At 44.4% G+C, this 133,234-nt stretch overlaps 2 protein-coding genes across 3 annotated transcripts; one reads left to right on the forward strand and one right to left on the reverse strand.

Moving 5' to 3' along the window:
- Nucleotides 1–13,521: 13,521 nt before the first annotated feature.
- Nucleotides 13,522–81,668, forward strand: B4galt6 (beta-1,4-galactosyltransferase 6). Of its 2 annotated transcripts, XM_075969246.1 has the most exons (9): nucleotides 13,522–13,655; nucleotides 34,349–34,465; nucleotides 44,884–44,997; nucleotides 61,527–61,651; nucleotides 67,018–67,134; nucleotides 74,268–74,455; nucleotides 77,336–77,458; nucleotides 77,624–77,725; nucleotides 77,978–81,668. In XM_075969246.1, the coding sequence occupies exons 1-9, from the start codon at nucleotides 13,541–13,543 to the stop codon at nucleotides 78,123–78,125; spliced, it is 1,149 nt and encodes a 382-aa protein (XP_075825361.1). In that variant the 5' UTR covers nucleotides 13,522–13,540; the 3' UTR covers nucleotides 78,126–81,668. The 2 variants fall into 2 exon arrangements, with proteins under 2 accessions (XP_075825361.1, XP_075825362.1); XM_075969247.1 differs by lacking the exon at nucleotides 44,884–44,997.
- Nucleotides 81,669–87,533: 5,865 nt separating this feature from the next.
- Ttr (transthyretin) lies at nucleotides 87,534–94,757 on the reverse strand. The gene is made up of 4 exons (XM_075969248.1): nucleotides 94,604–94,757; nucleotides 93,486–93,616; nucleotides 90,713–90,848; nucleotides 87,534–87,789 (listed from the first exon to the last, which is right to left on the reverse strand). The coding sequence occupies exons 1-4, from the start codon at nucleotides 94,670–94,672 to the stop codon at nucleotides 87,682–87,684; spliced, it is 444 nt and encodes a 147-aa protein (XP_075825363.1). The 5' UTR covers nucleotides 94,673–94,757; the 3' UTR covers nucleotides 87,534–87,681.
- Between the last annotated feature and the right edge of the window lie 38,477 nt (nucleotides 94,758–133,234).

Consider the following 133,234-nt stretch of genomic DNA (forward strand, 5'->3'; position numbering starts at 1 on the left):
GGTTCTCTGGGGTTGTGGATTTTAGGCTGATTTTTCTTTGCTTTATGTCTAAAAGCCACTTATGAGTGAATACATATTATATTTGTCTGGGTTACCTCACTCACTGTTTTTCCTAGATCCATCCATTTGCCTGCAGATTTCAAGATATCATTATTTTTTGCCACTGAGTTGTACTCCATTGTGTCAATATACCATATTTTCTCTATCCATTCTTCAGTTGAGGGACATCTAGGTTGTTTTCAGGTTCCGGATATTACAAATAATGCTGCTATGAACAAAGTTGAGCACATGTCCTTGTGGTCTGAATGAACTTCCTTTTGGTATATAACCAAAAATGGTATTGTTGGGTCTTAAGAAAGGTTGTTTCCTAATTTTCTGAGAAGTTGCCATACTGCTTTCCAAAGTGGCTGTACCAGCTTGCACTCCCACCAGCAATGGAGGAGTGTTCCCTTAACCCACATCCTCTTCAGCATAAGCTGTCATCAGTGTTTTTGATTTTGGCCATTATTACAGGTGTAAGATGGAATCTCAGAGTTGTTTTGATTTGCATTTTTCTGATAGCTAAGGATGTTGAACATTTCCTGAAGTGTCTTTCAGCCATTTTAGATCCTCTGTTGAGAGTTCTCTATTTTGGTCTGTACTCCATTTTTTTAAAATTGGATTATGTGTTCTTTTGATGTCAAGTTTCTTGAGTTCTTTGTATGTTTTAGAGATCAATCCTCTGTCTGATGTGGGGTTAGTGAAGATCTTTTTCTACTTTGTCTGGTTGACTGTGCATGTTCTTTGCTTTCCAGAAGCTTCTCAGTTTCAGGAGGCCCCATTTTTTAATTGTTGCTCTCAGTGTCTGTGCTACCGGGGTTATATTTAGAAAGTGGTCTCCTGTGCCAATGTGTTCGAGTGTACTTCCCACTTTCTCTTCTATAAGGTTCAGTGTGACTGGCTTTATGTTGAGGTCTTTAATCCATTTGGACTTGAGTTTTGTGCATGGTGATAGATACGGATCTATTTTCATTCTTCCACATGTTGGTATCCAGTTATGCCAGTGCATTTGGTGAAAATGCTTTCTTTTCTCCATTTTATATTTTTGGCTTCTTTGTCAAAAATCAGGTGTTCGTAAGTGTGTGGATTGATATCTGGGTCTTTGATTTGATTCCATTAGTCCTCCTGCCTGTTTTTATGCCAATATCAGGCTGTTTTTATTACTGTAGTTGTATAATAGAGTTTGAAGTCAGGGATGGTAATGCCTCCAGAAGTCTCTTTATTGTACAGATTTTTTTCTGGCGGGGGGGGGGCTACTCTGGGTTTTTTGTTTTTCTATCAAGTTGAATATTGTTCTTTTGAGGTCTGTGAAGAATTTTGCTGGGATTTTGATGGATTGCTTTTGATAAGGATCTCATTTTTACTATGTTAATTCTACCTACCCAAGAACATGGGAGATCCACTTTCTGGTGTCTTCTTCAGTTTCTTTCTTCAAAGACTTAAAGTTCTTGTTATACAGGTCTTCATTTGTTTGGTTAGAGTTACCCCAAGATATTTTATGTTATTTGTGGCTCTTGTGAGGGTGATGTTTCTCTGATTTCTTTCTCAATCCTTTTAAACATCTGTATAAAGGAGGGTTACTGATTGTTTTTCGAGTTAATCTTGTATCCTGCTACAGTACTGAAGATGTTTTTCAGTTCTAGGATTTCCATGAGAGAATTTTGGGGTCACTTACGTAAACTATCATATCAACAGCAAATAACGAGAGATTGACTTCATTTTTAATCTGTATCCCATTGATTGCCTTTTGGTGTCTTAATTGCTCTAGCTAGAATCTCAAGTACTGTATTGAATAGATATGGAGAGAGTGGACAACATTGTCTTATTCCTGATTTCAGTGGGATTGCTTTGAGTTTCTCTCCATTTAGTTTGATGTTGGCTGTTGGCTTGCTGTATATTGCTTTTATTATGTTTAGGTATGTTCCTTGTATCCCTGCTGTCTCCAAGATTTTTTATCATGAAGGATTGTTGAATTTTATCAAAGACTTTTTCAGCATCTAATGAGATGATCATGTGGGTTTTTTTTCCCCCAATTTGTTTATATGGTGGATTACATTGACAGATTTTCATATGCTGAAGCATCTCTGCATCTCTGTAATGCAGCCTCCTTGGTCATGGTAGATGATTTTTCTGATGCGTTCTTGGATTCGGTTTGCCAGTATTTCATTGAGTATTTTTGTATCAATGTGAATGAGTGAGATTGGTCTGTAATTCTCTTTCTTAGTAGTGCCTTTGTGTGGTTTGGATATCAGGGTAACTGTAGCCTCATAAAAAGAGTTAGGCAATGTTCCTTTTGATTCTATTGTGTGGAACAATTTGAGGAGTATTGGTATTAGTTCTTCTTTGAAAATCATGCAGAATTCTGTGCTGAAACCATCTGGTCCTGGGATTTTTTTTTTCCACTGGGATACTTTTGATGACTGTCTCTCTATTTTCTTAGTGGTTATAGTTTGTTTAGTTTGCTTATCTGGTCTTGATTTCACTCATTTTGGTAAGTGATATTTATCCAGAAAATTGGTTTTTTTTTTTAAAGTTTTCCAGTTTTGTGGAGTGCAGGTTTTTGAAGGTCATTTTCCTCTGCTTCATCTGTGTTGGGTTCTTTAGGTCTTACTGTTGTAGAACCACTATTTTTTGATGATGCTGTGTTGCTCTTTGTGATGTTGAGTTTGTTCTTACCTTGTTGTCTGCCCATTTTTTCTTCTACTTGGTGTAGTTGAGGCTGTTTCTCTGGTGATCACTCTTCCCAGTGCCAGTGGGTCCAAGGGTCAGATGGTTGATTCTTGAAGTGGAGTATGGGTCTTGGGGTCTGGTTGCTTGGCACTCCCAAAAGTGGCTCAGGCCTTCCTACCTACTCCCAGATTTCACTTGGGTCTTCCTGCCGGCTCCCAGAGGTCACTAGGGCCTTCCTTACCTAGACCTCAGTCCGAAATGGTGATCCTGCCTCCAGGAATCTTGGAATGAGACTGAACTACCTTTTCTTTCTATTCTTTCTGGGCCTTATCCTGGATCTGCCTTGAGTAGTTGTGTTTATAATGGAGTTTTCTTGAGCAGGTCATGGGTATGGGCCAGGGTGGGACTTCAGATGTAGGAGGCCAACAAGAAGTTGCCTTTCAAGCTTTCTTATTGGTGCTGGGCTGTGATTTGATTCATTCCAGGTTAAAAGTCACACTTGTTTTTTCTGAATTTCCTTGGGCCACAGTCTTATGGTAGACTGAATATGGCACCTGTGACTCAGCTTCAGTACTTTCCAGATGGACAAAAATCCGCAGTTCAGAGTTTTCTGTCCTCCAAGGATTTCTCCATATCTTGGAGGTTTTCTCCATATCCATAGCTTGTTTTTTTTTTTTTTTCAGAAATGCTGTGTGTGCACGGCTAGTTGAACAACTTTTCTTTTCTGTGTAGTTAACAGGGGCAGGAATCCTTTCCCAGCATTCTCCCTGCCTGGGAGAAATTATTCCTAACCTGTCTATATTCCCCCTTTCCCAGATGGAGTCTCATGTTTCGCAGACTAGCTCACACTCATCCTGTGGCTGAAGATGATCAGGGACTTCTGGCCCTCCTTTTCTCACCTCTGGAGTGTGTAAGTGGAGACTGCACTTTCTTTTTCCAGCCACCCAGGTCTGAACAATCACACAAGCACTATATTAATTACAACACTGCTTGGCCAATGGCTTAGGTATATTCCTAGGTAGCTCTTACATCTTAAATTAACCCATATCTATTAATCTATGTATCACCATGAGACTGTGGCCTACCAGTAACTTTCCAGAGTCTTTTTTTCCTCTCTCTCCCAAGCCTACATACATTTTTAAACATACTATAACCCATTTAGAGGTTTATTTCTGTCTGTATCTGCCTTTATTGCATATCTATAATCATTTTTCTGACCAGGAGCACATGACTAAGACCAGTGCTGCCACTTTGCCTGTTGGCTCCACCTTGTCCAACATGGCGGAGGTTTGTTCATGGCCTCTGTAAGCCATGCTCACCATCTCAGCTCCAGGGATATAGCAGGCTTACATTGTCATTAAACAACTAGTACACACTGCTCCCAAACCCCATTTAAGTGCAGGACCTCCTGAAAGAGCCAGAGTTGGTGCTGACAGCATGAACCAGGAAGTCGGCTCTTAAAGAAGCCATGCAGTTTTTGCTGCTAATGGTGAACCAGGAAGGCTTCTCTTAAAGGAGCCATGCCTCTGCTTGACACCAGCAAACAGAACCTATGTGGAAAACAAAATGCAGTTACCAAGAAGCTGTGTTTGACTCCCATTTTTGTGTACCTAGAAGCCCTCTTTTTCTCTTTTTTTAAGCTTTTTTAGGTCTTATGTGGATCCATGCCCTAGACAGTGAGTGCCATTTTGTAACCGGAGACTGCTCTTTCATTCCCAGCCACCCAGACCCGAATAATCACACAGAAACTGTATCAATTACAACATTGCATGGCCTATTAGCTCAGAATTCTTATTAAGTAACTCTTACATTTAAATAAACCCATTTCTGTTAATCTGTATATCATCATGCTAAAGTTCTGGAGTCCGTGTGCTTCAGCAGCTACCTGGTGTCTCTTTGACTCCACCTACTCTTTCTCTATATCTCTGTTTGAATTTCCCACCTGGCTATATTCTGCCCTGCCATGGGTTGAACCAGATTCTTTACTAACCAATGGTAATAAAACATACAGCATATAGAGGGGAATCCCACATCATCTGAGGATGACTTTTTATATCAAACTCTGGTCTTCATACATGTGCACCCATACACCTGAACAAACATTCACATACTTATGTACAAACCATACACATGAGAAATGGAAAATGTATTGTATTTTTGATTTTCTATCTTGTATTACTTTAGCAATTTACCTAGTGTTGCAAGAGATATGCACATCTGGATGAGGCTTACTGGTCATGGTGAACTGGTGCTATTTCTACTTTGAGGGTGCAAACACTTGGCTTCTTTCTTTCTTTAGCTACCTCTGGCATACCCAGTGTCCTTGTCTTTAACACAGCTTCTTACCTTTCACAGTAACACTGTCCTTCCTGTGACTGTGGACTCGAGGTCTTTAAGCAGGACCTCACTCTAGGATTCTCCTTCAGACTCAGAAGCATCAAGTCCTTCATCCACCATAACTGAACCCCATTTCCACTTTAGGGTTAGTACATTAAGCAAGGGTGTTGCATGCAGGAACCCACACGAGCTACCTGCACTAGAGTTGCACAAGATCAATTCATTCCCAGTTCCGGCATAGATGGGGAGGTCCTCCAGTCCCCGTCCTTTACTGAGGAGTTCTGGGAGAGAGAGAATCATTCCTTTTTGAGGTTATTCCTAATACCACTAGGGGTATTGGTTGGGTTCATTTTTTTCTCTGCCAGTAAAAGAATCAAATGATTTGGAAATTCTTAAACTCAACAGGCAGCAACAGCATAAAATCCGAGGCAGAGAGAGCAAGCTGGAGAAAAAAAAGGCTTTTATTACAGCTACAGACCCTCTCTCTCAGCAACTCACACATAGCAAGATACACACACAAGGCCCTGCAGGGCAGAGTGAGACTCGGGGAGCTAGGGTCCAGTTTCTCTTTCTTTAAGGGATGGGGATTAAAGGATCTTTAAGGCATCTTCTCCTTCGAATTGAGGGTTCATTAGTGAACAAGAATGGGTAGGGAGGCTTTATAGGTCCATAACTTTGGGGTAAATGTGTCATGATCTGACCTTGAACTTGTTAGACAGACTCACCAGCAGGGTACCTACTTGGCCTTTGTTCTAAGTGGCCAGGCTATGGTCTTAGGTCAGGAGGATGAGGAAGAAGCCCGTGTTTATCATCTTTATTATCTATTTGTCTAACTCCTAGTTGCTCATTCCTACCCGTTCTCATGCTCTGGTGGGTGCCTCCCCCCATTCACACCTGGGAAGCACTAATTGGACTTAGTAGGCTAATAAAACAAAACAAAACAAAACATAAAGTTGGTAGGAAGCCATGCAGCATGTTGGGGAGGATTTGGAAGGATTTGAAGGGGGGAAATGGGAGTAGATATGATCATGTTTCATTGTATACATATATGAAATTCTCAAGAGTAAAGAAAATTGACATAAATTATGAACACATTAAAGCTCCAAAAGTATTTTTTCCTTAAGTCACTAAAAGAAAAATCCCATGAGCATTTTTTTAGGATGTTAAATATGGCAATAAGTGGATAGAAAAAATGACCTAGAAAATTCCCTCATTAATAGTTACTCTCTATCATAATTGTATTTCTTGGCTTGTTTTCATAGCTGCAGCTATAATATGATTATTATTTATTTTTATTACTTATTTATTTTCTAGACAAGGTTTCTCTGTGTGGTCTCAGCTGTTCTGGAACTCACTCTGAATACCAGGCTGACTTCACTCAGAGAGCTGCCTGCCGTTGCCTTCTGAGTTCTGGAATTAAAAGCGTGTGTCACCACCATTTGACTCTAAAGTTCTTGTTGCAGTAAAAGGACAGTTTTGTAATACATTACCTTTCATCATGATTGGACGTTCTCATCCTGTGGATTGTGACACCTCTGGATGTTAAACGACCCTCTCATAGCGGTTGCCTAAGACCGTCTGCATATCAGATATTTACATTACGATTCATAACAGTAGCAAAGTTACACTTATGAATTAGCAATGAAATGATTTTATGGTTGGGGTCACCACAACATGAGGAACTGTATTGCGGCAATAGTAATAAGGCCTAACAGCATTAGGAAGGTTGAGAACCATTCATCTAGATGTTTTGTCTGAGTCATTCACCTTTGAGTATAAAACTTTTATTGTTAAATGTGCTCTGGTAAAATGACTTATGCTTTTCCTTTTTTCTTTTTCTTCTTTTGATGGTTGTTTGTTACAAACCCTAAGGAGATATAAAATAAGGTGAATAACAGTGTATTGATTAACTCCTTCTTTTGTGCTAGGTACTCATATACCATTGCATATTATCAAACTTTGGGGAAAGTGATCTTTTAAAAAGTATGATGAGCAGGTGGTGCATTCCTTTAGTTCCAGCATTTGGGAGGCAGAGACTGGAGGATCTCTGAGTTCTAGGCCAGCCTGGTCTACAGAGTGAGTTCCAGGACAGCCAGAGAAACCCTATCCCAGGTAGGAAAGGGGAGCAAATGGTTGAGAGTATGATATTTTGGCCATAATAATCAGATTCGTTTGAAGTGTGTCAAGGAATAATTTTTGTTTTTCCTTTTTAACAAGGTAAACAACAGGAGAGATATCTCCGAGATCCCAGGAGGATTAACCAGCTTGAATTTGCAGCAGGTCTAACAATGAGGGCATGTTTGTTTGTTTTGAGATAATCCCTGTGTAACAGCTCTGGCTGTCCTGGAACTTGCTCTGTAGACCAGGCTGACCTCAAACTCAGAGTTCCACCTGCCTCTGCCTCCCAAATTTTGGGACTAATGGTGTGTACCAACACCACCTGGCCAGAAGCCATGTTTTAAGAACATTTTCTCTATATTTGGGCTGTTCAGCTGCCAAGTGCTATGCCTGAGGTGTCCCAAAGAAACCTGGGACAAGTCTCACTCAGTCCCTATGACTCCTCAACCACACACACCATGGAGCAGACACGGCCTCATTTCCATTTATCTGGTGCCGAACTCACCCTTTCAAGGGGCGTGGCCTCTCTGAACCAAGCTGCCGGATTGGCTCTTTAAGATATGTACAGATCATCTGTTTCTTCTGGCTCCTGACACTCACCATATTTGATTCCAAATTCTAGAGTTTACCTCTTCAGCCACTCCACCTGCTCTGATCTGCTTCTGTCTGTCCTCGCCTACTTGATGGTTCAGCTCTTATGTAGAAGAATAGACCTACTTTACTATATATGCAACTTGAATCCAACTCTCGTTTAGGAAAATAGAGGTTTTTAAATAGCAACCATGTGACTGACGACCTCATTAACATGGAAGTAACTATGTGTTCCATTCTAATAAATTCTAATAAATCACAATTAAACCCTTTGCCTCCACCATACCTTGGAGCAGCCATGTCCTCATTTTCACTCACTGGGATCATATGTGTTAGTGTGGGGACTTCCCTCAGTCTTTTTGGGGTTGCACAGGCTCCAACATATGTAGCTTCAAACCAGTGAATGCAGCCTCTCCTGGCGAACCTGGGTCTTTAAGATCACCCCCTCCCATGGCGGACAATGGGCTTCGCTTTTACGGGAGTGGCTGCACTTTGATCCTTCTATCTTCTTTCTTCAGCTGGCTGTGGGCGGTGAATGGCTGTGATTTCTAAAAGGCGGAGCCAGGACGATCAGACTTCAAGATCATCCTCAGCTACACAGTGAGTCTGAGGTCGGCCTGGGCTATCTCAGATCCGTTTCAAAGTAAAAACTGAACTTTAAAATGAAAACAAAAGCCCGTCCTTCACTCTTGCTTGTCTGTTTGCTCACTGTTCAGTCCCAGAGCATTCTGAACAATTCCTCATTTCCATCAGGCAGGCTTCTTATTCCTGTCAGCCTTGGATTTGCTGGGCCTGAGCTGGGGCCAGCTGGTGGCTATCAGGCAGTTCAGATTCTCTTTAAGCCAAACTCTGAATAAACCAAACATAAATCATGCTTAAAAAAAAAATGGATAAAGCTAACACAACCTACTAATTTTCCAGTTTTGATTTATAAACTAACAAGTCAGGACTAGATGGAGTTGACCTGACTCAGGGGCCGTGACTTCTTGTTCTGCTTCTCTAATCCAGCGTCAATTCCATGTGGTGTCATTTAAATAGAATCCCGACACTGAGGCTTGTGACAAAATTGCTAAAGAAAGCTGGGATCACAGATTGTCTATACCAATTTCGACAAAGACGATAAAGACACGCTAGCTGGGAAGGTTTGCCCCGGCAAGGGAAGGAACCCATGTGAAGATGGATGATCGGGATGGCTGGAAGGGCACGAGATCAGCTCAGCTGATAATGTCTTGGCTGCATTCCCAGTCCTGTCCCTTATTCCTCTCGACCTGAGGCCAGTTATTTTGGCTCATCTGGCTGGCTCCTGTTTCCTCATCCCCAAATGACCTGTGATGTTCACTGAATAGGTGTTGTGAAAATAGGTTGCAGGTGGTTTGGATACTTGAAAATACAACAGGGAGTTGCGATGATAAAAGAGAATGGTCTTCATGGATGATGAAGACGGAAGGCATGTAGGGATCATGACATAATTTGGGTCAAATGCTCAGCTAGGGATTTTCTTTAATTTTTTATTAGACATATTATTTCATACTCATTGTAGGTGTGGCTTTAGTGTGATCAAGTTTGTTTGTCAACATAATATTTATTTTAAAATTTCTCCAATATAACTTAAACATTAAAGGAATAAATATCTTTTTTTTTAACTCAGCAGAATTCTGATTGTATTTATAAGGAATAGTTTATTTAAGAGAAGGTTCGGTACTACAACATATGCATAAATGATTTTATGACTCATGCTAGTGTCTAACTTTCATATAATTTATATGTAATTATATAAAATTATGTAAACCATTCAGTTGTCTAAAGCATAATTTATCAACCTAATAATATTTCTGAGCTGAGTCTCAGATTGGAAGTCCATGTATTGAAAAGGTAAAATACTATATATTAATATGATTATAAAACTGAAATTAAATTTATCTATGGTATATGCATGTGTGTGTGTTTGGCATGTGTGTGCAAAGTGTGAGCACTTGTGTGTGGAGGCAAAATGTCTTCCTCTCTACCTCTCCACTTTATTTTTTGAGGCAGGGTCTCTCACTGAACCTGAAGTTCCCCCGATGCAGCTAGATTAACTGTCCAGTAAATTCCAGTGATTCTCCTGTCCTCATTTTCCCAGGATTAAGATTTTAGGTGAGTCTCACCATACACAGCTTTTTACTTGTGAGCTGGGATCAGAACTCAGGTCCTCATGCTTGAGCAAACTTAACCCTAACCCTAGCCTCATAATATCCCATTTAGCCAGTGATTACAACATGGAAGCTTGAAGCCTTAGCAATGATTAAAAATGAGATGAGATCTTTGTTTGTTTGTTTGTGGAGACAGGATCTTGTTAGGTTAGCTTGGCTGGTCGGATATTTACTCTGTAGCCATAGCTAGCCTCAAACCTGTAATATTTCTCAGCTTAGCCTTCCAGGTACTGGGATTACAGGTGTGTAGCACTGTACCTGGTCAGAGTGAGTTCTAGATTCTGATTCTATTTCCCTTTTGCCCCTCTGTCACATAAAATCCTTTTTACCGAGCACATAAATCTGAGACAGCTGGTGGACACTGCTCATTCCTGCTCAGCATATGCCAGATAAAAGTCTTCTATCCCCAGCGACAATTTCTCCTTCCGTCCTTCATTCTCCCTCTCCTTCCTTTTCTTTTGGTTACAGTCTTGCTCTGTAATCCACAGCACCCTCAAAATCTCCATCCACCTGCCTTAGCCTCCCAAATTCTGGGATTACAGGCATTGTAAAAAAAACCACCAATTATGACTTAATTTATTCAGCTGGATATCTAAAATTTCAAGTGTGGGGCCTCCAACAAACAGATATAATAAAAAAATCACCACACGCCTAGTAGTAAGGCTAGAAGATGGTCATTAAATAGAAGTTCTTTCTGTGTCATACTCTTCTAGGTTTAAGGTCCGTTCCCCACTGCTGAGAACCATCAAACAGCTCGGATTTCTGCAGTCTCCTTTGCTGTGGCGTTTACCTGGCCCCCAGGGAAGTATCAGTTGCTAACCCAGGCTCAGTTCGCATTTCACAGGCTCCAAGCATTCTGTCTACCTCTGTCTTAGAAATCAGCTGAGCAGAGCGTTTAAAGTGCAGCTCAGTGGGATTGGCATGGAAGTTGGGTAGGGAGTGGGGAAGGGGATCACTGAGACCATCAGGCTCTTAAGATTACCAGAGACAAGAAACTTATTGTAGGAAATTTGGTGTTTAAACAGAGAGATAAGCTTTCTTGTCCCTTGGGAGACTGATCAAAAGGAGAGAATCTTTAAATTTTAAAAAAAAGTTTTTATTTTTGTTTTTTTGTGACAGGGCTTGTCTGTGTAACAGCCCTGACTGTCCTGGTCGTAGACCAAGCTGGCCTTGAACTCACAGAGATCCACTTGCGTGAAAAGGAGAGTTTGTAAAAGAGTAAATCAATCAAAGATCCCACCAGTGCTCAACATGGACCAGGCTTCCCTGTGCCCTTTACCCTTTATAGGCTTCTACTTTTTAAATAAAGTCCCCACATACACACGGGTTTGCTGCTGTAGCTGCAGAGGTGTGGTTTATTCCAGAAGAGTCAGGCTTTTTAATTTTTTTAAAGTTCTGTATATGCATGTGCATGTTTGTATATACCTACAGGTTCACATTCGCGTGTGTGTGTGTGTGTGTGCGCGCGCGCGCAAGTGGAGGACAGAGATTGACCCCGGGGGTCTTCCTTGGTTTTGAGAAGGGGTCTGGGGCATGAGTGGTCTTTCACTGAATCCAGAACTCACCAATCGCCTAACACTAGATGGTCTGTGAGCGTCTGGGTTCCACCTGCGCCTAACCTCCAGGTGATGGGATTTAAAGCGAGAGACAACAAGAGCACACACAACTGTTGCAACCATTGTTAAGTCAGAGTCTGGGCCCTGGCAGTCTTAACAAGCCAGGACCAACCACCTGCCCCCAACAGGACTTTTATACAGAGAAGAAACGGTGACACACAAAGAACCGTGTTTGTTCAGCGTGGCCACACTGGGAAAAGGAACAACGAGATCCGGTGACCTACTCACCCCAAGTTTACCTTCAGTCATGACATGAGGTTTAGGTTTAAACGCAGGGCAAGGGATATGCCTAAGCAGTCCTGGGTAGACTGTGGTCCCTCCCATCACCGATCTCGCTCGCTCTCTCCTACAAGGTGGTCTGAGTTGTCGGAGCTGCTCCTGTGTGGAAGTAAGTTCCTCTGTTGGCTAGCACCAGGCGTCAGTCTTTCCCTTCCCTTGTCTGAGACTATGGAGAAATTCCAGTTCCTTGAATACCATTGTTTTTAATAGTTTGATGGCTAAAAGAAGGAACACATATTTATCCCTTTGGAATCTATCTTCCGTCCTGCCAGGATGGTTTATATAGTCACGATTAACTGATCAGCCGAAAAGAAACACCTGCATAGGATTTGCTAGGAATATGTGATCTAGGTAAGGAGCCCGAGTAACGTAGCTAGCAGCAAGAAGCATTCAGACAAAGGGTAACCCCACACCTAGGAGGTGTACTAATGGAGTGGACGGCGCCGTTAGGGCTTGGGCTGTGGTGTTCGTGGGCCTATTGGCTGTGTTCACCTTCTATGGGAAGGCTGGTCAAGGCTTAACGGATACACATAGGCCCACATCTCATCCGCCAGTCCATAAATCTGGGAGGGAAAAGTGTCTCCTTAGTCTTTCTCCCAAAGGTCCTTGTTTCTCACGAACGCCGTCTTTGGTGCAGAGCGCATCCCACGCTGGGGACGCAGTCCTTGCCTTATGCTGGGTCCACCAGGGACAGTGACCCGGGAGGGAGGGGCGGGGTGGGGACTCCGGCACTGAGTGCCAGCACCAATCAGGACGCGCGGCGCTCCAGGGGCGAGGGCTCTTGGTTCCCCTGCTCCGCGCGCAGCGCCGCCTGGCGAGTTGTGCACCGGCGGGCGGAGCCTGCAGGGGTCTCGGGGCGCACAGGGCTGTCGGGATTGTCCTCGTGGGTGTCCGCGGTCCGCGATCGCCGCGCGTCTGTCACCTCTTTCCTTCACCCTCCGGGCCCCGGGCGCTCGCATCCGCCGGGTAGTCCGGGGTCTGTGCGGGGGCGGCGCCGCCTCTCCCTCGGGCTCCGCGGCGGGAATGCGACTGCCGTGGCCGGCTGGGCAGCGGGCGGCGGCAGCAAGCGGAGCCCGGGCGCATTCGCCGCTGGCTGGGTCGCCGCCCTGGCCTGCGCTCGACTCCCGAGGCCGCCGCTGCGCTCCCTGGCTCGGCGCGGAATGAGGTGCAGGCCGCGCGCCGGCGAGCGCCCCGCTCCGCAGCCCCCAGGTTCCCCGCGGCCGCCCGCGCCCTGCGTACCCCGGCGCCCACGCTAGAGCTCCGCACTGGCCGCACTCGCCGGGGCGCAGGCCCGCAGAAGTACGCGACCCGGCCCGGGTCCCGATCGCGGGGACTCGCCTCTTGGACGCCGCCCGGGCTGCGGGGACCCCGGCACGCTGCATTTCGCGGGCCGCGCTCCGCATCTCAGCGTTCTAACCAGCCTGGCCCGCGGCTTTGGCCTCTACGGTGCCCGGTCCCCCGGCCTCCCTCCACCTTTACCCGCATCCTCCCTCCACCCTTCCCGCTGCTCCGCCACCTCCCATTCATTGCATCCGTTTCCCCTTCCCGGCTCAGTTCCTACCCTCCCCCTCAAAAGCCTTCCCGGCTGGACCCCGCTACCCTCTTGGGGTTCTCGGTACATTCATGGAAGTTTAGGGCCTGGACGGTGGCCCCGAGTCCGCCCTGAGAGCGCAGCCCGCGCTGCTGGCAGGACAGAGGAAGATGTCTGCGCTCAAGCGGATGATGCGGGTCTCCAATCGTTCCCTGATCGCCTTTATCTTCTTCTTCTCCCTCTCCACGTCCTGTCTCTACTTCATCTATGTAGCTCCAGGCATAGGTAAGCACCCGGACACACCCTCACCTCCTATGGTCAGAAGGAAGGTAACTGGGGTGTTGAGGAGTTTGGAAGCTGAACAAAGCATCTGATTTGACTTATTTCAAAACTGTCGGAGAAACTGCTTGACTATGTTAGCTTGATTAATAAACGATTAAAAGAGCTTAAAAGGTAACATTCAGTGGATGTAGGGAATTAGGGCCTGGGAGTTGGGGGTAATGGTGGGGGTGGGGTGTCTCTTGTGTCTTCAGTATTCATGATAACTTTGTCTATCAGATGAGTTCAGTGTTTAAATATAGTTTTATTCAGACATCTTTTTCTCTAGATGTAATAACAGGTTGTGAAAATCTGATGGGGGAAACAGGAACTGTGAGGAAGGTCAGGAGTGTGTTCATGCCTAGGTCAACAAACCTTTGCTCCGTACTTGAGGCATTTTAGGGGCTGAGTTATTGAAACAGAGCTCTGTTGTGTGTATCTTGTCGACTTGAGTCTTCTTGTCAGTCAGCCTCTGTTTAACCTGTTAGGATTCCTGCTTAGACAAAATAATGATTAAAATAATTATGCAAGACAATTTGTGGGCTTAAATTGTTAACTTCCTGTTAGTTGCTTTTGACTTTTGGTCCCCAATTCACTTTTGCATGATCTTGGCTTCTTTGAAATAATATCCTGATTCCTCATTTCTCCTGCTGTTGGAAAGGGGTCCGCATGCCTTGTTTCAGTGAAGGAAAACGCCTATGAATTTATGTAGCTGTTAAAACACTTCCTATTCTCTAAACCTGGCTGAGCTTTCTTGTCCTTCAGTAGTTAATGATGAGTGACGTGGTGCACCTTCTTTCATTTCTTATTAGATATTCAGTTGTCTTTTCTGAGTCAGTATTTCTCCCCTGAGTTAGCTAAAAATGTCATCCTGTCTTTCAGACAGGAAAAACACCTGCAGAATTTTGAAGTGAAATTCTTATCCCTGCAGAGGTGTGTGTGTGTGCGCACATGTGCGGGTGTGTGTGTATGGGTATGTGGGTGTGTGTATGCGTGTATGTGTCTGTGGTATATGTGTGTATATGCGTGTATGCATGTGTGTGTATACCTGCGTGTATGCGTGTGTGGGGGCATATGTGTGTGTGTGCATGTGTGTGTGGGGTATGTGGGTGTGTGTATGTGTGTGAATACCTGTGTGTATGCATATGTGGGGCATGTGTGTGCATGTGTGTGGGGTATGTGGGTGTGTGTATATGTGTGTGTATACCTGTGTGTGCATATGTGTGTATGCATATGTGTGTGCATGTGTGTGTGGGGGGTTGTGGGTGTGTGTATATGTGTGTGTATACCTGTGTGTATGCATATGTGGAGCGTGTGTGTGTGTGTGCATGTGGGGGTGTGTATGATAGATGATGCTGAGGAGTGTAGGGAAGAGACTGTAGCCTCCTCCAGACTGATTTCTTATGAAAACATTTATTACTGTATAAACTTTTCCTTATTGGATTTAATTAGAAGGTATACAGTCAGATAGTGATGCTGGGAAAATCTTTGATTTATCACTGTCAACTAGAAGTTTAGGGTAAAGTTTGAAGGAGCATGAATGTGTTAACAATTTGGTCTTTTAGTTTGTGTTTTTCTTCAGGCAAACAACAAAATTCTCTTGAAACTTTTGATACTTATGGCAGCAATTCACATTTTAGCCTGGATTAAGAATTGGGCAAAATTTTCATACAGCTGGGATATAAGCTATATAAGATTATTTTTTTATTGGCCTTAACTTGGATGTTTTGAATCTCTTATTAAGAAGTCTTTATTAATTCTGCCACACCAGCTAGTTTGTAGATGTCAATTTTTTTTTCTGTTTTTCAAAACAGGGTTTCTCTGTAGCTTTGGAGCCTGTCCTGGAACTAGCTCTTGTAGACCAGGCTGGCCTCAAACTCACAGAGATCTGCCTGCCTCTGCCTCCCGAGTGCTGGGATTAAAGGCGTGCGCCGCCACCGCCCGGCAACATTTTACTTTTTTATAATTACTCAAAATTTGGACCTCTTTGGAGAATATCGTTTTTACAAGAATATTTTTTCAAATGTAATATTTTTATTCATTATTTGAGAACGTCACGTAATGCACCCTGATCACACTCACTTCCCATAAGAAATAATTTAAAAAAGTCTCTTTATTGTGTTTGTGTATGTTGTACAGGTGTGAGCGTGCAGGTGCTATGGCGTGTGTGCAAAGGTCAGAGTACAACTTGTAATCGTCTCTCTTCCCACTGTGTGGGTTCTGGAGACCAAGTGCAAGTGGTCAGGGATGGCGGCATGCAGCCTTACCTGTTTAGCCATCTTGCTGGTCCCTGACAAGATTTGATTTTTTAGACTGGATTGCTGGCCTGGAACTCTCTATGTAGATATAAATGCTGAGATTAACGGCATACAGTACCACACCCAGCAATGCATTTTTTGAATTTATGATTTTGAATTTATAACTTTGGAAGTCCTTTGCTTTCTTGTTCCCCTTGGGACGCTGGGGATGGGTGGTACTCAGGGCTGTGTGTGTGCAAGGAAAGCGCCGTGTAACCGAGCTGACTCTGGGTCCCGTTTCTTCATACATTGGATAACATGCTAAAAAGTCAAGCAAAGGAAATCTGAATGCCAGCTTTATGGTCTCATATGCTCTCTGGTTGTTCAAATTCAGGTGATGTGAAAGCCTGGGATGTTTTTTCTCATTTGAGTGTGTAATGTAGCCTTAGAGCAACCGATGAATAATGTCGTAAAAACTTGACAGTTGTCTTGCAGGCAAGTAGGTCAATGTGGTGGTTTGAAAGAAAATGGCCCCAAGGTCTACTACTAGGAGGTGTGACCTTGCTGAAGGAAGTGTGTCACTGTGGGGGTGGGCTCTGAGGTCGCTTTGCTCAAGCTTTCCTCAGTGTGACTTTCAGTTGACTTCTTTTTCCTGTAAGCTGCTCCTCCAGCATCACATTTTCCAACATGCCACCATGATGATAGTGGACTGAACCTCTGAAACTATAAACTAACGCCTCAATTAAATGTTTTCCTAAGAGTTGCCACCATGGTCAATGTGTCTCTTCACAGCAATAAAAAACACTAAGACAGAAGTAATAATTTAAATTACTCTATTTTGAGAAACTTGTAATTAAAAATGTTAACAGTGAAGCCAGGAAGAAAAGTAAGTTAACCAAACATAGATGCTATGAATTTGTTAAACCAGTGTCTGCCCCCCATACTCTTGTGATATGGGGGTGGGGTGGAAGCCAGTGTTCTGTGGGTTATTTTGGGGGGCTGTGTTTGTGCTGTGGTAGGAGACCAGTGTCTGCCCCCAACCCTTGTGCTATTTTGGGAAAGGTTGGGGGGTGTTTTTCTCATCCTTCTTTAAGTTTGGCAAGAACTTTTTTTTTTTTCCGTTTTCTTTTTTTCCTTTTCGTTTTTCAAAATAGGGTTTCTCTTTGTGGCCCTAGCTGTCCTGGAACTCACTCTATAGACCAGGCTTGCCTTAACTCAGAGATGCACCTGCCTCTGCCTCCTGCATGCTGGGATCAAAGGTACACATACTACCACTGCCTAGCAGGGAAAATGTTTTCTAAAATTCAAAGTTTTGCTAGAAAATTCAAATTTTGTGTTTGGTGACACAGGTTGTCTGTTTCCTTCCTTCCTTTCCCTTCCTTCCTTCCTTCCTTCCTTCCTTCCTTCCTTCCTCCCTCCCTCCCTCCCTCCCTCCCTCCCTCCCTTCCCCTTCCTTCCTTTCTCTTCCTTCCTTCCCTCCCTCCCTCCCTTCCTCCCTTCCTTCCTTTCTTCCTTCCCCTTCCTTCCTTCCCCTTCCTTCCTTCCTTCCTTCCTTCCTTCCTTCCTTCCTTCCTTCCTTCCTTCTTTCCTTCCTTCCTTATTTCCTTCCTTCCTTCCTTCCTTCCTTCCTTCCTTCCTTCCTTCCTTCCTTCCTTCCTTCCTCCCTCCCTTCCTCCCTCCCTCTCTCCCTTCCTCCCTCCCTCTTTCCCCCTCCCCCCTCCTCCCCTCTCTCCTCCCTCTCTCTTTTCTTGTGTGTGAGTGTCAGGTCACTTTCTTTCATGTCTCTGGAAATGCAGGTCAGACACACAGGTCTAACCACAGTGTGTCAGCTGTTTTCTGAAGTGAAAATGATGTGGAAAATGTGGTCAGTTGAGTTCCCCGTAGAGCAGCCAATTGCATAAGTGCTGTTCCTCGAGGCCTCGCTGCTGCATTCTGTCCTCTCCCAGGCCATCCCTCACGGCTTTATAATTTTCATTGAATATATATCTCGCAACACTTAATATTCTCACCCAAATTATATCTTGAGGCCAAATTTCCTCCTGGTTGAATTATGCTACACAGAAGTTTCTTTTTTAAATTTCCTTCTTATTTTATGTGCATTGGTGTCTGCTTGCATGTGTGTCTGGCATCACAGGCCTGCAGAAGCCGTAAGATGCTGGATGCCACGAAGCTGAAGTTACTGATAGTTATGTGGGTACTGGAAACGGAAACCAGGTCTTTTGGGAGAGCAACCAGTGTTCTTACCCACTGAACACCTCTCATTTCCTTCCTTCCCCTCTCCCTCACTTCCCAAAACAGGTTTCTCTGTGTAACCCCGGCTGTCCTGGAACTTTCTCTGTAGGCCAGACTGGCCCAGAACTCACAAAGATCCGCCTGCTTTTCTCTCCCGAGTGCCAGAATTAAGCCGTGGGCCACCACTTTCCCGCTCCAGCCTCTTTTCATTGGTTTAAAAAAAATGTTTCAAATCTGCTCCAATAAGTCCTTCCGAGCCACATTGTATCAGCTTGTTTGCTGGCAGTCACTGTATTTCTCTACCTTTGGGGTCCAGACAGTTGGTCACTTCTGTCATCCTTTAGCTTACTCTTTTTGGGTCTCTTTACCTGTGCCCATCTCCTGACCCTCTCCCTTCTGAGCTGTCGGGCCACACACTGTAGGCAGCCAGCCTGGTAAGTTTTCTGTTGTCCTGATGCCTCTCTGCATTCTCTGCACTGTTTTGGTCCTCGTCTAGAGTGAGTTCAGTAACACTCAGAGCTCATTATTTTAAGAATAAGTTGAAACATTTTTCCTGATACTTCACTTGGGAAACACAAGATAGTGTCTTCACTGTAGGAACTGCAGTGCTGAGGGGAGCCGGGCTGTAGCTAAATCTCTGGAGCCATCCCACAGGAAGTCTGTGGATACTCTGCCCTGGCCTTCCCAGCAGAGGTGGGAGTCAGGCATTCTGTTTTGTGCCTGCCTCTGTGTGTGGTTGCCAAGGGATGAGTGCAGCGTCCTGCCAGGGCGTTAAGCTGGGTGTATCGAGAACAGACTTCCATTTATTAGGAAGCCATTTCTAATATAACTTCCCCTGCAACACAATCATATCCTGTTGTATCAGAGGGCCAATTGGCTTGACTGGAGCACCCAAGAGAAGCTGAACAATGGCGTCTGGAAGTCTTGAAAAAATGACAGCGAGGTCATTTGTGGAGGTTGGCTCTGTGAGGGAGCTTCAGTGCACACGACAGAAAGCACATAAAAAGAGTGGGGGCTGCTTATAGATTCCTAGGATGGGTAGAATAAGATTGGTCTAGACAGAGCACAGAAAAAGCCTCTGGAATATAACGGTACTCAGGTTCCATGTGGCTATTCCTTAGGGTGTGGAGAGGTGGATTGCAGAAAAGTCTTAGGGCTCCACTTCCTACCCAGTGCTCGAGGTCACTAACGTTCTGGCCTGCAAGGATTTATCTAAATGTTGATAAGAAAGAAATAGATGTGCCTGCTACCACAGGGGCAGTATTAGAGGGAGACTGCCTAACTTCCTTGGGAGTGGGGAGGTTATTGCACTTCTGACCCCTGGGCAGGCTTTCTCGTCTTTGGGGACAGATTGTGGTTGGGCCACTTTGTCTCTTGGTTACTAGGGCCTTCAGGGGAGGCCTGGTGGAAATGTTGGAGTGGGTGTTTGTGGGAGGCAGCTCAGGTCTTTGCTCAAAGGTTAGCATGGTATCTTGTTATTGTTTGCTCCCGGTTATCTCAGCAGGTAGCTACTTGCCTTGCAACTTTTAAAAGTGCCCTTCACCCTCCTAGCCTTAGGTACCTTTCAGGGCCTTTCTGCCTGACCTTCTGTGCCTTTGGAGCTGATTTAGCCTGCTTTGTGTTGAAAAGGCCCTTTGTTTTTGTTTTTTTTTCCCTCAAGTTCCCTGTTCTTCTTTGGGGGCCCTTTCCTGCCTTCTGGTCACATTTCGCCTCTGGGCCTTCCTTGCTTTCGCCTGCTATTTTTGTTCCGTGAGTAGCAGGACTCAGCAGGAGTTTTGCAAAGGGAAATGAGACAGCCCTTTGTTTTAGAGTAATCCTAGCGAGAAGGATGGGAAATGTAGGGCAGCCGAGGAGACAGGGAGCCCAGGTGAGAAGCTGCTGGTGTCATTCCAGCAGTAGGAGGTTGAAGCCAGATAAGAGCGGGCGGCCCTTGAGAGCCATAGGGCTGGCAAAGAGACAGTTTTTCTGTGATGCTCAGGCTCTAACCTAGACCCCAGGTGACCAGTCACAGATGATGTCCAGGTGCTAGGATTGAGCTAGCAATTTTGCCTTTAAGGTGTGGGAAGCTTCTGGGCGATCTAGGAAGAATTTGTCAGTGGCTAGGTAGGTAGAAATAAGGGCTTGGAGCCTAGAGGTCAGGTCTGGGTGTTGGCATCCTCCAGGAGGATGGTGTTTGTCCCTGTCTTGCCCCTCACAGTTGAGGAGCCTTCCCATTTCTGCAAGTGCAGTGTACACCCCAAGTCCATGACTCCTAAACATGGCCTCCAGGTGTTTTCAGGAGAATACCCAGAAGGCTCAAGTGCACTTTGGAATTCTTCCCAGAGGGTCTGCCACCCTCTCGCTTCCCACAGGGAATTGCCCACAGGAATGAGTGAAAGGTTTCAGATTTCAGCCCGAAGTAAGGACAGATGGTCCTGTGGGTAGGATTTATTGGATACAAAGAGCTACTACTGCCATGGGGCTAGAAACAGCAACCTGGGGCTTCGAAGAGATCAGACCAGAGTGGAGATCCCATCTTAGACCTCTCATAGAAAGGGAGTGGTTTCATGTAGGCATGTAGTCAGGATGGATCCAGTTCTCCAGCTGGGAGACAGAGAAGGGCAGGGGCCTTACACTGCCCCCCAACTGTAAGATGTGGGGGAAGAGGAGAGGGGAGGACACATCTAGTTGGGGAGTACCCATTATGGAGGGGGGATGTGCCCTCACTAGTAGCCTTCTGATTAATGTCTTAGCATGCAGGCAACTTCCCTGAGGAACTGGCAATGGGGGTCTGTTATTGTCCTGGAATTTGAGCACCCAGGATTATGTTAAGAGGTAAGAAGTTCATCCACAAGTCCTTGGTAGGAGGCTTGGGCCGTCCCTTTAAAGGGAGGCTGCTGCATGTTGGTGCAGGTTGGTGTGTGCAGCCTGGTTTAGATTCTAACAGTCCCCATAGGTCCTTTCCTTGCCCATCCACAAGCAGCCCCTCTACAGGATGGCTTCCAGCAGTGGGGTCACCACTCACAAGTAGTGTTTGTAGCTCTGCCCTAAGTGTGGATGAAAATGAATGTCAACCACATGGCCTTGTGGGGAACTAGGTAATTTATTAATTCATAGAAATCTGGCTCAGCCAGGTGCTCTTCTCCACCCTTTTTGATGGGGAGAGTATCTGGGAGCTGGTGGATCTTCAGAGCGGGATGAGCAGGTGTTGTGTGCATTTGATGGTGAGTGTATGTGGGAGCTGGTGGATCTTCAGGACTGGATGCACAGGTGTGTGCATTTGATGGCGAGAGTATCTGGGAGCTGGTGGATCTTCAGAGCAGGATGCACAGGTGTGTGCATTTGATGGCGAGAGTATCTGGGAGCTGGTGGATCTTCAGAGCAGGATGCACAGGTGTGTGCATTTGATGGCGAGAGTATCTGGGAGCTGGTGGATCTTCAGAGCGGGATGAGCAGGTGTTGTGTGCATTTGATGGTGAGAGTATCTGGGAGCTGGTGGATCTTCAGGACTGGATGCACAGGTGTGTGCATTTGATGGCGAGAGTATCTGGGAGCCGGTGGATCTTCAGAGCGGGATGAGCAGGTGTGTGCATTTGATGGTGAGTGTATCTGGGAGCCGGTGGATCTTCAGAGCGGGATGAGCAGGTGTGTGCATTTGATGGGGAGAGTATCTGGGAGCTGGTGGATCTTCAGAGCGGGATGAGCAGGTGTGTGCATTTGATGGGGAGAGTATCTGGGAGCTGGTGGATCTTCAGAGCGGGATGAGCAGGTGTTGTGTGCATTTGATGGTGAGAGTATCTGGGAGCTGGTGGAGCTTCAGGACTGGATGCACAGGTGTGTGCATTTGATGGTGAGTGTATGTGGGAGCTGGTGGAGCTTCAGGACTGGATGCACAGGTGTGTGCATTTGATGGTGAGTGTATCTGGGAGCTGGTGGATCTTCAGGACTGGATGCACAGGTGTGTGCATTTGATGGTGAGAGTATCTGGGAGCCGGTGGATCTTCAGGACTGGATGAGCAGGTGTGTGCATTCGATGGTGAGAGTATCTGGGAGCTGGTGGATCTTCAGAGCGGGATGAGCAGGTGTTGTGTGCATACTGCAGCCATGTTTTCCATTTCTGCCTTCTAGCATTTACCAAAGATAAAAATAGCCACACCTGTGAGTGTTTAAATGTAAAAGAGAAGTCCTGTCTTGGGCTGGTAGGTGTCTGTGTATAAGCGATATTTCAAACATTGTTCACAACTATGGGAAGAGGTTTATGTCGGAAAGTTGTGTAAATATGGTAATTAAATATGGTAGTTATTTTTTTGATTCCAGCCAAGCCATGTTGAATATAGTGTTTCTGTAAAACAAGGTCTCTAGTTTAAACTAGCTAGAATTCTCTGTGTAGCTAAGAATGACTTTAATCTTCTGCCTCTCAGTCCTGAGTTGCCGGGACTCCAAGTGTGGGCTTTTGTGCGCAGTGTCTGTAGTGTTGAGGACATTGTGCTGGATCAGCTGAGCTGCTCTGTAGTCCTAGGGTGTCTTGTTTCAACAACCCATTTCCTCTATATTATCTCTGAGGATCTTGGTTCTGATCACTTTAAAAACATAAGCCATCCCATTTAAATGACTAAACAGCTTTTTAATCTTTGGACCCCATGTTCTGGTGGTTCTAGGTGTGACTGTCAACATCACAGTTCCTATATTTCATTCTCTGTGCAAGCCTGTGGAGCCACGAGAGCCTTGAGTATAGACCCAGCGGTGTCTTGGATGCCACGATGGTTGCTGAAGAAGTATCAGAAACAAAATCCCCAAAGTAGCCCATCCCCCACTCCAAGTTTCATTTAGCATTGCTTTTTTATTGAGCTCTACATTTTTCTCTGTTCCCCTCTCTGCCTCTCCCCTCCACCTCAACCCTCTCCCAAGGTCCCCATGCTCCCAACTTACTCAGGAGAGCTTGTCTTTTTCTACTTCCCTTGTTGAGCATTTCTGAAAGAGCTGAAATGTATATGTTAGGATACCTGACTTCGGGTCTCTCTCTCTCTCTCTCTCTCTCTCTCTCTCTCTCTCGATTAGTTGGAATAGCTTTGTGTAGATGAAAAAACAGACACTTTTGGATAGCCTTATCAGCAAGGGTAATCACAAGACTGATTTTAGGCTTATAGAGAAACATCCTGTACACATGTATACCCCCCCAATGTACTAAAAGGCCTGAATAAGTGCCCTTAGAAGCACTCTATTTTCTTTTTTTGTTCAATTTACACACACACACACACACACACACACACACACACACACACACACACATATATTCCTTACATAGTTCAAATGAGGGTAGATGACCAGCCTTCTGGGACTGGAGAGGACATGGAAAAGGAGAAGCTCCTAACACGGCCTGGAACGTTTGAACTTTGTGCTAGGTTGGCCTGGTGCACTCTGGCTCCCCGTTCAAGGACTTGTCTTACACACCTGTCTTACACACACACAAGGTTTGAGTGTCTCCCTTCCTCTCCAGCCGCCTTTAGGGCCTTCAGTAAACATGTACATCTCTGACAAGTCAAAGCAGGGTCTTTTCCAATCAACTTAGCTTATATCAAATGTGTTCTTTTTTTTTTTTTTTTTTTTTTTTTTTTTTTTGGTTTTTCGAGACAGGGTTTCTCTGTGGTTTTGGAGCCTGTCCTGGAACTAGCTCTGTAGTCCAGGCTGGTCTCGAACTCACAGAGATCCGCCTACCTCTGCCTCCCGAGTGCTGGGATTAAAGGCGTGCGCCACCACCGCCCGGCTTCAAATGTGTTCTTTTATATAGTTTTCTAAGGTATGTGCTGCTCAAGCAATACATAATGAACATACAACCTGTAGTTTAGTAGAGCCCAAAACTTATTACACCTCATTCAATTAACTTCAGAAACAAAAAATTGAACAAAAAACTGTATTAATTACCTGGGAAGGGGGAAAGGGGTTGGTTGCAGCCCTATTTAGCTTTCTATTGCTGTAATAAGCCATTCTGACCAAAGCAACTTGAGGGCAGTCAGAGCAGACGCTCAAGGCAGGATCCAGAGGGACACAGCTTGATTGATGGCTCCATCACTGACTTTGTTTTCTTTTACAGAGCCCAGGCTCCCTTGCCAGGGGTGGTACTACCCATACTGAGTTGGTCTGTCTTGCACCCATTAATAATCAAGGCAGTCCCTCACAGACATGTCGTCCACAGGCCAATCTGATAAAGACAGTTATTCAACAGAGATCTTTTCCTTCGATTCCAGGAGAAACTAGGGCGGAGGTTTTTAACCTTTCTGTTTCTGTGACCTTTTAATACAGTTCCTCATGTTGTGGTGACCCCAACCAGAAAATTACTTTGTGATACTTCATAACTGTCATTTTGCCCCTGTTATGCATTGCAGTGTAATTCATACGCAGGATCTCTGGTATGCAGTTCCTGTGAAAAGGTCGCTCAACCCCCAGGTTGAGAACCACTGTTCTAGACTGTCAAAGGACAGCTATGCTGACGAGGGCAATCGCAGACTTGCCAAGGTTTGACGTTACTAGGCATAGCTTCATCAACCTATGGCTGTACCACACAGCCAGAAGTATAGTGGCCGACATGAACATCATCCTTTTGGCTAACTTCTGTTTCACCTAAGCAGGGTTTTTGCAGTGGCTCAAATCAAATGCTGCCAAACTCTGTTATGACCAAAAAGCAAATATGCCCACAGGCATCTAACCATAAAACAGCAAATCAAACATGCCCACAACACACCACGGACAGACAGCACACGGAGCTCCAGGAGGAGGAAGCACACATTTTCCCAAGGCATGTTCAGAGGCAGTGTGGCACCCTGAACTGTCTGCTTCCTTCCTGGAATGACCTGGTCTTCACGGCCAGCCTCGGGATTACTCACACACTACATTCTTTGTTACTGTCCTGATCAAAGACCTTTTAAATATTGTCATTGCATCCTGCAGGAATTAAAAAAAAATCAGAGGGCCAAGGGAGTTAAGTGTAGACAGATTGTCCTGCTTCGTGAGGTGTTCTGTAAGGTTAGGCCAACTTGGTTACTGGGAACACAAGGCCTAAAGGATTCCCAAATACGACTCAGGAATCCAAGCCCTAAAATACCCTCTGCGGTCCCTCCAACCTTTACCCATTACTAGTTATGTTTTGATACTATTAAAAATGACTTTCAGATATGAATGTTTAAACCTTATTTAGGATGGTCTGTTTTAATGGTCTTATTTCCCAGGACTATCTCCAGATACACGGTTTTTCCTTTTATACCCTTTACTCCTTTCTGGCTTTATTGAGACAAAGTCACATTCTGTAGCCTTAGCTTTTCTTGAACAACAATACAAATCAGGCTACCTTGAACTTACAGAGATTCACATACCTCTGCCTCCCTAATGCTGGGATTAAAGGCACAGCCACAATACCTGGCCTTACTTTTTTTTTTCTTTTATTAGCTTGTGTTTGTTGTTCAAGATAATGGGCCCCTTTGCAGCTGTTGTATAATATATATATTATACACACACATATAAAATGAACCTTGATCTTAGAGCCTTCCTGGAGCACTTTCACTGACAGTTCCTTCTCCCTACATCTCTCAGTAGAGCTTCCAATTGTGGCTCCCATTCATGTTAAACATGAACCCAGGTAATTCTGCAACCTGGAGGCTATACCTTCTCACAAACACGTGCCGGCCAGTGGTGGCAGCAGGTGGTGAACCAAGTACTGGCTACGTTGGCTTTTGTTTTGTGTAGTTGAGGATGACCTGAGGATGACCTTGGAATACGGATCCTCCTACCTCTACTTTCTGAGTGCTGGGATTGTGAACGTGTTCAATCAAGTTGGTTTATGCAGAGTGGGGATTTGAACCCCAGGTCTTATGTCTGTTGGGCCAGTGCACTACCAATTGAGCTACATTTCCTACCCTGGGTTTACTTTTCTGAATTGATCATCTGATGCCATTTGATCGTTCACAGAACTAATCCTAGTTTTTAAAAACCAGACTAACTTGTTTTAAGATGGAAGTGGCCGACTATTATGATGAGTAATTTCTTTCATCAAGAGAAGTGGATAGATAACGTATGTTCATTTCTAGGTTGGCAGTGACTAGGGAGTTTGGGCATAATTGACCCTAAATATGTTATTTATCATTTTTAATTATTGGGAGGATATGCAGCAGTTCTTTAACAAAATTAATAAAAGTTCTTAAAACATAGCATTACAGCTTTCCCAATAGGCATAAATTTAAAATACCAATTCCCAGCATTTGCCTAGAAAAATCTTCTTAAAAATCTTTACAGTATGGCTAGAGAGATGAGTCAGTGAGTGGTTAAGAGCAATGACTGTTTGTGCAGAGGACCCAGGTTCAGTTCCCAGCAACTCACGACCATTTATAAGTCCAGTTCCAGCCTTACAATATAATAAGACAAAATTTTTTTAAATAGAGGAAAAAGAAAAGAACAAGGAGAAAAGAAAGTGTAACTTCTCAGTCTAGAGCAATTTCCAGTCTGACTCACAGCAAGGAAGAGGAATTGGACCTCTTTCATTTGAGTCAACAGGGTAAAGAGACAGAGCTGGGCAGTGCCTTGTTTCCTGGTCTAAAAATATCCTTTGGGCTTGGAAGTTGCTAAAATTCGTTTTGTTTGTTTGGTTTTCTTTTTTTAAGAGTCACTCTCTTCTTCTAGATAAGTTGAAATTCTAAAGTTTTAATCATCAAAACACAAAGTGGTCAGAGTTAGAAAACAGCTTATACCATGCTTGCGTTGTCTTTCTGTTTAATATACTGCTGAAGTGGGTAAAGATTTGGTTCACGCTCATCTTATGATTGTCGCTAATTTTCTAATGCTTTCCAGGCATGTTTATTTGTGGCTTTGTCTTTTAGTCTGTAACATCACTGAGTTTCCTGATTAGATTTTACAAATCTGTTCCCTGCTGTCTTCCTTTCCTGAGTCCCCCACTTCCTCCTGGTTTCATTTCCCCATTAGCTTTGTTACCCACCCCCATACTTGGAGGAAGCTATGCATGCATTCTAGGTGAGCACCATTGTGCACTGACAAATGCAGGCCATGCAGCCGTCTTTGGCCTTTGCTGGTTTTTTATGCCAGTAGGCTCCAAGTGTACTCCTTGACATATGTTACATTTAAACTGTACCCATGCCTGGAAGCTTGTTTTTCTTTGAGATTTTGATTCATTCCTTTCTTCCTTCTTTCAGATTTATTTGTAAATGAAGTAAAATTTAATTTATTAATTGATTTTTAAAGTAGGGTCACTATGTAGACCAGGGTGGCCTTGAACTAACTCATAGAGGTCTGCCAGCCTCTGCCTCCTGGGTGCTGGGATTAAAGGGGTGTACAACACCTTACACACTTTGTGATTTATTTTATTTGTGATTATGTATATGTGTGTGTCAGTGTCGGAGTATTTGCATGTGAGTGTGGGTTTCCTTGGAGAACCGGGCATTCGTCAGATCTGTAGTTACAGGCAGTTGTAAGCTAGCCAGCGTGGCTGATGGAGGTTGAATCTGGAGTCCTCTGCAAGAGCACTATGTGTTCTGAACTGCTAAGCCATCTCTTCAGCCTTCTTTTGTTTTTGAGATAGGATCGTGGTATGTGTTCTGAACTGCTAAGCCATCTCTTCAGCCCTCTTTTGTTTTTGAGATACAATCTTATATAGATAGCCCCAGTTGGTCTTGAGACTATTGCGTAGCCAGAGATGACCTTGAACTTCTGATCCTCCTCTCTCTGCCTTTCAGATGTAGACCCTTGTATATGCAGTACTGGGTATGGGACCTTTGTGCCCGCTAAGCAAGTGAACCCCACAGTGAAGCCTTGACCCATGATCTTGATTTGGAATCTATGTGACCCCTTAGTCTCCAGCAGGGCTTGGTAAACAGTAGGCAGTAAACACTTGCTGGGTAAGCGTCCTCCACCCTGACCAGCTTTAATACAAAGATACCGTGTTTAAAAATGACAATTATGACCAACCAGTCTTCACACATATTCCCTCCAAGCGAAATTATAGCCGTCGGCGGCAGCACGGGAATAATAGACGTGCCGGGAAGGCCCTCTGGTTAACTTTCAGTGCCTGTGCCATCAAAGCAGGCGCTGGTGGATGGCACTCTGAACACAGAGTTCCTGCTCTCTTCATGAGTCAGTCCACGACTGACTTGGAAGACTACAGGCTAATGGTTTTCACAGTTGATTGCCTTGAGGCCACGTCTGAATTTCCATCTTTGTGTTATGACTTTCTATAATACTTTGGCCTCATGGGAATTGTTTATCAGCCTGGCACAATCTCAATATTTATTTTTTGGTTTTAATCCTTCCTCTTAAGCAGTGGTTCTCAAACTTCCTATTGCTGTGACCCTTAATATAGTTCCTCATGTTGTGGTGACCCCCCCACCATAAAATTATTTTCATTGCTATTTCATAACTGTAATTTTGCTACTGTTATGAATCACAATGTAAATATCTGTGTTTTCCAATGGCCTTAACTGACCACTATGGAAGAGTCGTTTGATCCCCACAGGGTCATGATCCTACAGGTTGAGAACTCCTACAAAGTGCCAACCATGTTTCATGCTTGGGTTGACCTAATCCTGGTATTAGGCCATAATTATTATAAGTGTATTTTCTTTTGTGGACATGCATGAGCAATTTCTGGAGGTTTATTTAGCATGGCTCTGACGTGGAAAGAAGCTCAATTCCCAGAGCCTGAAGCAGCTATTTAGAAGATTATCGTAGTTCCTAGAAACCCTTAGCTGCCTGGCTCAGCAGTTAGCGGCAGGTACGTGGCCTGGTGTGTTTTCAGCTCCGGCCTCCTTGTGTGTTCTTAGGTGGTGTCTGAGGCAGCTTCTCCTGTTGTTTTGTGTCTCTGTGAATTGTAGTCTGGGTTATGGTGCTGCATTCTTCATGATTGCTTTCACATGCTTGTACGCACGTGTGTGTGTGTGTGTGTGTGTGTGTGTGTGTGTGAGAGAGAGAGAGAGAGAGAGAGAGAGAGAGAGAGAGAGAGAGAGAGAGAGAACGTGTATGCGAATGCCTGCGACTGTATGGTGTGTGGAGGTCAGAGGATAGCCCTCCAGAGCTTTCTTCTACCGTGTAGGTTTTGGGGATCCAACTCAGGTCATCAGGCTTAGAACCCCCCCACCCTTACCCCTGGTAACTTTTTGTCTTGAAGATTTCTTTTTGCCCTCACTTGATCCCCTGTATCTCTGCTGCATTGCTTCTAAATTGCCGTCCCTCGGGCCCTTCAGATCCACTTGTAAGTTACCTCTGGGTTTATTTGCTTTTTATTTTTCTCTTTCTGATCTCATAGTGAAGAAAGCTGACTCCCTCTCAGCTAGTACGTTAGTTTTCGAGGTCTGCACACCTTCCGACACCCATGGCCTAAAACACTGGGAATTACCCCTTCTAGGGCTTGATGCCTGAAGTGAAGGCCTTGGCAAGATATTTCATCCTGAGGTGCAGGTATCTGCTGGCCTCCTGGTCTGGGAGCACATGAGTTTCTGCCTCTGTTTCCATGTGCTTTCTGTGAGTCCATACCCACAACACCCCCTTTCCCTTTCTTTTTATAAGAGCAACTGCCGCTGGATAATCCGATGACCCAGAATGGTCTCTTGGTCTCAAGATCCTTAACTCTGCTTTGCTGAAGGCTGGTGTCAGTCAGTCCAGGAGTAGCTTGCCCTCCCCATTCCTCTACACACCGCAGCCTCCCAGGCTTCCATGGCCTTCAGCCTTTCCTCCCCTTGTTCATTCACAGTGCATCCACTCCAGTCTCCTCACTTCTCCTCGCTCTGTTTCAGCCATCGATGCCCTGGGAGCTGTCCAACTTCGCTTCTGAACTCTCCAGTAGCTGAAGGTCATACAGAGTCCGCTTCCTCTGCTGCCTTCCTCCTCAGAGCCTCTGCTCACTCCGCCATTGGCAGAAATGCCTCTCTTCCCTTGGTCTTCATTCTCTTGAGTGCTGCAAACAGTTCTGCTGGCCTCTTCCTCTTGGGCCACGGCATGCTCTCCCCCTCTAAGGAATCTTCTCTCCAGCGTGCTGGCTGCCTGCTTTCCTTTCAGGAAATGTACTGTCTGACGAACTGTTGACTCTTTCATTTCTAAAAGACACTGTTGTCTCAGAGGTCAGAAGGGGCCTCCTCATAGCATGTCAGGAGGCGGAGAGCTGTGATGGTGACTGCTTCATTACTGCAGTAAGGATGTGGTTTTTCTCAGTGCCCCACCTCAATTTCTTTATTAGTCAATGGGAATACTATTAGTACCCATGGAGCTGCCTGAGAGGATTAATGAAGGTGACACACATAAGGTATATTTAGTGATGTCTGGCAAAGCACATCTTATCTGTCATGTGTTAGGTGTTCTCCCCTAAATTATGCTTTTATTTTATTCCATTTTTCTTTTCTGCTGTAAGACTTTCTTTTATTTAGCTGTCCACAGAAGTCAGAGGATGTTGTCAGATCCCCTGGAGCTGGAGTTACAGGCCCTTGTGGGCCATCTAACAACGTGGTTGATGGGAACAGAACCCTATTGTTCTTCAAGAAGAGCGAGTGCTCTTAACCACTGAGCCACCTCTCCTGCCCTCAAGCTACCATAGTCTTTTCCGCTGTAGCCTTTGCAGCATTTAACCTAGTTGGCTTCATTTTAGTCTGTAGATTCCTCTGAGGTTAATTAATTTGGGGGTCATTTAGCCTTAGTCCTCCTGTGTGTCATCTACGTACGTGAGCTCATTCTATATTCATTCTCGATCACTGCTCTGGTAATTCACCAGTCTAGTTCCCGCTTCTGCGGTTACCTGCATGTCACCTCGTTGTGTTTCCAATCCCTTTCTTAGCAGCAGTGCCGTCATTATAACTGCAGCCAGATTCCCTTCCCCTCGGTCCCTTTGGAAGCACTGTTCACCTGACAGCAAAGCTCTTCGCAGTCATCAGGAGACCTCCCTGTCCAGTGACACTTAGCTGTCCCCGCTCATGGTACAGTCTCTTCACCACCAATGCTTAATGTTTCCCGTGAGCAGGGCTGGATGTGGAAAGGGTAGTCGACATAAGCTTTTTTTTTGTTTTTTTTTTTTTTAAAAAAAAAACAAATCTCTTAATTTTTTTATAGGGGGGGTGTTCATCAAGTCCCCATCACAAGCTTTGGATAGAGCACCTAGACGCTTTGTAAACTACTGCCTTTTGAAGTTTTTTCTTTCCTTTCCCTAAGGTGTTTTTATGGTGTTTTCTTCTTTCTGAAAGGATAACTGGCAAACACGTTGGATTTCTGTCTCATTATGTAGAGGGAAGTAGAAGGTGAGCTAATTAAAGGGCACAGCATGGTTTTAATTGAGTAGTTTTTTAATATATAATCCTGAGTTGTCTCAAGACAGAAGGGCAAAGACAAGAAAGACAACCTTAATTATTTTCTAAATTATAGTTTCTTACAAATTGGAATAAGAATTTTAGATAAGGACTTTTTCTTAAAGTCTTACCAGCGAGAGATTGCAATTGCTATTAGAGACACTTAGCTAGATTAGCTAGGCTGTAGCTGTATGATGTTGGGGACTTTGTCCTGATGGTTTGTTTAGTGTGACTTGTCTGCGCATCACTGTGTCCCTGTGACTTAGCTAGATTAGCTAGGCTGTATCTGAATGCAGGTCACGGTAGCTGTATGACGTTGGGGACTTTGTCCTGATGGTTTGTTTAGTGTGACTTGTCTGCGCATCACTGTGTCCCTGTGAGCTGCACTGTGTTTAAGCACATCAAGCACATCTCATTCCCAGACGGGTTTCTGTCTTTAGGGACCACACCCAGGAGGGCCACTCACCCGAGGAATGTAATTGTCTTGACTGTAAATATTTACAGTGAGCTAATAGATTTCTTTCCACTCTTGAGCCTGCTCCCCAGCTCCTCCCTATGTCTCTTTCTCCAGCCATGCCATGAATGTCAAATGCATTCCTTTGGTGAAAAAATTTCATCTCCGTCCTGATGATCGTTTTTTTTTTTTTTTCTGAAGTTTTGTTACTTGCAGCTGCAAGTATACGACATTAACGTTTCTGTCTATAGGACCCAGGCTAAGGTCCCTTGCATTCTTAGCATCTTGGCATCCCCTCAAGGTGAAAGTGTAAAGTCGTGTGGTGTTTCCAGCCGTACACAATAAATGCAAGTCTAAACAAATGCAGTTCAGTTATAAGACCGCTTCTAGAAAGCGTGAAGACACACTCTCTGCCTACGTTAGTGTGTTTATGTATGCATATGTCAGCGTGCACACGGGGATCAGAAGACAGCTTGCAGGACTCAGTTTTTCTTTTTCCACTTCGTGGGTCCTGAGGATCGTGTTCAGGTAATCAGGCTTGGTGGCGGGTGCATTTACCCCCCAAAAAGTATGATTGAGGTAAGGCTTATGTGAAACCCGGATTTCTGTTTATTATTTATTTATTTATTTATTGTGAATTGAAAGTGAAAGAAAAAAGTCATGTAGTGCTGGGCTTGGGCCCGGGGCTTTCTGTTCGCTGAGCAAGCACTCTCCGACAGACGTCCCTGCCTGGGCGTTCATTGCGAGAGTGCCATTACTCCATACGGACAGCTTTGCGTCACGTGCACAGATCTGTTAACCAAGTCTTGCTGGCGCCTGCCTTTGCTGTGGGAATGAACCTCTTTTCTGAATGGAGTCCTGAAGATTTGGCTTTGTGATGAAACTGGTTAGCATGGAATGGGCTTTAGGGGACATCTAGTGCAATGCTACCTCTTTAAAATGACAGCGCTGGGGTCCTGCAGGCTGGCCCAAATGGGGCCTCCCAAAGAGGATCTCCTGACTTAGCTCCCTGTCTGCTCAAGGGAGTGTAACACCTTAGTCAAGGCATTCTGAAGTCTGTCAATTTACTGATTTCCCAACAGATAGAAATTAGGAGCCTGCTTTGCAAACACCTCAGAGAATTAAAGCTGCCAGCCTTAAACTGCACATTGATGGTTGATTTTTCATATTTTGTGTTTGAGAGGAATTATAGTACTTAGAGTAACTAACTCATAGGAATAATCTAAGTGGCTATCAATTCTAAGTCATTCCTCTTTTCAGACACATTGAGGCCTTGTGGCACTCCAAAATGGTGACTCAATCCTGGTATTTTGGTGATCTGTAAACCCATCCTGGTGTTTTTGACCCAGTCCTGGTGTTTTGGTGATCCTTGACCCTATCCTGGTGTTTTGGTGATCTATAGACCCCATCCTGGTGTTTTGGTCATTTGTGTACCCCATCCTGGTATTTTGATAATCCTTGACCCCATCCTGGTGTTTTGGTGGTATCTAGACCCCATCCTGATATTTTGATGATCTTTGACCCTATCATGGTGCTATGGTGATCTTTGACCCAATCCTGGTATTTTGGTTATCCTTGATCCTATCCTGGTGTTTTGGTAAACTCTAGACACCCCCACCCAGGAGTTATGGTGGCCTATAATATATTTGATGTTAGGTAGGGAATTACCTTTGTGGAGTTTTGGGTTTTAGGAAATTCATACAGAGTTTTAAAAAGTGAGTTTTGAATTATAGGATTGTTTCCTTATAATAAATATCTTTTGAAATGACTATATTTATATGAAGTTAAGAAATTTTACCATAATTTTTGTATTTAGTCTTGTTCTGTTAGCAAGATGGATGTTGTCACTTAAAGTTTTTCCTTTTTATTTAAAAGTTTATATGTTTTTTGTGTGTATACATGTGTATGTGTATGCACTCAAGTGCTATAGTGCACACGTTGAGTTCAGAGAACAACTTTTGGAAATTGGTTTTCTTCTTCAACTGTATGGGTACTAGGGATCAAACTCAGGTCGAGATTGGTGGCAAGCATTTTTACCCACTGAACCATCTTGTTGGCCCCTATTTTAATTTTTAAAAGTCCATTTGTTCCTAAGGTTTTTTGTTTGTTTTTGTTTTGTTTTGTTTTTCGAGACAGGATTTCTCTGTGTAGTCTTGGCTGTCCTGGAACTCACTCTGTAGACCAGTTGGCCTCAAACTCACAGAGATCCACCTGCCTCTGCCTACCTAGTGCTGGGATTAAAGGCATGCACCACCACACCCAGTGTTCCTAAGTTTTTAAAGCAGGAAATCGTCATCTTGTATTTTGTTTTCCCCTTTGGCATTGGGGTAATTGAGTGCACATTTTTTGGGTACTTTGCTAAGTCTGAATGTAATCTTACTAAGAAAATCTTACTGTTGCATGACCTCCTTTCTCTCTTTTGTTTTTCTTTTATAGCCAACACATACCTCTTTATGGTACAAGCTCGAGGTATCATGCTGAGAGAGAATGTGAAAACGATTGGACATATGATCAGGCTATATACGAATAAAAACACCACACTCAACGGGACAGGTAAGGCTGTGTCCCCCTCTGTTTGCCCTGGAAATTGCTGATCAGTGAACAAACCTTTTAACTTTTAGCTCCTTTACCTGATCATAACTTGCTGTTAAAGAGGGGGTTGCCTCCTGCACCACTGGATGATTAGCATCCCCTACGAAGTGTACTGCGAAGTGGGTGTCCTCTAAGTGTACCGCTCGCTAGGTTAGCATCCCTACTAAGTGTATTCTAGGCTGGCATCCCCTACTAAGTGCATTCTAGGTTGGCATCCCTACTAAGTGTATTCTAGGCTGGCATCCCCTACTAAGTGCATTCTAGGTTGGCATCCCTTACTATGTGTATTCTAGGTTGACATTCCTACTAAGTGTTTTCTAGGATGGCACCCCCTACTAAGTGTATTCTAGGTTGGCATTCTTACTAAGTATATTCTAGGTTGGCATCCTTAGTAAGTGCATTCTAGGTTGGCATCCCTTACTATGTGTATTCTAGGTTGACATTCCTACTAAGTGTATTCTAGGTTGACATTCCTACTAAGTGTATTCTAGGTTGACATTCCTACTAAGTGTATTCTAGGTTGGCATCCCTACTAAGTGTATTCTAGGTTGGCATCCTTACTAAGTGTATTCTAGATTGACATCCCTACTAAGTGTTCTGCTAGATTAGTAGGAGTGTCATTTACTTTTGGATGTACTTCTTTAGTAATTTTCTGACCCTTCAAAGAAACAAAGGCGGTATTTTGTGAAACTGGAAATCAGCAACTGCTCTTTGTTGTTTAGATGTTAACTGAAAGTGGACTCTCCTTTAGACTCACACAGGCTAATGTCATTTGACTCAACTAAGGACTTTCTGATGGGAAGTAGTTGGTGTTGGTGGCTTTATTTCCCTGTTGTAGAAATAAAGTGTCTCCTGGCATATTATGGGATGTCACATTGCCAAGATCCATGATATTCCCTAGAGGCACTCTTAAGATCTTTGTTTTAAGCAGTTAAACATATTAAAACTCTTTGTGTAACAAAGAGTAAACACACTTAAAAAAAAAACCATTTGTTCCTGAGGTTTTTTTTTTTTTTTTTTGTTTTTGTTTTTGAAGATAGGATTTCTCTATGTAGCCTTGGCTGTCCTGGAACTTACTCTGTAGACCAGGTTGGCCTCATCACCCCTGTCCCCCACCAGAAACCCCTGTCTCCCTCCATAGTGGGCTTTAAACTGTTAGGTGGGTGGGAGAACATGTCTAAAATTTCAAGCTGATAGGTGTACTTGTGGAGACCCCATCCTGCTCATGTGCTGGTTTCTCTGTGGCTCCCCGGATCTAAGCACTCTTTCTTTTCTTTCATCTTCAAACCTTAATCTCATCTAGAAAGAGTGTCTCAAGGGAACCGGCCTTTTGCAAGCACAGGACACTCTCAGTAGTCACTGGTCTCCTGCCTTAAGCTGGTCATATTCAAAGTTTAGACACGGCAGGAGCTTCTGCAGGCCACGTTAGTTGGGGAAGTTGACTGTGAGGATTTCCACTGGAAAGTCCATTCAACTGCAGTGTAAAGTATGTTGAGGTTACTGTATCTGTCTGTGTGATACTAAGAATTTCATGTATCTTTTCTCGCACTCTGGGATATGAATAAGTTTTATATGTGGGTGTTGAGTTTGGCTGGGAGCAATGATGACTTGAGCAAGCAGATGTTCCTCATAGCGCCCTGCCACAAACAAGGAAATTCTTTCTTCCCCTCTCCCAGCTATGGTTTCAATAAAGATGAAGTGACTAGGGGATGCTTTCACAAAGAGTTGTCTGCTTTTGTGAGCCTCTTAGAACCTTCCGTGGGAGTTCCTTGCTGCTGGGAAATGTATTCTTGGAAGACACACAAGACATTCTTTTCTGGGTGACGTCTTGCAAGCTGATAACCCGTGACTGTTGAGGAAGGTCCTGAACACAAACCACAACATGTTTTTCTTTTTTCTTCCCGCCCCCCCCCCCCATCTGCCCTTCCACATTACTTCCTAGTTAACGTCTAGCCCAAAGTGGCTGCCAGGACTCCAATCAGCCACCTTTCTGCTTGTACTTGGTTCAGTGGGGGGTGGGGTAGGGTGGGAACATCTCTAAGGAGATGTCACAAAAATCCCACTGTGTCCTTTTACCGCTCACTGACCAGACTTAATGGCTGCAGGGTGATGGGAATGAAGGTGTGAAATGTTCGGCTGTGGTTGTCACCCAAGGGGATGGGGAAATAGAGTCTGTGTTGGCAACATTAAGGCCGCACCATTTAGGCAGCGTTTATTGAGCAATTAGTATAGATTGCACATGAGTAGATATGAGGGATGCCTTGCCAGGGAAAACCCTTTAAGTGAGGAGCCTTTCAGGCTTCTGGGAGAGATGGAGGCATGATTACTAAAATGCATCTAATTATTTTTGCAAAGACGTAGATGATATAATTTGCCAAAATTAAAAAAGAGGCCAGTAAAATGTACAAAACTATAAGTGAGCACTCCAAGAAAACTGATTAATGTTTTTAATTTAACATGTGAAGGTAAATTGGTCATGATTATTTACGTCTGTTGGCTTTAGGTTTTCAGGACTGTGTCTGGCTTTCAGCACCATTGAGTACAAGCAGAATACTTCTGTGTAGAAACCATACGTTCTCAGAATCATGTGCTGCCTTTCTGAGCAGCCTATGGAACTGACGAAACAAGGTGTAGCTATTGGCCGTGAATAGGTGGTCAGAGCTGTGTGGGGTAGAGACAATGGGTTCATTAGAATGAACTTTGTGCCCTTCCTTACTTAATGGGTGCTTCAAGTGAGGTTATCAACTCTAGGCATCTACCCGTGTTAGCGACAAGCACATCAAAGCTCTCTCTAATGGAGTTACCTGGCACCTTCCAAGCTTTCCTCTTGTAGAAGTGAAGCTGTTGAGAGGCGTCCTTTGGTCGCCTTCTTTTCTCTGTTCTTTCCATTTGAAAGCGGTGTTGGGACCTGCCTAGCCCCTTTTCCTTTGGAGTTTTCCATTTCTCTGGGTGTGGTTCTGGGAGCGGGGAGGCAGGCAGGTTGCCTGGAGCTCCTTTGGTTTCCATCCATTCATTAGATGAAATAATGTCTGCCTCGCACAGAAGCTGCGGTGAATCTCAAGAGTGTCTGTCCCACGTAACCTCTGGAAACTGTTCAGGGCTTTCAAAGTAGTGGTTGCTCCATGGACGGCGCTCACTCACTTCTTTCACAGGAAGAAAGGTTGTGGGAGGGTTGTCAGCATTGTTTCCAGAGCCTTAAATCACTCAGGCTGCTTTGTCAGCCACAGTGGGTTTATTTGCAGTATATCCTTGGATGCCTTAGGTGTCTTGCTTACCATGGAAGTTAAAGATGACTTTAGCTCAAAGTGATGCTCAGGCTAGTGGTTCCAACTGTGGTTAGGCTTGGCTGAAGTGGCACCAGATGAAGGGCTTGGCATCTTGGAAACACTTAGGTGAGTCTCTTAGTGACTTCTGCCCTTCATTGTCATTTATAGCATTGTGGGTGAGGACAGAGACATTTGCCTTGATGTACTTAGAAACTATCGTTTGGCTTTATTAAAATTGATGAACGTAATGATTGTGTTCTTTCTTGAAATATGTAATTAGTCTAGGCTTCTTTTGGTCCCCAGACCCCCTCTAGGGAGTGATGGTTAAATTTGTGTTATAGAAATAGACAGAGAGCTTGAAATGTATGGGAGTTGGATGTGGGTCTGTAGAATCATAGAATGTGGAAGAGGAGAGGCCCAGGTATTAGTGACAAAAATTAATCAAGTATGCAGAGTATCCGATTTAAATTAATACATGACCTCAAGGAGTCACTTGGTGGGGCTGGAGAGGTAACTCACTGGTTACTGAGAGCACTTGCTGCTCTTGTAGAGGACCCCCACCCCCCGTTCAGTTCTCAACACCCACATAGGGTGGCTTACAACCTCCTGTAACCAGCTCCAGGGGATCTAATTCTCTCTTCTGGCCTCTGCAGGCACCCACTTATACTCTCTCCTCTCTCTGTCTCTCTCCTCTCTCTGTCTCTCTGTCTCTCTCTCTCTCTCTCTCTCTCTCACACACACACACACACACAAATAAAAACATTTGATAAAGAAGAAATTCGGGTGAACTAGACATTGTGGCCATACTTGTCCTCCCAGCACTTAGGATGCTGAGGCAGAAGTGTTGATACAACTCCAAGGCCAGCCTGGGCTACATAGTGATTTGAGTTTCAGGCCAGGCCATCCTGACTAGAGTAAGACTTTACCACAGACCACACAGACAAAAATATTACTTGAGAGCTGTATGAGAAACCTAGTCATTTTCGGCCTTAGTATTATTTTGAAAACTGAGTTTGGGGAGCACACACAAAAGCAGGACCCAGGACAGCCTTGCTTTCTGTTTCCAATGATCGTGCACGGGCATTATGCAGTAGGTGCTAAGAAAAATGGACGCGATCAAGAGCAGCCATTGGCAGAGCTCGAAAGCCTTCTTTCTGACAGTGTGTGCGGGAGAAAGCTGTGAGGTGAGCATGTGCAAAGGGGTGGGCGGGAGAGAGACTTTGTTTTAACCATTGAGCTCATATCAAGAAGCCGTCTGTATAAAACGCTTTCTTCAGTTTTCAGTCATTTCTTATTTTAAGGTAGGAGAGGATTATGATAAAATAGTTTCTGTCACCTCTCTCTCACTAAGCTTTCTGCCGGCTATCATTAGGTTTCCCTGGGCTGCTAGGCACACAGTGAGCTGTGGTTATGAAGGGTTCTGATCTCCCTTGCGTCTGTTTCTGTTCTCCAGTGTAGTGTGCCTTTTAGAATATGACTGGAATTCTGGTAATTATTGTATGTCGACCAGAATTTTTGTTTTTTCCCCCTTTCTGGAACCTTTGGAATCCTCCCCTCTTCCTCTTTACCTTCCTCCTTTCAAAGCACAATTAATAAAAACTCAGAGACAAATATTGGAGTTCAACCTGAAGATCCAAAAAGCAAAGCAACCAGCCACTACCTCTTACCTCAACCTCAATCCAAAATGGAGACCCTGCCTCCAGGAATCTCAGAATGAGCCTGAGACTGAGAGCTGTCTCCTCCCATTTTATAATCCTCTCTAGTTCTGGGATTAAAAGCATGTACTGCCCAGTTTCTATGGCAACTAGTGTGATTACTGGAATTAAAGATGTGTGTTACCCCTGTCTGGTCTGTAAGGCTGACCAGTCGGGCTGTTTTACTCTCTGATCTTCAGGCAAGCTTTATTTATTAAAATAAAAAGGAAATGCCATCCTTTAATCTCTTTTCTGCTGTCAGGTTTTACAAAGACCCCTCCCTTTGTCTTCTCTTAACGGTTTGATTGAAGTCATGACTGTGGCCACTTAGGCCTCCGCTTCTGTGAAGCACCCTTTGTGCTGACTTCTGGGTCATTTGTGCCCCTCCTGTTTCTAGTTCTCTTTCTCTCTACTTTCTAGGAGATTGCTTTGATCTGTTACAAACGTTTGATATGGTTTGAAACCTTTTTCATAAACCTATCTGTAATTTTTTTAAAGAATTCCTTTTGTTTTCTTTTTTAATTTTTGTTGTTCTTGTTCCTACTGCTATTATTATTATTTGTTTTTTCTTGAGGTACTGTCTCTCTACATAGTTCGGGCTGTCCTGGCATTCACTGTGTACCCCAGACTGGCCTCGTACTCACTGATATCCACCTGCCACTGCCCCCTGAGTACTAAAATTAAAGGCATGTACCAGCAAGTCCAGTTTGTTTGTTTTTCTAACCATGGATCTGAAATGAGAATTCCTTTCCTGTCAAATAAAGAAGAGAACTTGGGTTATATTTTAATAAGCAGGAAATCTGTTTATTGATTAGCTGAGAAACTCTAGGTAGAAATCCAGGAGTTTGACAAAGACCTGCTGAAACCCGTAGCAGCAGTGCTAATCAAGTATTTGTAGTGGAGACAGACATTTTTTCTTTTAAAATTTTACTTTTTTTTTTTAAAAAAAAAAACAACATTCATTGATTCTTTGTAGATTTCACATCATGTATTCCGATCCTGCTCATCTCCCATCTTTCCACATCCTCCCTCTTCCCTTGGAGCCTCTCCCCCAAACAAAACAAAATGTAAAAGAAAAGTCAAAGATCAAATATAACAAACAAAACAAACGAGAGAGAGAGAGAGAGAGAGAGAGAGAAGAGTCTTCTCTTGGAAGCTGTGGTGTGGTATGTCCTGGTGAGTCACACAGTTTACTCTTTAGTCTGTCCATATTTCCTTGCAAGTGTGTATGACGAGGAGCCACCTCGAGGTCTCTGGCTTCTGCTACCCCACTGATAACAGGCTCTCTCTTGGATACCTGTTGTTGTCCTGTGTCGTGGAGATCCTGCTGTTTTGGAACTGTAGGTTTGTTCCCTTCACATGCTCCAACATAGATGAGGTGGATGTTGGGTGGGCCAACTCCTAGCCCTGGTTCTGGGCCTGGGAGGTAGCTGGGTTGGTCCCACCACCAGCTTACCCTCATCGTTGCTACCTGGGCAGACTTTCCAGCACTGCCTCAGCTAGATCGCCCAGTGCCCCCTGCAGCAAGGAGCTCATAGGCCCTTAGATCTGGGACCCCCACACTCACACCACCAGGGCCAGATCTACTGGTTTACTCAGGTGAGGTGCAGGGCTCCCTCTCCTAATTGCTGTAGGGGACATAAGAGGGTGGGACTCAGTTTTCCTGCTCTCCTGCACTCAGAGCTGGCTCACCTACACCTGCTACAACAGGGTCAGCTCTAGTGTGCTGCCCAGGTGGACTATAGGGCTTGCTGTCTTGTGTGCTGCAGCTGGTGAGGGGCAGGGCATAAGTGACTCTGGGGCCAGCTCTCTTGCCTGCTGCAGATAGCAGGGTCCAAGGAGGCAGGGCACCTTTCCTCACTCATGCCACTGCATTGGTCCTCAGGGCCCCTCACTTGAGCCCGAGAACCATTTTTTTTCCTTAAGATTTGATGTAGGTGGGTCATCTGTCTATCTGTTTCTTTCATTGGTTAATTAATAAAGAAACTGCTTGGCCTTTGATAGGACAGCAGCTTAGATAGGCAGAGTAGACAGAACAGAATGCTGGGAAGAAGGGAAGTGAGGCAGTCGCTATAGCTCATCTCTCCAAGATAGAGGCAGGTTAAGATCCTTCCTGGTAAGCCACCACCTCGTGGTGCTACACAGATTATTAGAAATGGGTTAATCAAGATGTGAGAGTTAGCCAGTAAGAGGCTAGAGCTAATGGGCCAGGCAGTGTTTAAAAGAATACAGTTTCCGTGTAATTATTTCCGGGGCTAAGCTAGCCGTGTGGGAGCTGGACGGGAGCACAGCCTGCAGCTCCTTACTACAAAGATTTATTTTTATTTTTGGATTATGAGTATGTGTGTGCATCTGTGTGGGCAGATGTGCATGTAAGGGCAAGTGCCTTCCACAGGAGAAAGTAGTGCTAGATCCTGTGGAGGTGGAATTACAGGTGGTTGTTGAGTGCTAAGAATTGAATTGGGTTCCGTGGCAAGAGCAGTATATGCTCCTAAATTCTAAGCCATCCCTCCAGCTATGTGCAGGCTCTTAAATCATGTTTAGAGCACCAGTCCCTCCCATTGGGCAGAGCAGAATTACTTGTAGGAGAAGAAATTATCTTAAAACTATGCTGTGCATTTGATAATCCAGATACGTTTTTGTAAAACCCCTTGAAAGAATGCGCCTCCCTGGACTGGACAGCCCTGTTTTATGTGGAGTCTGGTGTCACCCTCAGATGCAAGAGGAGAAAGTATAGAGTTTGGCCCCCAGAGGGTTTCTGTGATCTTGGTCTGCCTTTGGGCATATTAAATGTGGCTGCTCTATCTTTCCTGCCCCCTGGCTGAGAGTAGTTCCCTGCCAACCGCTTTCCGGACTCCTCCCAAGAGCAGCCTGGGGAATCTTTCCCAGGGGCTTCCCATATCTGGGTGCAGTGTGTTTATCGTGCTTGGCGTGCCTGGCAGTTCAGCTGATGCCTCAGAAGTGTGCTCCTCAATTCTTAGTGTGCTTTTCCACAGAGGCCTCTGGGACTGAACCTTCTGTTTTGGACTTCTGTCTCTTCCTTGGCTTTGGATCCAGAGCCTTTGTCCATCTCCTCAGCCTGTGAGAATCCTCATCAGGATAGTGGGGGACCAGCCTCGACAAAAATACCTTGTCAGGGTAGAGGTGTGAAGATTCAGAAATATAGTAAAGACTGTGAAGATGCAAATGAAAATAACAGAGAAACATAGGATAGTATCGGGAGGGAATTCCATGAGTACTGAAAATTCGCCTGTGTTTAATTTTCTACTGCTTAAAATACCCCTGACCCCAAAGATAGGAGTGAGATGAAAAACTACATTAACACGAGACAAGGAAATGAGCAGACCAGTCGAAGGTTGTGGGCTACAGCCACAGTTAAATATTCTATTGCTAGAACGAAACAAGTCATGTTCACACCCAAGACCATTCTGTAGGGAAACCACTCCCTGGGTGGAATCCCAAGTTATCTCTATAAAGGAAACTAGAACTTAGTTGGATCCTTAGACTCTTGTTTGAGGTCTGTTTTTCGAGTACAAAGTCTAACTATTAGCCATACCTGTTGACAATAACCTTGAGAGAGCAAAACTCCCTGATCTACACTTAGGTGGGACCTTTGTTTGAGCTAGAAGTACAATAGCCTTAGAGAAACTAGAAGTAGTTTCCAAGTCTCATATTTTCAGGGAAGGTACTGAAGCCCTGCTCAGAAATGTCCCCTGCCTCCCAGTCTACAGCCTACCAACTCTGTTTGATGGCGACCATTTCTGTTCTCAGGTGGTGCTTAGCTTGCAGTGGCTCTTCACACACCTTACATCCATCCTAACGGCATTGTCCCATGGGCCAGAGGGTTTAGCTTTTACGGTGTTTGCCTTGGGGCTGGTGGCGGATGACTGCAGGGGCATGTTTACATTTTCTGTGTCCATGGCTGGAGGTAGCAGGCACAGCCGGTCGACAGTTATTTCTGTTTCTTATCTCCCTTCACCACTCTAGGCCATCTTCCTCCACACAGCAGGAAATGGGCACATCCTGTCCCTCAGATTTGCATTTTGCCTCTATCCCCTAGAGAGTAACTAAATTGTGGTCCTGGAGTCCATGTTCAAATCCCATGCCTGTGACTGTCACATGTTGGGTCAGGAAGTCAGTCACTCACTCAAAACTAAAGCTAATGAATAGTTCCGTGAGATTATTCACTGTAGGCTCTTGAGCATGTGTGTGCGCATGCGTGTGTGTATGTAAGAGTTTGTCTAACATGCATGTCTTGTACGCACTTTCTCTTATGTGTACACACGGAGGCCACAGGTTGGCATCAGTTGGGTGTTTTCCTCTGTGCTGCTCCACCGTCATTTTTTGAGACAGTCTGTCTTACTGAAGCTGGGGCTGGTCGTTTCAGCTGACTGGTCCTCACACCCTGGGCTGTGTTTGCTTCCATCTACCTATCCCGGCGCTGTGTTTACAGACGTTTACATGGTTGTTGGGATCTGAACTCAAGCTTTCATCCTTGCCCGGAAGACCCTATCCATCCGGCTGTCTCTCCAGCCCTCTTTAGTTAGTTCATCTTTTTGAAATCTGAAAATGCCAATAGCGGATAGCCAGATGAGAAACCGAATTGTCCCGTTCTCAAATCGAGCACATGCTGTGGTGAGATTTGAAGGCAAGCATTTGATGGCACTGTAGGCCATTGCTCGGCGTGTGGTGGAACTTGGTGACCCTAAAGAAAATCGACCTTATTTAGCACTTCCAGGATCCCCAGAAGCTGCAGCCTACTGTAGAGTAAGAATGTGGCTGACTAGTCGGGAGGTGGTGGCACATACCTCTAATCCCAATACTCAGGAGGCAGAGGCAGGAGGATCTCTGTGAGTTGGTGGCCAGCCTGGTCTACAAAGCAAGCTCCAAGACAGCCTGGACTGTTAGACAGAGAAACACTGTCTGAAAAAAAAAAAACAAAACCAAAATAAAAGAGAATGTGACTGACTAAAGGCTTAGAGTGGGCTGTTCCAGGAGAAAATTGAAGAGTAAGCCTTGGGTTCTCTTGGCTGAGGTCCAGGAGACGTCCCTGCACCCCTCTGCTCTGTACTGAAGTAGCAGTGCACAGATGGTATGGCCACTCTAAGGGGGAAGGAAATGTTGTTCCCCTAGGTTAGACCTAGCCACGGAGGCGAGGGAGCAGATGCCTTCTGGCTGCAAAGGGCATGGTTGTGTTTGTGTGTAAGGTGAGGGCCTGCTGCTCTCCGCACCTCTCCTGGGAAGTCCTGCAGAGTGTCTGGCCCAGTCCAGGTGTGCTCTGCTCAGATTCTTGCCAGGTTGTTGCTTGTGCATGCTTCTGTGTTGCAGTATACGGCATGCTGCAGCCCGCTTCACACTGGAGGCAGAGAAAGACAATGTTGGGTTGTAAATTTCTTTTCTCTCTCTCTTCCTCTCCAAGATTATCCTGAAGGCAATAATTCAAGTGACTATCTTGTTCAAACAACAACGTATCTTCCACAAAACTTCACCTACTTACCGAACCTCCCCTGTCCAGAGAAGCTGCCTCATATGCGTAAGTGGGAACTCATTTCTTTGCACTGGTGGATTGTGCCCTGATCGTTTCTTTGCACTGGTGGATTGTGCCGTGATCATTTCTTTGCACTGGTGGATTGTGCCGTGATAGAAGATCAAAAACCACATGGGTCTGAGATGTCATCAGGTGGATCATTATTGTGGGTGCTAACATTTTTAATATACTGCATGATTTTTTTAAAAACTTTTTTAATTTAATTTTTTTGGAGGAGTACTGAGCACTGATTTTGGTGTTGGATGGTTGAATACTAAAGAAAAATGCAGAAGAAAAAAAAGATAATGAAAACTTCCTGCATTTCTCCTTTTTTTTTTTTTTGGTAAAGGCGTGGTTTCTCTGTGCAGCCCTGAGCTCTGTAGACCAGGCTGGCCTTGAACAAAAAGAGATCTGCTTTCCTCTGCCTCTGGAGTGTTGGGATTAAAGGTGTGCACCACTACTACACCAAGCTTTAACTTTTAAATTCTCGTAAAGCAGATGAACAAAGAATAACTAATATGTTTTCTCTCTTTGGATGATAGACCATTGTAGATTAAGCCAAAGTCTTCTCTTCCACGTCTCCCCCATGAGTTCCCCTTTTCTCAGAAATGTTTGATATGTGTACATCAGAGCACTGTAAACTTAGTTCTACATAGACAAATGGAAAGAGAAAATACATAGTTTCAAAGACCTTAAGAACTTTCCTACCCAAGAAGCTATCTCCAATTGACAGTCGCTTACAGAGAAAAAGTCCGTTTTCTCTAATGGAGTCTCCCTGAATACACACCACTCTTAAGGGAAGGGCCAGTGCCCGGGAGTAGATGGCCGGTGTGAAAATGAACTCAGTGCTCTTTATTTATTTGTCTTACAGTTTTTCGATTAAATATCATATTTTCCAATTTTGTGATTTTCGTGGAATTTCTGTGTGTGCAGGTGTCTGTGTGTCCGTACACATTTCTCATGCTTTTCTTTGGCTTTTTTTTACCCCTCCTGTTGTTTCTTTGTTTTGTTCGGTTCTGGTTGTTGGTTCTTCTTTTTGTTTTTAAATTAGAGTCTTGTTTGTTTAATGAGAGAGAGAAAGAAAAGGTGTGGATTTGGGTGGATGGGGAGGACCTAGTAGGAGTTTAAAAGGGGAAATCATGACTAGAATATATTGTATGAAGAAGAATCTATTTTCAATTAAAAAAATGAAAAAGAAAACAACCAAAACCAAAAAAATTAGATGATGTTACTGTGTGACCTGGATTTTAGCTTGTTTTTTGAGAATTACCCATGGTCTTCTATGAGGATCTGCGTTGTGGTGAGAATGTCTGTATAAACATGCCATGTTTTACTTTCCAGATCTCACCTGATGGGCAGTTAGGTGGTTCCCACTACTCTCTTTTTTAATCACACAACTGGAAAACAAAAAACGCCTTCTATCTTCCTTGTATAGAGAACAGTGTAGCCCAGCCCTTCCTGCTCCTGTGTGTCTGCACACTTGAGAGTTGACAACTCAGGGGTTGCTTGCTGTTCCAGCTGCTTGAGGTTTTCCAGTTTCTCCCAAGTTGTTGCAACATGCAGGGCTTGTTTATATCACTTTGGTGTTGGTAGATTTTGTGGTTTTTCTAGAAATTTAGTTATTTATTTTAGCTATGTTGTGTGTGAGGGCTTGCTTGTGTTCACGGAGGCCAGAAGACAGTATCCGAGCTCCTGGAGCTGGAGCCACAAGGGTGGGTGGGAGTTTTCCCGGATATGGGTGTTGGGAACCCCCAGTAGGAGCGGGAAGCATTCTTAACCTCTGAGCCATTCCTCTCCTTTGGGATATATTTTTTTAAGTGATCAAACAGAAAGAGTGTCCCATTATTTACATTTTTGCTTACCTCCTTACTAGTGGTTTGGCTCTCTGCCCCTCGAGCCTCGGCCCTTGGTGACTGCTGGGTCCTGTTCACCTGTGACAGATATTGATATTCCTGAAGTGACAGTTGTCAGTTGTGTGTGCGTTGAGTGTCTATTCACAATCCTGGGATTGCTTCCTAATCCTTCTTATGAAGTCCTTTATTTTGTGAAGTTCAAATTACAGTTTTTAAATGGGTCACTCTCTAAGACTTTGCTTTTTTTTTTTTAAAGAAAGCTTTTCTTACCTCGACACTGTACAGATATACCTTTATTTCCTATTAACGTTTTGATTTTGTTTTCATATTTTGCATCCGATATGTAGTAGTGACCCATGTACTATAATTCAAATATATTTTTTAAACGTCTGTTTCTCCACCTTGTGAAGCTGAGATGCTGTCTTCCAGCTCTCAGAAGCTGCCCTCCTGTTACTGCCGTTGGCCTCCATTTCTCTCTTTTATGAGTAGTCTCCATATGCTACTTCCTGTCTTGATTTTATGTACTTGAAGATTTAAGTAAACTTCTTTTCGATTGCTAATTTGTCCCCATGCTCTATTGACCTTAGTATTTAAGGGTGCTTTTTGTTTCTTTGTTTTTTGAGACAGGGTTTCTCTGTGGCTTTGGAGCCTGTCCTGGAACTAGCTCTTGTAGACCAGGCTGGCCTCAAACTCATAGAGATCTACCTGCTTCTGCCTCTGCTGGGATTGAAGGTGTGCACTACCACAGCCTGGCTTAAGGGTATTTCTTATATCTTTATTGAGGAAATTGCTCTCTGCAATTAAACTCAGGACCTCTGGGAGGGCAGCCAGTGCTCTTGGCCACTACGCCATCTCTCCCGTCTCCATAGCTTTTTAGTTCATTGTTAGTAGATGCTGTAACGAACACAAAGGAGACAGGCTTTGTTTGCCACGTGGCTTAAGAAAGTTCTAAGCTTTAAGACTCCCTTTCAGGACTCAATTAAAGATGCCACGAGTAGCTGGCGGGCTAGAAATCCGAGGGTAAAGAAGTCTACTCACAACAGGTTCCCTCTGCCCATAATTCTTTATTCTTCCCGCTTCAGTCCATCATTTCTCATTGTTCCTTCTTGTTCCCCCATGTTCCACATTGTTGTTCTTAGTTCTACATCATTCTTCCGTGTCATAGAAAATCAGGTAAGAGTTTTCACGGACACACACAGATCCATGGGGGTGGGTAGTACAGGTCTGGTGGATTCCTTAAAGGAGAAAGTAAGTTAAAAAAGGAATTAAATCATCAAGGAACTCTAGAGGGGAAGGTTAGTGTGCTATACTACATTTTTAGGTGGTTTGTAAGGAACTATAAAGAGTTTATTTTCAGTAAAATTGTGAATAGGGCACAGAATGTTTGAATCAGCCCTCCACTTTTTTCTCCCAGTATACGTAGAGGCTGCGAGGTAACCAGGCAACTTAGGGGAAGCTGATGGCCCTTGATCAGATAGCACATACACTGGACACTGTCATTTCTATGGGCCTAGGTCTGAGTTAGACTTACTGCTCTAAGCGAAGGAGACCCAGGCCTCTAAATTATCAGTTCTGGGCTCTGCTGTAATCAACCGTTCTGATCGTGGGTGTTGTAGGGTAAAACCAGAGTAGCAGCATGGACAGGTAGTAATTCTGTGTCCTTGGAGATCTGTGAATGTCTTAGATGGGATATTCTTTGCCTGTACCCTAAACTCTGACCGAATGTATACTAGCAAAGGTAATTGCAGGAAGGCAGATCTCTGCGTTTACCTGGGGGAGCGGAACGGAGGCCTAGCACTGGGAAACTGTTCTGAACTGTGGGAATTAATTCCCAAAAATGTAACCGAAAGGTAGTTAGCTACAGTTAAAAGTCTGCATCAGAGGACAGCTACTTATTCACAGCAGTAACGCCAAAAAGCCTTGCCTTTTGGTTTAGCCTTTACCAGATCCCTTGGTTCTGAGGAGTTGCTTGTGAAAAGATGGCCGAGCAATTACTGTATAATGCTGTGGCTTGTAGCAGAAATGGAGGGTGCGTCAGAACCACCCAGAAGATTCTGTAGAGCCTTGCGTCCCTCTGAGTTTCCTTTCAGTGGGGCTGATGTGGCATTGGGAAATTTCATTTTAAAGTCCCAGGACCCTGCTGATGCCGATGAGGCTTGGTATAGCAGCCTCCCAACCTAGATCCTGACCTCACTTAGGCTATATAGAAAAGTTGCCTGGGGAGTGAGCCTCTGTCTGTTTGGGCACAGCCCATAAGGCTCTGGTTTTATTGATCTAAACTGTGCCCTGGAATTAGCAAAATAAACAAATGAGCAAGCGAATCTGATCATGTGTCCCACCATGAGAAATGATGAGAAGTGACTCTGGTGGCCTCCTCCTCTGTCATTTGTTAGGACAGCCTTGTTTTCCCAAAGTAAATGTTTTTTGTCTGTGCAATATTGAAGCCAATGGGAAGTGTTCTGTTGAGTATTGATTACAGTAATTTCCTCTTCATGATTTGCATATTCAGGGAATTATAGTTGCAAGAAATCCTTGTCCTTAGTTTAGTGACCATTTTCTTCATTAGTGGTTTATGGATACTAATTAAACAGTTTGAAAGTGTCTGCCTGCCAGGCCCTCCTTCCTGCCAGCAGCCCTCTCCTGCAGTCCTAAAGCTCCCAGGGGGCAGCTTCTCTGGCTTGGTACTTGAGTTCAGCTTGGCTGCTGTGGGCTCCGGGGCTGCCTCTCCACTGGGCTGACAGCTACCTGTGTACAGCAGGCTTCTACATGGTTCCTGGCTTAAAACTGAGCACCAATCTCATGTCCAGGGAGTCAGGGCAAGTGCCTTATTTGACAGAAAATGTAGATATGTACAGGTGATATTTCAGAATGGGAACTCTAAGTATAGCCAACATAGTGAGGTTTCTGCAGAGAAGGTCCTTTGAAGAGAGAGAGAGAGACAGAGACAGACCTTTGCTGGTCATGTGACTCTGCCCAGGGCATCTCTGTATCCATCTGTCCCACCCGGATTGCAGTGCCACCTGAAGTGTGAATGGGGATGAATAGCAGTATGGCGTGTGAAACTCAGCCAATACTGACTGAATTCCTTCCTTCTTTCTCCCATTTTTTTCTTCTTTTTATGGAGCCGGACTTTGTAATGACCAAGGGGATGAGGCATGTGTGTCATCCTGAGGCTTTAAACCTAGCTGTGCAGCTTTAGAACAGCTCCCTGTGGCCACAAAAGATAGCGCTATGTGATGTCTGAGTGCAAAATCTTGTAGTATACAAAATAGTTGAATATAATACATTTCTAAGATGTTGGATGCAAAACATTAAAATATGAGTGATAAATAATTTACTGTAGCTGCTAGCTGTGATGTGAACTGATGTTGGTGTGCTGGATTAAGGGAGTATAAGTCTCCCTTCCGGAGTCTTCTGGGGTCTCCCTTAGTGTTGCCATAGGATGGCCAGTCCCAGATTTCCATACTGTGGAGTGTGAATTTCAGCAGTGTTTGGTATTCGATAGTGGCCAATCACACTACAAAGTCTATCTTGATTTGTGTTATTTGTATGAAGAGGGCGAGCGACTATATCCTTGCTATTTAATATTTATAGGCTCTCCAGAGGGCGAATCCACTCTCAGCTCTTTTGAATCTATATTAGACTCTTGGTGATAACCAAGCGAAGTAGAAATCTGCCTTCCCAGAGCATAAAGACAAGTGCTTAGCACGGATGTTTTGCTTTTCCTGTGGGGCATAGCTGGAAAATGTCAGCTGTGCATGCTGCATAGCAATGAAGATGGACTTAACTTCCGTCCAATTGTCTGATTGCCACTCAGATAGAATGCACTGGCAGTGACTTTTCCTTATCCTGTCCTTGCCCTGATAGTCCCCATAGCTGCACACCTTACCAACACAGGAGCTTGCTAAGATGGATTTTAATGAGTGGATTGAAATTCAGCAAAGGGGAAAAGCAAGTACACTTTGGAGGAGCTCACATAATGCTTAACGCAACAAACTGTCAATCATGTGGATGTCTGCGGTAAAGGGAGGGGGCTCCCACATGAGCACTGCTAGTGCGATCCAGCAGAACTGGGAGGAGCAGGCAGCACCCAGAGAAAAGCAGTGTTCTGTCTTCAAGGTGAAGGGAGAGGTGGAAAGGAGAGAGCTGGGTCTTCAGGCCAGTCTTGCAGGAGCTGAAGGAACAGCCTGGGTCTGTTCCTGCAGTGGGGAGGGCGCTCCAGCTGGAGGCGCTGTGAGTGGGTGGCTCTGAAAATGAGGCTGGAGTGGAAGGGTCTGTGGATGCTGGGGAATCCGCAGGCAATCGACGGCTTTCGAGGGCAAATCTGGGGCCATGTGCAAGGGGCAGCGAGACCACTGAAGGTCGGGAGATAAATGATAGACTAAGTCTATTCTTCACAGGGGTGTTCAGAGTTTCAGAGCGGTTAGGGAGAGGGTGGAGTCAGGTCACTGGTGAGGCATGTGGCAACCTTGGCCAGATGTCATATCTGCCTAAAGGTTGTCTCACTTGGTGCTCCTTTACTGAAGCAATAACTCAGATAAGTATCACCGTGGAGAATGGGGAAACTCAGTTGGGCATGTTTTATTGGGAATTCAGGAGACTTAAGTTGGGGTCTGAATTTTGAGAGGAGCGTGGCTGGAAATAGGAAGTGAGACAGAAAGCAGGCTGACGACTGGGCTCTGAGAGGTCTGCAATTACGGGGTGAGAGGTGATTAATAGAGGAAACTGAGAAGGACACATGGAAGTGAGAACAGAGTCCCAGGGATCAACTGTTCCCGACAGCAGGTGGAATGAGGAACTGGGTAAAGGTCGCTGAACTCAGTGAGTGGAAGATCTATGCCAGCAACTAGAAGAGAAGTCAGTCAGGGTTATAAACCTGGATGATCTTCAAACTTAGGTTTTTTGAGACAGGGTTTTCTGTGTAGCCCTGGTTGTCCTGGAACTCCCTCTATAGACCAGGCTGGCTTCGAACTCATGGAGATCCTCCTGCCTCTACCTCCCGAGTGCTGGGATTAAGGCGCACACCAGTATCGCCCAGCTCCAGCCCCTCTTTTCATGGGTTTTAAAAAAAAGTTTCAAATCTGTTCCACCTGGATAATTTTAGAAGATACAAGTTTACTGGGCTAGAGGATGAGAACGAGGGTCCAGAACCTGGCTGGAGGGCTCAGAGACCAGGAGAGCTGCTCACCAGTGTGGCTGGAGGGCTCAGAAACCAGGAGAGCTGCTCACCAGTGTGGCTGGAGGGCTCAGAGACCAGGAGAGCTGCTCACCAGCGTGGCTGGAGGGCTCAGAGACCAGGAGAGCTGCTCACCAGTGTGGCTGGAGGGCTCAGAGACCAGGAGAGCTGCTCACCAGCGTGGCTGGAGGGCTCAGAGACCAGGAGAGCTGCTCACCAGCGTGGCTGGAGGGCTCAGAGACCAGGAGAGCTGCTCACCAGCGTGGCTGGAGGGCTCAGAGACCAGGAGAGCTGCTCACCAGTGTGGCTGGAGGGCTCAGAGACCAGGAGAGCTGCTCACCAGTGTGGCTGGAGGGCTCAGAGACCAGGAGAGCTGCTCACCAGTGTGGCTGGAGCACTGCAGGAGAACAGAGAAGGAGGCTGGGAGATGTTGAAAAGAATGGAGTCTGTAGAGAAACAGAAGGGACACAGGAATGGCCTCAGGTTGATGAGCTAGCTGTGGGGGAACAGGGAGGCTGGTCCCCAGAGACTTCATGGTGGAAAGTCCCTGTGGAGATGAATCTAGAAATTTAAGGCCTTGCTTCCATGATGTTTGGTGCAATTAAGAGGTCTGTATATGCATGAGACAGGGGTGGGGGTAGTAGAAAGAGGAGGCAGGAAGGGAAGGAAGGAGAGAGAGAGGAAGGGACAGAAGAAGGGTGGGGCGGGGGGGGGGGGGAGAACACAGAACAAACAAGCAAGGAAGGACCAAGTGCCATGAAAGGTTGGAACGGAATGGAACGTGGAGTCAGCTAATCACTAATTAAAGGTGACTCACCAGATAACCAGGAAAGGCTGCCAGGGCGCTCACAACATGACCCTTGTGTTTGGACGAAGGTGGATGTGTTGGAGGCCTTAGATGGTATTGTCACCTCATGCTGGGTTAATCTGTAGTTTTCTTCAGTGCTTTGTGTTAGGTGGCGAATTCTGGTACACACAGCTCTTGCTTCAGAGTCAGATTTGAGTCCAGGTGTGAGAAGTGCAGAGAGGAGAAGCCAGCGTTGGTGAGGGTACTGTGAAGGGACTCAGGCCATCCGCTGTGTTTCCTGGCTTCATGGAGGACAGGTAATCAGCCGGACCTTGTTCAAACCCAGGCCTCCACCAGTCAAACAACACAGACCTCTAAACAAAGGTCTGGGTTCTTTGTTGCAAACCACACTGTATGTGGCTTAAGAAGACAGAATCTATGGAAAAATACTAGAGATACTCCAGGAAACCTGGGTGGCCAGTTAGATTGAGAGTTAGAGGAGCACAAGCAAGGCCCAGCCCACCCTGAGAAGTGCCTCTTGGTGCCGCTTGGCAGAGCTCACAATTGCCCTCAGCCACACTCAGATCTGGAGACAGACTTGCCATTGCTCGGTGCCCTCAAGCCACCATGTTTATGGCAAGGCATTTTGCAGAGTAGCCTGTCTTTATACTGTTTATTGCTTTTCAGTCTTTTGTAGTCACATGACTGTCTTTTCCTGAAGGCTGGATTCTAAATTTTTCCTTTGGGTGGTCAGACTAAGCAGCCGAAAATATACACAAGTAGAGCTGGTAGCCACAGACATGACCTGTGGGCATCTCTTGACACAGAGGTGTTGACAGTGGGGCCCAAAACGTACATTTTTAACATGAACACCCCCTTCTTTGGCAAATCTTTTTTTATGAGGCTGGATACTGAGGTGATATTAAAACAGGAAAAAGAAGACACTATAACCAAGAGGCCATGGAAGGAACATGCAGGAAGGGAAAGGGGGTGAGAAAGAAGGAGGCTATACAAGAGGGCAGTGGATGCCAGAGAGTGTGCAGGGCAGGAGGCACTTGTCAGGGAATGGAGCTGTGAACCGGAAGGTGGTGTGGCTGCGGGCATAGACTGAAAGGTGTTGTTTGTGGTGCAAGGAAGCAGACAATTTGGCAAGAGCATGAGGAAGCGTGTGGATGCGTTCTTCATGCTTGACTTTGGAGTGGTGGATTTGGCAGTGTGAGAGTCTTGTATTCCATACAGTTTGCAAGCAGGAGAAGGGTCTCTGTGAGGTGAGCCAGAAGGGCTGACGATTTGTGCCGACCATTGGGACGCATGCGTGGGGATTTCCTAGTATGTGTGTTTCTCCAGGAACACATTTGAAAAGGAGAGGCAGACGATGAGCTGGATTTTCTTGATTTCATTTGTGTAGTGGCTTTTTGGGAACAAAAAAGAAGAATTGCATTTAATGTACACGTTGAATCCTATGCCAAAGCAGAAAGGAATGACGGATGTGTCTCAGAAGCAAGGACAGAGAGCAGCAGTGGTGGCAGCTTATGTCCCCCAAGGGAATTCTCAGCCTTTTTATTGTTGGGGGAGGAGAGGGCAATTTGGAAGCATCTGATGAAAGGTGTGGGTCCTCCTAGGAATTCCCAGAGTTTACAGGGGGATTACAAGGTAGAACCGAGAACAGAAGCTAAAGGTTGGCTGGAGGTTCAGTTAGTTGGTATTTTAATTAGTTGATCAGAACAAGTCAAGGAAAAATGCAAGCAAGAGGGAAAAATGGGCATTAAGAATTGTGTTCTGTTTAAATTAGAAGACAAGGGCCTGGGCAGTGATGGGGTCTGCCAGGCTGGATCATTTACACATGCGATATTTTTGGTGCAAGTGTTTTTAGAGATGTGTAGTAGCACCTGATTGAGTCAGAGAGTACAAAAGTACAAAAGAAAGGACATGGGGTGCAACAGCTTACTGCCACCATGCATGCATCCACCTACCCACCCATCCATCTATCATCTATTCATGCATCCATCTATCAATCCACCTACCCACCCATCTATCCATCTATCCATTCATCCATCCATCCATCCATCCATCCACCCACCCACCCCTTTCATAACCCATATATTCATCCATCCATCCATCCACTCACATTTATTCACCCTCTCACCCATCTTCATATCTATCTATAATCTACCTACCCCCTCCTACCTACCCCCTCCCATCCACCCTTCCTCCACCCACCCACCCCTTCATCCACCAATCTACCCATCCACCCACTCACCCATCTACCCATCCATGCATCCATCCACCCATATGCCCATCCACCCACCCACCCACCCCTTCCATCCACCCATATGCCCATCCACCCATCCATCCATCCACCTATATACGCATCCACCCGTCCATTCATCCACCCATCTATTCATCCACCCACTCACCCATCTACATATCTATCTACCCATCCACCCACCTACCATCTGCACACCCTCCTACCCACCGTCCATTCATACATGCCAAAGGCACTGCAGTTAACATTGGGATTTGTAACTGAAAACTTATATGCTTAGAAAGCTCTGGTTTGGTCATTTTAAGAATAGCTGAGTAAGAAAACATTTGTTAAAACAGTTATGGAAATTCTAGAAGTCAAATAGTCTATGTGAGGCATCTGAAGGAGTGCCTGGTGTGAGCCTCAGAGAGGACATAGGTGACCGATGGCAGTGTGAGTCATAGCCATCCAGCCACAGAGCTAGACTGGGAGGCTCAGGAGAGTGGGGGAGAGAACAGCCTTCTCACCAGAGAGGAATATTCCTGTGACTCTTTCACACTGTCCCTTGGGTCCTGGACAGGGTCTATCTAATACCCTGGAAGCTGAACAGTCGCAAAGGCAAAGAACCAGGAATTAAATCTTTTACACCAAAGACTGACGGAAACCCCGTGTGAGTGATGAAATTGTTTCGCACTGTTGATTTATGGGAAAGAGCAGCCGTCTACAGATTGTAAGCCTTATATATTTTACTCCAGCTGTAAGGAGGATGCAAGCTTGAGTAATTCACCTGAGTTGTTTGTGATTCTGAGAACTGTGTTTAATAGAAAAAATAAAGAACAGCTCTGGATCGTGTCTGGGGATGTGTTACAGTTCACATCACCATAGGCCCGTCTTTTTGGTCCTTGAGAGCCTAACGGGCTCTGGGCCCATCTGGTCCAGCGTCAGGACAGAAGACATTGTTTCCTAAGTGTGTGTTCAGGAGGCTGGAGTCTTTGTCAACAGGGGAGCAGCTACAGTATTCTCATTCACAACAGTCCTTGGGCATGTAGGCGTGGCTGCAAGACTGACAGGTGGCTTTCCTCCGCCAGGTTTCTCACCCTTCCCCTTTGCCTTCCAGTGCAGGTGCTTTGTCGCTTGCTCTGTACTCTCTGACTCTAGCCCCACCCTCAAAAGAGGGAAATTTGTTGTGATAAATTGTTTCATTTGTATTGTTTGCTGATTGATTCTACTTCTGAGTAAGGGCAAGTGGATTTTAGTGATGTATTTGTTTCTTTGATCTTTCAATCTTTAACAGCAGGCAGAAGTCACTTATTGGCTGGAGAAGAGAAAGAGTTTAGCCTGGACGGGTGAAGGTGCCAGTCTCTGGGAAGCTCTGTCCACCCACTGCAAACAAACTCGAGGGCTGGCTGGCCTGGCTGGTGGCTCCTTGTACAAGCAGTTAGGGTGAAGGGTGTGCACACACTCCTGGCTCCTTCTCAGCAGGTGGCTCTCAAATGCTTTTGTAAAGCACTGACACTCTTTTTTTTTAAATTCATTTTTATTGAGCTCTACATTTCTCTCTACTCCCCTCCCTGCCTCTTCCCTCCTCTTTAACCCTCTCCCAAGGTCCCCATGCTCCCAATTTACTCAGGAGATCTTGTCTTTTTCAACTTCCCATGTAGATTAGGGTCCTCATCTTGGCACTGACACTCTTGTAGGGACCAGTTGTATATAAGAAGTATAAGAGGCTTTCCTTAGAAATCAGAAGACCTGCACCCCAGAATGGTGTTGCTGCTGTGGCTGGCAGGATGGCTTCATGTCACTGGGTCCTCTCTACCCTTCAGTTAGTAAAGTGTTAGGATTCCAGGGCATTCCACATTTCCTGTGAATACACAGAAAAGCTGATAGCAGGTGATGTGGGTTACCCAGGAGGAGGCAATCAGGAGGAAGATGCAAACAGGTCACTTCAGGTGCCAGACATCCTCTAGGCAGCCAGCAGGGACCCAGAAAGCCTGACTCCTAATTTAGTGGACCGTGTATATGCATTGGAGATAGAAATTAAACTGCAAAGGATGCTGGGGGAAAACTGATGATGATGATTACAGATGCTGAGCCAAGAAAGCTGGAGAAAAGACAAAATGTTGTTTAACAGTGCAGGAACACAAACTTCAATTACTTGCACAAGCTGCTTGTAATTTAGCCTGGCCTCTATCATTTTAGTAACGTGCTTTGGAATACATCTGATTTATTTGTGATTTCTTTGTTTCTTTTTTTTCTTTCTGACACATTGCTTCGCTGTATAGCCCTGGCTTTCCTGCAACTTGCTTTGTAGAGCAGGCTAACCTCAAACTCAGATCAGCCTGCCTCTGGCTCTGGAGTGCTGGAATTAAAGGCATGTGACATCACCACTCAGCTATTTGTGTGATTTTTATTTGATGAGTTTTTTGTGATCAAGTCTTGGTATTTCAGGCCTGATGTCTACTGTTACTCTTATATTTGACTTGTCTTTCTAAGTTCATAGGCTTCATTCTGGTTTACATACTGCAATCTGACCGTTTTAAGATCAGCCACTTTGAGATTTGTCTTACTGAAGTGTGGGGATTTGTTTATACATTCATCAGTAGAGCAGGCTGGCATTAGAAGATGGATTTCCCTAGCTCACTCTGGGGAGAATCGGCACTTACGTCTACAGCAAATGCTTCCTGCAGCCTCTGATGGGCCTGCTTCCCCAGGTGAGGTGGGGTGGGAGCAGAGGCTGTGGAGAGACCTGAGCATCCAGAGGAGAGAAGGCAGGGGATGTCTGGACAGAACCAAGTGAGTCCTGTGCACAGTTGTGGCTGAGAGACGGCTGCTGGTTTATCCTTTATGAGGCGAGGAAGTTCGAAGGGGGAATTGACTCAAGGGCATTCTAGACTGTTTTGTACCTCTTTGGACTTGAGCAGGTGACAGGTTAGTGAACTGCTAAAAGATGACCTGTGGTTCCATCGTCCTGGCTGGAAAGCTAAGGCATTCTGTAGTGATGAGGCGAGCAGGCCAAGCTGTTGTGAGGAGCTGTGGGCTGCGTTCCGCCTGGCTCCCGCATGGCTAGCTTTATACCCAAAATAACAACACACAAATTGTATTCTTTTAAACACTTCCTGGCCCGTTAGCTCTAGCCTCTTACTGGCTAATTCTCACATCTTGGTTAACCCATTTCTATTAATGTGTGTGTAGCACCACGAGATGGTGGCTCACTGGGAAGATTCTAACCTACGTCCATCTTGGACCGGAGCTTCATTGCGTCTGCCTCACTGCCTTCTACCCAGCATCCTGTTCTGTTTACTCCGCCTACCTAATTTTCTGTTCTATCAAAGGGCCAAGGCAGTTTCTTTATTAACCAATAAAAGTAACACATAGACAGATGACCCTCCTCCTTCAGGGGACGTTAGTGAGTAACTGCTGTACAGTTCAAAGTCTTCCCGGCTATCACTGGAGATGGGCAGACAGATGGGGGATGTTGGGGGACCATAGTGAGCAGCTGCTGTACAGTTCCCATGAGGACTGAGAAATTTCCAGCTCTTAGTTCAGGATTTGACTAGACTGAGAGGAATTCAGTCTCATTTCACAGTAGAAGCATGAGTGTTAGTTACGTTGGAGAGTCAGTGCTTGGTAGACCAACAGCATCTTAGAAATTCCTGACTTTTCAGCTCTGTGTAATCAGGGGCCTGAGGCATGGCAGGCACTCAGAATAAATATGCTGGGTTATATTTGCAAATTTCCTTTCTTAAGAACTACTTGGAGTGGAGGTCTAGAATAAAGGACCCAAGTTTGGTTCCCAGCACCCACTTAAGGAAGCTTACAACTGAGGATCATTTGACTTCCAAGGGCAGCTGCTCTAATCTCTCTCTCTCTCTCTCTCTCTCTCTCTCTCTCTCTCTCTCTCTCTCTCTCTGTCTGTCACACACACGCGCGCGCGCAAGTAAATGGAGATAGGGAGATAGCTCGTTTGTTTCCTGGCCACCCAGACCCAAATAATTACACAAAACTATATTAATTGCAACACTGTTTGGCTTATTAGCTCACGCTTCTTATTAAGTAGTCTTACATCTTAAATTAACCCTTTTCTATTAATCTGTGTATCACTACGAGGTGTGGCCTACTAGTAAGGTTCCAGCATGTCCTTCTCCTACAGCAGTTACATTGTGTCTCTCTGACTCTGCCTACTCTCTGTATATCTCTTCCAGCCTGGCTATATTCTACACTTCCATAGGACAAAGCAGCTTTATTCATTAACCAATAAAAGCAACACATATACAGAAGGACACCTTACCACCCCCCACACACACAATTTTAAAAAAGAAAAACGATGTGTCAGGGGTCCAGTTATGATGGCGCATGTCTAGAAGCCTAACCAGGAAGCTGAAGCAGGGAATGAGAGTTCAAGGCTAGAGTTGCACCTGGTGGTGTGGGTCTGTAATCCCAATTTTTCGGGAGATCAAGACAGAGTGACTGCAGCTAAAAGACCAGTGTGGTCAACTTGGCAAGGCTTTTTTTTTTTCACAATTAAGCAAACGGGGTGGATGAGATATAGCTCTGTCATAGAACACTTGCTTAATGTGTGTCGTAGGTTCAATCACCATTACTACCAAACCCAACCAACCAACCTATGGGAGTACAAGGCTATCCTAGGCTACTACTTAGTGAGATCCATCTCTGTCTCCAGTAACAAACAAGTGGATAACTGGGTATTTAGCTCAGCAGCAGTATCAACATGACCAGGAAGGTGCCATAGAGACCTCTTCTCAGGTAAGCCTGGCCCTTGACTATACTACAAAAATGCATTTCAGGACCAGCCAGAGTGAAGCAAAGATAGGCTGCGAGACATACAAGATAAGAAGACCAAATGTCTTTAGGATGCTGTATACATGATTATGTGGCTTTGTAAGTTACATTGTTCTGCGAATATAATTTCCAACAGAGTTTAAACAGTTTACAAGTTAAGTAAAGTTTAAACATATATAAGCTGCTTTGCTCAGCTTTTTTTTAAATAAAATTGTAAGGTGGTCTCCTGAGATGCAGGGTTTATGTTTGGAGTCTAGAGTAGTGCTAACAGACTTCAACTCAAGCCCACAAAGATTCTGGCCCCAAGAAAGCATCATTTGCTGTTTCACCACCCTTTGGGAGACTAAGCACTGCCTTTGTAGCAAGCTTACTTGTACCAATTACATTGCAGATTCTTGATTGTCAGTCAGCAAGAAATGCAAAATAGTTAGGATGAGAAGCTTGTTTTCCTTTCTATGTGTCTTTAATTTTTCTGTCTTTCTCTCCTTTCTCAATAGCTTATATGGGGCCCTGTGTTCTCTTTCAGGGGCTGGAGGATTGGGGAGATGGTTCGTAAATAATCGTGATAGCAACCAATACTTCCTGAGTATATCTAGTGTCTGTCCTGTCCCTTATCCTTCCTATAGGTGACAATCCTCTCAGAGTCCGTGGGGGAATTGATTTCAGGACCTTCCTGTCCAGTGTGCTCTAGTCTGTGGACACCTCAGTCCCTTACATAAAATGTCATATTTGCACGCAACCTATGCATGGCCTTGTGTATGCTTTTAACCACTCCGAGATTGGTAATAATACCTAATAACTGTAGGTATCATGTGTTTTGTTTGTTTAGGGAATAATGACAAGAAAAATGCCATGTTTTGGTGTGAGGTTCATTTTATCTGTGGCTGTGGAGCCTGCTGATACTGCTGGCTTTTGAATCAAATGGATGTGATCATCTTGGGGGGCAAGCGTCATTGCATCCTCCTAGCGATGGGGGAGCTGAGGCAGAGAAAGCACAATGTCCCCTAGTAGGCGCTAGGATTCAGGTCCCTCTGATCCCTCGTTTAACTCTCCACTCTTAGGTAGTTTTAAGGGTTAGGGAGATGGATGATTTGGAGAATTCCTGCCTCCCAAGCATGAGGGCCTGAGTTTAGGCCACCAGAACGCACATAAAAAGCCAGATATGTTGGTGTGTACATGTTATCTCTGTGATGAAGTGATGAGAGACAGACACCGTGGACTCTGTCCCCTTGTAGCACATTTAGCCTATAAACTGCACTTCCAGGCCAATGAGAGAGCCTGTCCCAAACACAAGGCGGAAGGTACCTGAGGACCGAGACCAGAGAAGATATCCTCTGCCCTATGCATGCACGCCATTCATGTGCACATCCATGTGTGCACACACATTTGACACACACACACATTAGAGTGTGCTGTGTTAGAATGAGGTTCAACATTTTCTAAATATATTAAATACATGTATATTTTTACTTAGAAGTGTTTTTACTAAAAAGCGAAGAGCTGAAGAATTTTATTCTCTTCAGCCAGTGTGCCAAATATAGTGGGGTAGCCATACAAGTTACCGTCTAAAAGTGAAGGTGGTGTTGTTAATAAGTACATGGTGGTGACAGGAATAACCCGTACTGCCCGTCACTCTATGACTGATGCTGGTCCTTCATGTGTTTTGACTTGCAGGGGGATTCCTCAGTGTCAACGTGAGTGAGATCAGTTTTGATGAAGTTCATCAGCTCTTCTCCAAGGACGTAGACATTGGGCCAGGAGGCCACTGGAGGCCCAAAGACTGCAAGCCCAGATGGAAGGTGAGGCATTTTTCCTCAAAGGCTGTGTGACAGTGACTAAGGATTTAGGGACAAAGGTGTGCTTTGTTCAAAACAGAGAACAAAATATTTTTTAATTTTTGATCAAATGAAAGCATCAAAAGGTATGTATTTAACGCCCAGACCTTTATATTTCCCTTGCAATCAGCGCTGTTCTTTGGAATACTGTAAGGGCATCTATACCTGCACAGAGTGTGCTCCCGTGTTCAGGGTCCCAGGGTTTCTGGTAAAAAGGTGAGACCAGTTTAACTTGCAGAATGGATTTCTTTTTGGTACTGCCTTGTTCAGGGGAGAGGCCTTTGAGCCAAAGACTCCTGACGCCTGTAGGTATTTCCCACCAGCTTCTGGAATAGAGAACTCACAGGAAGGATGCTAACATCCTTATTTTCAGTTGGATTCAGCTTGGGGCTGCCAAACTGTTTCTCAGTCAGTCCCCAGAGGCCTCTCAGAGTTCATGGTCAAGCTTGGAAGGGAGGGCTTCGAGCTCTTTGCTTGGTTTTCAGAATTCTATTTAATGGCTTGTTTGAAAGATCGTAAGGGAGTGAGTCAGCCTCTTGTGCTAAAACAAACAAGCAAAACCGAAACAACAGCAAAGGGAAGTGGTTGGAAGTTGCTCTCAATCCTGTGAAAGTGACCCTAAAGAAAAGTTTGTATAATGGTGCAGTGTTACAGTTCAGCATGGCACCATGTACTGGAAATGAAAACCAGCTGTTATCAAACAGGTGTTACACCCTCAAGATTTAATGTGACTTTAACCTGGGAATAGCCCTTTAAAAAATAACAGTGTTCTTCTAACATATTTGTTATGTTAGTATCAAAGCAAAATCCCCAGGAGGAAGGAGAATGATATGTTGTTCATCATCTGGTAAAGATCCTGTGACATCATTAACCTGACCTTGAACGCCTTCTGTTCAGGGATGCATGCATTTCTCCCGCATCCCTTGTGTAGCAGAACACTTTGCTTGAGGTAAACAGAGCAGTTTTGTCGAGTTGGGTTTATGAGGTTAATAAATGCCTTTGGGGCCTTATTACAAACGAATAAATAAAGGTTCAGTTTTCTCATGACCTCAAGCAACTTAGAAAGCTGCCTCAATGCATTTCAGTGCAAATTTTAGGGAAATATTTTATAATTGCATAAATGAATTTTCATATTCTTTATAGATCCTTTAAGCAGTTGTATCTATACGAAGCAGTCTGCTTTAGAAAATGCTCTTGGAAAATGGGTTGTTTTTGTTACTTGGGTGATGAGTGCATATGTTGAATGCTATGTAAGAGAAAAGCATAGTCATGACAGCTGAGGGATGCCATGGAGGCCGACGCTAAGACAGAAACAGGACACAGGATGTGTGTATCGTACTGGTGGCATAGTTAGGATCAGGAAACTTGTTCATTCTGCTTACTGTGGTTTGGACTGGATGGGTCTTCACTTTTCTAGTGTATTTTCTTCTATTTTCTGGGACAGCTAGAACCACAGGGGTCATTCTTAATTAGATCTGTTAGTGAGCTATATGCTCATGTGACTGCTTAGGTTTGGAGGAATTCATGGGAGCAAAGCTATTTAGGGATTAAAAAACTTAGCTCCTTTGATGCAGGGGCTGTATGATAGCCCTTAGATCAGCTTTGAGCCTCTTAGTGAATCTATTAGTCAAGGTTCTCTAGAGGAACAGAACTCACAGGATGAATATATGTATTCAACCACACAAGGCAATTCTTGAACAGCCATCAGACATCAGCCTCCGTAAAGAGAACAGACAAGAACTGCCTCCTCCCCTCTTCATCAGGCTGAAATTTGATCCTGTAGGCCCTGGAAATAAGGAAGAAGGGGAAGGTAGCTAAAACCCCCAGCAGAATGGGAGCTCAGTAGCTCTTGTGTTTCCATCTAATTCAGTGGCAACAGCTAGCTGGGCTCTAAAGCAACCTGGTGAAAAGCTGGTGTAAGCGGTGGAGTCCTTCAGAGTGTGTGCAGGGCGGGACCCTGGTGTAAGCGGTGGAGATCTTCAGAGTGTGTGCAGGGTGGGACCCTGGTGTAAGCGGTGGAGTTCTTCAGAGTGTGTGCAGGGCGGGACCCTGGTGTAAGCGATGGAGATCTTCAGAGTGTATGCCAGGATGGGACCCTGGTGTAAGCGGTGGAGTTCTTCAGAGTGTGTGCAGGGCAGGACCCTGGTGTAAGGGGTGGAGTTCTTCAGAGTGTGTGCAGGGCGGGACCCTGGTGTAAGCTGTGGAGTTCTTCAGAGTGTGTGCAGGGCGGGACCCTGGTGTAAGCGGTGGAGATCTTCAGAGTGTGTGCAGGGCGGGACCCTGGTGTAAGCGGTGGAGTTCTTCAGAGTGTGTGCAGGGCGGGACCCTGGTGTAAGCGGTGGAGTTCTTCAGAGTGTGTGCAGGGCGGGACCCTGGTGTAAGCAGTGGAGTTCTTCAGAGCGTGTGCCAGGGCGGGGCTTTTCTGGACGAAGTCCACGTGGCAGACATTTTCTTGATTGTCTCTTCATTGTGTACTTAGGAGGAAATAAACAAGGGGAAGTGCTCAGATAATTCACTAAGACTAGTGCATTGAAATGGGAAGTGACTGAATGGTGTAATTTTTCTTGAACAAGAGGTGGTGAGGAAGGACTTCTGTCTTCCCTGCTGCTTCCACAAAAGAGGGACTTCTGCAAGTCCATACCTGTGGAAGAAAGACCCTCAACATGAATAACCATGGGACACTGTGCTCTCTTTCTCAACAATAAATTATAAACTATTAAGAATATTGCCTTACGTATAGGAACGTCATAACACCAAGTTAATTTTAAAGATATTATGTAGCTTTATTTTAATGAAAATACACACACAGACGCACATACATACACACACACATGCATATGCACACGTGCACACAGATATAGCTTTAGGCCTGTCACTTCAAATGTGATAGCGTCTGCTTGTCTTTGGGACAGGCATTTACTATAAAAGTTTCTTTTGTTTGCCAGGATGCTTTCTTTAAGAACATTCTCAGTTCCTTACTAAGACAGAAGACGAACAACAGCAACAACAAACCTCCGGGCCCCAAGCCTCTTGGTGTTTCATAGGCTCCACTGAAGCACTCTCTGTATTAAAGGCTGACCTTGGTGTTTGCTGATCCTTACCTGTTCAGCTCCTCAACCTGGTCATATTTACTTCATAGAGCTATCATTAATGGATTGTCACCCATTTGGTGGCTTCTTTGCTTAAATATCTATAATTTGATTTTCTTTTAAGATTTATTTTTCATGAGTATGTGCATGCGTGCAGAAAAGAACGTCAGATCTCCTTATCTGGAGCTGGAGTTACAGGTGGTTGTGAAGCCCTTAAACCATGTGTTGGGAATGGAATTCAGGTCCTCTGAAGAGCACTCTTAACCACTAAGCCATCTCTCCAGCCCCTATAATTTGATTTTTAAAAATTTATTTATTATTGTGTAGATGGTGACATAGGTACTGTGTTGTGGGGGAGGGGCCAGAGAGCAACTTTCAATGCTGGATCCTCAGGCAGTTTTACCTGATGTGTCATCTCCCTCCCTAATAGCTCTAATTTGCCTTAACTGCGTCTGGAGCCTGTTTATATCAAGTCAGCAACTTGTAGCCAGAGGCATAAGGGACAGCAAGGACTAGTCCTCACCGTCTGATTAGCTCTCCCTTGGACTTCCGTAAGCCATTCCTGCACTCGGTGTGAATCAGGGCCCTGGGAGCTGGTTGGCTGCTTATTGACTTAGGAATCCTCCAGTGTGCCAGCCATCCTGAAGCTCACCAAGTTCCTGCTTAGCATCTTCAGTAGTCACCAAGTGGGGGGATGGGGAGGGAGTCTTGGGTATTGCTGTAGCATCATCCAGATTCTCACTGTTCTGAGCTCACAGATATCTTCTTGGCAAATCAAATGGGAGTGGGGTCCACAGGGCATCAGAATCATGGCGGTCCTGTGACTTATGGATCTAACACTGCCCATGGCAGCATGGGAATGCCAGCCTCGCAGACTGTCTCTATTCTAGCTATCACATCAGGAAAGGAAAGAGAAGTGTGGCCTTTTTAGTCTACATGCCCTCAAGTTTACTAAGCCGGATCTCCTTCTAAGTAAACCATTGACTCAGCTTTTTTTTTTCCATTTGCAATTCTGGCAATATACATGGCTAAATGTCATTTTTGTCTGTTTGTTTGTTTTCTTTTTCTGATGTTGGGAGCTGAATCCAGGACCCAGGGTTCACCGTTGACTACACCCCCAGCTCCATTGTTGATTTTTTTTTGTTGTTATTAACAATGCCTAAGGTCACGTCCTGATTTTACAAGTGAAATGAGTCCCAGAACTTAGCAATTTCAATTATTTGTAATTTTTTTTCTTTTGGTCTAAATAAAAGTTTTAACGAACTCCAGGTTTATGGCTCTTTCAAAATCCAGAACCTAGAGTGGTATAGACGTGTTTTAGTAACCTTTTCATTTTTTAAATTGTTTAAAAATTTGGTGATTTTTGAAATTTATCATGTGTAGAAAATATATTGTGTTGATTTCAAGTTTTATTGTCAAATTAATAGCTACAATAAAGCCAGTTTAACTCAGAAATTAAGGAAAGTGAATTAGAAGACACTTTAGCTTTGTGAAGGTCTGAATCTGATGTGTAAGATTTTACTTCTCTGGTAAAGTTTAAACCCTTGAAGTTAAGGATGTATATGTGTGTGTGTGTATGTCTCTGTGTGTATGTGTCTATATGCGTGTATGTGTCTGTGAATGTGTGTATGTCTCTGTGTATGTTTGTATGTATGTGTCTGTGTGTCTGTGTCTGTGTGTATGTGTCTGTGAATGTGTGTATGTCTCTGTATGTCTGTATATATGTGTCTGTGTGTCTGTGTCTGTGTCTGTATATATGTGTCTGTGTGTCTCTGTGAATGTATATATGTGTCTGTGTGTATGTCTCTGTGTATGTATATATGTGTCTGTGTGTATGTCTCTGTGTATGTATATATGTGTCTGTGTGTATGTCTCTGTGTATGTATATATGTATCTGTGTGTATGTCTCTGTGTATGTATATATGTGTCTGTGTGTATGTCTCTGTGTATGTATATATGTGTCTGTGTGTGTGTATGTGTGTGTGTATGTGTGTGTGTGTCTGTGTGTGTATATATGTGTGTAGGGGATGAGTGATACTTAAGAGTGCTTCTGTCCCTGCTAGTTTCATAAGACCTTAGTAGATGTGAAATAATGGCTGAACCTGTGTAAGTCTGGTGAGAAACTCACAAGGCTGTGACGTGAAGGCACTGGAAGTTTCCAAGGCTCAGCTGTTGTGTGCACCTGCAGGGCTTGCTGCAACCCTGCCTTACTCATCTGCGGTGTTCTGTTCTGTTTTGAAGGTGGCCGTTCTCATCCCCTTCCGTAACCGCCACGAACATCTTCCAATTTTTTTCCTGCACCTAATTCCGATGCTCCAGAAACAGCGACTGGAATTTGCCTTTTACGTCATTGAACAGGTGAGGACGGTTTTCAGAATGCCACTAAATATTCTAGAACTTCAATTTGTGATGGAGTTTGATTAAGAATACTCAGCCAGAGTCCGTCGGTGAGTCATCCTTGGATTTAGGATTGGATGAAATCATATTTGGGATTGAACTTGTATTTTCTTTTTAATAATTACAGTCTGGTCAAATGAATTGAGCAGGGACTATGCTTGATTTTGAGGCAATAGCTTTGATATATTTTATGGCTTTATACTCCCTATTACGTTGTCAGGCTGTTTTATAAGTACATGGCTGATGCTCATCCTACAGAGGTAAATGCTGGACTTGTAACATTACTCCACTTCTGTCTTCTTATCTTTGTGAATTTGATTTGTGCTTAAAAACCTCCACTAAGGGCAGTTTGCCTAGGGACATTGCTTCTTTTGTAATACAAGATGCTAGAGAGTATTTCATCCTGTGCACCTGCCTGGGCTCCTGATGGGGCGTGTTGGGATGCCATCAATGTCCTGTCCTGCTCTGAATTAGGGGTGCACTCATCACATCAGTGACCTCAGACACATCCACTGTGTTTTATTTTGAAAGTGTTTTCCATTTCTGACCTATGAATTTTAATACATAAAGGTTTCATATTATTGTTTCAATGTGAAGCATTGCTAATTCTAGATGGGGGAGTCCTTTATCTAGGGGGTACTACTGCTGGCTAGCCTTGAAAGCTCATATTGCCTTGACCTTATTAGGTAATGCAGGGTGCCTGAGTAGAGCCAAGTAGTGGTCCTTAAAGAGAGAAGTGGTATGCAATGGTCATTTTCTGTTCTGTGTTTTTAGTTTTCCATTTTTAGAATTACATTTCTTGGTAGCAGAGCCTTGGCTGTGTCTGTTGTAGACACCCGCGTAGCTTGTCAGCAGCACTTAGACTGATATGGACGGTAGAACTATCCCTTTCACCGCAGAGACCAGCTCAGTAAGGAAATGCCCAGCCAGTGACAGGTCAGAGAAATTACATAGAGAATCAAATCTGTGGTGCCCAGGATCCCTTCCAGATGGGAGTCTAGAGTTCTTTCAGAACAAGAGATAAACAGGAAGAGAGTGGAATTAATAAATAAATTTTGGCAAAGCAAGAAACAAGACAAACAAAAACTTGACATTACATGGACCAGCCCAATATATAGACACTTGCTTCGAATGGATGCTATGCAGGCTGGCCTAGGCTACATAGAGTTGAAGTGACCTTGCCTTACTGTTGCAGTCCATGCCTCTGTTTAAAGACTATACGTGTAATAAAAGAATTCATGATTTTATTTCTATTCTTTTCTAAAGCGCTGTCTCAGAAACCTAAAATAGTGAGCTCCCCTTGGAGAGAGCGCTCTCTTCTGACTTAGGCCTCTCTTTCTGGAAGCTCAGCGGTGGGCAGTGTATTCTGTACTCAGCATTTCATTTCTGTTGCTGTGATAAAATGCCCTGACAAAAGGCAACTCGGGAAAGGGCTTATTTTACCTCACAACTCCACGTTAGAGTCCATCGTGGCCGGGACCTAAAATAGCCATCACTCCCACAATCAGGCTGAGAATAATGTCTGTGCTCACCTGCTTCCTGGCTTAGCTCAGCCTTCCTTCTCCACACACAGCTCCAGACAGGCAGGAAGCAGTGCCACCTACAGTTGCTTGGCTCTACCCACACCAATTACCGTAATTATGACCCCACGGACAGGCGCATGGACCAGCCCAATATATAGACACTCCCTTCTTGAGGCTCCGTTCTCGGGTGGTTCTAGGTTGTGCCAAGTAGACCATTGAAGCTCGCCATCATGCTGGCCTTTCTGATCACATTACCTTCCTTCCCCTGCTTGCCTTGGTTGATGAGTTGGTAGAGTCTCAGTACTGTTCATGTGGATTAGCAAGTCTCTGTTTAATCTTTGTCTGTTATTTTATTTGAGGTATCTATTTGTTGGGCTGCAGAATTCTTTGTGTATTCTAGTCGTAGATCATTTGTGAGTCATGCTTGGCAAGTATTTATCTTCAGACTGTGGTCTGCCCTTTAATTTCTTGATAGTGTTTGTTTTTTTCCCACCTTCGGTGCTGGGATTAAACCCAGGGCCTTGCACTTGCTATTTAAATATTCTACCACTGAGGTACATCCCCAACCTCAAATACAGTTTTATTGAAAAGTAAAGGTTTTCGTTTTAATCAAGTTCAGTTATTTGATTTTTTTCATAGTTCCCAGTTCTTGTTTTGTAGTTGAGTGAGGTTCTCAGATACTCTCAGAATGTTTTTCTCCAGAACATTTGTGGTTCTAACTCTCCTATTTGGGCTAATCCCTCCTTCTGAGTTAATCTTTATCTGTGGTGTGAGGTAAGGAGGAAGGGTTGAGTGTTTTTCTTTTGTCCTGTGGCTTTTTAGTTATTTCATCAGCATCTATAAAATAGTCAAGGCTGAGATTCAGACCTCAGAGACTAGAGGGTTAAAATGTGAATCTCAGATGCTCTGGTAGATGTTGTGCCACAGCCGCAAAGTTGTTGACCAGCACCAAAGTCCAGAGTGCTCACCTCCTGCACACTCTGGGTGAATGACGGTTCAAAAGAGAAGGCTAGCTGTCTCTGACAACAGTGTAGATGCACAGCTACAGCTGTCGTGAAAGTCGCTTCAAATCCCGACTGGTGATCATTTCTTAGAAGGTCAATTTTTATAGGATAAGTTGCTATGTTGAAAAGTACACGTGCTGGGGCCAGGCATCACTGCACAGCCGTTTAGTCTCGGCACTCGGGAGACACCAGCGGTCGGATCTCTGTGGAAAGGCCAGCCCAGTCTATATAGTGAGCACCAACAAAGCCAGGAAGAGCTACACAGTGAGGTCAGTGGCGTGAGGCGAATACACAATACACAAGCTAGGGACATGCCAACATAGGCACACACACATCAGAAGGTCACATTAGCCATATAGTAAAAGCTGAAAAGGGGTTTTTTTTGAAAAATAAATTCAGAATAAATTACAAAAGAGAAATTTTAATTCGATATTCTTCAGTCCTGAGTAAAAACAGTCTTCAATAAAAATCTGAATAATTGCTATCAAAAAATAGCCCTTAGTAATGCAAGTCAAGCCTCACTTTGTCTATTATTAATTTTGTTGAATATTCTGCTGAGAATGGAGGAGAAATTGCAAAAAGGCTTCTTATAGAAACAGGAAGCAAATTTAATGGACCAGGACAGAAAAACCAGAACTCACTTCCAACAAAGGAACTAACAAAGAAGAGATCAGCTGCTTTATAGATGGTGATGAACTATCTCATCCACAATCAGGAGCAGAGAGAGATGAACACACTTATACCTGCTTCTCCTTTCGTCTCTATTCTCGTGTAGCCCAGGACCCAAAGCCAGGGAATAAAACTGCCCACAGTGGGCTTGGCCTAATTCCTGTGTTAATCCCTACAATCAAGGTAAATCTTTTACAGGCATGCCCAAAGTTGATCTGTAGACAACCCCTTATCGAGACTCCCCATCGCACCAACTATAGCCCCTTAATGTTCTGGAAGGGTGAGATAGTAAATTATCATGTGACATGCAGGTGACAACTTATAAACGAAACCATTGGGGTCTATGTAGAGAATGAGTCATGGGTGAGGCCGGAAGGACACAAGGAGACCAGTTAGAAAAGTTTTGCAGTCATCCAAAAGGATATGGTGAGGCCTGGGGTCTGGTGACACAGGGCATTGCCAACAGTGGTTGGGTGGGTTTTACTAGAGTAGAATTATTTACTGATACAGTGGTGTGCAGTGTGAGAACTAGAGAGAGCGCCTCCACTTTTCAGTACCTTAGTCTTAAACATGAATAGGCAGCCACAGAGCTCCAGGTTTTAAAGAAAATGTCCGCAAATGAGACACCGTCAAGCAAGGTAATGAGAGAACAAAGATAAAATCCACCAAGTCTCACAACCGGGATCCCCAGAGCTAACAGAGAAGCGAAAGCTCGTTTCTGAACCGAGAATGGTTTGCCATAAAGAAAGAGCAATCGGAGTGGAATGCAGGGGAACTGAAAACGTGGTGGGTGAAGCTTCTGGAAGAATAGGTAGGAGACAAAATAAATCCTACAGTAGAACCAAAATGTAAGAAAGCAGAGTTTAAGAGCACCCCTTTTGTGTAAAGATAACCATCCTTTAAGAGGCCCTGGGAACCACTACCAGAGAAGGGGCCGTTCTTCTCTGACTTGAGAGTAGGTCATCGGCACATGACTGCTTCAGCCTGCTCAGAAGACTCCATTTCTGTGGATGACGTGGTCAGCATCCTAAGTAACCACTGGCCGGTTTCATTTCTGTTCAGCTTCCCTAGTACTAGGGATCCAGCACTGTCAGCCAGTTACATCTCGCGTCTGTGGCTTTTCCTAAGTCACCAAGTTTTGCTGCGATTCTTAATATATTAATGTATAACAAATATACCCACTCATCTGGAAGAACCACAGCAGAAAAAAATTTGGGGAGTGTGGAAGGAAAAGGCTAATAAAAAAAATTGAAGAAAAATTTCCAAAGCTAGGTATCGTGCACGCCTATAATCCCAGCACTTGGGAAGCAGAGGCAGAGGAATCTCAGTGAGTTCAAGACCCTTCTGCTCTACATAGAGAATTCTAGGACAGCCAGGGCTAGAGAGAGAGGTTTTCAGAAGCAAAGGGCATGTGTCACAATGCATGTATGAATAAAGCACATGTTCATTACAGAGCACAGTATTTTCTAATTTTAGAATGAAATGGAAAAGATATGATCTTAAGGAGACTACAGGAAAGATGACGGGTAGGAGTCAGGAATATGTGAGCTATCCTGCCATTGCAGTGCCTAAGAGCCTGACTTACAGGTTCTAGAGAAAGAAAGGCACTTTGCCCATGAAGATTCTGCCTAGAATGTCAATTCAAGGTAGACCGTGGCATTTTCAGTCATTTATTGATGAAATACACAGGCGTACATACACACACACACACACATGCACATGTGTGCACATACATCTATCTGAAAGACATACCACAGCAGATTAAGTAAGTCACATTAAAGACATGGGTGATCAAGAGTGTGAATGAAGCAGAAGCCCAGATGAGAGTCACGTGGCTGCCCATGAGGACAGTGGGAATTGAACTGAGGAGACTAGGAGCTGAGAGAGGATTTGAAATTTCTGTAATTATATCAGTTACTAAAGGTGTAGGTTCTATTGACTGTCCTTTCTAGTTATACAGAAAGCTAGCTAATCTCCTCCACAAAGAAAAAATCAATTCACTTAGCACTGAGGAAATATTTGCACAGTGCTAGTAATGTACACTTCATTAATTTAACCAAAAATCAAGGCAACCATGGTTGGGAGGTGGGAAGGGAGGGCGGTGGCATGATTTAACTCCTCTGCCTCCAGAGTAAGAACTCTAGAAAATATCTGAAGTTAACAGAGCAAGAGCTAGCATCCAAGTGTGAATACAGAGCAGATTTTAAGACCTTAGAAACCAAGTAGTTTAGCAAAGCCGATATCGATGTGCCGATAAGAATACTATAATTTGCTTCCTTTTCCTTATGAAAGCAGTGTGCTTTGTGTGACCTCGAGTTTGTGGGAGCCTGTGTCCCACACGGTGTCTCTCCCTAGGCCACACTGCCTGGCTCCTTCACTCCTGCCAAATCCCCTTTCTTAGGTGCTGGGGGGATGATTTGTAAAACGCTAAGCATTTGTAAGGGCCTTAATCTTCAGACGCTGAAGCAAGCTTTGCTGTTTGCCACAGACCACAGACTGTGGCGTCATTATGAATAAAGGAAAGGGGTTGCAATATGGGAACTTGGATTTTATGTAATAAGTTCCTCTATTGTGCCCGTTAAAACATTCTTGTTTCGCCATAAGCAGGAATAGAGAGTTAAAAAGCAAAACAAAAACAACTCAGTGTTGCCAGTGCACTGTAATGTAGGATGGCTACGGCAGGAAGGAAGCTGGTGTGTGCTGTGTGAAGCTGCTTTCCCTGTCCTTCAAAGTCCTTCCAAGAGCGCCTGTCCTTCACGGAGGATGCCAGTCTTTGTTGTGCAGAGAAGGGTCTGCTTGGGAGTCACCTTCAGTTTCCTGCCTTTATCTCCTCCTCAACTCCCACTGTAGGGAGCAAATCCAGGATTCCAAGCATATTAGGCAAATATTCTCATCACTGCCAGGCGGTGGTGACACACGCCTTTAATCCCAGCACTCGGGAGGCAGAGGCAGGCGGATCTCTGGGAGTTTGAGGCCAGCCTGGTCTACAGAGCTAGTTCCGGAACAGGCACCAAAGCTACAGAGAAACCCTATCTCGAAAAACCAAAAAAAAAAAAATATTCTTACCACTGAGCCACAGCCTCTCCCTTCTGTCTTAATAAAAATGATTTATTTTTATGATTTTAAGTGCATGCTGAGTGCAGATCCTGAGGAGGGCAGAGACGTCCGACTCCATAGACTGGAGTCCCAGATGGTTGTGAACTGCGTGACACGTGACGTGTGTGCAGGGAACACACCCAGTTCCTCTGTGAGAGCAGACAGGGCTCTTGAGTGCTGAGCCATCTCCCTAGGAGAACTCCTGGCCTCATTTTTAATATCATAAAAAGCAGCAACAGAAAGTACAGCACATGCTTTTTTAAGTTGTTTATGTGTTCTTTGATGTAATGCCTTTTATTATTTTATCTTTAAACTTGGTCATACATAGTCGGTGATCTGGCATTTTTGAAGTAAAGCAGAAAAACAAGTTGATATGTTCATATTTATACAGTGTGCCGGTAGAGGAGATAGCAACAGTTGTCCGGTTCTCTTCTTTGTCATGAAAATTGTGTCATAAGTAACTTTAAACAGCCTGCAGTCCTATGCCCTGTAACAACATCAGTCAGTGGCATTGGACATGTATAATGGTGGCCCCCGAGGTATATATCTCCCAGTGATACAGCATCCATAATCTGTGTATATAACTCTGTAATAGCTGAGCGGTGTTGCTCACTCAGAACAAATCCTCCATTGGTAAGTGGTGCCTGGTTGAGTTCGGGAGGCCTGACATATGCTTCTGACTTGCTTATTTCTTTACCACGATTCAATTATTACTTGACTATGATACAACAAATTAAGAAGTAGTGGAAAGTATCACATGACCAAGTCTGAGCGCATTTCTGGTTTTCTCTGCTCCGTGGAGACTGGCACCCAACCGTTCAATCGCGCGATGCTCTTTAACGTGGGCTTCAAAGAGGCCATGAAAGACAACACCTGGGACTGCGTGATCTTCCATGACGTGGATCATCTGCCGGAAAACGACCGGAACTATTACGGCTGTGGAGAGATGCCGCGTCACTTTGCAGCAAAGCTGGACAAGTACATGTACATGTGAGTACCGTGTCCGCTCTCGATGCTCTTCCCTGTGCCTGGAGCGGCACGCTGGGCCTCCATCGGAGGCTGCTTGGGAGCCAGGACAAGGGCTGGTTTGTCCATTCGAGATCACACAGAGGTCGAATGTGGTGTGGTGGGAAGGAACCTGACTCCTGTAGTAAGCACGGAAATTTAAAAGTAGGTTCTCACTCTTCAGGCCTTGCCTAGTCACATGTTCCTCTCAAGGTTGCTTTCGTCTTCCTTGGACAATAGAGGCCATCTGTGGGGCTGCTTTCTGGGATCACATACCCTAATCCTGAAGTGTGCTGGTGCCCCTCCCCTTCACCCCCTTCCCTACCCCCCTTAAGGATGGTCCAGGGTCCAGACCTGCCCTTCTGCAGGCCACCTGCCCTGTAATTGTATGACACAAATACCCCTCCGTGTGTGTGTGTGTGTGTGTGTGTGTGTGTATGTGTGTCTGAAGCCAGAGCTTGTTGTCATGTATCTTCCTCAGTCTTTTTCCATCTTATTTTTGAACCCAGAGTGTGCCAGTTCGTTTAACTGGATGGCCAACAACTCTCGGGGACATGTCTCATTCCCAGAGTTGGAACCACTGGCATACACCTCTGTGCCCAGCATTTTAAGTGGGTGCTGGGGATTCAAACTCAGTTCCTCGTGCTTGCATAGTAAGTCGCCTCCCCAGGTCCCTATAAATACCTTTATTATGTAAGTGATTGCTAATCTAAGTATAAAATCTGAAGCTCTCAAGTCACAGTTAATGATCCAGTATTGACAGAAGGCTTGAGGAACACACACAGATGACTCAGATTAGGCCTTACCATGGGTAATGCCACCTCACTGTAACCAAATACCTGCCTTTTTTAAGTACAATTTTGATTAACAAAATCCATTGCACGCACACAGTGACACGAAGGCATTTTTGTACAGGTGCATCACACTGAGGACCCTGTTCAACCTTCTTCCTGATTTTCTCATCCCTTCCCCCAGGGAGTTCTGTTCCCACATAGGTGTGCTTTTACATGTCTGCATAAGGGCTAGGCTCCTGCAGCTGAGAGGAATCGTGTAGCCTTTGTCTTTCTGAGTTTGACTTTCTTTGCTTAACATGATGCTGTCTGGCATGTCCGTTTTCCTCTGAACCAGGCTCTCAACCTGTGCATTGCCATCCCTTTGGGGGTCACATATCAGCTATCTTGCATATTACATATTCACATTACTACTCATAACAGTAGCAAAACCGCAGCTATGAAGTAGCAATGAAAATAATTTTATGGTGGGGTCACCGCAACATGAGGAGTTGTATCAAAGGGTTGCGGCATTAGGAAGGTTGAGAACCACTGCTCTAAACAGTACAAGATTTTTTCTTTTATGTCTCACTAAAAACCCACTGTGCAGACTTATTTTCAAAAGTAGCAGCAAGTGCTGGTGAGGGTGTGGGGAAAGAGAAGGTAGACATTGCTGGTGGACGTGGAAGTCAGTCTTGCCATTGTGGCAATGAGTATTAGTCTTCAAAACCAGCAGTTTCTGACACATAAATCCCAGCCAGCCCTTTGGAGCCACCCAGAGGTTAGGGTGCTTGGCTTGAAGCCTTGTTGAGAAGTCATAAAGTCTAGGATGGCAGCAGAAGGACGAAGGCCCCCATTCAGGGTCTGGGCAGGAGGATGCTCACAGTGGGGGCCGTGCCCTGACCCGTTGCCTGCTGGCTTTAGTCTCCTGTCTAGACAGTGTAAGATAAGCACTGTGAAGATTTTTTTCCAATATTGATGTTATTTAGTGTATTTATGATAGTTTCATTTAGCTTAGACTATTTTCTGTTATGTACAGAATTCATCTCCCAAAAGTTGTCCCCTCCATGGGCACATACACGGATAAGTAAATGGAATAAATTTTTAAAGTGTTTCAGAGTTGATTGACTCCTTGGGATTTGAGTTAGAGAAAGTAGGGAAAATAAAACCTACATTAAAAATGGAGTGCTTTCTTCCAAATACTAGCCCATTAAAAATAAATATATTTGGAGCTGGTGAGCTGGGCACAGCAGCTGTGGCAAGCCTGATGCGCCCACCTGGTAGAAGAGAAAACCGACTTCTACAGGTTGTCCTTGTACATGGACTCCTACGAGAAAACCTGACCCTCTGCAACATGGCATCCCCCGTAATAAATATGTGGGAAATGTTCTTAAAGTATATATTAAATATCTGAGTATTTTGTGTGTTTAATCCAAATAGGTAAAGTAATTTTAGAAATAGACAAGTTCATTTCAAAATTAGACATTTATTTTTTCCTGATTTATATTTATCCTGTTCTATGTAACAAATAATATGCCTATAAATAAAGTCAGTTAATATTTTTAAATGACTTTAATTTAGCAAGATCTAGCACACGTTGACAGTTACTAACATGTTTAAATATGTTTTTTTTGTGAGAATATTATTTTTGACACAGGGTTTTGTTTGGGGTTTTTTGTTGTTGTTGTTATTTTTCTAGATAGGCTTTCTCTGTAGCTTTGGAGCCTGTCCTGGAACTAGCTCTTGTAGACCAGGCTGGTCTTGAACTCACAGAGATCCGCCTGCCTCTGCCTCCCGAGTGCTGGGATTAAAGGTGTATGCCACCACCACCCGGCGACATGGGGTTTTGAGTCAAAATAAAAGTACTACTAAATTTCAATTGCCACGTGTGTTTTTATTTTACATTTAATATAAAAACATGCTTTGCTGTTCTATGAGAATGTTTCATTTCTCTGTTCACATTTCCCAGAATGCTTTTTTGCCCTCTAAATCAGCTTGTTTTGTGAAACTAGAAGTGTAGGTCAAAGCACATGAGAGGTGGAAAATTGTGGCCGGCTGTCCTGATTGATGGGACACTGCCATCTCTCTTTTGTAGTCTTCCATACAAGGAGTTCTTCGGTGGGGTGAGCGGCCTGACGGTGGAGCAGTTTCGGAAGATCAATGGCTTTCCCAATGCCTTCTGGGGCTGGGGAGGAGAGGATGATGACCTTTGGAACAGGTATGTTGAGGCACAAGTTGCCTAGTAATTGAGGTTCTAAATTCTGTCTACATTTTGTAAACTTCTGCCTCTTCTAAGAAAGGGGTCTTTGGGCTGGGAAGTTTGGAGTTCCTAAATCTGTTTTTGTTCTGAAATTCATTCAGTCCATTTTATGTTGTCTTGCAGAGTTCACTATGCTGGGTATAATGTAACCCGGCCAGAGGGAGACTTGGGAAAATACACATCTATCCCTCATCACCACAGAGGGGAAGTACAGTTTTTAGGGAGGTAAGTTGAATGGTCATTTTGAGACTCAGGGCTTCAGAACTGATATACTGCATGCTAGAAAGATAAATAGAAAGAAGTCACTTCCATGATTAAAAGTCTCTTTGGCAAATGATTTTGGATTGCATTTACTCCGTTTGTGCGTGTGTGTGTGTGTGTGTGTGTGTGGTGGTGTGTATATATATAAAAAGGCAAAGACAGATTAATGTAGACAATATATGTCTATATTCATATCTAGTTTCCTGCTTTTTTTAGGTATAAATTACTAAGGTATTCTAAGGAGCGTCAGTACATCGATGGATTGAACAACTTATTATGCACGCCCAAAGTACTGGTTGATAGGTTGTATACAAATATATCTATAAACCTCATGCCGGAGTTAGCTCCAATTGAAGACTATTAAAAGAAGTCTCTCGTGGTGGGGTCGACCACAGTGCTGGGTTGTGATCTTGGCTTGGAGCGTACTCTGCATGGTGGCTAGAGACTGACACAGTCTCATTGTCCCAGTCTGTGAAAAGAGCCAGCAGTCCTTATGTTTACAGCGCGGGACTCCATAGCATCGTACTCCCCCACTCTCCACCCCACTTTGGGGCATCCTCCGTGGCAAGTATTGTTAGAGACCTGAACCCATTGCTTGGGAATGGAAGTGAAGAGAGCTCCCTACAAAGAGAAGATTTTTATACTGAAATCTATAATTTAATTCAAGAGAATGCTTTTATTTCCGTTCAAAACATATTTTGTACATATGTGATGTAAATTAAATGTGTTCAAATTGTTGAAAAATAAGATGTCACAATTTTGCATGTAATTGGTTATGCCTTCATTGAACTTTTATAGACATTTTTTTTATTTGCATGGGGGAAAAAAAACTATGTAAATCTATGTCTCAAAGCAAAGGTTAAGCCTTGTATGGAAAGAAGGGAGTGTCAGCGATGGACAGGCAATGCAGTAACTGTTCTTCCGGTGTTCAGCTTTAGATCTCCCTTCAGCCTCATGCGGGCAAAGGCACAGCCCTCTGAGGGCTCTGAAGGAAAGAGGGACGATTGGCCCAGCTTTTCTTCCTGCCAGAATTACCTATTTTTGGTTTTTTGTTTTGTTTTGTTCTATTTTCCCTTGCTTGCAATCTCATCAGATTTTGCCAAGTCAACAGCCATATTGTTTATGCATACTGCATGCGTATTACCAGGAAACCCTTCAAAGTCGTGAAGTGAAATGCTCTACAGGACTCTTCACGTTAAATGTCTCTGTGTACCTCCGATGTAAGTGTCAGGGATCTTGTGCCTCAAAAAAAAGTTCCCAAGGCTGTGTTTATATGATGTATTTTTTTTTCCGTTTCATGATGAGCAGCATTATTGTTTCCAGTTAAGGAGAACCAAAAGAAAGTATCTTCTTTTAAAAACTTTTTTTAAGAATGAACTCACGGAAAAGCCAGTAGTGCTTCTACAGATGAATTATACTATTAGATGAGAAATTAGATGCTCTATTTTTATGAAGATAAATGCTTAGATTAAAATAACCTTCAACTTTAATTCTCAGATGACACAGTTCCCTTTTCACATCAGCCAAACATTCAAACTATTCTTTTTCACTTTCAAGAAATCTTTGGTGTTATTAAAGTTTTCTCACTAAAAGTGAAATTTAATAGACCCCCCCCCCCTTTCTGTGGTGCTGGAGATTGAATCTGGGGCCTTTAGACTTACCTTAAAATCATTGAATGTGTGGATACTGTAACTTCTGAAATATGTCTCACTACCTAATGCCAAGTCCAGTCATCCTCAGTTTAGATGAGCTTTTCCATGACAAAACAGCAGAGCCAAAACAGTATTCTTACTTTGAAAAATATCAATTATAAAAAATAATTTTTTGAAAACAAATTTCTTGAAAAAAGCTCATATTCTTATTAAGATTTTTATCGCCCATGCTCTCACAAATTTAAAACTGAACAGTGTCTCTGTCAAGTGAACTTTACCCAAGCGTGAGGGGTGAGAGAATTCTGGGTGTGAGAACGTGTGGTCCTCTTCTCTATCTAGTGCCAGAGCTCAGCTTGCAGCTGTCATCTTCCGTCACAGTTTTGGTGATGCTGATGGCCACAAACCCAATCACACAGTAATTAAAATCCTTACCCGATCCTGTCATGACAACGGTCTTGCTGCGTTTAGTTCTTAGAAGTGGTTCTGAAATAATCACCTTCAAACTTTTTTGCTGCTCAAAATGTGAAAAATCGGAACTTCTGAAGATATAGATCATTGTATGCTAGTTTGTTTTCTACTTCTCGTGGCCGAGGCAGTGTTTCATTTGACGGAATGACAGTGGGATGCAATGTTGCTGTTGCTGAGGGTTTGTGAGACAGGGTTTGGCAGGTGATGAACCCAGAGGAGGTGTCCTCCTCACAGTGGTGGGGAAGTTGACACCATGCTGTATCTTATTCAGGAAACACATTTTATAACGCTGGGCTGTCCACACTGAGATACCTTTTCATGTTGGTACATAGTTCACTGTTTCAGAAACATTCAGGACCCCAGGTGATCTGCCTTACTCTTTTGGGTTAAGTCTGGCATTGATTTGGCTTCAGGAATCGGATATAAGTATTTTTTTTGTTGTTGTATTTTGGTGTTGAATCTGGTATGCCAGCCTGTGAGAACCACCTCTGTTTTCTGTTTTACTCCTTTTAATTCAGACACGGAATTATTTTCCATTATGAACAGTGACCTATACATGTTCCCATGAATGACAGTTTTGCTCACTTACCATGGCCATATGACAATAAAGCTCTCCCTTTTGTATTAGCAGAAACCGTCTGTTCCGATCAAATCTTCCCAGTGGTTTTCATCAGGTGTCTATTCCCAGTTGGCTGCTTTGTTAACTGTGACAGTTTAAAAGTGGTGGTGGTGTTTCTCTAAACAAGTCAACTCAAGACAGTTGAAACTTCTCTGAATGAGGAAGGCACCCTCTGACCACTTGTCTGTCAGTTGTCTTGGTCGCAAGTCCAGTGTGGACACAGAGATGCCGGGAGGTCCTCATGGCACTGGGGAAATCATTTGATGCCTTTGAACTAGAGAAAGAAATCATGATTGACGGACTCCTTGTCAAAGAAAGGGAGACAGGACACGCATTTGTTGTAACATTCTTTCCAGTTCTTAGTGAAGTTGTCATTTAATTCTTTGCCAAAACTTGGGTTTGAATGAGGTGGCTTTCTTCCTTTTTATAAAGATATTTTCTGTTGTCTACCTTTGAGATGGCTCAGAGGAAAAGGTGCCTGCACCAAACCTGGCAACCTGACCTTGATCCCCGGGACCCACAGTGTGAAAGAAAAGAACCTACCCCTGCAAATTGTCCTTTGACTTCCTTATGTGTGCACATGCACAAAGAGGTGTATGCACACATGAGTGCACACACAGGTTCACACGTGTGCACGCACACAGTAAATCAAAAAATAATTAAAAATTAAATTTCTGTTTGTATTTTATGAAAGGTGTTCTCTAAGAAAATTTTATTTTATAAAATTTAAGTACAAAACTGTCTATTAAAACCTTCTGTTCAATCCCGGCCACAGTACTGGTAGCCATCTGAAGACAAACTGGAAGCATAGCCAATACAACGGTCTCCTCTGGAGACAGTCGAAGCAGATTTTGTGTCATTGTACTGGCCTTGTCCCCTTCCTTTATAGACCTGTCAGGTAAATAGCACTCTAGATTTCTTGCCTTGGGTTTGCAGATTTGTCATTTGAGAAGCAAACTGTCACAGTGTTGTTTTTCAGGAGGTGGAAGTGTACTTAAGATTATTTATTACAATATGAAATACTTCTATGTAAGTGCATTGACGTAAATGCTAGTGAATCCTTGCAATCTTTTTTCCTTTTTTTTTTTTGGTCTCGTTTTGCTTCTCATGGAAATGTTTGTACTTTTTTTATCATTGTCTTTTATGAAATATAATGTTCTAAAGACTTTGTGTGGTGATGTCATTATTTTTTCTCAGGACTTTTTGGGGATTACCCCCCTAAATTTTGGGTACACTACTGATGACTTAGTTGATGTTAAGGGTGCGCTGTACAGATATGGTGCTCTGAGCTTAAACACCCTCACTTAGTGCTTGCTCACACAAATACACTATTATTTAATTCTCATCCATACACTTGGTAATTCATAGTATCAAGAATTCCTTAGCCTAGGGTTGAGATGAATGAGTCAGGTGTTTTCCCCCCACAAATCAGAGGACCTGAGTTTGTCCCCCAAACACATGTAATGCTGGACTTGGTAACACACCTCAAATCTCATGGTGAGTTGGGAGATGAAGACAGGAGAATTCCTGGAGGCTTGTGGGCCAGCTGGCTTGATGTTTGCAACAATGACCAATAAGAAAGACCCTGACTTAAACAGGGGAGAAGGCAAGGATCAAGATTTGAGAGTGTCCTCTGACCTCTGCCTGCAAGGAGGGCTCACATATGGGTTGGCCTTGAACTCACAGCATAGCCAGAACAGCCTAGAACATCCTATCCTCCTGTATCCACCTCCAAAATGCTGGGATTTGACTGGGGAGATGGCCCAGTTAAGGGCACACACTACCCTTCCAGAGAACTACCAGACCTCTGTGTGCCAACATGCCCAGCCTTCAGACAGTCTGAAGATATATTTTGATGTCCTCGAAGTATATTATTAATTTAATCTTCAGTGCTTCAACTTGTGTTCTAGAAGTATCCGTCTTCTGAGTAAAACTGATGGAGTGGGCAGACCTGAAGAGCACATGCCACCAATGGGCTCCCACTTGCTTGTGCGGGTTTCTGAGCATCACTGTCGGAGCGACTCCTCCAGAGGTAGGCTACTTCCAAGCCACAAACATGATCTCTGAAAGGGTAGTTGAAATGATTGTTTTTCTGCAATAAAGCTTAACAAGGGGTAGTAAACTCTCGGAGGACTCTGGCAAGACACACGCATGATTAACAAAGGTTTGAGTTTGGGGGTCACTTGTTACTAGCTAGCAAACAGCATTTAAAGTTGGACGAGTCTTGGTTCAGTGAGCCTCTAGGGGATCGTGGGAATGAGTGAATAAGCTAACACGGGAACATGCCTGACCTTCCCAACAAGAACTTGATTTGTCCGAAGTTAGCTTCCAACTTTGTGTTTAGAAGCCTTTCTTCCATGCCAATGGCTCTCGGTTATGTTTGAGAAATATTTGGCAGGGTGTTTTTTGATTCTCAGAAATTTTTAGTGGTTGTGCATAACTATGCGAACAATTAGTAAAACTGCCAAAGGCCCACGATCAACATGTGCAGTAGACCTAGAAGAAACGTGGCAAATAGCTGGAACAATACAGTTATCTGACCACCAGCTAATGTAAAAGGGCCACGGAGGAAGAAAGGGAAAGAACATTTTACATCTTCATCGTGTCAAGACAGTATCACTGCTCTAACACTGCATACACACGTACGCACACACGTACACACGCGCGCGCGCACACACACACACACTACTATGGTAAAAAGGCTGAGACAAAGTAAGTGTTCATGAGTTCTTTTAGGGGTGACCCCTCTCACACCTGGCCTCTCTGATATTATTTTAATGGGCTTTAAATATTTTATAGGATCACAGGGCCAACTTAGAAAATGGTTAATGAAGAGAATGTTATTTCACTTATTACATTCAGGTACATTCTAAACGTTCAATTTAAGTCCTCTTTTGATTCTCACATCTATTTAGGGAGTGAGAGTAGGTTTGGGAGTGAAAATAGATTCATTTTGCAGTTCCAAGAGAAGGGCCCCTGGCAGGGGAAGGGGAAGACTCACTGTTTCAAAGGGAACAGAAAAGAGGATCGTTGAAGGAATTTTGAGGAATTGTAGAAGTCCACACACCTCAGAACGTAACAGCCTATGAAATCCTTTCTAGAAACCAATTTGTCACAAGGATTTTTCCACTCCTGGGGAAGATGTGAACAAGATCCATTCCCTCTAAAGATGCTAATCACAAACCAAAGTACATTCTGCCTCAGTTTATCCTGGGAGCCAATGTGTTTATTAGGGTTACTCTCAGTTTATCCTGGGAGCCAATGTGTTTATTAGGGTTACTTACATAACAGCGGTGATGAGTTACTAACAGGGGCATGATTGACCCCCAAAGCAGCCACACTGGAAAGTCTCCACCCCATATGGATGGTGTCCTTGTTGGAGCCCCATAGATGGAACCCCTGATCCCTACCTAGTTTTTTCCTAGGTTAAATACTAGCTATGGGCAGTTAAGGCAGAATTGCCTATAAATGGCTGGAAAGAGTGGTGACACCCAGGTCGAGGGTTCTGTGATCTTCTCACCCTCCTAGGAGGGTGTTATCAGTCTGCCATGCTGAACTCTGGAGACTGTAGGCATAGCTGATCTCAGGAAGACGGTCGCAGTTCGACTCAGGATGCTATCTTAGGACAGTTTATAACTTTAGATTTTAAGTCCAGAGAAGCTCAACATTTATAAAGGTGTTACCCATCCATGGGTGTGCACACACATTGAGTATATACGGTGAAGGGTTTCAGTACTTCTAAGAAGAGATAATACGGCATTGCTTGTACGGCATTGCTTGTATTTTTTAAAATGAAATAAAAGCTATTCAAAGGACTATTAGGAAAAGTGGAGAAAATAATCAAGTAATTATTTGTTAATAATGAGTTTTTAGTAGCTACTTATCTAAAAATTTCTTTTGAAAATCATTACTGGAAGTGGATGTGATTTCACTCTGCCCTGAAGCTAAAGCCTTGTAATTACGAATCCCACTGAGGAACAAATTGAACGGGAATCATGGAACCAGGGAGGACACGTTCAAGGCATTCAATTCACTTCTTTTATTTTTTATTAGACAAGAAGTAGAGATAGAAAATCTCCTTCCTCTCTCCCTCCCTCCCTCCCACCCTCTCTTTCATTTCCTTCTTTCCTTTCTTCCTGCCTTTCTCGCACTCTCCCAGCTCCTGCCCCTGTGTATGTGTGTGTATGCTGGATGTAGGTGTATGTCTTCATATGTGCACACACGTGTCAGATGTCCAAGACAAGTATCTTCCTCTCTCACTGGCCCCTTATTTTTTGGGACAGGGTCTCTCCATGAAGCTGGAGCTCATTGACTTGACAACGCTACCTAGCCAATGTGCTCCTGACATTCTCCTGTCTCCATGTCCCCGACACCAGGATTATAGGCATGCGCATCACACTCAGCTTTTATGTGGATTCTTGAACCCCAGCCTCAGGTCCTTATGCTCTGTGACAGGACTTTACAGGCTGCACTGTCTCTCCACAGCCTGCTCCCTTCTTCCCTTTTTTTCTATAGCAACCCCATCTCAGTTCTTCTCTTGGGCTCCCTACTCCCTGGCAGGTGTCAGTGACCTCAGTGGAGCTACGGTCTGGACCCCACTCTGGGTTCCCATCTCCTGGTGCTTCATAGTTAGGCTTGGGTGCAACAGAAGGACTCTGCTTTTGAGGACTGGTTCCAAACCTCTCCACCATTTTTAGTTGTCCTTTCGAAAGGAGAAAGTCCCACTCTTGTCCTGGCCCTAGTCCGGAGGACATTTTTCATAGAGAGTTTCTACACATATTTTAAGTTCTTAAAGTCAGTCTGAAAACATAGAAACTGGCCCTGGTTCATAAAACAGGTTACCCAGAAGAGGTAGAAGATTTCCCACGTTTCCCTGGTACCAAGTCTCCCAGGTGTATGTTGGTCACAGGAGGTGGAAGGCTCAGGTTTGCCCACCTGGAACTAATTCTTCCATTCATTCATTTGTTGGTTCAATCACTCATTGACTGTACATATTTGGAAGGGATGCTGCTCCCTGATGCTCAAACGTTTATTACGCCTTATGTGGTAGGCACATCTCATGTGCTTTCCAAACGCGTTTTCCTGAGGAAACCAGTGAACCGTGTTCTTCAGCTCAGCACAAGTCCACATGCAGACGGCTGTTCTGGGTTCACCTTGTAGCCTCAGCCTTGGCCTTCCCTCCCATCATACCTTGTACCTGGGTTTATAATCTCTAGCTTCCCGGAAGTAAGTGGCAGCAACAGCAAGTGGTTGCCTCCTGAGCTGTGGGCAGGGTGCACACCCCCAGGGTTTAGTTAAAGAAGCCTGCATGCAGCTCACCTCCTTGCTCGCAGAGGTTCTGGAATGGACCTCCGGTGTTTGCTTAGGTTTGCCAAAGATGAATTACAATCTGCTTTGGCTTAAAATTAGCTGGGGCAGCTCCAACCCAGAGAGCATAGAGAGCTGGGGAAATGGGATTGAGTCTAGGCTTATTTGCATTTTGAAAATCAGGAAGGAAAAACGAACGGAGCTTAGGGAGGCGTGTGAAGTAAAGCAAGGAACCGTCTGGGAAACGGAGGTCTGCGGAGAAATGATTCTGCTTCTGCTCCAAGCTCGGTGGATAACAGAGCTTGAGCAAAAATACCCTTGGTTTTCTTGTTTGACAGGTGCTGTCATATGTCGCAGGTAGAACTTGGATATTTATGATTATTCTCTTTTAGAGATGCCTCCACCCCTTGGTTATGTGTGTGTACACACTGTCAACTTTAGAGTTTAAAAACTGGTCTGATTACATAAAACTCTGTGGTTAAAATTGATCTTACTCCCTTTGATGATAAATCTGGTTGTAGTTTTGTTTGCCTATATTCCTGTGCTCATCCCTTGGCGTGTATATGATATTGTATGTACATGTGTATATATACACATATATGTATATATGTATAATACATATATATCCAGCTAAACATGGGGTTTGCATGGACTAAGTTGTTAGAGACTGGCCTGGAATTTGCTTTGGAGACCAAATTGATCTCAAACTCACAGATATCTTCTTGCCTCTGCCTCTGTCTCCTGAAAGGTGGGTTCTGTTTCTTACCTGATAAAACTGGTCTAAAGTGGATTAGAGAGTTGGTACAAGTTTGTCCCTTTGTAGCTTACTATTCTTTAAAAATGTTTTAATGATGAATTTTGCTTTCTCCAGTTTTATACATGTATACAATGTGTTCTGATGCTCTCTTCCCTGCCCTCTCTTACCTCCTTTCCACCCTTATCGAACCTTCCCTACCCAGCCACCAGCGTTTCTCCCTCCCACCTTTATCAAGCCCTCCCCACGTTGCCGCCAGCCCTCCTGGCTTCATGACCTTTGGTTTGGTTTTGTGACTCCTTTATTCACCTTGGTTTAATGTCCGCTGAAGCACGGTGGGGTCACCAGTGGATACACAGCTGAAGACAATAACTCCCCTCTCCCTGAATCTATCTGTAGTAAATAGTTCAGCAGCAAGGGGTAGGAGCCCTGAACCCCATCTCCATCATGTCTGGCTGCTGATAGGCCCATTCTTGTGAGAGGAACTGTGATATCCCCCAGATGAGTAAAGCGTTTAACAAAAATGCGCGCAGACCTAGTCCTTAACGGTTTGTCTCCATCTAGTCACTAACGATCGTAGAAAAAGAAAGCATTTTATTTCCAGACCATGTCTTTGGGCTTGCTTTCCAGGGTTGGGATTGAGCCCGGGGCTTCAAGCATGCTCGAGAAACACTCTGGTGTCTCCAGATGTTTAGACCATGCGGTTTTAATGTCTACAGACCATTCCTAGCATGTGCCTAGCATTGAAAGGTTGGCCCACTCTGCTTCCTGATCCATCTGCCTTGAGCGAGTTGCCATGAGCAACCACGAGCTCCCCAATGACAGACAGGGTCCCTTTAAACCATGAGCCAAAAAGATTTCTTTCCTTAAAGAAAGTTCTAGTCTAAGATTTTCTAGAATTTTTTGGTGACTCTGTAAGATTTGGGTTTTAGGGGCAGTGGGGGAAAATGAGGGAATAAAAAAGAAACAAAGTTTGAATGAAACGCCAAGTGGTTTAATTAGGAATGTTTCATGGCGTCTTTGCCAAGTTACTAACACAGTTTATCGAGTGAAATAACTGTTCAGTGCAAACGGGCTGCTACTGCTCTGCCAGGATCCTGGTCCTGCTGGGCCAGGCACCTCAGTTCTGGGGGTTGCTGACCACGGCCGTGGTGCTGTAGGAGTAGGGGCTGAGCAGGGCTGCGATGGTGTAGCGGCGATGGCCAGAGTCGTTGGCTGTGAAAACCACCTGGGAGAAAGGAGAGACATTTGCTTCAAACGGAGCCCAGAGGCTGGAGCCAAGGAGAGACATTTGCTTCAAACAAAGCCCAAAGGCTGGAGCCACGGTCAAAGTATTCCCTGAAGTTCAGTGCTAAATTGATAATCTTCATGTTATTACCTGATTTTCAGGGGGACGAACAATTAGAACAAAATCAAATATGCTGCCTAGCTAAGTCTCCCGAGCCTTGTGCAGCTCGGATAGAATTGCAGGGACCTCTCTATGCAAGTTTGTGACCAGTGTGAGTGGTTCTGGTCACACCAAAATGAGTCACAGAGAACCTGACAGCTATTGTTCATTTTCTTCGGCTCAGAGAAAAGTGGGGAGAAGGGAAATACCTACAGACAAAAGACCCGTGGGGAACAGTGGTTGTCACCCCACCGCAGACTTCCAGAGTTAGAATGCTGGCAGGAACCATCCTCCCGCTGACCTGCATGCTGGAGTCTGCCTGTGGTCTGACCTACAGGGACAGCCCCACCAGGCAGGAAGGCTCCTTGTCTCCAAGTCCAGGGATTTCTCTCCCTCTGTGCCCTTGCGTTTTCTGACGTGAGAAGATGTGAATTTTCAGGTAAGTAACAATGCTGAGGTGTTGGGGGAGGCATAGCAGACTTCTCTCAACAACACAAGCTGCAGAAATGTGAACAAAAGCTTTGGGGCTCATGGAAGGTCTCCAGACAAAATGTGGATTTTGCAATTAGCTAGCCACATCTCAAATCACTAGATCGTCTGAGACATGGGTGCCGCAACACCCAGGTGCCGGGCCGGCGAGGAACATCCAGAAGGAATGGCGGGCAGAGAAGGTGTGTCTAATTTTACTTGTTTTGTGTGCAGGTTTTGGATAGAGCTTCGAACACACCTGGAATAAATACCTTTTGTTTCCGAAAGCAGGACAAAGAAAGCTTGGATAATAGAGTAAAACAAACACAAAACAACACCCAGAAAATGGAAGGGGACTCTTCTCAAGCTCCGTTTTATGTATTTATTATTATTTATAGTGCTACGGATCAAATCCTGTGAATGCCAGGCAAGCCTTCTGGCACTGTTATAGCCCTAGCCCCTGGTCTAAGCTGGCCACTAACTCCTGATTCCTCTACCTTCGCCTCCCAGCGTTAGAACACAGCAGGTGCCACTGTGCCCACTCTGCCAAGCTTCCTCTCTCTGTCGCATTGTCATCCGGTCTCATTTGTCTCTTCCTCAAAAGTGAAAAAAGGATATTATGGGATTATAAAAAAAGTCCACCAAGCACCAAGCAGTGGTGGTGCATAACTTTAATCCCAGCACTCAGGAGGCAAAGGGAGGTGGGTCTCCGTGAGCAAGAGTCCAACAGACCCCTTTGGTTTGTCTGGTGACAGAAGTCGCTGAAAGAATTGAAGGACTCATCCACAGCGAAGTCACAGAGAGCGGTTCCCTGTCACACTTCGCTCATCACATTTTGTCAACTTGACACCAACTATAATAAGCTGGGAAGAGGGAGCCACCGTTGAGGAATTGCCTCGATCAGATTGGCCTGTAGGCAATCCTGTGTAGGATTTATTTTGATTAATGATAGATGTAGAAGGACCCAGTCTACCGTGGGCAGTGGGCACACAGACCTGGGCTGTATAAGAAAGATAGTTAAACCAGGGGTGGTGGCGCACACCTTTGATCCCAGCCCTCGGGTGGCAGAGGTAGGCAGATCTCTGTGAGTTCAAGGACAGCCTGGTCTACAAGAGAGTTCTCAGATACCAAAGCTACACAGAGAAACCCTGTCTCGAAAATAAAAAAACAACAACAACAACAAAATAAAAATAAAAAATAAAAACAAAAAGGTGATCGAGCAAGCCAGGAAGCCACCCTCCTCTGTGGTCACTTCTTCAGTTCCTACTTCAAGGTTTCCGCCCTGCATTTACTCCATGATGAAGCAAACTTTTCCCTCCCCAACTTCCTTTTTGGTAATGGGGTTTATCTTAGCAACAGACAGCAAACTAGGTCACACGCTGGGCTATTTTTGATGGAATTCATTATCTCCAGTTCTGACCAAGAGGTCTGGATTCTATTTCCATGACAGCCACCTGTGTGAAATGACCGAGGATCAGGGAGATTGAGCTCAGAGTGAAATGAAGGTTACTAATATGGTTTTGGTTTGTTGGCTTTGTGTTTCGATTTAGCTCAGTTTCTTAGAGAAGTTGGCTGAGGCAAGGAAGGCATACCAACCAACACAGAGCTTCAGCGGCACGCTCCTGGGCCTTCCCTTGCTCACACGCGCTAGATGCGGCATGCTCCTGGGCTCCTGGGCTCCAGCGGCACACTCCTGTGCCTTCCCTTGCTCACACGTGCTAGCTATGTGACTTGATGGGGTGCTTAAATTCCCTCAGCTTCTTCATTGGTAAAATGGGGTAAGATAAGGCTCGCCCTCTGTAGATTGATCATAAGAATGAAACAGTTTTGATACAGAAACCCCTTTGCCGTGTAGAGTGTAGTTGGAGATTTAGCTATTCAGGTGTTATGGTTTTGAATGTATTGTTTTTCTGTGCGTTGTCAGGAATTGTGTACCCAAACCTCTGGGGCACTAGATGCGTTCTGAAATAACGAAAATGCCAGAATTTAGAAAAATAACATAGGAAAGGAACCCTCTCTTTGGCTATGAAATATCTTTGGTGGTATCTGGAAGCTGCCTCAAAAGCAGACATTAATATTCCTTCAACAGAGAAACGAATATTCATGTAATTAGCTAACCATAAGTAGCGTGAGCAGGTTTAGGCCGTGTTGCTGAATGTTTCTGACAAACTCGGAACATTTACTTCTTTCGGGCTGTAGGATGGGAAAGGGACCCTGCTTTCTTCTCATGCCCAAGAGCAAAGGGCATTTCCTGAGAAAGAAAGCAAAACCCAAACACCTCGGTGGGTCCACTCACCTCTGCATATTCGTGGAACGGGGAAATGCCAAGGGCCTTCCAGTAGGATTTGGTGTCCAGTTCAACTCTGTACACCCCTTCTACGAACTTCTCATCTGTGGTGAGCCCGTGCAGCTCTCCAGATTCAGCAGTCTTCCTGGAAGGCACAAAGGTCCAGGTGAAGTTAGGGGAAAAGAAGGGTATGTATATGATTGTAACATGTATGCATGTGTGTGTATGTGCATGCATGTAACTGTGTATTTCATTTCTATCAACTGAATCAAGGTTGAGGAAATTCTTGTGTTTGTGATAAAATAGTAAAAAAAATGGCAAGAAATTCATAGAAGCTTTGCGTACAGCTTATTGACAATAACATACAGTAGAATGTTTACCTTAAAAGCCTTAATCCAGGCATGTGGGGCTCACCTGTTACCCTAGTGCTCTATGGGTAGAGGCCGGAGGGTTGCTGCAGGGTTGAGGGCAATTTTGGTTTATAGAGAGAGCACTGGACTAGATGGGACCCTGTCTCAAAAATTATTATATTTTTTTAAAAGAAAGAAAAGGAAAGCCTTAATGCCCAGATGTTTTGCTCAGTGGTAGAGTTCCTTCCTAACATTTGTATGCCCCTGGAATCAGTCTCCAACAACAACAACACACACACACACATATACACACTGTTGCATCCTAACATTTGTATACCCCTGGAATCAGTCCCCAACCACACACACACACACACACACACACACACACACACATACACACACACACACACACCACACACACACTCTATTGCATTCAGGGTTAATGACTTGATGAAGTTCATGACTGTCCCTGAAAGTGTCACAAGCTGTTCTAACTCTGAAGACCCCTGTGGCAGCAGAGTGACAGGCCAGTGTCCCACAGCGTAAGGGTAACTTGCAGGGGTAGTGTTGTTTGTCAGCGTACAAAACCTAATAAACAAAGAAGAACTTAACTGCTTTCTCCTTTTCTAAGTTTAATCTGCTTGGCGATTTGCCAACAAGAAATACCAAGGAGCTTCCATTTTCACGTAGGCTCCAGTTCCTCACAGAAATGTCAGAACCTGCTTCCCATTTAGTTACAACCAAGACAGACGAGTGGCAATTGTCTTTAGTGACTCTGGCCATGCCTGTCCCCTTCTCTCTAACCTCCCTCTGGTGTGTGTACAAGAAAGAAGGTCCCAAGAAAGTTTGGATATTTGGGTGTTGATTCTATGTCCACTTAGAATTCCCTGACCACTTTGTGTGCTATGCTCGACACACATATGATCACAAAGAAGTTAACAAACAGAAACTCAGCTAACACTTCACTGAAGAAGATGATCTTTCCAGTGAAGAGAAGAAATCAGTGCATCTTGGTATTCAATTAAAACTTAATAGAAAGTCTTTACCCAGGAGACATAAGGACCTCGCCGTTCTGCTAGGTGTTAAGGGTGTCTTATCTGCTTTTTCTTTTGGTTCGTTTGTTTAGGTTAATTAGTAATTCATTTGAAATTCTTGTGGTGGTCAACACACACACACACACACACACACACACACACACACACACACACACACACACCCCTGTAGCCTGCACAGGTGGGAAGTCATTTTGGCATGCTAGTGAGATTGCTCAGCCCCTGGCTTTTGCCTTGCAGATCTCTATAGATGTGTTTCTTAGTAAGCAGGGTGGCTGCTAGCCTTACACAGAGCTGTTCTGTTCTGAGTGTACATGAAAAAAAAAAGCCCCTGATTCTGGTTAATGCGAGTAAACTCCAGCAGGGTGCTTCGTTAGTTCCTTTCATTTCAATAATAAACCAGCACATGCACATCCTTCCTAAGATTCTAAGACCAGCACTCAACGCTTTGAGCATCACACATGGGCACCAGGGATTCTGAAAATTCCTGATTTACATTTCTGAAAATTACACACACACTCTGTGTGTATGTGTACTGTGTGATTGTGTGTATTGTTTTATGTGGTGTCTGTGTATGTATGTGCACATTTGCATGACATGAACTCAGATCTGGATGTCTTCCTTGACTATTCTACCCACTGTTTTTTAAGACAGGGTCTCTCACTGAACCCGAATCTACCCATTCAGCGTGACTGCTTGGCCGGTAAACTTCAAGGTCCTCCTGTTTCTAAGCCCCCACCCCCAAGCTGGTGTTCGAAGCATGCACTACCATGGTGGGCTTCTTACACAGAGTCTGTGGATTCACACTCAAGTCCCCGGTCTCCTGAGCAAGCACTTCATTGCCTGAGTCATCTCCGCAATCCCTAGAGACTATTTTTCATCGCCTTCCTCAAGTGAGCTGTGACAGAAAGGATTGCAAACTCCTACTGAAGCCCAGGAGTTACTGTCTCTCCTTTTCTCTCCCTTCAGTCCTAGCCTGTGCTAAGCAGAGCAGGAAGCCAGCTTTCTTAAGAAAGGTCTCCCAATTCCTTTAGCATTCTAACAGATTCTTTAGCTGACAGTTTTTTTTAAAAAAATATTTGTTTCCTTTTACTTTATGTGTATGAATGTACAGCCTGCATGTGTGCCTGAGCACTACACACATGGTGGTCAGAAGAGGATATTGGTTCCCCAGAAACTGTTGTTACCGATGATTTTGAGCTGCCATTTTGGTGCTGGCAGCCAAACCTCTGTCCCCTACAAGAGTAGAGAGTGCTCTTAACCGCTGAGACATCTCTCTCAGCCCTAAAGTTGGTCCGCTGTGTGTGCTCACCTCTCATGAGCAGAAGGGTGTCTAGAAAGATAGACCCAATCCCGCAGCAGGATGCTCTGCTAGCTTACCCAGAGGCAAATGGTTCCCAGGTTCCCTGAGCTGTCTTTTTGAACACTTGCACGGCCACATCCACAGCAGGGCTTCCTCGGACAGCATCCAGGACTTTGACCATCAGAGGGCACTTGGATGCTCCGGGGCCCTGGGCAGAGAGAGGACAAGAGAGGTGTCAGTGAAATTGATCCAAGTAGAAGAACTTGTTCTTTCTGGGGTTAGAATCTGGAACAAAACCAAAAGTACATGCTGATCCCATTGCGATAACATAAGTGTTGACAATTAATGAGCTTCTTTTGCAGTCTGACACAGGCAGCATTGTTTTCAAAGCAAGAGCAGCCTCTGTCTCCAGACACACTGCTGTGCACCAGGGACCTGTACAATGCTTTTCCAAAGGGCAAACAGGCCTCTGAGAGCCGTTGCTTGGTTCACCTCTCCATCTGAACGGAGCCACTGCAAAGGTGCATAGTACGAAAAGAAAGACCGGTCTTTTCCTCGAGATCATTCTAATCAGCTGCTGCAGTAGTAATTCTCTCCATTGTAACCTAACACCCACGTACTTCCGGACCCACTTAACTGTACTGACTCACTCTTCCAGAGGATTCCGTCAGACACTAGAATAGAGTGTTGCTTCCCCCAAGATAATGATCAATAATACATTTTGATTAGCTAAAGAACCAAAATATAGCCTTACTCAATAGGTATACTAGATATAATGTCTACTAAATATATTAAATATATTTTATGAGAATTCAATATTAACAGCCCCACTGATGCATGCATCTTGTTCTATAGTCATAGGTTGAACACAGGCCTTTCCACATGTTAGATACACACTACCTACTACCACTAAACTACCTCCCCAGGACTTTTATATCTCTATTTCTATGTTATTTCATATTTTTATTATCTAAGGACATTGAGATAATGAGCATTAAACTCAATGTGCCAACACAACAGAAGAAAGAGTCAAGGGTCTAGACCCCAGATCTCCCCTTTGGAGTTTAATGGGAAACATGGATTTTGGGCACCCCTGACCTAGAACACTCGCTAGTTACCAAAGCTGGAGTAAGCTACTCCTCCTTTATCCAAGATGCACCCACCATGTCTGGAAAGGCTTCCACAGGACACTTACCGCAGGGCCAGCCTCAGACATAAACGCCAGTCCAGCGAGGCAAAGGAGGAAGAGATGAGGGGAAGCCATTCTGCTAGGAGCCAGTGGACCTCTGTGAAGGCCGCATCCAGGTGGAGGGGCTTTTATACTCCCGCCTCCCAAGCCAGGCTGCTGATCCCTGCCAATCTGACTCCAAACCTGCTGATTCTGATTATTGACTTAGTCAACAAAGGGAGAATAAGTAACCTACACAAATATGAACCTTGTCTAGGAAGATTAGAGCAACGGAACACCGCTCTATGGAATATTCTTAACTGGTCATTTGACCAGTCAGATCCGCACAACCAAGTAATCTAAACCAAAGGAAAACAACCTGCTATTCTGGCTGAATGGAGTCGAATTCTTGGGATTTTTTTCCCCTTATTGATTTCTGTGCATCTTTTTCAGTTTCCATACATGTTTCTCTTTGATTTTATATGATACATATAAGTTGTATTGATTTATTTCATGCTTACTGACATCTGGCTGTCCAGGTTTAGCAGTAGTGCATTAGGTAATAACACTGCATTAGGTTATGAGTCAACAAGAAAGACCCCCTCGGCAGTTAAAAAAATTCTGTGTAGTCAAACTAAGTTCCTTGGAAGCTTTGCTTTTTGTCTCTGTGTGCATGTGACAACATTTCTCCATTCCTAGATTGGGTTCATTCCAACCCCAGGAATAATGTTGTGTTTCGGATTGCTTTTGTGAGGTTAAAATGCAGAAATTTGTACTGAGTCTCCTCATTGAGAATGCAGGAAACAAGACACTGGCTGGTTTTCCAGAACTGTAATTTCTGGAAGGAAGTGGAGATGGTTGTGAGAAGGAGATGCTGTTCCTGATGACATCAGCCGCAGTGACAAATCCAGAAAGTCAGAGATTAGATGATTCACTGATAAGGCACTTTGTGTATGTGTGAGTGTATGTGTGTGCGTGTGTGTATGAATGTGTATGTGCATGTGTGTTTATGTGTGTATGTGTGTACATGTGTATATGTGTGCATGTGCCTGAGTGTGAGTGTGTATTGCATGTGTGTATGTGTGTGTATGTGTATGTGTGTTTGTGTGTGCGTGTGTGTATGAATGTGTATGTGCATATGTGTTTATGTGTGTATGTGTGTGTACATGTGTATATGTGTGCACATGCCTGAGTGTGAGTGTGTATTGCATGTGTGTATGTGTGTTTGTGTGTGTGTGTGTATGTATGTATGAGAGAGAGAGAGAGAGAGAGAGAGAGAGAGAGAGAGAGAGAGAGAGAGTAAATTAAGGCAGGTTTTTATCCTTACAGAGATATGTACCAGGTACACAGAAGGTGTTTGTTTTGGACATATGTCAAGGGTAAGTATAGCTTGGGACACTAGAGTTGGAGAGACAATCCCATGGCTGATTGAACCATGTTAGAAGAGGGTCATCAAGAAACCATGAAGGATCCTAGCATTCAGGGAAATGTGGAAGGGACAGAAAGGTATCCCGGAATATAAAAATGTGCAGAAGCTTTTAGGAAAATAACTGTGAGCAGATACAGCAAGACAAAGTCTTCCAGACCCACAACTTAGAGTCTGGCAGGGTTGGAGGGTCTGACTCAGTCAATCCTAGACCTAATCAATGACTTGTTTGCTTCTGGAAATGATTTCCTTTCTAAGTGATCAGTCCACATGTTTGTAAATCGGAAACATCCACATTTCTTCTTGTAGGGCTGTTCTGAAATGATACAAATGCACTTTATCACCTGGAGAACACAGCTCTAGCATCATATAGTATATATGTATAGAGTATACTGGAAAGCCAGTATCTGTGCCTCTGGAGGAAATGCTTCCTCCAGCATCTCATGCATTGTCACCCGGGAGTGACTTCATTATTTTCCATTGCTCAGAATGATAGAAAACTCTTCTCCATAGAGGAATCCCAAATAGTTGAAGGTTCTTTCACTATCCAGAGAAGTCTCCCACCCATGTGTGTTAACTCCACAGATTGTTGAAACCAAGAATCACTTCCCTGGGATCCTTTAAACTGACAGAGCTGGGCTGCCACCTGCCCACAGGCACCACTGCTTCTCTCGAATTTTAAAATATTTGCAAAATTATGAATTGAACCATGTTGCATTAAGAGCTGGACTTTTGGCTCATCCTGAGAAACTGGAAGATGGCAGCAATTGGCTTACATCCCATGAACATAATCTGTGGGGTCCCATGCTGGGACATGTCGGTTTCCTGAGTTCCCCCAACTCTGAAACCAGACGACATTGCTACTGGCCCTGTCATGCTTCAGGTTTCATTTTGGTTTTGAATGCACAGTCTGCAGCCCCGATCCACCGTAACGCCCAGCCTCTTTATAGATTTGTTGCAACTGCTGGTCTTCTAACAGCATATTTTCTCCTGCCAAATAAACATGCCTACTTCTTTGAGAGATTTCTCTTCAGACCTAGGACCTGGGATCCTCTGGACCCAGGACTTTGTCCTCTGGCTTCCTCCCCCTGGTCATTCTCTTCCAATGTGATGCACTGAACCGGACGGACACTCCAGATAAGATCATTTCAACCCTGAGGACATGGTGCTAAGGCTTCAGGCTCCCTGGGCAAGGGCGCTCTGTGGACAGTGTTGCACCCTGAGCACATTCATAACTTTATTCCCCGTGACACCCTCCTACCCTGCATCCGACACAGCCATGGAGTAGTCAGCATGAGCTCTACTCATTTACCAACCTTGTTTGCTTTGATTTGCTGTAGCTTTAGCTGGCCTGGAGCTCACTGTGTAGACCAGGCTGGCCTTGAGCTCAAAGAGATAAACCATCTCTGTCATTTATAAATTTTAATCTAAGTATTGGAGCCCAAATGTATCTCCTACCATTACAGATGCTTCTGACCTACCACCTCATCTTGGTGACTTTTAATAATTGATTCTACTAACGAGTGAATTAAAAAAAAAACTAACAACTCAAAGACTTTCATTTGCTCGCTTTTTGAACCAGTGCTGGCCTAGAAACCATCATCTTTAAAGTTTAATTTGAAAGAGACAAGGGTGTGAAGAGGAGGGGAGATGATCTGAACCAGGGGAGGGTCTTGAGTGTGGTGGGGAAAGCTACTGATGACCCTTACAGAGATGGAGATTATTAAGCATGTTTGAACAGAGCCTGGGAGATCAGCAGGTAGACTGTCTGCAGTCTGAGTCAGAGGTCAAGCAGCATTTTATGTGATGGAGCAGAACAGAAGGAAAAATGGACAGAGTAAGAATACATTCTTTGTCCGAGGCGTGCTTGTCCCCTCACGGACGACCACCTAACGCTTTTTGCCTGCAAGCTCGCTCGTGCGTGCTGGGTATGGGCTGCATGGAGAAACATCATTTTCTACAGACAGGAGGGCAATGCCTTTTGGTGTTCAGTTGAATTTGTCAAAGCTCTTCATGGAGGATGGTTGCAGGGATCCGTCAAGAGGGATGGATTCATGTCAAAGTTCATTACCTTCCTGGGGCCTCTCTTGCAGACGTTGCCTGGTCTGTGGTAATACCAACAGCAGCTAAGATCCTCAGCTAGAGGACGCATTTGGTGCTTAAGTTTTTAAGTTACAGGTTGATGGCTTTCCTTAGACCTTTACTGTTTTCTTCATGTTCTGCCTGTGGTGCCATAGCCCACATGCTTGACTAAGGTGAAGACTAACTTAGTGACAACATCTCTCTTCCTACTACCAAATACGTGGTAGTTAATGAGCAACTCTGGCTGGCTCATAGCTTGAGATTTTTCTGCCTTCTCCCTTAAAATGTACAGCCTTATTTGACTCATCTTTTCATCTTCTAAACAATTTCTTCATTTGTTTTCCAAATGTGCACAGCCAACACCTAGCCAGTAGTCCATAGGCCCTGGAATGCTTGCTAATACTATTGCAGTAAGCGGATTAGCAAGAAGGGGGTTGGAGGGCCAAGTGCTTGGGCTGCACCTCATGGTGAGGGTGTTAGAAGGAAATAAATAACAGTGTTTGGATCTTTGCAGGTCAAGAATTCAATTTTGTTAGCTCACCTTGAGGTGGAAAATTCTGGAGGTTTGATTAATGCTAAGCAAATCATAAAGACTCATTTTAAAACCATAATGCGGATTTAATTAATAGTCAGATGGTCTTCTGGTAATCAAGGATTTAGAGCAAGAGGGCTTTGCATGTTTTGTGAGGATGTTTTCTAGGTGGGAGAACCTAGCTAAGCTTGCTTACTTCATTATTGAATATATTTTTTTTTGTACTGAACATACTTGTACCTGCCTCATCTAGAGTGTTTTCCCCCCTGGAAGCTGAGCACATAATAAAAAGGCCTTTTTCTTTTCCTCTTCCTTTCTCTGTCTTCTAACCATCCAACTGAAGACTAATATTCTCCAGGATAAGGTCATTACATCACCTTGTAGTTTTGGTTCATTGTAGGTTCACGCCCACCACTGGCCAGCCTAGATGGGAGCAACAGTTGAGAACACCCTTGTGTAGGAATGTCCCCCTTCTCATACTATGCATGCTGCCATATACTGTATTGCTGTGTTCACACTTAGTTAATTACTTTATCCTTACATAGACATAAGATGTGATGAGCGTTCTGACTTTTAGAATGCTCTGAAGATCTTCCTCCTAGGCTATGTGGACAGAAGGGAAGGTTCAAGACCCTTTTGTCAAGTAGATGGGTTGCCTTTGGTTTCTCTTTGCCATTCCTTTCAGTTTTCAGGTGGTTAGTGAGTCCCAACAGATTGAGATTGCTTGGCATTTAGACCTGCTTGGCTACACTCTGTGGAGGGTGAGCAGGAGCTATGGAGCCCGTTGGAGAGGTGGTAAATACTAGATGCCTTTCCAGTATAAACATGTCATTGGCTACTTCATAGCTTAGCCCAGTTTCCAAGGAGACTGCATTAGGCTTGGGACAACAGTACCAGCTAGAACGAAAGATTTGAGTGATCTTTTGTCTGTACTCACATCTTCCCTAGAATTACCTGCCCTGGTCTGTGGTCATAAACCATCATCAAGAATTCAGGTTTTGGTTTTGGCCTATGCTGTTATCTTCTGACTTGGGAGGTTTGACTGATGAAGAGATATTGTAGGTTCAATTGGTTAAAAAGAAGTACACAAGTCAATGTGAGACCTGCAGATTGCTCTTGATTTAAATCTTTTTTTTTTCTATTTTGGTTTTTTGAGACAGGGTTTCACTGTAGCTTTGGAGCCTGTCCTGGAACTAGCTCTTGTAGCCCAGGCTGGCCTCGAACTCACAGAGATCACCTGCCTCTGCATCCCAAGTGCTGGGATTAAATGTGTGCACCACCACCTCCTGGCCTTTACTTAACTCTTAAAGCAAGATTGAGCTGGAAGCAGTTGATGAATGGCCAAGAATTCATGGACAGGAGTGACTTTGGGTTCATGAAGGGAGAAGATTTTACTTTTATTATCAAAGATAACAGTACCTAAGTATAAACTAAGTATATACTAAGTATTAAAAAAAATTGTGCTTGCAATTCTTTCCTCACTTGAGAGAAGTGTGTGAGTCTCCAGCTGATGAAGGGGAGGGGGAATTGAACGGCCTAAGTCCTGTAGGGCGTGGAAAGGAGGAAAACCCAACACCTAGAATCAGGAACTGAGAATAGACTCTGACAAAAGCATCAGGTTTTTTTTTCACCTCGGTTGTTACTTTGTATGCACTCTTCTGTTTATATGGAGGTCTTTTGTCAAACCCCGGGTATTGTTCCTCAGGTTCCTTCCACTTACTTTGTTTTAAGATAGAGTCTCTGATTGGGACCTGGAACTTATCAATTAGGCTGAATTAGCTGGCGGCTGAACCCCAGGGCTCCCTGGGGCTCCCTGTCTCCTCTGCCCTGGTGCTGGAGTTACAAGTGCTTCCCACCTGGGTCCTGGGGGATCGAACTCAGGTCTTTGGGCTTGCAGGGCAAGCGCTTAACTGACCATGTTTCCCTGGTGCCAACAGCATCAGTTTTGCAGAAAGATTTAGAGGAGGTGGGAGGCAGTGGGGTAGTAATAGAGCAAACAGAAATGGGGAAGCCAGAACCATGCGAGAGCCTGGAACCTTATGGACTCCAGACATAAGCGGTTTCTGGTTTCTGCAATTCTTCAAGTTTCCACACATAAGAGCAATCATGTACTCTGGGGCGTGCAAAATCCTGCTCGTGTGGAAAGGAGCACAAGGAGCACAGCCATCCCAGGACCCATCTGACAGTTGAATCACGATGAGGACCTTCTCTGGAACAGGAAAAAGTGGTGGAAAGGCTTCTCCCCAATATGGCGGCAAGTGAGTCCATCAGTCATTCCGATTAGGTGTGGTTGGGGAGTTTCTAGGGAATGTTACCATCTTGGAATTCTTGTGTGCTTTAGGGTTTGTGAGCTTGTTGAGTTTATCTCTCAAGTTTCTGATGAAACTGGTTCTGAGCCTGCGCAGTGGACCTTGGACACTTAGCAGATTAGTAAATTCACCAAGGGGACACTCGCTAGCTGAGTAAGACGGCTGCACTGGGAGACACTCGGCCTTCAGTGCCCTTTGCTCTTGCAAGGTCAACAGTAGTGACCTGGGCTGGTGGCGAGCCTCTGAGTATAACAGGACAGGAAGACACCAACAGATAATGTTCGGCAAAGTCCAACGCTAGAGGGGCAAGGCAGTGAGGAAGAAAGTTGTAGGGGCCAGTGTAATGGCTCAGCTCAGAACCTACGAGAGTTAGAGCGTCTCTGACAGAAAGCCATGAAGTGAGTCAGACGGCACTTGAGTAAGCTGTTTATCAAGAGCGGTGCACCAAGACATTCAATTTTCAAATTAAATTTTGTTATTTTATGTTCATGTATATTTTGCCTACATGTATGTTAGAGCACACCACACATGCCTCATGTCTACAGAGGCCAGAGGAGGGTGTCAGATGCCCTGGAACTGGAGTTATCAATGGTTGTGACTGCCATGTAAACGAAACGCTGAGGAGTCAAACACAGACCCTCTGGGAAGAGCCAGTGTTCTTAGCTGCTCTTCTCCAGCCCCAGCAATTAAGGCAGAAGTGAACGAGGTGCAAGTTTTACATTACATAGATGCTCCTGCAGTGATCTCAGGCCCTGCGTGTCCTTAAGGAGATAGTTTTGGACAGACGGGCATGAAATTGCAATTTTTAAGTTGGTCTGGTTTGTCAGTTAGACACAAAGAAGCAAGCCTGCTGTTTCCAGTTGTCTGGATGCTAACACAGAGTGATTCAATGAGATTGATCTGCCAGCCAGGCGTGTCCCTTCATCTCTGCAGACACAACTGACCCTTGTTTTGGATTGCTGGCCTTTCCACTGGGCTGTGCTTCTTAGTACTCAAGTTTTCCCCCTCTCTGATCCTTCCAGTGAGTTCAGACAACTTCAGAGCCACTATGTGTGAACTTGCTCCTCAGTCTGCGCCGAGCCCTTGCTCTACTGCTCCTTGCTAAGTGGATCTTGCTCTCTATCCACAGTGGTGTTTCCCTGGGGCACGCTCCAGTGGTGCCTGTTCCCTGCTCAGGGCATTCATCATTCCTGGTGCGGGTCTTCCAGCCTGTGTCTGGTGTCTCTCGGGTGTCTGGTGACACACTCTCTCTCAGTTGACGTTCTTTATTCTAGTTTTTTCCTCTCCTGGCTGTTTGTTCTACTCTCTGATTAGAGCATATCCATGAAAGGGGGCAATGCACAAAGCTCACCTAAGGGGAATATGACAAAATCATCTTGATCCAGCTCTAAAAGAATTGGCTTTTTCATTTCGTCTTCTCAGTACTGCTTGGCAATTTGTGTATCTGTATGTGTACTGTGTTTACTGCTCCCTGCCCGGTCAATCCGCTCTTAAGCTTTCTCTACTAACTTCCAATACTTTCGTCTTGGCATTTTTCTTTAGCTTTGCCCTCCAATTAGAAGCTCGTTCATCCACTCTTCCACATTACCCATGCAATGTTTTTTTTTTTTTTTTTTGATTTTTTGAGACAGGGTTTCTCCATAGCTTTTGGTTCCTGTCCTGGAATTAGCTCTTGTAAACCAGGCTGGCCTCGAACTCACAGAGATCCGCCTACCTTTGTCTCCCGAGTGCTGGGATTAAAGGCGTGCGCCACCACCGCCCGGCTCCCGTGCAATGATTAATGGCCATTGTCAACTTAATTGAATTTAGAATCACCATAGACGCACACGCCTGGGTGTGTCTGGGTATGTTTCCAGAGAAGTTTAAACCTCCTCTTTCCCAATATGTTTCTGTTGAGCATTTTGCCATAGTTCTAGGAAAAGTAGCTAATAAACCTGGTTTTCATTTTAGACAATGACATTCATCTGAGATCAGTTATTTGCTGTTTACTGAAGCTTTGCCCTCCTCCCACATCTTCGCTTCCTCTGCCTATAACTTACCCAGCACCATTCCAAGGTGGTTTGCTCCTCTCAACCTTTCTATAGCTTTTGCCTATGGCTCCATCACCCTGAAAGACTGCTCTATCTTGTCACTCTCGTGCTCGTGACAGTTTACGTCCTGTGGACCCCCTCCCCCCCGACACACACCTTGTTTTTGCTTTAGGAGAGTTGGTCTTCTCATGGCTAACTCTGAAGTGTTCTGGAAGTTTCTCACCTTGGTGATTTATTCCCAGAGCTATTGCCACCTCTTCTAGGGTGAGTCACTGTGCTCCTCCTGGCACGGCTCTGCCCTATGACTCTCCCTGTGCTATTGCCATCATGACATCCCCAAAGTCAACATGTCTCAGTTGGACCTTGGAAATTCCCATTTCGTAAACTTCTCGTGTTCCGTCCCTCTTCACATGCCATCACCATTGCCCTGGGTCCTAAGGACTGAGAACCTTGGGAGTTAGATCGGAACTCTTTATTTTATTTATTCTGTCACCAGCCTTTAAAAAGTAGTAAAAAGTTAGTCATGGTGGTACATGCTGTGAACCCAGCACTTGGGAGGCAGATGCAGGAGGATCAGAAGATCCGGATTATATATGGGAGAGATTTTGTCTCAAAACTGAAATGTTTTTTTTTATCTCCCAAACAGTTTTTGCTTTCTGTTTCCATAGCAGTCAGTTCAGTTCAAGTCTTCATTACTAATCACATAACCTTTTACAAGTATGCCACAACTGATCTCCTGACTTTTAATCTATTTTCCAAATAATCTTTTCCTATAAGCTGTTGCCAAATTAATCTTCTTAATGCATATCTCTGATTACATCACATCTCTTTATAAAGGCTTTTTCTCACTCCCCTGTGGCCAGCCAAATAAAGCCCCGTGTCCTCTGCTTGACATTCAAACAGGATCATGACTTGACTGTGCTCCATTCTTGTTTGTTGCTATGGTTCTTCAAACACTAACTGAAGGACTGGGGAGGTGGCGCAGTGGACACTTGCCACCAAGCGTACTAACCTGAGTTTGATCCCTGAGACCCACACAGTGGAAGGGGAATGCGAACTCCCATAGTTGCCCTCTGCCCTGACATATACCCTGCAATTGGTACATACACACATGCAATAAACAGAATGTAATCAAAATAAAACCCAACGAAACTCTGGCAGACATTGTGATTGGCTACCCTTGGAGATACCTTTCTTATTCATTTTCATCCACACTGTAGTTACCAGAAGAAGAAGAAAACATCAATAAAGTGTTGAGAAGCAGCGATCTCTGAGAGAAGAGGCCAGAGACAGTCGTAGAGGTAGAAACAAGTAATTGGGGCATGGAGAGATGTCTCAGCAGGTAAGAACATGAACTGGTCTCCCAGAGGACCCACGTCTGATCCTCAGCGCCCTCATCAGGATCAAAAGAGTGAGAAGAAAGAAGAAAGATGAGTTGATGTTTTATTTAGTTCGGGGGAGGGATTGTCAGATAGTAAAGCCATTAGCTTATAGTTAGAAATACATTAAAAATGAATCTAGTTTTGGAAATGCTGATGTTACACATTTGTGTCTAGACAGCAGCTGGAAATGGGAGCCTAGAAGACAAGACTTAGCAGAAGCCGGGCTGCGGATTCACATTCAGTGACCTGAGCATGTGGCCTGGATGCCAGGATTCAGAGGTCGCCTGCATATGCTCACAGTAAGAGGACATCCAGTAACCCAACATTCAGTAATCAAATCAAAAGACACTGGAAAGAAGGCTTTCCTGGACAGGTTAGCTGCTGTGCTTCTCCTAAGCAGTGTGCCATTCGTGAGAGCTGTTCTCATGCCTTCTCTTGGGTGTGTTGTGCCTCCTCAGCTATGCGTCTCCAGGTTCCCCGGCACAGGGCCTAGCCACAGGATATACACTGTCCACGCTTACTGAGCAATGCCACGGAAGCTTCCAGGCCTAGCACTGGATATGTCTGACCCTCAAAGAGAACCTGACAGTGTAGCTGTCATTTTCCAGTGTGGTCTGACCAAAGCCACACTGCTTCTGGGTCCCTCATTCCCCTGTGGTAGTTACCCTCATATTCCTGCCTGCTCACCTGCACTTATCTCCCATTGAATGCAGGGATCCATTTCTTTATCTTGGTTACACACTTTCTTTTAACAAGGTCCAATGGCATGGACCCACTTACACACACACACACACACACACACACACACACACACACACACTTAATTACATTTGAAGAAAATGTTTATGGAACCTGGAACACATTTGGAATGTGGAATGGAACATGTTCTCCCCTGGTAGCCTAGGTAACTCTTGTGTCTTTGAAGTCAGATGAGTTAGTCCCGACTATTTCACGACCACACATCCTGTATCAGCTCTCCAAGTGGGAAGCCAAAACTAACAGCATCTCTGTTCTGTGCAAACTTGTTGGAAATTAAAATTCTAGGACCCTACGCTAGATACACTGAATCTGGAACTCCCAGTAGAGTCAGAAATCTTTGTTTTATAAACTCTCTAGGAGATGCTCATATCTAGGTTTATCAACCATTGCATTAGATTCAATACATGCTGTAGAGTAAAACTGGCCATGAAATCTTAAGTCTGGATTCTTTGCACATGTTGCCATCCACTCCCTGGGTACTTTGACCTAATCTCTTAACCTCTTTGTAGTAGAGTTTGTCCCCCAGAAGATAACATTTGAACCCACTATGTAGTGGCTTGTGCTTATAATTCCAACACATAGGAAGAGGAGGCAGGCTGATAAGGAGTTCAAGGTCTTAGGTCACATAGAGGCCCACCTGAATTATATGAGATCCTGTATTAGAAGAAAGCCAAACTGTTGTCAAATTATTCTGTGCTAAAGACAATAGTGGTGGATTTCCATAGTGTTAGCAGGGCAGTGCTTCAGGGTCAGGGAGGTACTTTGTAAAGACTGGACTGACTGGTAGCCATACAATCTTGTTCTTTTTAAAACTTGCTATCTGTCTGTCTGTCTGTCTGTCTATCTATCGTGTGTGTGTGTGTGTGTGTGTGTGTGTGTGTGTGTGTGCGTTTGTGTGTATCATGGAGTACTTGTGGATGTTAGAAGATAAAGTTTAGGAGTCACTTCTCTCCTTCCACTGTGTGGGGTCTGGGGATTTGAACTCAAGTCTTTAGGCTTGACTGCAAGCACCTTTACCTGCTGAGCCAGCCCTCTAGCCATCGCCCTGCCCCCGCCTTCTTAAAAGCAAATGCATCTGGTTAGGCATTTAAGAAGCAAATACAGAACCTCCTTGCCTCAGCAATTAGGTGCCAGGGGTCTGAGTTGAGACAGACAAAGCAAACAATTCATGACCATGTGTGTTCATTTGAATCTGATGCTGTTTGGCCTACACTCAAGAACTGCCTGCAGATATCAGCAGCTTGGAAAAGCTGTTGAGCAGGTATAAGGGTCAACCCAGAAATCACCATAAGAGAGGGTTACCCAAGAAGAGGCTCCATGCCACACTGTCTTGTTGTTGAATCCAGTAGAGTAGCTGCGTTCTGTGCTCTCAGTTTGAAGAGTTTCAACTACAAGACCACCCTTGTAACTAGTGCTGAGTCCTCTGAGAAGACGGCCATGCCTCGAACTGCTGGGTCGCCAATACAGTTCCTTTGGAGCACAACCGAGCGTCTGTTCTTTTAATGCGCCTTCATGCCAGCACTCTAATTCTTCAGTCCAGACAAACGTTTGCATAAAAACAAAATTAATTTATCTCTTTATTTGATTCACAAATAGACGCACTTGGCCTCTTCCCCACTTAATTTGGTTGAGAGAACTGCTTTGAAGTCATCACGCTGATGAGCGCTATTTCTGGTTTTCCTGCTGGCACGGGCGCCGTCAGCCCACAGCTCTGCAGCCTCGTAACCTCCATACCCAGCGGGCTGAGGGCTGAAGCCAGTTCCTGGAATAGGTACCTGTTTTTCTTGCATCTTGCCATCCCCTGGAGTCTTTGGCTGAATTAATTTCCATCTGGAGACCTCAAGAGCAGCAGATGCTGTGAGTGCATTTGTACTTGGAGAACCAAATAGGGGTTCTTGCTGGAGCTCCATGTGTAGACTCTTGGCCTAGTTTTTTGGTATTTCTGATGTGCATGTATATATATGCATTTGCATGTATATAGGCACATGTGTGTGTGCGTGTGTGTGTGTGTACACTTGCATTTATCTGTATGTTGAGACCCAAATTTGATGTCAAGTCACCTTATTTCCCACTTTAGTTACTGAACCTGAACCTGGGAGCTTGCCAATCTTGGCCATTTTTGCTAACAAGCTTGCCCTTGATCCCATATCCCTGTCACCCAAGTCCTGGATTACAAGCTGCTGCCATGCCTGCCTGACTTTTGCATGGGTTCACATGTTTGAGCAGTGAGTTCTTTATTCATTAAGTATCTCCTCAGCCCAGTGGCACATTTTTCCCCCGAGACAGGGTCTCATGTAGCCCAGACTGGCTTCAAAACCACTATGCACTCAAGGATGACTTTGAACTCCTGATCTACTGCCTTCAGAGTACTGTGATTATAGACATATGCCACCATACCCAGTTTTCATGGCATGTAAAAAATTCAATTTGTTTATATTATTTATGTGTGTTCACATGTGCCATGTCATGTGCATGGAGGTCAGAGGACAACATGCAAGAGCTGGCTATGTCCATTCTGGGGCTCTACGTTGGGAGGTTGGGCTTGGCAGTTCGTGCCCTTTAGCTCCTGCCTCATCCTTCCTGCTCCTCACAACACATTCTAAAAGGTCGTCCTCTGAGTAGGCGGAACAGACATGGGTGCCTTAGTCTTGTTTTATAGAGGTGGCTGAGCAATACGGATCTACAAACTCAGCTCTCTTGTCTGATGGCGCAGGTTGACGATTTGGTGGCATCACTTTAAGACTCCTAAACAGCTCCCCACTTTCTTACCTGAGGCCATAGCTGAACCCATCCCATTCCACCCTGACTAAGGAAGGGCTGCTAGGCAACAGAAAAATGCCTTGTCTGGAAAGGCAATGTTGACCAGCGGAAAACACACAGACTTTTGACCTTTGGAAAATCTTGGTTTAACTCCAAGTTTGTCAGGTAGTAGCTCTTTACCTGGGGTGTCTTACACAACCGACAAGACTTAGAGTCCTCTGCTAAACAACAGATGACAAGGACATCTGACAAGATGAGAACAGTCTCTGCCTAGGTGCAGGACCGGAGAAGCACAGCCCGATGATGGTCCAGCATGATTTATGAACATTATTCCAGTCCTGGGGCAGGGGCCAACTGGGGGCCTGGCACAGACTCCATTTCCACTTAAGTTTTTTTCCCTTCCATTGTTTCTTGGTGGGTACTTTACAGAGGAAGCTGCATCTCCCTGGCAGCCTAGCGCCAGCCTTCAGGCTCTTTGGACAGCAGTCATCACGACTTGATGTGAGACTTATCTCATTTCTGCCCTGATAATATTACATTATCAAAATAGATTATATGAGTTCATTAGAATTTCCACAGTTTTTACTTGACCTACTGCTAGGTGTCGGAAACACAGAGAAATATAAGAAGTTATCGTGGCACTCAAATGATATACCCATTTGCTCTGGTGAGCTGCATCTACCTGGCAGATTATTTGTAGATCTAAAAGTCAAGGAAAGAAAGGCATTTTGGGGTGTCTATTAATGCTATGACATTTGATGATTTTCCCCCAATTACCAGCCATGTAAACGGAGAATTCTGGATAATTTGCACCCAGGAAGAATGGTTGGAGCTGGGTCTTTCTGTTTGCTATCAGCCAAAAAAGAACCCATTTATTCATGTTTCCAGTCAGTGTGGTTATGGCTTCTGACAAATTGGCCAAGGGTGGTAGTTGCATCACCATCTAAACTTTGACCCAAGAACTGGGCTTTGATGAATTCAGAAACATTTGGGCAGACTAGGTAAATGTGTGTAAACAGGGAGCTGGACTCTGGGTGTGGGGCTCAGCAAGCCCTCTGACTAAATGAGCGGAGAGGGGGCCGGCATTTGGATTGTGGTCCAAAGGTTCCGTCTTTTTTTTTATTTGATTGGATGAAATGGTTTTTCAGTGTCAACAGTTTTCTGTGGGCCTGGGGAAGTGGTTCACTGAGCAAAACGCTTGCCTCACACAAGTGTGAGGAGCTAAGTCAGATCTCCAGTGCCTACTAAAAATCTGGGGGGGCAGAGACAGAAGGGCCCCTAGGGCTTGCTGGCAAGCTGGCCTACTAGGATCAGGGAGGCCCAGGTTCAGCAAAAGGCACTGCCTCAAAAAGGAAGGTGAAGAATTTTCTTAGTTAGTTTTTCTGTTGCGATGATCAAACACCAGGACCAAGGGCCACTCTGGGAGGAAGGGATATATGTCACTTACACTTTCCCGTCACGGTCTGTCATTGGAGGAAATCAGGGCAGGGACTCAAACAAGGCGGGGTCACTGAGAAAGAAGCCATGAAGGAGTGCTGTTTGCTGGCTTGCACCTCAGGGTTTGCTCAGTCTGCTTTCTTACACACCCCAGGACCACCTGCCTAGGGCTTGGCATGCTCTACAATGGAGCTTGGTCTGACCACTCAATCTGTAATTAAGAAAATGTCCCTACAGACCTGCCTGCAGGCCAGTCTGATGGAGGCATTGTCTCAGTTGAGGTCCATCTTCCCAAACGATTCTAGCTTGTGCCAAATTGACACAAAACTAGCCAGTACAAGAATGAGGAAGACACCAGATGTTAACCTCTGGCCTTCACGTGTGTGCATGTGGTGTGTGTGTGTATGTATGTGTGTGTATGTATGTGTGTATGTATGTGTGTGTGTGTATTTGTACAGGGTGCTTGCTGTACAAGTCTTAATTTCACCCCTGGAACTCATGGTGGAAGCAGAGAAAAGATTCTTGAAAGTTGTCCCCTGATCTCCACACATGTGTGTTACCTGCCCAAGAACACACACAAAGAATAAATAGAAAAAAAGAACACACACAAAGAATAAATAGAAAAAATTATGGCAAGAAATTAAAGTCAGCAGTGACTTGAAAGGATTTGTATTTTATAAACCACACATGATTGTGTGCAAGTGTGCACGTGTGTGCCTGGACAGCTGTGTGTTTGTAAAAGCAGTGACCCATTTCTAGGTTAGTAGCATCTTCAGATCCCTTTAAATGCTTGGGTCAAGCACCTATGTGCTACTCCATTGATGCTCCATCGGAGCCAGATGCTATCTTGGTCCTGATGGGAGATATTCTGGAGGTTGTCCTTCAACGCCTCCATCTAGGAGAGCAGGTTCTGGGCAGGGAGTTCAAGCAATGAGTCAAAGCTTGTCTTGAAGGTGAAACACCGCATCAGGTACTAACTGCAAGGGGAGCTTTATTGCCACCTGCCCTTGAGCAACTGAAACCTATTGAGTGTGTGTCAGGAACTGAGCTCACATGCTTGTAACCCAAGGTGTGTAATAAAGTGTATGGCTGGTGACGCAGACTTAAGTTGCCTAGTGCTCTTGGGAAACAGACATGACAATGTAGGGTTAAAACATTACTGAAGATCTTTTGAAGGACTTGTTAGTGAGTCTTTGAGGAGACGTAGTCTAAAACCCAGAAAGGAAGAAAGGAGTGCCAACATGGGAAACTTCCTGGTTATTTTCCATTCGAAAGCCTGGCTGCACCACACATGTGCATGCACGCACTCACACACACCGCTTCTTTTCTCCTTCCTTCTCACATCTGACCAGACAATCCTGAAGCGTCACCTACCTTTTCTGACTTGCCTAGTAGTATCTGAGGTCAGAGAGTGGGAAGGTAGCTCTTTCACAAGCGAGTGTCTCAAATCAGACACGATACGTCTCTGCTTGCTAGGAGGACAGGTCAGCACAGGCTCCCAAACCTTCAGACCACCCAGCTAATGTCCTTAGAGTCACTGCTCACCTTTAGCTCCCTAGGTGCACATAGCTTTTCTGGCAACCTCCATCTGGAAGGTGCTTCCTGGTTTTGCCCAGCGCTATGTTACTCCGTGAGCAGACTCCGGAGATGAAGGTACAAACCATGGAGGTGTCCAAGCTCTGCCTCATCAGGAGATACAGTTCCTACAAACTGACCCACATTGGTTAGTTTCTGTTGACTTGACACAAACTGAAGTCACTTGGGGAGAGGGATCATCAGGTGGGAAATTGCCTTCATCAGACTGGCCTGTGGGCAAATCTGGGTGGCCATTCTCTTGATTAAGGGTTGGTGTGGGAGGGCCTAGCCCATGGTGAGCTGTGCTGTCGCTCTGGAGGTGATCTTGTGTTGCAATAGGAAGCTGAACAAGCTACAGAGAGCGAACTTGTAAGCATCACTCCTCCACCAGCTCTGCTTCAGTTCCAGATGTTGGGTTCTCACCTTGAGCTCCTGTCTTGACTTTCCTCAGAACAGATTAGAACTCATAAGCTAAAATAAACCATTTCCACTGCAAGTTGCTCTTTGATGGCATTTTAGGACAGTAACAGAGGAACAGGGCCTTTCCATCCTCTGAATTCTGGGGCCATTGGACATCAGGAAAGCCTAGTAAGAGGCTTGCAGAACTCATCGCTCTCAGAACAAAATGCATCCTTCTCTGGGACCTTCTCATTGGGAGCCACTGTCACTGTGTGTACCGTGGGATGCTTGTATCCCTCTCCGGGATTTCTCTCACTCACCAGCGGATCATCATGCCGTTCTTTTGTAGAGAGATCTCTCTAAGTAGCGGCCTCATGTTGTTGTTTCCAGCATTTCCATATCATCCTTTGTTCCAACTGGAAAGCAAACTGGAGTCTCCTGATACCATGGGCAAAGTGCTGGGGCTATAGCTCAGCTGGTAGAATACTTGCCTAGCATGCAGGAAGTCCTGGGTTCAATCCCCAGAATTGCATAAAACCAGACATGTTTGTTCTTGTTTGTAAGCCCAGAACTTTGGAGGTGCAGGCAGGAGAATCAGGAATTCAGGGTCCTCTTCAGCTGCATAGACAGAGGCCAGAATGGGATCCATATTGAGAACTTGAAAAAAAAGAAAGAATGAGACAGACATGCTTTGAAACCCTGCTCTTTTCACCTTACAGGTTGGTGGAAGATAATCCCGTTTCTTAGAATTTCCTGCTTCTCGTCTGCATCAGTGAGGATGCTTAAGGAGCAGAGGAGAAGTGTCTTGGAAAAGCACCTTGCTGTCTAAAGAAGTCTTTAAACTCATGGGGACACCATCTACAGAGAAATCTTAGAATGTTTTTATTTTAAAAAACACTGACTTGGTTCTGGTTACGATTGCTGTGATGACATGCGATGACCAAAGCAACTTGGGGAGGAAAGAATTTATTTGGCTTATGTATCTTGAATCACAACCCATTGAGGGAAGCCAAGGCAGGAACTCAAACTGGGCAGGAACCTAGAGGGAGGAACTGATGTGGAGGCCACGGAGGAGTTATGGTTGCTGGCTTGCTCAGCCTTTTTTTTTTTTTTATTTAAAAGTGTTATTTTCATTTTACACAACAAATGCAGTTCCCCCTTCCTCCCCTTCTGCTTCCCCCTTACTTTCCCCCTACCCAACCCCCATTCACTCCTTAGAGAGGGTAAGGCATCCTGTGGGGAGTCAACAAAGTCTGGCATATCAAGTTGAGGCAGGACCAAGTGCCCCCTCCCCCCCAGCCATATCGAAGCTGAGCAAGGAATCACACCATAAAAAAAACAGTATACACTGGGAATAAAATCCTGGTCCTGAGTTTCCCCATCTTGATCTTGACCCCTTTGCTGAAATAATCCCTCTTCCCTCTCTCCGACTGGTCTCTGGGAACTTGACCCAGTGCTTAGCTGTGGATCTCTGCATCTGCTTCCATCAGTTACTGGATGAAGGTTCTGTTATGCTGAGATCACAGAGTCCTCCCAAAGCCAACTAGGAGACTGAGTCCTGTATGCAAAAGCAAAGAGCCTTTATTCTTACACAAGTTTACAAACTCAGACTCTCCATGTATCTATCATATTGGAGTGGTCGTGGAGCCCTGAGCTCAGTTAGAGTTAAGTTTTTATTGTAGCAAAGGTGGGGGTGAGGGATTTCTAAAGTTTACAACCCCTGATTGGCTGACATTTGTCTAGGGGTGTCCTGGTGAAAAGCGATGGGTGTGTGCTGGCAGGTGATCCTATCTACAATAAATTGAATCTATTATCCAATACGATGGAACATTAGGAATTTCTTTTGGATGATCTGCATCTGGGTGGTGCCTGGATCGTCTCAGTTTGGGGTCTTTCTTGGAACCAGGGTAAACTACTGAGACCCAGGCCTCTAATGAGCTTGTCATGGCCAGGTCCCACATTTCCCCCTTCACAAGTACCAATGATAGGACCCAGTCATGGGTCCTGCTTACCCATGGGTTTAAGGAGATATTGTTGGGACCTAAGAACCAGTAGCTAACACATTTTTCCAAGGCAGTGGCCCTTCTACCAGGCCCTGTAGCTCCGATCTTTGAATATAACAAATTGTAATTATAATCCTGAAAGTCCTCTTTGGTCTTGTGGTTCTGCATAAAGAACCAAAGTGTCTTTTTATTGTAGAACAATTTTAGTTAATAAATCCATTGATTGACAACTCTGGGCCTACTTTTTTGGTATGTCAATGGACATTAAAGATAGCCATTTTTGTCCCCCATTTGTCTCAGCATTTCTACCTATTCTCAACAGGGAGCATGGGACAATGTGTTCCTTTCTACAACTTCTTCAAGCTGACATTAAGGTGTTGTCATCAGGGCCCAAGAAGGCTGAAAGGCAAGGAGGGAATTCAGGCAATGGGGCACTCATCAGAAGCATCTGGTTCACAGACTCTGCTGAAGGGACAGGGAGCACTCACATCAGCTGGACTGGTCCACATCCACTTTCAACAAGTCCAGGGCTCGCAGTCAGTCAGGTTGTAGTCAGCAACTGATGCTTAGATGCGTCTGTCAGTCAAATGGAAGCCTATTGAGGTAAGTTTAAACTAGAAACAGTAGTTAAAATTTATGTGCTGAAATAAAAATTTGAAACTTCCAGGCCCATCTTGAAATCCATATCATAGATAAGAGCAGATAACCGGTATCTGTAAACAGAGGGAATAGACTCATACCTTTGAGTCCTAGCAAAAACTACAGATTTTGGTTGGAAACATGTGCATTTTTCTGCTGTTCAGAAAGCCAAGTATGGATTGGACAGAGATGTCTTCGGACTGATGAGAAACACCTTTAAGTTCATATTTAGAAGGCAACCAGAATAAATCTAAAATTTTGAGCTTGTGATCCAAACAGTAAGTAGTGATTGCTCTATCAGCTTATAAGAATTATACCATAGAAAAAGAAAGAAATCAGAAACATTTTCCATATCTTTTTTTTTTTTTTTTTTTTTGGTTTTTCGAGACAGGGTTTCTCTGTGGCTTTGGAGCCTGTCCTGGAACTCACTCTGTAGACCAGGCTGGTCTCGAACTCACAGAGATCCGTCTGCCTCTGCCTCCCGAGTGCTGGGATTAAAGGCGTGCGCCACCATCGCCCGGCCATTTTCCATATCTTAACCTGTATTTACATCTTAAATTATTTAGACCCATAATGCTTATGAGTTTTTATATCTTCACACCTTTATATATCTTAAAACATTTTTTTTAAATCAAGAGATTGATTAGCTTTTTAAAAAGCAAGGCTTGATTTCTATATATATACAATGAGCTTACAAGCTGGCTATAGCTTTGTGGAAGGTTCTGGATACCTGCTGCTGCTAACCTGACAACATTACAGCTGACCTAGCCATCAATACCATCAGAAACCCCAGAAGGATAAATAAATTATACCTGCTTACAGGCCAAGCAGCTTCTGAATCTATTAAAAATGACAGGGACCGGTGTCCATATATAGTTCTCCATACCCAGGTCTCCATAGCATTGGAGGCAGAAGTATCCAGAACAGCAGTCTTACAGTCTTAGCCAGGTCCATAAGGCAATTTTTTTTCCCTGTGGAAGTGGAACTGACCTTATTTTGTCTAGGCAAAGTGGTACAATCAATTCTCCAATGTCCTGCTGTTTGTCCACAGTCTGGACCAGGTCCTGGCAGCAGGTGTTGCGCTGGGGCAGCTCGCCCAGTGGTCAGCATCATCGTAATCCAGGAGGAGACATCACGGTGTCTCATAATCTTCTTCAGAGACTGTGGGTCACTGCTAAGCTCTCGGAGTCTTTGTCTAATATAAGCTTTTGTAATCATTATTTTAAATGCCATATTCTGCAGATCTCTGAAGTATGAGGGCTGCTTAGATTAGACAAACTTTGTTTCTAGTTACTTGTTTTAAGTTTGACTTTGAAAACATATATAGGGAACTAAAATAAGGTTTATTCCAGTAATTAATTATATTAGTACTTTAAGGGTGACTGACTAACTTGTATTTCTTAACAGTCTATAATAAGTTAGCAGCTTTCATAAGACTAAAACTTTACATTCTTTCAGGTTTAGCTTTAAAAAAAAATAGTGATTTTGAATCGAAACTAATAAACAGTCATTACAAAGGTAAAAACTGAATGAGTTTGTATCCACCTACTAATGCTGTCTACTGTGAAGGCAAGGAAAAGGTACCAGGGCAAATGGGAACAAGAGGGAGCCTAGGGGCTAGCTTTGTTCTCAACAAGTTCTAAGGCACTACAGTCAAGTGTTAGGGAAGAACCACAAGTTCCCTTTTGCCAGAGATAAGGAGGGTGATACCTCTTTAGGGAGCAAGAACTTTCTCCGAGCAACCTGAGGGAAGGGGTGCTTTACCCAATGCCTGACTTTGGGAAAAGGACTTTGTAGTTTTATCTCTGTTAAATACAAGCCATAGAAAACAAATAATAATTTGTAACTAACCCCTCTAAATGATAACAGAGATTTATAACCCATTGGATCTGAATGACCAACACAGCTCTGGTGGAGGGAAGTCTGGCTATAGTGTCATGGCCATTGTAGCTTCACACCTACAGCCAGTGCCCTTGGCCCACGGAGCCAAACCTGACCAGAAGTCGAGGCACACAACCCCCAGGGCAGGTTTAGGGAACTCATCCACCAGCGTGGGAGGGGGCAGGGTGGCATGCGGCATGGGGGGAAAAGACTGTTAACTTCTCCAGCCATAGCAATTAGCCCCAGATTCTCTGTTCACTGTTTGAAATCCTATTGGGGTACATCTGCCCACTTCAACTGTGGATGGCAGCCTTGCTACATTGTAACAACAAGGCTCTAGAGCCCTGCCACCCATCCATACAAGCATGCCACCCTGCAGCCTCAGGCTTGTATGGCAAATCTGCCCGTGTTGCCCCCCACCCCAGCCCCACTACAGGCCAAGGCTGACTCCTTTTAATGAAGTGTTTAAGGCGGATAGAGGTTGTTTGTCTCATCCCTTTTAGGAAAATATACCCCTATGCTTATGGGCCTATCTCTAAAGTCCTGGAAGTGATCCAATTTCAAAGTCAAAGAAGTTTTGAGTCTTATCACATAGGTCTCGTAGTCAGAAAGAGGACGCACAAGACAAAAACAAAACAACGCACAACATAATACAGAGTTCTCCTGGCTCCTGGAGGCAAAACCGAACTGAAGACCACAGCCTCAAGTTGTTTTGTGGTGCGACCAACCTGTCTGCCTTCAGAACTGAGATGCCAGGAGCACCCAGTACGTCTATCTACAAAAACCAGAGATATCCACTCTCATGCAGAAGAGTCCTAGGACCCAAATACAGAGGGCTCTGGGGATGTCTCTCCAGGTTCCCCACCTGTGATCTTTTCCCATATCCATGTAGATTGTCTACAGGCTCTTACAGATTCTGGGTCCATTTACAGAAGAATATCCAAAACAGAAAGACATAAAACAAAGCTCACACACAGAAAAAACAGAAAACTTACTGGCCAGCTGAAGGCTCTACGGGTGGTGGTCCTGGTGGGCTTGGGGGATCCCGGAGAGCCTCTAAATGTTATGCCTAGATTACGAAGTCCCCCCAAAACCAGGTAGGAGACCAAGTTCTGTTTGTAAAAGCAAAGAGTACTTATTCTTACACAAGTTTACAAACTTGGACTCTCCATATGTCCATCATTGGAGTGGCCAGAGAGCCCCAAGCTCAGTTAGGGTTGGGTTTTTGTAGTAGCAAAGGTGGGGTGAGGGATTTCTAAAGTTCAGGACCCCTGATTGGCTGATATTTGTCTAGGGGTGTCCTGGTGAAAAGTGATGGGTGTGTGCTGGCACGTGATCCTACCTACAATGGTTGGAACATTAGAAATTTCCTTTGGATGGTCTGTTCCTTGGTGGTGCTTGGGGGGTCTCAGTTTGTGGTCTTTCTTAGAACCAGGGTAAACTACTGAGCCTTAGGCTTCTATTGGGCTTGTTATGGCTGGGTCCTACAGTTCTATGATGACAACTAGGGTGGTTATCAATTTGACTATAGGGGAAGGCCAGTTCAGGCTCCCTCTCCACCCCCTCTCCACTTTGCTAGGAGTCTTAGCTGTGGTCATCCTTATGGATTCTTGGGAGTTTCTCTAGCACCAGGTTTCTCCCTAACCCTATAATGGCTCCCTCTATCAAGGTATCTATTTCCTTGCTCTCCCTCTCTGTCCCTCCCCCAACTCAAACATTCTGTTCCTTCATGTTCTTCCCCCCCTTCCCTTCACTCCTTTCCCTCCCAATTTACTCAGGATATCTTATCTATTTTCACTTCCCAGGGGCACCAATCATATCTCTCTTAGGGTTCTCCTTGTTACCTAGCTTCTCAGAGGTTGTTCTCAGAGGTTGTGGATTGTAGCTAGGTTATCCTTTTCTTTACATCTAATATCTTCTGAGTGAGTACATACTGTGTTTGTCTTCCCGGGTCTGGATTACCTCACTCAGGAGGCCTTATTTTTCTATCTCCATCCATTTGCCTGCTAATTTCAAGATCTCATTGGTTTTTTTTTTCCACTGAGTAAAATACTCCATTGTGTAGATATGCCACATTTTCTTTAGCAGTTCTTGGGTGAGGGGTATCTATCTAGGTTGTTTCCATGTTCTGGTTATTATGAATAATGCTGCTATGAACATAGGTGACCAAAAGTCCTTGTGGTATGATTGAGCATCCTTTGGGTATATGCCCAAGAGTGGTATTGCTGGGTCTTGAGGTAGATTGATTTGCAATTTTCTGAGAAACTTCCAAACTGATTTCCAAAGCTTTGGCATGCTTTCTTATAGTACCCAGAACCACCTACCCAGGAGGGACACTGCCCATATTGAAGTGGGCTCTCACACATCAACCACGGATCAAGAAAATGCAGCGCAGGCTTGACTATACCTGATTTTATAGAAACATTTTCTCAGTTGAGGCTCCTTCTCAATGGCTCTAGCTTGTCTCAAGTTGATATAATACTAGCCAGCAGATAGAATACTAGCCGCTTGTGTAAGTTGATATAATACTAGCCAGCAGATAGAATACTAGCCGCTTGTGTAAGCTGATATAATACTAGCCAGCAGAAACCTGCCGAGCAGGTTAATGTCTTTACTGTTAAGCTTGGTGACCTGAGTTTAGTCCCCAAGACCCACCTATGTGGTAGAAGGAGAGAACCGACTTCTGCAAGCTCTCCTCTGATCTCTCCACTCATACTGCAACATGTACACTGCCCCCAAGATAAACAAATACTAAAATGTAACAAAAACCAGCCCCCATTATTGTGTGCTGTACTGTGCATGGTAGCATATGATTTTAATCCCAGTCAGGAGGCCCCGAGTTTGAAGTTGGCCTGATCTACTAGTGAGTTCTCATCCAGCCAGAGCTCATATGAGACCCTACCTCAAACAAACAAACAAATACAAAACTAACAAAAACTGATATTTTTTAAGGATACTTTTAGGTTTACATGCCTGAAATGACTGGAATCTAAGTACGGATAGAAAAAACAAAGTATGTGGAGAGCTCTGTCTTAACAGAGAACCAGTTGTCGCTGTCCCTTCCTTTGTCACTTGGAATGGCGTTCACAACCTGTTTTGTCATATTGCTGTCTTCAGCTAGGTCCCCTCCTTAATCTCCTATGGCAGTTACCCCTCTGGTCCACACCTGGTGTTTGGGTGGTGCATCTGACAGTGCAACGGGGGTGCAGCATTAACTGCAATGCATCTGCTACCTGAGGCAGTCACTGTGAGGTACAGGTTTTGGACAGGTATATTTTGATAATGCTGTATTAATTTCTTCTCATGAACTGTGACGAAGGCAACTTAGGGCAGGAAGGGGCAAACAAGAAAAGCATGGCTGACCTTATAATGGTAAGAACTGACACAGAGGCTGGGGAAAAATGCCGTTTGAATCCAAATGAATCACCAAGAGCATTAGCTACAGACTGGTATCAACCCCGCTGTGCTAACTGAAGATGACCTCCATGTAAAAAATATAGCTAGGACTGACATAGAAGATGCCATTCCCAGGATGCTGACAGACTTGGCACTGCTCTCCTCTGGGCATTGGATTCTTCTTGACACGAAATCTGCTTCTCAAACCTCTTCCCTCTTGACAGGTTTGGTTTCATTTCTGTTGCTATGATGACATGTCCAATAAAAATCAACTTGTGGAGTAAGAGTTTATTTCCACTCACAATTTCTGGTACCAGTTCATCACTGGGGTCAGCCCCAGATGCAGGAACTTGAGGGAGCTTGTCATATTGTATCCACTGTCAAGAGCAGGGGAAAAACATTGCCTGCTAGTTACTGAGTGTTAACTCTTTCTTAGTGAGAGAGCTGGTCACATTGTATCCAACAGCAGTGGGAAACATTGCATACACACTAATTACTCTACTAACCTCCGCTCTTCCATAGTTCTCCTGTTCTGAGCTTCAAGGTAGGTCCTGACTGGATAGGAAGGTCCGCGTCTGACATTTTCATCTTTCATCAGTGAGAAGGGAAGAAAGTCCTCGGCATCTGCAAGCGCAGATTACAGCACGGGCCTCAGCACTTTCAGGCTTTGGAAGCTAAGGACTTGTTTGGGAAATCTTAAGCGCAGAGGCAGTGAGGTTTTACATAGTAGCTCGTGTGATCTCCAGTCCCCGTCCATCTTGGTGGAGAGAACAAATATCCTCATCTCACAGGAACTGTTGTTGGAAATTCTACATGGGAGACAAACAGGAAGTTTTGTGTCTGTTTTTGCTTCTTTTTCTCTTCAGTTTCCCATTTCTATTTCTTGCCTCTTCCCTTTGTGAAGTGATTGGAGCTACTGGGACCTGATTGAGAACTCTCTGCTCAGAAGCAAGAATTTCACTGGCGAAGTTCGGGAGAGGGGGAAATATTGATGTCAGTCAGAGAACACGTATACATCATGGGCTATATCTGCTCAGTGGAGACTCTGTCCAGGCCATGTCATGTGTCTCATGTGCCCCGTGTGTCACAGCTACCAGGCGGTGGATGTTCTGGCTATGTTATGAGTTTTTAGAGGAAAAACTACTGAGACCATTCTCGAAGTCCACCTTTGGATGGCTTCCGAATTCAGCCACCGTGTTCTTGGCTCCCTGGTGAGCACTTTGTTTTATGACCTTGAGGCGTTCTGCAGCTGGACTGAGCTGTAGGAACGCTGTGCCGGGGTGTTCTTCGCGCCAGTCTTGACCACTGCGCTTTCCAGAACTCCATTCTAGTTGGAGTCACCAGAAATTAGGGAGGTGACACCTGTTTCCCCCTGGGGCTCTTTGCAGGTGCATATAGTGGCGGATAGATGAGGGTTCCTCTGGGTGTCCCGGGCTGTCCTGGCACCCTTCTTTTTACTGCACATCTCTTCTTTCTGGCTGTGGGCCCACACTTGACTGCGACATGTCTCACCCCCACACACAAACACACTCATGTACACCTAATTCTGATAATACGATGAATCTCTGCAAGGGAATATGTTTTTAAACTTTCACCTGATAGTCAGAAGGATGCTGTGTCAGACACAGGGCTAGGCAATGAATGCATTTTAAGCTACTAAAAATAGTGCAAGATGCTGCGGCTCTAGCATGCAGCATGGCCAACGTCCACAGTCAGGAAATCCTAACCAATCGCTTAGCATTGTAGACCCTGTGATACAACTGTGGCTTCATATTTTCCTGGGAACTTAGGTTAACACGGAATGAAACCCAAACAATCCACACTGCTTCTACCAGGTAGGTAAAACAGGCCTTTATCTGTCTTCTTTCAAGTATGTTGAAACTACTACATTTACCCAGAAAACTTGCAAAGACTCCATCTTGTGCTCTAAGTCTTCATTTCCAGCTCTTGTTTTCCTAAAATGCCTGTGAAGGCAGGAGAACATAGCCATCCCAGCTCTGGGTGGGGCAGAACTCTCCTCGTCCAGCTGTCCTTTGTGTCCTTCATGTCACTTGCTAGAGAGGTTTCTAACTCCCTCTTAGTCAGGAACCTGGGACCTGACACTGGCCCCTAAGACTCCTGAGATTTGCCTGTTTGGGGGAGGTGGTCATGCCCTCTCTACCTCATTTCTTGACCCCATCTCTGATGACTGCCAAGTTCTGTCAGAATCTGCACACCGTACTCTGGGCCCACTTGTAGCTTTTTGAATTCTACACCAGGGCTATAGGGAGTCAGGGAATCTACAGACAGGGCAGAAAAGGTTTTTAGATCTACCAGAACATTGCAGTCCAGAGTGGTGGGATGGAGCCATGCCATGGGAGAATGGGGATTTAAAATAGTTGTGTCTAAAGGAGAATGAGTCCAGGAGAGGGGAGGCTCCCAGTGTTCTCCAAGTGGAGAAGGAGAATAGAGTGTATGGACGTGCTGACTATAGGCATCAGTTAGCATGACTGGGGGCACTTTAAGGGAGTCTACAGGGAACCTGGGAGCTTGGGGCAAAATTGGAGGATGTTCAAGGGAGCAGAACAACTGTGGGCCTCGTAAGTGAACCTCAAGAGCTCAAATCCTGGGCCTGAGGTCAAAGGTAAATCATTTATTGAGTCTCTTTTTCCCAGGCAGTGAAAATTAAAATGGTGTCAGTCAGGAGCAGGGATCTGGTGCACTGTGATTGCCTTCATTGACTGCACTTGCCAGATCTCATTAGATACTAAGTGCCAGCCAGATCAGCACTTAGAAATCAGCCCCAGCGTGGCCTGAAGATGATCCATTTCCTTGGGTCTCTAAAATCCACATGGTGCACCTAGTATTGTTCTGGCCCCTTTGTCCTCTTGTTAAATTGTAGTGCATGTCTGAATTGACACAGAAAGCACCCCGCTTTCTGTGGCCTGAAGATGATCCATTTCCTTGGGTCTCTAAAATCCACATGGTGCACCTAGTATTGTTTGGCCCCTTTGTCCTCTTGTTAAATTGTAGTGCATGTCTGAATTGACACAGAAAGCACCCCCGCCTATCTCCGGGTGCGCGTGAAGGTACAGCACCACTTGGTGCTGCTGCTGCTCTTGCTCTCCTTCCAGTCGGCATACCCATTCTGTGTCATGCCATGACCCACCATCAGGGTGTTGTCTCCCACATGCTAGGGAAGCTGAGAGATATGGGAAGGCACAGAACCTCATGGGGCCACCACTATCTCTTTAAATACTGCTGCACACCAGGAGAACTCAGGCTCTTAATGCTAGGCTTAGCAAAAGTCAATGGGAATTGATTACATGTGCCAAGTATGTAAACCACAAGCAAAATGTCAAGATGTGATTCCTTCATGAAGGTTCAAGAAGGAATTCGCTTGAAACAAAAGCGAGTGGGATTCCAGTGATACTTCAAGAAGAACTGCTTCTCAGAAGCTAAGAACTGGAAGACTGGATTGTCAAGGACAGTAGGGTACTTTCTGCTGTCTACGGCTCTGATGGGGATACCTTCTCAGCATGCTTCAACTCTTTGGAACCCTGATATATATATATGACCGCAAAGTGTCTCACGGACATTTCTTTATCTAGGGCTAAGGTGTGGCTTTCTGTATCACTGAAAAACAAGCATGTATAGAAGCTGAATTAGATTCAAGGGCTGGGCAAGCAGGGCTGCCGCAGTCCGTACGGTTTCCCTTCAGTGATCACGGGAGTCCATAAACTGAATGAAAACTTGTTCTGCACCAAAAGAAAATCAGAAGCAAACCCCTCAAGCCAACAGCAATGCTGCCTGAGCTCTGAAGGCCCCATAAACCTCAGAGCCCTTGGTTCGCGCTTGTTATAACCCCACCACGCTGCCGAGAAGGAATGCTGCCCAGCCCAGCTTTGACCTCCTCCACGGTAACCTGGTTGCTAGGTGATGGTAAGGATTAGCTTAGTAGTAAATGGAAATTTCCCCCTTGCATTGTTGCCTAGAGAGATGGAAAATAATTGAGGGCATTTTGGAGAAAAGCCTCTCCTATGTCTTTGGCTCTTGGATTGTTTTTGAGGTTAATTTTTATTTATTTGCTTATTTACTTACTTGTGAGTGAGTGTGTGTGTGTGTGTGTGCATGTGTACCTGTCCAGTGTGCATGTTGTGCTCATTGGCATTCGATCCCCTGTAACTGGAGCTATTGATAGCTGTGTATTGTCGGTGGGTTCTTGGAGCTGAACCCAGGTTTGTGGGTGCTGAGAACTGTACCCATGCCCTCTGCAAGAACTGTACCCAGGTGTTCTTAAGTACTGAGCTTCCTCCCCAGCCCTCGGATTATTATCTAAAGGGTCCCTTTTCTCCTAACAAATCCAAAGACAGGACAGACAATAGATGGTTTTCTGTAGTACCACAGTGCTCTCATTCGGGGCTTTTTTCTTGTTCCTATAATTATTTCTTTCTCAAGGAAAAAAAATCTGATAATTCAAAAATGTAGGGAGGCTGGCTGTGGTGGCACAGCCTATAATCCTAGTAACTAGGGAGGTGGAGACTCTGCAAATTGAAGGCCAGCTTCGACTACCTAGTGGGACCTAGTCTCTCTGCCTACCCTGCTGCCAAAAATGGAAAGGAAGGTGAAAGGGCAGGGACGGAGGGACAGAGAGAATCTTGGATCGTTGCAGAGGCCTCCACCAAAGCAAGGGTCCTCCTATGTCAGGCTAAGCACTGTGGATGGACCAATAGGCCTTAGCACTTGAGAGGCCGAGGCTTGGAACTCACCTGAGCTCAGGAGCCTGGGGATAGCCTTGGACAGCACAGCAAAACTGCAAACTCTACCTCCCAAACTAAAAGGCCAACTCTAGAATATGAACACTCACCAAAAATTCTTTCGAATTTGCTGTGTGCATGAAAGTTTTCTCAAGATTGTTGGGGGGGGGATGTGTCTACTGACACGTGAGCTCTCAGCTATTTTTGGTACTATTCTCTGTAGTTTAAAGACATCTAAGAACAAATTCCCTGTGCGAAGTGTTGTGTGGTGATAGAGATTTGAGACGAAGTGCACATAGGTCCATGAAGTAGTCCCAGACAACACTGGACTGTCTGGAACACAGACACGCGGACAGACTTACACAGCCGTCTGCTTTCTCTTGTCAGTGTGAGGGGATCCTTAAGTGCGTGGCTATATGCTATTTTGATGGTTTTATATACAAATATGTTCATAAATCAAGAAAAATTCTCTGGTCATGGGTATCTTTCAATTTGAGTTATAGAAATATGTGTTTACAAGAACTATATTTTGCCTCTGTTGGTTTTATGACTTTGTTGACATAACATTTGATATTTACTTTAGAGCAAGGAAAAGAGGCACTGGGAATACATGGAAAAATCAATAAGATTCAGAGGAGAAAAAAGATGTTAATGTTTAACATTCCCAGGGGGTAGCGTTGCCTTCAATCCCCTGACCACCTTTAGAACCTGTTGCCTCCGGCCCACCTACCCCAGAGCCAGAAGGTTCTTTCTAGGAGCTGCCTGCCGGAGACCTGGGCTTGGATTGTAAGTATAGTCTCATAGTCACTGGCCAGTCTTCCCAGAATGCTCTGGGCTGCCTCGTCACTCACAGCTTCAGTTCTGTCCACTGCCTCCCTGCCAGCCCCTGACCTGTGTGAGGTGAGGTCTGGCTAGTGCCTCTCCTTGCTAATGCAGCCTTCCAGGTACCACTAAACCCTCCCCTCTCTAAAAAGACCCACATCTTCTCTGGCCCTTTGCTTCTGAGGGGCGGGCAATGAAAGGAGAAATAAATCTCTCTGATAAGTTTTATCTCTTTTCTTTCCCTCCTCTCCCCTCCCTCCTTCTCCCTCCCTCTCCTTCCTCCTCTCCCCCTGCCTCTTATTGACCCCAGGAGTCACTCTAGTGCTCAATGACCCCGTCAGCCTCCATCTTGTCTTTGGTGGCTTCTTTGTCAGAGCTGGCCTTGTTTTCAGAGTAAGTTCTTATGACCTGTGCTTCCGCTCCACAGGGGGCAGGGAGGGCAAGAGCTGGACTTTACTCTTTAAGTCACGAAGAAGCTCCCTCTGTAGAGTGAGACTTAAGCCAATGTTTGCTTGATTGAATGCCTTTTTGCTGAAAAAGTCAACTTCTATTCTCAAAACAACCCTCCCACCCCCGACCAGGCCATGTGTCACTTTCTGTCAATCAGTGTCATTTTCTTCAGTGGCGACATTTGAAAGATAACCAGACACCCATCATTCACCTTCAGAAAGCATTGGACATTTCAGGTTTTATTTGACTTCCATATTTGGGGCTTCACTTCACAGGCAATTTGTTTTTAAAATATTTTTGGTTTGCAGTGTGTGCGTGGTGTGTGTGTGTGTGTGTGTGTGTGTGGTGTGTGTGTGTGTGTGTGTGTGTTGTGTGTGTGGTGTGTGTGTGTGTGGTGTGGGAATGCAGGACCACACATGGCATTGCCTGTGTGAGGTCAAGGACAACTCAGGTCTTTCCTTCCACTGAAGAAGGAAGCCTGAATTCAGGTTGTCCGTCTGGTGTGACAAGCGCCTTTGGTCTACGGCGCTAGCCCATTGCTGGCGATGTAAAAGCACCTCACATTATCTGGGAGGCCATACTAAAGGAAAGTACCCACCAGTTTGCATTGCTCATGAACCTAGCAAATTACTTAAGTTTTGACTCCTAGGTTGCTCAGTGTGTGACTTTGCTTTTTTCCTGCATGCACAGTGCCATCTTGTGGACATGGTGAACATAGCCCCTATATTTGCTGTTGCTATGGAAGCTTAGATAACTGCTCCTGTTAATTTTGTTTTCCCCATTCTGGTGATTGAACATAGCTCTGCCACCGAGTTCCACCACTGCCCTGCTTTTTCATGGGAGTTATTTCTATATGAGGTAAACATCCTCATAGCTTATTGCTAAGCCCTCTCGAGGTGGGCCTTACCTAGCAAGATATATTTGGAAGCATTCATAAGTTTGTGTTTTGTGCATTTCCCACCTGTCTCGCTGAAATACCCCAAAACTATCAACTTATTCTCTTTAATCCTATGTAAAGCTCAGACAATGAAAGAAGTGGCCATTGGAGGGGTGGAGTATGAGAAAACTCAGAAAGGTTCAACGTCAGGGCGAGGTAAAAGTAGACACTTGCATTATAGTATCTGTTTCTTTTCTTATTGCTGAGAGCAAACATTTGAGCAGAAGAAACCTAGGGAGGCTCAGGTTTGAGGGTAAACCCATAATGGCAGGAAGTGAGGGCAGCTCTTAGCCATGGTGGCAGGAGCTGTTTGCTCAGAGAGTCAGAAGTGGAGATGAGACAGGAAATTGGGTCAGTTATGAACCCTAAGATTCAACTTCCACTGACCAACTTTGCTCCTCAAGGCTCAGATTCCCAAAGATTTCATAAGCCCCCAAAACCGGGAGCTGGAGAGCAAGCGTTGAAACACATGAGGACGTCTTACGTTCAAACATTACAGTAAAGGATAAGGCTCAAGAAGCAAACACCCTTGAAATCCTTCGGTCGTGTCTAATTGTTCTTTCCTTGTCCCTTGAGATGGGGGGCTCATTTCTACTGATCTTGGCCGATATTAGGGCTCAGTGGGCACCACGTTGTCTCAAAGAAAGGTTCAGAGACACAAGTCACAGCAGAGGCAGGGACAGTTCATCAGGAGAGCAGCTACTTCTACAGGAGGAAGGGGGCCCGAGCAGAGTGTAGTAGCTTAGCGGCCATGCTGTGCCAAAAACTGGGACTTTCAGGCCATAGAGTGTGAGATTTTTTGGTTTGTTTCAGAAGCACTAGCTTCCTTATGTTTTGCTCTGTCTGTTAGCTGTAGCTGTAAATAGGACTTCATACATTACATATCTGCATAGTGTCTTAGGTCTCCACCCAGGGCTGTGTGTCTAATCCTATAGTGAGCCACAGATTTTAGCAAGGGGCAGGATTCCTCAATCTTCCTCTGCACCACTTTTCTTTTGTCTGCTAATTTTGAGTATAAAGCACGGGCTGTCCTCGCCTCATTCTGCCTTGCTACTTTTCCAGTCTTGCCAGTCTCTGGTGATGGCTACCTGGGGTCGCAGTTGCATGCATGTCTCCATGCAGACCGGGACTCGGGACAGTGCACATGTTCATCCCATTTCCTCAGCCTTGCTGGTGGGCGAGTGAGCTTTGTAATCCGAGGAGCAGTGCAAACGCGTGCTCACCCTCCTGAGGGTTTTTTTTCAGAAGTGTGATGATAATTTATGTTAGCAAGTGGAGCTGTGGCGGGCTGCGAGTCAGGAGAGCCTACATCGGATTAGGTTGTAGGTGTGCGTAAGGAGAGTTTCATGGTGTGACCTGGTGGGAAAGCAAGGTGCTCTCAGGAGAAATGCTCACAGCCTCCCTCTGGAACTCATGCTATCGCCACTTTCTGTGTGCAGTTAGTGTCTCCGGGAGACTGCGGGAGTCCAGCCGAGTCTGACTTCCAAGGAAAATACAGAAAAAAAAATCTCCACTATCAACTTGTCAAAGGAATGAACCCAGGGACAAAGAACACTACCAGACCCAGACACAATCTTTTCTTAGCATTTATTTATTTATTTATATGTATTTATTTGTTTTTATTTTTGTTTTTTTGAGACAGAGTTTCTCTGTATAACAGCCCTGGCTGTTCCAGAACTCTTTTTGTAGATCAGGCTGGCCTCCGACTCACAAAGATCCACTTGCTTCTGCCTCCCAAGTGCTGGGATGAAAGGTGTGTGCTACACCAGACAAAATTTATTTTTAGATCACAGTTATTTACTTAGTGTGGAGAAAGGGGCATGACATAGACACGTGTGTGGAGGCCAGAGGACAGCTTCTTAGAAAACCAACTTTAGTTTATCCAGTCACTATGCGGGAACTACCAGGAGATGACAGGCATCCCTAGGTTATCAGGAAGTTAAATGGAATCCTATAGAAATAGTAATTTGAGGAGATTTAAGGAAGTAGCCATTTTACATGATATGCATTCATCCTAGGTGAAGCAGATGTTAAATTCATGGGCAACTCAGAACAGAGTTTTCCCCCAAGACTAGAAAGACTTGGCAACAGTAATATTGGAGGCTGGTCCTCAGTTACAGTGGCGAACATTGTGGAAAGAGGAAGCTAGGGTCACAGACAGTAAATAGGGCTAGAGACATTAATATTTCTCAAGATCAGTTCTAGATGAAGGCCAGTGTAGCACAAATAATAAAAACCCAGAGACAGATATTGGGGTCCAACCTGAAGATCAGAAGAACAAAGCAGCCAAGCCACTAGAGAGCTCTTATCTCTGTGAAATCTTCAGACTGAAAGAAAGGGTGTTACTGTCTCATCCTGCCTTATATTCCTCTCTAGTGCTGAGATTAAAGGTGTGCACCACCACCGCCCAGTCTCTATGGCTAACTTTAAAGTTTTTAAATGCTAACAACAAAGTTTGTGGAGAGACATTGGATAGTAGAAAAAACCCGATGAATTAAATCAGCCTGTATATTTTAAAGATGTGTTGACCTCAGAATGGAAACCAGGATATGTGTTATGTTGGGGAAGGGATTTTGCTTTTGTTTCCACAAGAGAAGAAAAGCTATAGATACCATCAAGATGGGTAAAGATTAGATTTGAGCAGAAGAGACCTCCTGAATAAGGAGAGGCAATAGTTGATCAGACAGCTTGGTCACTGAGTCCAAACTAACTTCTAAAGACCAACAAATGCCTTTCACTGGGTCAGGCATAAAAAAACAAAAATAAATGATATTTTTGAATGATAATTTACCAAATGCATAATTGCCTTACTGGCATGAAAGGAAAACCAAGCCTGCTTAAACCATATGTTTTAATTCCATGTTAGAAATGTTAGACTATAGATTGACATGTGGCCCATGCCATTTTGGACATTGGCTTTTGAGTTCTTCTTAAATAAAAAAGGATATTTTTATTGTTTGACATTGAAAACACAGTTAAGAGGCTTAAAATGTTTTAAGTAAATTCAAAGGGTCACTACAGTTCAAACTTGTTTTCTAAATATGTAAGAGTTAAAACAATTTGGAGCTGAGACAGCATGTTTGAGCAGGGCAGTGACAGTCCATGCCTTTAGTCACAGGAGAGACAGGTGAATCTCTATAAGTTAGTTGTTGTCTAAATTCTAGAGTTACAGGAAATAAGGTGGTGTACCATATGACTTTAATCTCACTACCCAGAGACAAAATTCAGGTACAGTCCTTAATTGATATGTTTGTATACTAGAAAAATCATATACCATATTTTCAGATTATTATAAAAAACCCTCCACAGGGTTACTAGAAAGATAGACTAAAATTAAAAATGAATGTCCTTTGTGATATAAAAATAAATACACTTTAATCTTGAATATATGAAAATATAGATATATTTATTCATATATACCAAGGTATATTTGATTTCAAAATTTCAAAATAATTTTTAAATTAAAACATAATACTTTTTCTGTTGCCCAAAAAAACATTTTGCTTAAACAAAGATATAACCTGCCAAAAAAGGAAGTCCCCAAAGTTAAGGTTAGGGCAGGGTTTTGTTTTTATCTTTCTAGGAGAATAAAAGCATCCAACTAAGGAATCCAGAGACCACTGGACAAATGAGACAGCTGAAGAAGGACAGATCATCAAGATATAAAAGGCAAATGGTGTTTTTGTGGGCTCAAGTCAATTAAAATTGGCTTTGGAGTTAGAGTGTGGTTCTTTCCTTTTCTAAACCCATGTATGCTTGTTGAAGGAAAATCCAAAATCTTTTTGCCTTATGTTGAAAGAGCCACTTGACATGGGACAGAAGAAAACCAAAAATAAGTGATTGTTCTATTGCCACCAATCTCATAATCCTTTGATTTTGACTCTTTAAAACTTTTCTTAAGTTATAAATATTATCTCAACATCTGTAAAAATTTTATGCATATATAAACTTTCTGTCATGATATAAGTGGTCATATAGAATACTGACTAATTCTAGAAAAAAGACATCTAGCTTCCTGTATGTGTTTTCAGGGTTTGAATCTGAAACAGGTAACTAGAAATTAAGTTTGTGTATCCTGAATACACTTAATAGATTGTAGTCCTCTAACCTTTTGGAGATCTGTTACATCTGGCATTTAAAATGTATAAACTTTCTGCAGACCACTGTCTTTTTTCACGGTCATGCAAACCATGACCATTTCTAACATTGACCTTTGAGGTCTCCAAAAGGATGATGGGGCCCTACAAAGACAAATCCACATGTGATGTGGGATTCCCCTCTGTATGCTGTGAATACCATTGGTTAATAAAGGACTGCTTTGGACCTATAGCAGGGCAGAACTTAGCTAGGTAGGAAAAACTAAACTGAATGCTGGGAGAAGGAAGGTGTAGTGGGAGAGAAGCCATTTGAGCCCTGCTGGACACAGATGCTGGAACTTTACTCAGTAAGCCAACAGCCATGTGGCAATACACAGAGTACTAGAAATGAGTTAAATTAAGATATAAGAGTTAGGCAAAAATATGCTTAAGCTATTGGCCAAACAGTATTGCAAATAATATGGTTTCTGAGTGATCATTTTGGGGCTGAGCAGCTGGGAACTAACTAGCAGCCTTCCTACAACACACATGGATTGTGATAATGCCATTAAGTCAACAAACACCATCCAGTGAGTAGTTTTGGACTACAAACTGCTCAGGACAACTTCAAAACAGCTAGCGAAGATGGTCCAGACTCAGACTACTCCAGCCAGGACTTCAGATCAGCCTTGCATGTTTCTATCACACAGAGATTGGACAACAAATGATAAAACTAGCTCTCCTAGGATTTGGCCATTATCCCAATTTTGTTAGGGTTCTCTAAAGATGCTACCCCCTCCTAAGATAACAGGAATCAATTTTAGGAACATGATGCCCACATTCCTAGAGGTGGGATAGGTCATTGGGTGTGTTTTGGATGTTTGTTGACATTTAAGAGAGGTTGATTAAAAGTTGTTTCTGACCATGACAGTCATGGAGAAAACTAAACAAATGAAGTTAGATTAAGAAATTTCTTTCTTCTTTTTCTTTCCTCCATCCCCCTTATTTAGACAAAAGAGGGGATGAGGAATGAAATGAAAAATGGGGGATAAGGGATGAAAAAGGGGAAGATATAGGAATGATAGAATAAAAGGGTAAATTATTGAATCTACTTTTAAGCTAAAAAGTAACTACTAGCCTCAAATATTTTACATTAGAATGGCTTTTTGTATATTGATACAAATTTAGGTTATTTTTGCTAATATATATATATATATATATATATATATATATATATATATATAATTTAGGTTGGTATATATATTTCTACTCTTGTTCAAGCTATTGTTCCTATGCAGCGCATTTAAAAATGTAAAGTTCTAGTTCTTGAAAGTTACTATTACAAACTATTTAGGATAATTAAGAAATGCAGGTTAGTAGTTAGCTACCCAGAACAATCAAACTTGTAGTCATATTAGGTACGTTTTCAAGCTTAAACAGAATTATTTTAGATACACAGGTGGTCTTCAAACACTTCACAGATCTATAGAATATGGCATTTAAGATGTTTTAATAACATAAAGCTTTTCATGACAGTGAGACATATTTGCTCTTGGCTACATCAATCTACTTCAAAGAAGATGATGGTCATTATAGAGTTTATTCTAAAGACACTGGGAAAGAAGCTTCCCTTGACTCAACTGCTGATAGTATGTTGTCTAAATTGAACAGGCAGGAAACAAAGGATGTCAACTGCTGAACTTTACCAACACAAGATAGGCCAGTCCTTCAAAATTCCTGCTCCACAGGAAAGTCTGTCAGATATTCTAGGCCTGTAGGTAAAGATGATATTCCAATACTTCCGAGGAACCTTGGGTGACTGTAAAGACAGCCATATATCTCTGTCATTTTATAGTTTTTGAAGTTGCTTGCTCTGCCCTTCCTGTTTACTCAGGTAGTGTTTTATCCTTCTCCAATCTCTGATGGGGTTGAAGACTAGATAGCTAGAATTGTATAGTTTTTCTTTTTACCAAATTAAGAAAAGAAACTCACAAAGGAGATACAAAGTTTATAACAATTGTGAGACATAAAGCTTAAATTGTTTATCTAAAAATATGTTTTAAAGTAGAAAAAGATATTTTTAGGTTGGTAATACAAGTTATAATAAAAAGAGATTCAGGTACAAAACCTTGGATTCACAATAAAGGATAGATAATAGAATACACACACATACACATATATAAAACTATATATGTATATATAATGTATGAATCCAAACACATATTTTTAAAATGGTAAAAGTATTTTCTTTCTCTATGGAAACATTTTAGGTTGGTAAGGGCATTTTTTAGAAAAATTATTTCTCCACTCCACCATGCCATACAGCTGGCAGGGGCAGGACTAAGCAGGAGCCGTCAGGAACCTCTAGCTCCAGGCCTCCACACAGCAATTGCAATAGTTCCTCACCATGCCATGCAGCTGGCTTGAGCAGGACTCAGCCAGGAGCTGCCAGAGGACTCTAGCCCTGGGCCGAGACAGGGCAACAGCTCTGTGCCATGCCACACAGCTGGCAGGGGCAGGACTCAACTAGGAGAGAGTACAACATGGCCATATGGGAGAGAGCACTGCAGAATGTGCAGGGGGGGGGGATGCAGATTTGAAGAGAGGAGGGAGTGAGGAATGGGCTGATGCAGAGGCCCTACTGCCTAGGGTCAGATGTCTGGGTCTGGGCTGCTGCAAAGGGCCAGGACTTGGTCCGGAACCCTGATGAAGGCAGAGAGGATAGGGCTGAATGGAGTAGGCTCCACCCCTCACTGAAGCATTCAGGAGAGCAGGTCCTCCACCTCACCTCAGCAGCACAGTAGAGCTGACCCTGTTCGCAGCGGCAGAGGTGAGCTGGCCCCGAAGGCCATGAGAATGGGAGCGTGCTCCTCTTATCTGTCATGTGGTGATGTAGGCGAGGGTAAGATGCCCTCCTCTCACCCCTCAACACCTGCAGGCAGTGGGGGACCTGACCCAACCCCTCACCAGGTGCAGCACTCGGGAGAATGGGCCCTCTGCCTCCCCTGGGCACCATTGTAGAATTGA

This window comes from Microtus pennsylvanicus, chromosome 4 (genome assembly GCF_037038515.1).
Source record: "Microtus pennsylvanicus isolate mMicPen1 chromosome 4, mMicPen1.hap1, whole genome shotgun sequence".
Lineage (NCBI taxonomy): Eukaryota > Metazoa > Chordata > Mammalia > Rodentia > Cricetidae > Microtus > Microtus pennsylvanicus.

What these genes read in the sequence shown, in the direction of transcription:
- B4galt6 (XM_075969246.1), top strand. Translation starts at nt 13,541, where the DNA reads ATGTCTGCGCTCAAGCGGATGATGCGGGTCTCCAATCGTTCCCTGATC. An exon ending in CACCACACTCAACGGGACAG is followed by an intron (nt 34,466 to 44,883) that starts GTAAGGCTGTGT and finishes TTCCTCTCCAAG; the next exon opens with ATTATCCTGAAGGCAATAAT. An exon ending in AGAGAAGCTGCCTCATATGC is followed by an intron (nt 44,998 to 61,526) that starts GTAAGTGGGAAC and finishes TTTGACTTGCAG; the next exon opens with GGGGATTCCTCAGTGTCAAC.
- Ttr (XM_075969248.1), bottom strand. Translation starts at nt 94,672, where the DNA reads ATGGCTTCCCCTCATCTCTTCCTCCTTTGCCTCGCTGGACTGGCGTTT. An exon ending in TGTCTGAGGCTGGCCCTGCG is followed by an intron (nt 93,617 to 94,603) that starts GTAAGTGTCCTG and finishes CTCTCTGCCCAG; the next exon opens with GGCCCCGGAGCATCCAAGTG. An exon ending in TGGGAACCATTTGCCTCTGG is followed by an intron (nt 90,849 to 93,485) that starts GTAAGCTAGCAG and finishes TGTGCCTTCCAG; the next exon opens with GAAGACTGCTGAATCTGGAG.